This window comes from Gopherus flavomarginatus, chromosome 6 (assembly GCF_025201925.1).
Source record: "Gopherus flavomarginatus isolate rGopFla2 chromosome 6, rGopFla2.mat.asm, whole genome shotgun sequence".
Taxonomy (NCBI): domain Eukaryota; kingdom Metazoa; phylum Chordata; order Testudines; family Testudinidae; genus Gopherus; species Gopherus flavomarginatus.
This window is the reverse complement of record NC_066622.1, coordinates 122,898,724-123,020,955: the sequence shown is the minus strand read 5'-3', so window position 1 is coordinate 123,020,955 and position 122,232 is coordinate 122,898,724. Positions and strand designations below refer to the sequence as shown.

The following is a 122,232-nucleotide window of genomic DNA, read 5'->3' as shown; positions in this document are numbered from 1 at the left end:
CCATCTTCCAAAGATGGGGCTTTCCCCCAGTGGACTTATTCACCACCAGGAGCAAGAGGAAGTCCAGGCTCTGTTGGACACTTTCCAGCTACCTTGGGGGGACCACCTCATCTAGGCCTTCCCACTAGTCCCACTCATCTACAAGGTGCTGCTCAAGAGCTGCAGAGACAGAGCAGATGTGATCATGCTGGCCCCAGAGTGGCGACAACAACACTGGTACTCCATGCTTCTGGAGAGGTCTGTGGACACCCTACTAGCACTGCCACTTTACCCAGCTCTGGTCACACAGGACCATGGTTGGAGGTCTGGGTGAAGGAGGCAATCTCTTCATCTCATGGCTTGGAAGCTTCATGGTTAAACCCAACAGTTATAGATTAGGTATAAAGTTATTCTTTATATACATTAGCAGAGCACTGCAGTTAAGGTATGTTTCATTCTTTGTATTCTCAAAGGCAAATGGATGATGTAGCATATACTTCTTGGTCAGTACTAGCCACACTTGTTCAACTTCATGAAATTTAGCACTGAACTACACTTGTAGAAAATAGTGGTTTGTTCTTGTCACATGATTTAAATAAGTCTGCTGCAGTGCAAGCGCCAAGGCTGGGAGTGGAACAACCTGAGTTTTGTAAAGCAAGGTGAAGTAATCAACCCTACTGTAGCTCTAGAACATGTGATCAGACTTGTCTTTACACTTAAGGAAATGGGTTTACACAATTTCAGTATTAAAGTTTTAATATCAAACAATTTGCTCATTGTTATTAATTCTTAATTACAAAACAAGCTCCAAAAAGTTTCATAAAATCAGTAAGTTTCTGCATTAGCTCTGAACCCCATATAAACTAAATGGGTTCAGGTTTCAAGGGTAAGTGTCCATAACTTTTTGGTATAAATTATCTACAAGAAACTGTGGTATAAACAGTATCCTATTCTTAGTGCTGGCTCCACTTAGGATTAGGACAGACCTCATTTTCATAGTCACAAGTAAGCAAAATAGGAGGAAGAATTATTAAAGTTCATTTCCACTGACACAATTCTGTTGCTGGAGCCTGGCTTTACGTAATGCTTCCAGCTGTTTTGCTCTTAGCCACCGCTCTCTTGACAGTGTTGTCTGCCCAGCACTGAGAGAGAGAAACCTGGAAAGGCAAAAGTAGTACAAGTTAAATAGCAGAATTCATACAGATACCTTCTTTCTCATGCCAAAGCTTAAGAGGAAATAGCCCTACTACAACAGGAAGTTACATAACTGTCAAGCAGCTGTCAACAATCGTTATGAACCAACACCCATCTTCCCCCCCCCCCACACACACACACTTTATCCCAGCAGTCAGTGCTTTAGAACCTCTTATTAAGCTAAAAATAGTAAGAGGTATTTAATAATTTCTCTTACTAGCAGTAAAAAGTCTCCCACGTTCTCATTTCAACCTTCCAGTGAGGTGCTGGGGCACTCAAGGGTGGCAAAGCCCCAACTGGGAAGTAAGCAGAAGTCCTTGACATGGGAGTAGGGAGGAAGAGTCTGCCTCCCTGTTCAGTAGCCATAGAACAGTTCTGGCTGTATAAGTGACCATTCCATCAATGGGAATGGACTTAACTTGTCCCTGCTCTTCTTGCCTATGCTATTTTCTTCAATGCTCCCACATATTGCAATTGTTTGAAGAGAGGCAGGCAAACAATTATACAAGTGTCATTGGGAGGCGATTACATGCAGCTCTTACTAGTGAAAAAGCTGATTCACTAGTTATAAGGCTACTCACCTTGCTACAAGAAGAGTTCTGTGAAGGTCATCCGCTGTTATGCTCTCAGGGTCATTCTTACGCATTTCTACAAAGTCTTCCTCTACTGCCTGAATTAAGACAATACATTGGTGGGTAGTTGGGATTAAGCTTCTTGCAGTGAACACAACATGAAGAAGAATCCTAGTTTCCTGAGATTCTAAAATTCTTGCAAGATTTGGATAACTCCAGGTAGGGAGGCTAGGTTCAGCCTTGCTTGCTAGGGAAGCTACAGAGCTACTTCTGCCTGAAAGGCAGTAAAATGGTTGCTCTCTGTACTTCAGAAGGTTCCTTAGAACAGCAGTTCTTAACCAGGAGGTTAGGGCCCTCTGGGGCGCTGTGAGCAGATTTCAGGAGGTCTGCCAAGCAAATCTGTTAGACTCTTGGGGCCCCTGAACCTCACCACCCAGAGCTCAAGCCAAAGCCTGGGCAATTTAGCTTTGTGGGGCCCTGGGCAATTGCCTTGCTTGCTAGCCCCTAATGCGGGCCCTGTTTTTTATATTCAGAAGAACAGTTGTTGTGGCACTAGTGGGCTGTGGAGTTTTTAAAGCACGTTGGGGAGGCCTCAAAGGAAAAAGGTTGAAAACCCCCCTGCCTTAGCATCAAGTCTCCGATCTTTTAAAGGGGGTAAAGCTTTACAATTACCAATTTTGTAAGTCATAGTTTTGTGCCTTTTGCTGAAGTGCTCTGAGCATCAGCAACCCTTCACAGGGACAGAAGTCCACCCAAAAGAAAATGCAGCCCCTGTCCTTTGCAAAGGAGTCCAATACCACATGGAGTTAAGTACAATTACTGACAGGAAAGTAGTACTTCAGCTGTTCCAACAGCTACACAATTACTTCTCCCTTGTGGAGGGACAAGTTGATATAATGTGTTGGTATAAGAGAAGCCTTCCATACCTTGGTCACTTCATCAGATATGCTGTAATCCAACAGCCTCAGCAAGCTTAAGTAGATGCGGAATTTGTTCAGCATGGATGGCAGCACTGCTGTGAGAAGGCTGTTCATGTACTCCTCCATGTTTGGGGGAATTATCTGTGGCTGTAAGTGGACCTGGCAATCTGACTGAGAAACAAGAAGGGTTGCACATCATCCTTTTCCCCATTCACAGCTGTTCTATTCCAGTCAGACACACTTATGATTCCACTACAATGGTGGACATCAGTGTCACCCCATGTTATTGATGAAGACGGGATAAAATCCGTTTAATAACAATTTAATAAGAAATGAAAAACCTCTTTCCTGAAGAACCCCCTGTCTGAAATCCCACTACTGCTGTTTTAATCTTCTTTGGAAGGGAGCATTTTTGCTTTGAACAGGAATCAATTTCACAACAGCCAAGAGAGCAAAGGCTCGGTACATAGAGGGTGAAGACAAGTAGTACACAGTATGATTAGTTGTTCAAACAGCTGGAGACATATCTACATAATCCATCATACATAAATACAAGCTTAAGTCATATTCTTTTCAGTATGAATGTGAGAGGGAGCTCTCTCCACCATAACCAGGAAAGGATAGTTATTGCGCTGGAATGAGATTGCTTTATAATAAATCTGCGTCTACAATCTTTTTCCATTACCAGAAATACCCATATACTCTAATCATTTTCATCCTCTTGCTATCATTTCTACAGCATGCAGCCACAGAGAGAGAAATGTCAGTTTTTCCTTTCACTGAATAATTTTTTTGCAGGCCAGTGTCACTAAATACAGGTTTTCTAGATGCACTAGCTGGAACACTAACCCATGTCAGCAGTTTGTCTATGCAGCTTAAGGCAACAAGATCATTTCCTGGACATCACTCATTCCTGGAAATGACATGCTTGGTTTTCATTAAGCAGCTGTCAAACTGTAATGATCCCCCAATTGAAGAAGACCTTGCCATACCGGTAGGAGTGATCTGCCTTCTGAAGTGGTAAGTACGTTAATATTGCACGGGAATTCCAGCTGGTGGTAACTGAAGTCATAATCCACCTTCTGCCAAGTTATCAGGTTACCCAGTGCTGTCACATTACGCACACCTAGAGAAGCAAGAAGACAGGTGCTGACAGCTGGATGTAAACAATTGCCAGAGTTGAAATAGATTTTTCATTCAGGTTTTAATTAGCAGTTAGCAGAAACTATTACTTGGTCACAGTGGAAACAGCTTGGTTACTAAAATAACCTGAGGTGCTAAACAAAATCAGCGCCTGTGAAGGATTTCAGGTACAAAGATGACCTGCCCTAATATTAGTGTAGTTTATGGGAAAGGTCAAGATTATAAACAGGTAGAAATTTACGCAAAATTTGTTAGAGGGAATAAGGCTGTGGTTATCAGAGAGTTAAACCTGAGATTGGAATGGGGACCTTACAAGTGAGTAATTCAGGCCATCCCAAATGAATATGGCTAACGCTTTATTCCAAACCGCACCAGCGTGCATTCTGTATATTTTAGAAATGTGCTTTAAAAGTTCTGACTTTTTGGTATCTTTATGGCTATAAAGTCTAGAGACCATAGACACTGCTGGCTCAGCTCTCCAATGGATTGACTTGAAGGGTGCAGGATCAGGGCCTTGGAGTTTAAATACACAAGCCTCAGAACCACACCTTTTCTGTACCAACTTGTTCCCCCACCCTCCAAATAAACCACACACACACAAATCTTTCAAGTCATATCGCAGGATCATGCAAGACCAGGAGTGCTTATCTAGCACCACTGACAGAGGCATAAAGCTCCAGTTTCTAGCCAAGGAGAGATGAGATACTGGACTTTTAATGTATAGAAATAATTGAACTGGCTGAGACACACCCATTTTTCCTAGCTTCAAAAGGCCATAGGCTGAGGCTACCCGCTCCAGCAGGTTTAGATGGAATACGTTCCTTTCTAACATTCATGAATATCGTTATTAGTCAGACAGAAGAAGCTCTTAGCATGGAAGGAGGTTACAGTGTTTGCTAGAGTGACATTTCATAGCATCAAGGAAACTCGGCAAGCTTCGGGATCCAAATGCTGATCATGTGCATCATAATGCACTTGCACTGGCCCTAAACAGCTGAGCTGGTGAGTGAATTTAAACAGACCTTTTCATGACATTCATAAACCACAATTTGTTCTCCAAAACTGGCTGTATAACTGCAGTAAGCTATAAGTAAGTAGGCATGTCTGATATTGCTGCTGCTCAAACTAAGTCGTCATGTTACTTTTAAACTGCATTAGGAACCACAGAATAATCCATGTTTTGCCAAATGAAATGGGAAACAATGTTAATCTATTACAAACCACTTTCTAAAATGAAGTAGTCAATTAGAGAAGCCTAGCATGATGGTGTTATTGTCTCTTGGGAAGTTCTGGAAGACCATAAAGGTTAGGGGATTGGTGATGAGCTTTAAGAGCCTTTTTACTCCATCGATGGTTAGATTCTACACCTGAAGGTCTGTAGTGACCAAAACAGTAAAGATCTTCAGATATCATGAGTAGTTCAGTGTGAAAACACAGATCCAAGGGCTTACATGAAATAACTGGTGATTTTGGACCAGATCCTGGAGAACTGATATCACATCATAAAACACAAAACTCACCAAGCATGAACTATTCTCTCACTCTAAAGTGGAATACTCTTTTGTACTCGGCCCATTTGTCGATGTGGGATAGCTTCCACTATAGCTGACCCTGTTGCTCCAATTCTAAGTACAACTTTACTGTGCAGGGCTGTCAAACCAGCACTACACATTTAAATTAAAAAACAAAGCAGCTTTTGACAGATTCTCTACAGCACTCCCCTCTGTTTGTGCATTACTTTTAAAATGGCAATATACTGACACTTTACATTTGGAGATAAGGGAACAAATCACTTTTGGAATCCAAGCAGAGAAGAATGCCTCATTGTGTAAAAGGTGTATTAGGCCGGCCAACTAAAATGAGGAACAGCAGAAAGATTAAATGGGAGAGAGGAACTGACTAAAATCTTTAGTTATCCCAGACTTCTGCTAGAGTCAATAAAATCAAACAAACCCATTTATTTTAAAAATTACAGCAAGTTCCTTCCAAAAAACAAAACAAAACCAAAAAACCACACCACCAGAAAAGACTAAGTAAAAAAAAAAAAAAAAGGAATTTCAACTTCTAGTTTAAAAATAGTTTGTTGAAATAGTGAAACCTAGCTGATAAAAATCAGATTTCTCCTGACCACCACCTGTGCCAAATGCTTTGTATCTTGCAGTCCAGCAGACAGACATTAACAACTCTTTAAAAAGGCTGGTAAGCTGTGTATAATTTCTTTCCCCTCTCCATTCCTTAGTTAATTACAGCAACACAGTATCAACTTGATATCTAAAACTGGCTACTTCTGTACAGTTTTAAAATTGTCTACACTGTGTCTGGCCGTTGGTCTCAACTGTTCAAAATATACAAATTAACACTTAAGGTTCCTGGTTATTCCACTGTTAATGCTTGTAAAGAAGATGAAAAGAGGTCTATAATAGACTAGAGCATCTCTTAACAGTGGAACTTAAGATCATGCATCAGGACTGTTTTTGATGTTACAAGCTCCAGGAGGGACAAGATACCCTTGTTATATAAGGCTGATTAAGATGCTTCTTCTATTTTAATCACCTTCACTGGCTTCCTATTCATCTGTGCTTCAATTCAAAATTGGCCCCCTTGGGTTTGTAGACACATTGCTTTTGCTCTCTTTACTTATCTGATCTTGTGTTCCAACCTGATGTCCCCTACCTGAAGCTGGAAGATGGAGGGGGGAGAAAAGTGAATAAGCACCCCAAGTGTATGTCCCAGCTACCTGAACCCTTATTCCTCTGCCTCACTCCCAGCTATCAAATTACTTTTCTTCAAAACTCACCTTAAGTCTACCCTCTCAGTCTAGGTTATGATTCATTGCTTTATACAAAGGAGTGTTGTAAGCAAGACACACGAAATAATTCTTCTACTCTACTCAGCCTCAACTGGAATAGTGTGTCCAGCTCTGGGCACCACACTTCAGGAAAGATGTGGACAAACTGGAGAAAGTCCAGAGGAGAGCAACAAAAAGGATTAAAGGTCTAGAAAATATGATCTGTGAAGAAAAAATTGGGTTTGTTTAGTCTGAAGAAGAGAAGACTGAAGGGGGACATGATCACAGTCTTCAAATACATAAAAGGCTGTTATCAGCCTCCTCTTTATAAGTTTTTCTCCTTATTCATTGAGGACAGGACAAGAAGTAATGGTCTTAAATTGCATCAAGGGAGATTTAAATTAGAGATTAGGAAAACTTCCTGTCAGGGTAACTAAGTACTGGAACAAATTGCCTAGGGAGGTTGTGGAATCTCCATCATTGGAGGATTTTAAGAACAGGTTAGACAAATACCTGTCAGGATAGTCTAGATAATACTTAGTCCTGCCTCAGTGCAGGGGACTGGACTAAATGACTTATTAAGGTCCCTTCCAGTCCTACATTTCTCTGATACACAGAACAAGTCACGGTTTACAAGATGAATTTTGGAAATCCATAATACACAAATGAAAACTACTTGTTCCCACACAGCATTCACTTTTCAAATGGGAAAAAAAAAAGAAAAAAACCTTAAGTGACTTCAGTGCTCAAAGGTGTCAGCTATGCAGCCAGGGGTGGTTCTGTTTTCTACAGGAAAGGTGCTATACAAAGGACAGAAACGTAAGGTTCCCCACACCGCCCTACTTGTGACTAACCCAAGACCTGAAAAGACCACTTCTTATGGGGCAAGACCGTAGCTCAGGCTACAGCTTCATTTAATTTCTGGCCTTTTCTATTGTAGTGCCAAAGAAGTCAGTTGTCCAGGTGTTCTTTGCAATGCAAGTACCGATGAACTAAGAAATCAGACTGAGCAGTACCAGCTCATTTCACAATGGTCATTTGCACCCTCTCCTAGATTTTAACTGCTCACCTACAGGTGAAAAGATTCCTAATTACCTACCTCTTCTCACCCTTTCTAGGAGTTCTATTTAGAGCTACCAGTATTTACCTGAAACCTAGCATATTTTAAATTTAATATTTTAACTAAAACAAAATATCCAGATGCTTCCTGACAATAAAGCAGTAATAAGAGAAATAAGATACAACTGCCTTGTTGAACAGTGATCAGACACACAACTCCACATAACAAGGCCACAGACTGACAGCAAACTAGTCTGAGACGTGAATCAGTTGTGATATCCATGGACAAAGTGTCAAGTATCAGAGGCATAGCCGTGTTAGTCTGGATCTGTAAAAGCAGCAAAGAGTCCTGTGGCACCTTACAGACTAATTGACGTACTGGCGCATGAGCTTTCATGGGTGAATACCCACTTCGTTGGATGGACAAAGTGGTTTTTCCCCACATAGCTTAAAATGTATTAAAAGGTTTAACTATTGGCACATAATTAACGTCACTGTGTCTTGAAATGTACTAATTCAGTCCACTATAATGTATTAGGTCAAAGTTTTACAGGGAGGACAGGAACACAAAGCATTGCCTACCTGTTGTATCCAGCTGTCCTTGCTCAAGCAGGGTCTCGTCTATCACAAGGGAAGTGTTACTAGCCAGTTGCAATACTCCACTGACTAGGCGGTTAGCTGTGTAGTCCTTGTGTGGGATAAATCGTGAGCGATTCATGTTTTCTATGGTCATCTGCAGACGATAGGACTGCCAAGAACAAGGAAAATTATTAGCTAAGTAGGCAAATCCCCACTCCTCCACCTGCCTTGTTAGGTAAAAGTATCCTGCTTTAATAGGATCATTAAGTCTAGAATTCCACAATACGTACAAAATTATAAGGACAATTAAATGGAATACACAGTAGATTTATGTAATCACAAGTTCCAAAGCTCTTAAAGGGAAAGAGGATTTCAAAGACAAAACAATTTTATGATGAGTTAAGTTTTTTAAAATAGTTATATATAGCTATGGGAATATCAGTACAATGTGATGCAGTACTGCAAGTTACCAGTCAATACGGTCCCTGTTCAAATTACTGTTTTCTCTGCAGAATACCCTTCAGGAATTTGTGGTCACTGGGGGAAGGAAGGAGGGAGAAATCTAGATTCTTTCTAGGATGAAAGTTCCACTCTCATTTTAGTTGTTGGGCTATCCTTTAACTAGTGATCAGGAACCTGCCTCAAACCGAACTTAACTGTATTTTTAAAACAAAAATTAACATTACAGTCAAAATCACTGCACAATCATAAATCCATTAAAGCATATTAATGCCATTCTTACTGCTGGAACAAGCTGCTGGATAATGCGGTATATGTGCTCTGTGAAGATACTATTTCTTGGACAGCCACTCAAGTTGACTGTGAATTTTCCCAGAGGAAGCACATCTCTTCTCGCATAGCTAGAAGAAAAAAGATCGATCAGTTGAACACTTGATACAGGGACTGCACCCCGATAAGTCCGAAAAACTTTCTATAATCAAAATACACCCATAAGAAGAACCCCAAGCTGTGCGTGAACCATAACCCTCATTGCTGTGCGTGAACCATAACCCTCATCACTTTGCTTATATGTCATTCCTTTTCTCACATCTTTTTCTTTCTTGGGGACAGTGACTGTTTTCCTGTGTGTCTACACAGGATTAGAACATGTGGGGTGCTACGGCACTATACACAGATGGTAGCTCGCACATGTAAAAATGAATCTCATATCAACTTATCTATGACCTTTAACACTAGATCAGTGACCGAACCATGAGAAATTGGACTAATTATGACTAATGTCATGGGGCACACACTCTTCCACCAAGGCAGAAAGGGGCTTAACGAGCTTAAAAAGGAGTCCTGCCCAGTTGGAAATGACAGGCAGAAACAGCAGATGATGTAATCGTTTCTGCACCTCAGAAGGCACTGCAGGCTAGGCAGACCATCAGAAGACTGGCTGGAAAACTGAGGCTGAATGCCTGCTTGACCACAAAACGTCAAAGGGGTGCATTAAGGGGGCTGTGTTGGTGAGTATCTGAGCGTCTGTTGCGGAGACAATTTGACCATGTGCCTGATTGTTTGAAAAGTGTGAATTGGGAGTGCTTTGTTCCAGGTGGGCCTTGAGTGGGCCTGATTGTTACAGAAAGGCAGCCAGTTGCGAACCAGCTGAGCGGCGAACAGCAGAGAGGCTAACGGAGTTCGCCTGGGGAGAACCCACTGAAGCTTTCATCTTGCAGGCTTCTCTGAGTAATTACTGCAACAGCTGAGGAAGCTCTTAGAAGGAAGGTAATATGGATGGTGAGCAATCAGCTGTTCTGACCGGCACAGGATGTGCCACGTTCGTCTTTCTTCCACAGGACAGAAGCGACTGTCTGTACAAAAAGCAAGCTGGTCTCCATATTGGAAGAGAAGGTTCAGGGTCTGGAGAAACAAGTGTCAACCCTGCATTGCATAAGAGAAAATGATTTCCTGAACGGACGTCAGGGTATGCTTCTACAGGCACAACATTCTGAGGAATCAGAGCAGGCTGCACAGCGGCGACAGAAGGACAATGAAGAAAATTGGCAGCATGTAACCTCCAGAAGAAAGAGGAGCGCCAATGTACCAGCAGTGCAGATATTAGGTGAGCAACCGTTTTCATATTCTTTCTACAGGTACTAATGCGGAGAATGGACTAGTTGATATATCTGAGGGAAGGGAGCAGAAGGAAACTCCACTGATTGGAAGGCATGAGATGCACTGTCCTAGGGATGGTGGTTCCATGACCGCCATTCCCAAGAGAAGAAGGCGGGTGGTGGTGATCGGGGACTCCCTCCTAAGGGCGACTGAGTCATCTATCTGCTGCCTGATCAGGAAAAACGGAGAAGTGTGCTGCTTGCCAGGAGCCAGGATTCACGATGTGATGGAGAGACTGCCGAGACTCATCAAGTCCTCGGATCACTACCCCTTCCTGCTTCTGCACGTGGGCACCAATTATACTGTCAAGAATGACCTTGAGCAGATCACTGCAGACTACGTGACTCTGGGAAGAAGGATAAAAGAGTTTGAGGTGCAAGTGGTGTTCTTGTCCATCCTCCTGTGGAAGGAAAACGCCCAGTTGGAGACCATCGAATCCTGGAAGTCAACGAATGGCTATGCAGGTGGTGACGGAGAGAAGGCTTTGGATTCTTTGACCATGGGAACGTGTTCCAAGAAAGAGTGCTAGACAGAAATGGGTGCCACCTAACAAAGAGAGGGAAGAGCACCTTCGCAAGCTAGTGAGGAGGCCTTTGAACTAGGTTCACTGGGGGAAGGAGACCAAAGCCTGGAGGTAATACCAGGATGAAGCATGAGCAGGAGAACACAAGAGAGGACTCCTGCCTCATACTGAGAAAGCAGGACAATCAGTGAGTTATCTTAAGTGCCTACACACAAATGCAAGAAGCCTGGGAAACAAGCAGAGAGAACTGAAGTCCTGGCACAGTCAAGGAATTATGCTGTCGTTGTAGTAACAGAGACTTGGTGAGATAACTCACATGACTGGAGTACTGTCATGGATGGATATAAACTGTTCAGGAAGGACAGGCAGGACAGAAAAGGTCAGGGAGTTCCATTGTATGTAAGAGAGCAGTATGACTGCTCAGAGCTCCAGTATGAAACTGCAGAAAAACCTGAGTCTCTGGATTAAGTTTAGAAGTCTGAGGAACAAGGGTGATGTCAGGGTGGAAGTCTGCTATAGATCATCAGACCAGGGTGATGAGGTGGATGAGGCATTCTTCAGGCAACTAACAGCAGTTACTAGATCACGGGCCCTGGTTGTCATGGGGGAATTCAATCACTGAGATATCTACTGGGAGAGCAATACAGCAGTGCACAGACAATCCAGAAAGTTTTTGGAAAGTGTAGGAGACAATTTCGTAGTGAAAGTGCTGGAGGAACCAACTAGGGGCAGAGCTCTTCTTGACCTGCTGCTCACAAACAGAGAAGAATTAGTAGGGGAAGCAAAAGTGGACGGGAACCTGGGAGGCAGTGACCATGAGATGGTCGAGTTCAGGATCCGGACACAAGCAAGAAAGAGCAGCAGAATACGGACCCTGGACTGCAGAAAAGCAGAGTTTGACTCCCTCAGGGAGCTGATGGGCAGGATCCTCTGGGAGAATAACGTGAGGGGGAAGGAGTCCAGGAAAACTGGCTGTATTTTAAAGAATCCTTATTGAGGTTGAATGAACAGATCACCCCTGATGTGTAGAAATAATAGTAAATATGACAGGCGACCAGCTTGGCTTACCAGTGAAATCCTTGCTGATCTTATACACAAAAAAGAAGCTTACAAGAAGTGGAAGATTGGACAAATGACCAGGGAGGAGTATAAAAATTTTGCTCAAGCATGCAGAAGTGAAATCAGGAAAGCTAAATCACACTTGGAGTTGCAGTTAGCAAGGGATGTTAAGAGTAATAAGAAGGGTTTCTACAGGTATGTTAGCAACAAGAAGGTGGTCAAGGAAAGTGTGGGCCCTTTACTCACTGGAGGAGGCAATCTAGTAACAGACGATGTGGAAAAAGCTAATATACTCAATGCTTTTTTTGCCTCTGTCTTCATGAACAAGGTCGGCCCCCAGACTACTGCACTGGGCAGCATAGTGGGAGGTTGGGGGCGGGCAAAGGTGACCAGCCCTCTGTGGAGAAAGAAGTGGTTCAGGACTATTTAGAAAAGCAGGATGAGCACAAGTCCATGGGGCCGGATGCACTGCATCCGAGGGTGCTAAAGGAGCTGGCGGATGCGATTGCTGAGCCATTGGCCATTATCTTTGAAAACTCATGGCAATCGGGGACAGTCCCAGATGACTGGAAAAAGGCTAATGTAGTGCCCATCTTTAAAAGAGGGAAGGAGGAGGATCCGGGGAACTACAGGCTAGTCAGCCTCACCTCAGTCCCTCGAAAAATCACGGAGAAGGTCCTCAAGGAATCAATTTTGAAACACTTCAGGGAGAAGAAAATGATCAGGAACCGTCAGCATGGATTCACCAAAGGCAAATCATGCCTGACTAACCCAATTGCTTTCTATGATGAGATAACTGGCTCTGTGCATGAGGGGAAAGCACTGGACATGTTATTCCTTGACTTCAGCAAAGCTTTTGATAGGGTCTCCCACAGTATTCTTGCCAGCAAGTTAAAGTAGTATGGGCTGGATGAATGGACTATAAAGGTGGATAGAAAGCTGGCTAGATCATTGGGTTCAATGGGTAGTGATCAATGGCTCAGTGTCTAGTTGGCAGCCGGTATTAAGCAGAGTGCCCCAAGGGCCGGTCCTAGAGCTGGTTTTGTTCAGTATCTTCATTCACGATCTGGACGATGGCATGGACTGCACCCTCAGCAAGTTTGCAGATGACACTAAACTGGGAGGAGTGGTAGATATGCTGGCAGATAGAGAGAGGTTACAGAGGGACCTAGACAAATTAAAGGATTGGTCCAAAAGAAATCTGATGAGGTTCAACAAGGAAAAGTGCAGAGTCTGGCACTTAGGACGGAAGAATCACATGCACTGCAACAGACTACGGACCGAGTGGCTAGGCAACAGTCCTGCAGAAAAGGACCTAGGAGTTACAGCGGACAAGAAGCTGGATATGAGTCAACACTGTGCCCTTGTTGCCAAGAAGGCTAAGGGCATTTTGGGCTGTATAAGTAGGAGCATTGTCAGCAGATTGAGGGACGTGATCATTCCCCTCTATTCGGCACTGGTGAGGCCTCATCTGGAGTACTGTGTCCAGTTTTGGGCCCCACACTACAAGAAAGATGAGAAAAAATTGGAAAGAGTCCAGCGGAGGGCAAAAAAAATGATTAAGGGGCTGGAGCACGACTTATAAGGAGAGGCTGAGGGAACTGGGATTGTTTAGTTTGCAGAAGAGAAGAATGAGGGGGGATTTGATAGCTGCTTTCAACTACCTGAAACGGGGTTCCAAAGAGGATGGATCTAGACTGTTCTCAGTGGTAGCAGATGACAGAACAAGGAGTAAGGGTCTCAAGTTGCAGTGGGGGAGGTTTAGGTTGGATATTAGGAAAAACTTTTTCACTAGGAGGGTGGTGAAGTACTGGAATGGGTTACCTAGGGAGGTGGTAGAATCTCCTTCCTTAGCAGTTTTTAAGGTCAGGCTTGACAAAGCCCTGGCTGGGATGATTTAGTTGGGGATTGGGCCTGCTTTGAGCAGGGGGGTGGACTAGATGACCTCCTGAGTTCTCTTCCAACCCTGATGTTCTATGAATGTTAGAGTCACTAGAATAACGATGAAAACAGATTTCCACTTAGACCATAAAATGTCCTATCTACACAAGCATTCTTTGTGCCATTATGAAGTTTACTAGGCCTACCATATATTCAGGTTTCCCAGATGCTGGGTACTAGGGTGAAATTCCTGATCTTCAAATAAGCTATTTGAAAATTGGCCAGGTATCACACCAGCAACACTGTCGGCTGTTCAGTGCAACATACCTGACAGCTACACACAAACTGCTTTTTCTCTCAGGTGTATGTACATAAGTTTACATTTTCCAGGGTGACTCATGATTTTGGGTGTTCAACTGGACATACCTTACAAAAGTCTGACTTTTAGAGAGTTGGTGTTCAGGTTATTTTTTTAAGGCATCTTAAGTTGGGCAATTAAGATCACTAGCGGTTTTTGAAAATGTAGATAACTTTTTAATGAACAAGAATAAATCAAAGAAAAATAATGTCAGTCATTCTCTAAAGTAATGGTTCTCAACCCATGGGCCACTTGCGGCCCAATCAGCACAGACCTCTGACATCCTTAGCACTGTAACTAGGGCAAGGTAGGAGGCGTACCTGTGCTGGGCACAGAGTCAGCGGAGGGGTGTGTTTGCGCAAAAATGGGGTGGTGCAGGATTAGGCAGAGTGACATCAGCCCCCCCGCAAGCAGGATTGGGCCCTGCAGCATCAGCAGGAGACTAGAGTGCTCAGTGCTTCCCCACCCTGCAGAATTGTGGGTCCAGTGACACCGGCTGCAGCAGGATCACTGGCACAGGCCACAGAGGCAGGTAGGCAGGGCACGCTGAATGGCTGAGCTAGTGCAGCCGAAGTAGGAGACCAGTGGGCATGGGGAGGAGGGTGCAGGGGGCTAGGGCTGCAGGAAGGGAGGTGCAGAGGCCTGAGGCACAGGGAGGTTTGCCAACTTTCTAATTGCAGAAAACAGGACACCTCTGCACTGCCCCTTCCCAGAGGCCCTGCCACCAGCTCCACCTCTTCCTCAGGCACTGCCTGCTCTTCTCCCCCCAACCCATCACTCACTCCCCGCCTCAGGACTCATTTGCCACCTGCAGAACCAGGCTGGGAGGAGCTGTTGCCGAGCCTGCCTGCCCATATCTCGACACAGGAGGGATGTGGGGGGTGGGAAGGGTTGGTCCATAGAGTAAGGGGACAGGGGCAATTGGAGCATGACAGGGTTGAGGGGGGTGACTGGTCCCCGGAACAAGGGGCTGGGGGAAATTGGAGCACAGTGGGGTAGAGAGGACAGACAGGATTCCCACTCTCCCCACCACTACCTACTTCTTCACTGGAGAGTCTGGAGCCAGGTCCCAGAGCCAGCCAGTTCTCTCCATAAGGAGTCAGCAGCTGAGCAGAGAGCAGTTCCTCTAGGCCAGTGGTTCTCAACCTGCAGCCCATGGGCTGCTTGTGGCCTAGTCTGCACACAGCTGCTGCCCATATGACATCCTCAGGGCCATACATGTTGTATATTGCATGGATGCTACCCACTTAACACAGAGAGCTGCAAATGCAGCCCACAGTGGTAAATAGATTGAGAATCACTGCTGTAGGCTGTAACAGCAGCTGCTGCTCTTCCTGCCCCCAGTGGTGGAGGCTGGAAGCTGGATTTTTAGTGTCCAGACCGCAGAGCTGACCAGACACTGTCAGGTTTCCTTTTCAACCGGACTTTCTGGTCGAAAACCGGACACCTGGCAACTCTAGGAGGGGGATGCTGCCAGTGTATGGGAGATAGAATCTAGATAGGGGGACTAGGAGCATGGGGAGCAGTCCCTGTGTGGGTCCTTCTTCCCTGGATAGGGCCAGTCCAGTGTTGTGGGGGGGGGGGGGGAGGTGCAGTCTGGATGCTGGGGGGACAGTCCCAGGGGGGTTAGGTGATGGGCAGCATTCCCTTGTTTTGGGGGGGGGGGCAGTATGAGAAGGGACTGTGTGAATGGGAGACAGTCCCTGGCTAAGGAGGCACCCCACACCAGACAGGGCTACCTATCTTTGCAGACAGGCTCTGCAGTAGCATGGAAATGAGTGACAATAAGCCATGCCTACCTTACAATAAATTAATTAATTTTAACAGTTAATGTTTTGACTCATTTTGCTAATTTAAAATGCTCTTGGTAGACATTTGCCAGTGTTGAAATGAAAGGTACTATATCGATTTGAATGGTATTGCCATCATATAACAAATCCTAAACCTTATTTATTTATTTATTTTTAAATAGATGTACACGTAGTATATATATTGTATGGATGTGGCCCACAGTGGTAAACAGGCTGAGAACCACCGCTCTAAATTATTAATGGAAATGTAGTAATAGCGTGTCCTGCTCACACACAGAGAAGAGATTAGATAGGAAACATGACATCTGCATTGTTTTCATATATATCGCTTGAAGATTTTAGTCTAATCTAAAGACAGAATTAAAAAAAAGGTGGAAAAGGAACAGAAGTGGGAGGGACTTTGTCAACTCAAATGCTAGGAAAATACTAAGCTTTATAATTAGCCTTCTTTAAAATCTATTTGGACAGTGGACAATAATCTCTGCATTTGTGCCTAATACAATGGGGCCCCTCAGTTGGAGCCTCCCTGGGCACTACTGGAATATAAATACTTATACCATAAAAAAGTTATTCATAGACTCTGATAGACTGGTAAAAATAAGCAGATAATATTTTTAAAAACAAATACATTAAGTGTTCTCAGCAGACATCTACGTACTTACACTGTGGAGATGAGATGCAATATAAGGTACTCAGCAGCCAAGCTGTCTCCTAAGAGTGCATGAGTGAGGAATCCAAGCAGTTCTGCTCTAAGTGGCGAAAGTTCCATCATAAAACTAGACACAACTGACAAAGCAGAAGACTAGTGTCAGAAATACCCTGCATCTGTTCCCCCTCCTCTTCAAACGAGGCTTACCTTATGTTGCAATATCACACATTGGGAATGGTGAGTGGAAAAGAACAGCACTACTCTGTGAGTAAAGTTTTTTCATTTAGCTAGACTTTTCCTACCTGTTTTAGATTCAGGACACTATTCCTTGCTCTGCAGATTTGAGATGGAATAATGCCCTCTATTTAAACTTAGGGTACATCTACACCATCTGCCGATTTGGTGGGTAGCGATCGATCTATTGGGGATCGATTTATCGTGTGTAGTGTAGACGCGATAAATCAATCCCTGATCGGTCTCCCATTGACTGCTGAATTCCAGCTCAGCAAGAGGTGAAAGTCGACGGGGGAGCGGCGGCCATCGATCCCGTACTGCGAGGACACAAAGTAAGTGATTCTAAGTCGACCTAAGATACATCAACTTCAGCTACGCTATTCTCGTAGCTTAAGTTGCATATCTTAGATCGATCCCCCCTAGTGTAGACCAGGCCTTAGTGTATCTAATTAGAGCGATTTTACTCAAATGGGTCTTCTTTCCTAGACTACGCAAATTCAGTTCAGTCTTTTTCACTATGTTGTTTTATGCTCTATTGCTGTGCTTTTCTGTATCTTGCTTTTTGCCACACCATTCCTGAACTCTGGTGATCATAACTTCATGCAACTTAATTGTTTTGTCTTAGAGTGGTGCCCTGAGGCCTCCATCAGAGCAGAGCTCAGAGTACTAGGTGTTATACAATGCTAAGACAGCTCCTGCCCCAAACAGCTAACAATCTAAATTTAACCTGAATAAGGGGAGGGGGAAGTAGGAAGGCAATAGTATAGTAACAGATACCAGCTATATGCACAATTTACAAGTTTGGCCCAAAATTTTCAAAAGCTGAAATCTGAAATAAGGTTCCTAAACAAGTTGGCCGACTATCCGTAGAGCCAAGTAAACAGCTTTTGACAAAGCATTGATTTTTAGACTCCTGTTTTTTGAAAGTCTTGGCTCAAGTCTTTTGTCATTTGAATAACAATAAATGAGACATTAATGATCTCGGTTATCCTTGCCTGCAATAGAAACAGTCACATCAGGGAAATGAAGAGCTAAACTGTTGCCTCACTTATTATACAGATTTCTATGGCATGCCTATCTGTCCCCTCACACACACTTTAATATCTGAATGCCATTACTTGATTTTATTTTGAACATTTTATTTAGAAGATCCTAAGGTATATTATACAAACCGAGAGGTAATGTATATAGAAGTTCCACCTGACATTGTCAGCCTCTGTTACATATGCCCAATTACAATAGACTCGTTCTGAATTATTATAGTGTATTCCTGCATCACAACCAAAATGTTTGACTGTTATTTTCCATTTGAAGTATTTAAAGGAAAAAAGTGAGTTGAGAGGAAGTGGTATATTATCTCCTTGCTCCTTGGGAATTACAGGAGCATATAAATTCTCACATTCAGAGAAAGTTATTTTTATTTTATCAAAGTTTATCTCACACTGATACAAACAGAGTTTGGCTTGAATGCTGTCTAATCTCCTCTGGCAGCATTTGCACTCCTCGGTTTACTATGCTTACCAATATGGAACAAGCTATTCTTCAAGTGACTGCTCATATGCATTCCAGTTAGGTGTGTGCGCGCCGTGTGCACGTTCATCGGAGAAACTTTTACCCTAGCAACACTCGGCGGGTCAGCAGGGTGCCCCCTGGAGTGGGTCCGCTATGGCGCCGGATATATACCCCAGCCAACCCGGCCACCCTTCAGTTCCTTCTTACCACCCGTGTCGGTCGTTGGAACAGTGGAGTGCGGCTTAGCTGACCTCCACCTTCCCTAGCTATTCGCTCTTCTAGTTATATTCAAAGTGTAGTTAACTGTTATTGTATATATATATATAGTTCATTAGAGTTAGTTATAGTTCATAGTTATAGTTGTTAGTTAGTAAGTGTTGCGGGGTTCGGGGGGTAGCCCCTTCCCCGCACCCAGTGCCGGAGCTCATGCCTGGCTCACTGGGCTTCAAGCAGTGCTCGGTCTGTCATAGTCCAATGCCGACAGGAGATCCCCACAACTCCTGTTTGAAGTGCCTACAGGAATCGCACTTACTGGCTAAGTGCCCAATTTGCAAGGCTTTTAAGCCAAGAACCAAAAAGGAGCGGGACATTAGGTTAAAGCAGCTCCTAATGGAAGCGGCCCTGACACCGTCGCCCTTGGCACCGAGCACGAGCCAGTCGGTGAGCAGAGGCACCTCTACAGCACTGGGCGTCGCCGGTACGCCTAAGGATTCCCGGCACCGAAGTCAACTCCGCGCCGCTCCCTCTCCCAGAGGTCGAAGACGGCGAAGGGTCAGACGGCAACACCAACGTTGCAGCCAGAGACTGCACCTAAGTCTGACCGCCCGGCACCAATACCTGCCGCAGCACAGCCGAAACCGGTACCATCAACTCCAGCCCGACGAGGGCCGTTGAGTCCGGCATCTGACAGCTCCCCGGCACCGGCCGTGGTAGAGCTCACTTTGCTATCTACCCCGGAGACTTTCTCCGCAGCGAGGGACTTGATCGCCATCACCGAGGCGGCACCGTCCCTACCCCCGGCACTGCCGGTGCGGGTATTGCAGTCCATGGACAAGCCGACCCTGACCAGACCGCCGTCTGTCAGCGTAGCAGACCGGCACCGCTCAAGATCACGATCCTGCAGATGCTCTGAGTCGAGACATTGTTCCTGCTCTTGACGTCGCTCTTGGTCCCGGCGCCAGTCCCCGCCACGGCACCGGTCAGACTCTCACTCCCCAACCCGCTACTCGCGGTACCGCTCCAGTTCCCGGCACCGTCCCAGGCACCATACCTCCCGGAGCAGGTCAGGGCGTAGAGACTCAAGATCCCGGTCAACCTCCTGGCACCGGGCCGGTCGCAGGTCCCGGTCCCGCTCTCGGTACTGCTCCGTGTACTAGCACCGGTCCCCACGATCGAGGGGTGCGAGATCAGTCGGGACTTCAGCTCCAGGCTTTTCTGCTCCACCATGGCCGTCCAGACACACGTCCGTATCCTCCCAGGCGGACAGCTATTACGACCAGGACCGGGATACGGAGGTACCTATGGGGGTTTTCCAGGACTCTCGGCCGCAGGACATAGGACCTCAGCAGTGGTCCTTCTGGACACCCTGGGCGTACCACCAAGCCCAGGGTGCCCCCCTGGTCCAGACCCGCTCTGCTGCCTCAGAACATCGGGCACCAGAGGCTACCATTCCCCCCCACCCCCGCGCTTGAGTCGGAAGAGCACGCGACACATCCTCCGGACTCCCCGGGGCAGCTGGACCAGGAACCGTCCCAGGAGCAGGAGGCCGTCCAGGACCCCCTCATTCCCGGGGTATCCTCCTCCTCCTTCTCCTCACCGGATGAGGCTGTGGCAGGGACCTCATCATCAGGGCCCCCGCCGATAGACCTCAGGGCCCATCAGGACCTCCTTCGCAGAGTGGCCCTCAATATCAACCTCCCAGTGGAGGCGGTCCCGGAAGTTGAGGACCCCGTAGTGATCATCCTCACCGCTGATGCTCTCACCCAGGTCGCGCTGCCATTCATTAAAACCATCCAGGCCACTGCCGACACCCTCTGGCAGTCTCCAGCCTCCATTCCACCGACAGCAAAGGGAGTTGAGAGAAAGTACATGGTACCCTCTCGGGGGTATGAGTACTTGTACGCTCATTCTCCTCCCTCCTTTTTAGTTGTCCAGTCGGTCAACAAAAGAGAGCGACATGGCCAGCAGGCGCCGGCCCCAAAGTCCAAAGAGGCCAGATGGATGGATCTCCTGGGTCGTAAGGTGTACTCAACAGGGGCCCTACAGTTCCGAGTGGCCAACCAACAGGCTCTACTGAGCCGATACAATTATAACACTTGGGCAGAAGTGGGTAGGTTCTCCGAGCTGCTACCCCCGGACTCACGCCAGGAATTCAACACGTTCCTGGAGGAAGGAAAGCAAGCATCTCCTGGCTCCAGGTCTCTAACCTGCCTCCCGAGCTGCAGTACACCATCCAGGACCTACCCTTTGATGGCAAGGGTTTGTTCTCAGAAAAGACTGATCCCAAGCTGCAGAGCCTGAAGGATAATAGAGTCATTAGGCGCTCGTTGGGAATGCACACCTCTGTAACCCAGCGTAGACCCTTCAGGTCCCAAGCACACCGCCCGTACTTTACACCTTGGCAGAGGCAGGACCTCAGTAGAAGGCACGGGCAGGGTGGCTGCAGACGCCAGTCCGGTCCCCAAGGGGGCCAAAACCACGGGCCCTCTAAGGCACCACCGGGCACCAAGTCCAACTTTTGAAGGTGCGCCCGGGGACGGTGTACCAGTCTCAGGACAGGATCCTTTCCCTCCCTTCTCCAACCATCTCCTACTTCCTCCTGGCGTGGTCCCAATTGACATCGGATCTTTGGGTCCTGCGCACAGTGAAGCAAGGATACCACCTCCAATTTGCTTCATCACCGCCCTCCTGCCCCCCATCCCGATCCCTCTTCAGGGACCCCTCTCACGAGCAAACCCTCCTACAGGAGGTCCAAACTCTCCTCGCTGCGGGAGCTATAGAGGAGGTACCTTTAGACGAGAGAGGAAAGGGGTTTTACTCCCGCTATTTTCTGATCCCCAAGTCCAAGGGAGGCCTCAGACCCATCCTAGACCTGCGTGGACTCAACAAATGGATGCTCAAGCTGAAGTTCCGCATGGTCTCCCTGGGAACGATTATCCCGTCCCTGGATCCTGGAGACTGGTATGCCGCCCTTGACATGAAGGATCCGTACTTCCACATTGCCATCTTTCCACCACACAGGAAGTACCTTCGCTTTATGGCCAACCCCAGGACTTCCAATTCACAGTCCTCCCCTACGGCCTCTCCATGGCCCCGAGGGTGTTCATGAAGTGCATGGCTGTTGTCACCACCCACCTCCGCTGGCAACAGATACATGTGTTCCCGTATCTGGATGACTGGCTCATCAAGGGGACCTCTCAATATCAGGTACGGCACTATGTCAATATAGTCACGGACCTATTCTCCCGGTTGGGCCTACTCCTCAACGCCGAGAAATCCACCCTGGTCCCTACACAAAGGCTGGACTTCATAGGGGCAACGCTGGACTCCACTCAAGCCAGGGCCTACTTGCCTCAGCCCCGCTTCCAAGCGATCGTTATCGATCATACGAGGTTTACAGGCCTCCCCAATCACCTCAGCTCGCACCTGCCTCAGACTCCTGGGGCATATGGCCGCATGTACTTATGTGACCAAGTATGCCAGACTCCGCGTGAGACCCTTCCAAACATGGCTCCATTCGGTCTTCCGCCCAGGCAGGGACCCTATAGACGTCCTGGTGACAGTTTCCCCCAGCCCCCTCCGCTCCCTCGATTGGTGGCTAACTCCATCCCTGGTATGTGCAGGGATGCCGTTCCATCCACAGCCGCCGATGACCTTAACGACGGATGGGTCATCCCTTGGTTGGTGGGCCCATCTAGGTCACCTGCGTCCCAGGAGCTGACACTCCATATAAACGTCCGGGAGTTGAGAGCAGTCCACCTTGCGTGCCAGGCGTTCCAGCAACATCTTCACAGCCGTTGTGTTTTGGTGTTCACGGACAACACAACGGCCATGTACTACATCAACAAACAAGGAGGGACCCGCTCGTCTCCCCTGTGTCAAGAGGCCATTCGACTCTGGGACTTCTGTATAGCCCACTCGATAGACCTAGTGGCGTCCTTTCTTCTGGGGGTCCGGAACGCTCTGGCAGACCGGCTCAGCCGGTCCTTTCTATGTCACAGGTGGTCAATACGACCGGATGTCATCCATTCGCTCTTCAGGAGGTGGAGATTTCCCCTCGTAGACCTGTTCGCCTCCCGCTCGAACAGGAAGTGCCAAGAGTTCTGCTCCTTTCAGGGTCTCTCTCTGGGGTCGATCACAGACGCATTCCTCCTGTTGTGGAGACACCACCTGTTGTATGCTTTCCCTCTGTTTCCCCTGGTGCACAAGGTCCTGTTAAAGCTCCGCAGGGACAAAGCTCATCTGATCCTGATCATGCCTGCATGGCCCAGATAGCACTGGTTCACCACCCTGCTAGATCTGTCCGTGGACACCCCAGTTCCCCTCCCTCTCCTCCCAGACCTGATCACGCAAGACCACGGCAGGCTTCGTCACCCAGATCTGCGAGCCCTCCACCTCACGGCGTAGCTCCTGCATGGCTAAACACAGTGGAGTTGTGCTGTTCCGCTCCGGTTCAGCATATTCTCCTCAGCAGCAGGAAGCCTTCCACCTGCTCCACGTACTTGGCAAAGTGGAAACACTTCTCTTGCTGGTGCGCAACTCAAGGCGTTACTCCTTTGGAGGCCTCGATTCCCACGGTCCTAGACTACCTCTGGTACCTTAAGCAACAGGGCCTGGCGACATCCTCTCTGAAAGTGCACTTAGCAGCTATATCCACTTTCCAGCCAGGTGAGGGTGGCCACTCCGTGTTCTCCCACCCCTTGGTCTCTCGATTCATTAAGGGCCTAGAGCGTCTCTATCCCCCCGTACGTCGCCCTGCCCCTACCTCAATTTGGTCTTATCCAGACTAATGCTCCCACCATTTGAGCCGCTAGCGACTTGCTCGCTCCTGTACCTATCATGGAAAACAGTCTTCCTGGTGGCCATTACATCAGCCAGGCAGGTCTCCGAGCTGAGAGCACTCACAGTGGACCCGCCCTACACTGTTTTTCATAAAGACAAGGTGCACCTGTGCCCTCATCCGGCATTCCTCCCTAAGGTTGTGTCTGCCTTTCATACCAACCAGGACATCTTCCTCCCGGTCTTCTTTCCGAAGCCCCACTCTTCTCGGCGGGAGCAGCAGCTACACTCCTTAGATGTACGCAGGACACTCGCTTTCTATATTGAGCGAACAAAGCCGTTCCAAAAGTCTCCCCAACTGTTCGTGGCAGTCGCGGAATGGATGAAAGGTCTGCCAGTCTCCTCCCAGAGGATCTCCTCCTGGGTGACTGCATGTATCTGCACATGCTATGACCTAGCTCATGTCCCTTCGGGCCACCTCACAGCGCACTCTACTAGAGCTCAAGCGTCATCAGCCGCCTTCCTGGCACGCGTGCCTATCCAGGAGATATGCTGTGCAGCGACCTGGTCATCGGTCCACACCTTCACCTCGCACTACGCGCTGGTCCAGCAATCTAGAGATGATGCAGCCTTTGGCGCAGCGGTTCTGCATACTGCCACATCTCACTCCGACCCCTCCGCCTAGGTACGGCTTGGGAATCACCTAACTGGAATGCATATGAGCAATCACTCGAAGAAGAAAAAACCGTTACTCACCTTTGTAACTGTTGTTCTTCGAGATGTGTTGCTCATATCCATTCCAAACCCACCCTCCTTCCCCACTGTCGGAGTAGCCGGCAAGAAGGAACTGAAGGGTGGCCGGGTCGGCTGGGGTATATATTCGGCGCCATAGCGGCGCCACTCCAGGGGGTGCCCAGCCGACCGTTGCTAGGGTAAAAGTTTCTCTGACGAACGTGCACGCGGCGCGCACACACCTAACTGGAATGGATATGAGCAAAGCATCTCGAAGAACAACAGTTACAAAGGTGAGTAACCGTTTTTTTTCAACAAATAAGGAATCAAAAGAGACTTTAAACGTTAAAGAATACTCAAAAACAAAGGGAGATAAGTAATCATTTATCAATCCACAATCCTCTCAATGCAGAGGCCAAAGCTATGTTTTAAAGTGTTACCAAATATACCAGTCAATGGAAAATTTTAATATTTCTGGTTCTTAGAATTTTTGCAGCAAGCACCAGTGTATCCAAGTATAGCCCCTCAGCAAGAATTGGGAACACAAAATTCTCCTTTCACTTCACTACTCCAAGGATGCGGTTCATTCCCATTTCCCTTCCGTATGCCTTCACTCCAGCCAAACACGTGGTGTACCCAGCCTCTCAGGACTGGAGATGGCAGTCCTTTAAGGAGAGACAAAGCTGTAAAGACTCTCCCAAAAGACCAAATTAAGCAGCTTTGCAATAGATCTCCAAAGTCTACCAGCCAAGAAAGCAAGTCACAGGCATACCAGAGTTGGCCATAAGCAGAGCTGGTCAACTCAGAATTTCCATATTGTGGGGAAATTTCAATATTTGGTTTCATTCCAAAAAAACCCAAAGACAGCTGTTTTGAAATTTACCCAGGACACAAATTCCATAAAGTGTTCATTTTGGCACCACATGAACATTTGGAGTTTGTCAAGTATCAGAAGGTAGCCGTGTTAATCTGTACCCACAAAAACAACAAGGAGTCCGGTGGCACCTTAAAGACTAAGGGTTTGGCTACACTTGCGGCTGTATAGCACTGGGAGTTGAAGCTGTCTTCCTACAGCTGTGTAGGGAAAGCACTGCAGTGTGGTCACACTGACAGCTACCAGCGCTGCAGTGTGGATACATTTGCAGCGGTGTTTGTAGTGGTGAATTATGGGCAGCTATCCCAGTGTTCAAGTGGCTGCAACAGTGCTTTTCAAAAGAGGGGGGTGGGGTGGAGTGTGACAGGGAGCATGTGGGGGCAGGGGGAGAGAGAGTGTGTGGATTTTTGGAGCCCACACTGTGTCAGCAGCTGTCTTGCAAATTCCGACCACTTCCCCCACCCCTCTCTCATTCACTCTTAAATGCAAATAGCCTTCAGACCAGATAAGCAGCTGCTCTGACGCCCCCCACCGTGCTGTTTCTCTCCTCAAGCAAACACTAGCTATGGACATTCCCTGCCTGCCTCTGCTCGAGCAAACAATTGCTGTGTTTGTTTTTTAGATAAGCAGCTCTGGGAGCCCTGAGTTAACAACAAAACAAAGAGAGGCATCATAACAAAACAAAGAGTTCTTTAGTTAAAAGCATTATGGGAAAATTCCAGGGGTCAGTTACCCCATAGTAAGATTAATCACTGTTTACACTGGCACTCCAGCACCAGCGCTGTTCTCTTTATTCCTCTCGTCCGTGTGGAGTACAACCAGTGCTGTAGCCAGGGAGATACAGCGCTGTATGTGCCTTGCCAGTGTGGATGGGGAGTAAGCTGCAGCGCTGTAAAGCCACTACCAGCACTGCAACTCTCCAGTGTAGCCAAGGCCTAACAGATTTATTTCAGGGGTAAAAAAACCTCACTTTTTCAGATGCATGGAGTGAAAGTTACAAATGCAGGCACTATATACTGACACATGAAGAGAAGGGAGTTACCTCACAAGTGGAGAACCAGTGTTGACAGGGCCAATTCAATCAGGGTGGATGTAGTCCACTCCCAATAATAGATGAGGAGGTGTCAATTCCAGGAGAGGCAAAGCTGCTTCTGTAATGAGCCAGCCACTCCCAGTCCCTATTCAAGCCCAGATTAATGGTGTTAAATTTGCAAATACATTTTAGTTCTGCTGTTTCTCTTTGAAGTCTGTTCTGAAGTTTTTTTGTTCAAGAATAGTGACTTTTAAATCTGTTATAGAATGACCAGGGAGACTGAAGTGTTCACCATATGCTCCTCAGGTTCTGGCAGCAGCCATAAAACTGACCAGTCTGGTAAATTTTATAGGTAAAACTGACAGGAATGTCAATTTTAGCCACCAGCAGCTAAACTTCCAGGACTGGGGAATGTGCTGATCTCCCCCAATATGCTCATTTCCTTAGAGTCGGAAACCCAGGACTTCCAGGGTCTGCAGCTCCCAGGCAGTTATGCTGCCTGCTTTGCCATGCTGAGTGACCCAGGATAGGGGACTCCAGGGCTTCCAGAATCCCAGGCCAGCTGGTTCCTGGGCTCTCTAACTCAGGGCAGCTGGTTCCCTGGACCCAACTAGGTGCTCTTAGGGCTTGCAGGTTCTCTGCTGCAGAGCTAGGAGCCTAGACCCTGAGAAGTCTGCTCAAGCCTGGGCTGCCAGGCTCCCTGCCACAGAGCCTAGACCCTGAGAACCCTCAAGGCTGCCAGGCTCCTGGACCAGTTGACTCCTCAACTCTCATTTTTTGGTTTTAAACCATGAGTCTATGAGCTTTCATGGCTTTTTTTTTTTTTTTTAAATTCCATTAGAGTGACTCAAAACAAAATAACGCTTGTCACCTTCAGCAAACAGCAAGTTATTTCCGCAGCTTTCCCACATGTAAACTGGGCTGGAAAAAAACAATAGACATATCTCAAGACACTTACCAAAATTAGTATGTGAATGTAGCAGCAACATAGATTCATATATCTATGGGCTCTACTGCGTGTGTGTTCTGTTTGTTTTTTGGGCTCCAATATGTATGTATTCTGTTTATTCTTTGGACTCTGCCATCGGAGACTTTCCACAGCTCTTCAAATTACTATCAAGTGGAGTTCTATATAGACATACATGACACAGCTTAAACACTCAGAGCTGTGGAAGGCTTCAGGTTTTGAAGCCCACACGTACAATACACCTTTCAATTAAAAATATGAAAGGGTTTCCAAGATGATGCTGAGCAGATCATATTGTCTGAATCAGCAGTTACTCACTCAGCAAATTGATTCATAGATCTATGCTGCTGCTACATTCACGTACTCATTTTAGTAAGTGTGTCTTGCAGAATTATGCATTTTTTTTTCCAGCCCAGTTCACAAGTTCAGTGCAACTATTTCAATATGATCATAAAGAAAACCCTCCTCCAATCCCTGCCACAGACTCCTGGATGAGAAGATAATGAAAATAAGAACAGGAACTATATTCTGTCAAACAAAAACTGAAATGTGGTAAGTCAAAGGATGATCCAATTTAGCTCCCCACTGCTTCCTTGCTCTAACCCCCAAACTGTTTTTCTGATATAACATTTAATGTTCAATTATGTTCAATAATGTTAATCGCCACCTTTATATAAATATTTAAGTAACTTATTTTGCATGTTAATTTCATGGAATGTCAAGATTTTTAATGACAAAACAGAAAAGTGGTCTATGTAGAAGAAAATATAGTTCATAAAACAAGGCCTAAAAATATTAGCTCTGGTTAGAAATGCCAGTTTACTCTCAAACATTATTGGGAAACAAGCAAGAGTTTTATTATTAATGACGGTTAAGAAGCTGCCCTCCATCTCAGATGGATGCAACATAGCAGCTGCACAACAAAAGCAGGATTTTTAAAAATTAAAATGTCAATATGAGTAGGAATTAAAAACCCACTCATCCATTTGTTGAATAACTACTGACTTGGGAATAGTATGATCTGCTCAACATTCCCTTGGAAACCCCTTCAGATTTTTAATTGAAAATGGTATTATACATTTGGTTCCAAAACCAACTGCCTTCTACAACTTCCTAAAGGTTTAAGGTGAGTCAAACATAATAGCTATACAGGACTCCACCTGACAGTCATTTTAGAAGCTGTGGAAGTTCACAGATAGAGTCCAAGAGACACACACAGATGGAGAGGAAAAATACCAACAAGAGAAAAACAGAAGCACGTGCCACAGTTTGTGGTGAATGTTCAAAAACAATCAAATGGGCAACTAGTTGCATAATTTTTTTTTAAACTTATCTCCCTTTAAGCTCGATAGTACAGACATTCATTATATATTTTATATCCACAAGGTAATCCTGCGTCTACATACTTCAGATTTACCTGCTTAGCTAAGTTTTAATAAAAGTAAAATGTTCAAAAATAAAATGATTCCTCATTTGAAAATGAATATTGCAATTTGTACAATAGTAGATTGGGTTTTGAGGCTTACAGAATGAAGTCTCTAATCATGACTACTTCAGAAGGAACTCTTCCTAAAACACTTATCACCATGTCTGAGGCAGCTGAGTATAAAGTAATGCAGCTGACCGATCCCTTCTGAGTCCGCTTTAAACAGACTCTACCATTGCTGCATTTTCCTGCCAACAATTACTTGTTTATAGTAATGAGTAGTACAATGCAGTCCAGAGTGAACTAATCTGTGATAATGTAAGGTTCCATTCAGCAGTTCAGATACTTACAGCTTTTACTCTCCTCTTCATTAAGGCAGGCAGGCAATAATGGATTAATGTGCTGTAATTTCTGTGCCAAAATCACATGGATTCTGGGAACTAATGAGGCAGGAGGACTGTGTACTCTCTGTTCTTCTACTGTGTCCATGCACTCCATAGGATCAAGTGGTGATGCGTTCTCCCTAGTAAATGTCATAAGTAAACTGAGCTTAAAGACATTCTATGCAAATTCCCCTGCTGTTGTCAAAATCAACCTGGAATCTATTCCAATAATGTTACACATAAACACAAGCAACATCCCTTCCCGGCTTCAGTTTACTTAAGACTACATTTAAACTAATACAATTGATTATCAATTTTAATTATAAAAGCTTAATTGAAATATTTTAAGTATTTATAAAAAGACTATAAATACAAAATACATGAAAATCCTATACACTGACAATATAAAACTACTAAATTGGATTTACACAATATAGGCTGTCGTCTATATTTCTGAAACTATTTGGAGTATACAGGCTTTAATTTGGTAAAGGAAGCAAATTCCCTAAATCATTCCACCATTTAAATTAGGGATGTTAAGTATTCTTTGTGGTAACAGGTTTCTGTTCAGCAGGTACTCAATGTAGACACTGTAACAGTTGAGAAAATAAAGCAACTTTGTAAAGTCAAGTCTATCCTGTGTGGATAGAGAGTTCCAGAAGGTTGCCAGATTATCAGTCTTGGAAACTTAAAATTTCTATATAGCCACAGAACACGTAGTGCAGATGCAGTCAAAAATTCCCATTAGTGTGCCTCGACCCTAACTTGGAGAAACCACCCATTGAGGTGAGAAAATAGGTCAGACCTCATGACTATTCAATTCTCAATCTCTGAGGCCTTCCAAAAGTAGCCCCAGGTTTTTTATTTTAGTTTTTTTATTTTGATATGGACACTGGAACAAAGAGACAGACATTAGATGGCAACAAACTTCAGTCACTACTGACTTCGACTGGATTTGCACCAGAGACAGAAGTGAAAGGCTCTATAATCTATTATTAATCTTTAGAACCCTACCAAATTCACAGTCCATTTGATCAATTTCATGGCCAGAGGGTTTTAAAGTTGGTCAATTTAATATTTTCAGATGGTCTTGCAACCGTGGGGTCCCGACACAAAAGAGGGTTGCAGGGGGTCCCAAAGCTGTTGTGGGGGGTGTGTGTGGAAGGGTCACAGGATTGCCACCCTGACTTTGAAAAAAGTGATTTTTTTATATAGAGGTCTAATCAATTTTTTAGATTTTACTAACCTCTTGGTCTCTCTACCTATCTAATCTGTGGCAGTGATATGTACAGATTAATGGTGCACTACATTAAAAAAGTATTTTCCTTTATCAGTTTTGAACCTGTTTTAATTTAATTGGAGGTTCCCTTGTTCTTGTTTTCTGAGAGGGTAAACAAGAACATCTGATACCACTTCTTTACACCATTCAGTATTTTCTATACATCTTTCATGCCCCTATTTACTTCCTCTGTAAAGTAAACAGTCCTAATTATTTCATATTCTCATATGGAAGACTTTCCATGCCACCAATCATTTTCACTGCCTGTCTACAGGACCATCTTTCTTTTTGGCTATACTTGTATAGGTAGTCTATTTACCTGGTCCTGAAGTAAGTTTCTCTAGTCTAATTCCAAGAATTATCCAGCACTTGGGAGGAGAAGAAAAAAAAAAAAGGTACATTTACTGTTCTTTGTTATAGAAGCTAATTGTAATGTGTCATTAACTCCCACACATCATTCTGAAGTTCCTTCAAATCTCTTGGTCCTGTCCTCTTTATAAATTTGTTCCAGTACTAACACTTGATACCTCTGTTTGATACTGGGGTAGTCTGGGAAATATGTACAGCCATTGCTCATGCGGTACCTGTTCTGTGGACAAAGAAATTCAGTTGCCAGGGCTGTCAATCCAGTACCTTTCACAAGTATTACCTTTGATTTAGGCAAAAAGTATTTTTAGAATAATGCTCAGACAAATGGTTAGACATTTTCTTAATTTTTAGGGCACAACCATTCAAGCACATTTTGCTTTTTAACTTCATAAATCCCTGCAGATCAGAAACACAGCATAAGCCTTACCTCTCTTCATTGTTCACTATGCTGAGCACTGGATCCACAGACAAAATGCCATACACTTCAAGAGTATCATTGACTTTGAAACTATCCCATCTCTCATAGACCTGCCACAGAGATAGCATGATAAAAGGGAGGCAGACAGAACAGAATGATGCACTGCAAGAACAAGGACAGCATGGATTGTCATTCATCAGACAAGAGCAGAAATCTCAGTAGACAACTGTAGATTAAAGAGATTCTGTGCTGGGAGCCTGTCCAAATAAAATTTTAAGATGCTGAGACTGGAAAAATTACTGGCTACTTTTGTAGGATTTACATTATCTGCCTTCTTCTGCCAAAGTGGTAAACAACCATATTCTACACTTGTTCATTAAAGGATGAATTTCTAAATGCAGAATCAGATTGCTGAAGAATGGGATATTAAATACAGAAACAAAATAGATGAGTTTTACTTGCTTTCAGTTTCCTAGTCAGCATTAGATATTAATCAACAGGAAACTATTTCAAATATGAAGCGATAAACATTGCATCGTTTCCCTCTTGCTTCATCACACCTTTTTCCGCTAAAAGAGTGCATCTTAAACTTACTCAAGAGTCCATGAGTCATCATCATCCTTACACTTGGGTGTCTTGAACTGAGAACTCTTTTTGCCAAGTGCAGCGATGAATATATATGCTTTAACACCTACTAGCACTGATGTCAGCAATTCTAATATCCCCCATGGGCAGTGAAGAGGAAAACAGGACAGCTGTTATTTGAGGACACATTCAAGATAATATAGGTTTTACTGTAACTGGTCCAGGTTCAGGATTCTCTCTCCCACCCCTAATCTATCCCCTCATACTTTGGTCATCATCTCCATAGTCTGGTTACCTTTACAAGACATGCAGGACCCTTCTCTCCCGGCAGTGGAAAGTTTAGATCAAGTGGAGGGGAGCAGTTTGGGGAGATTAGCTGATGTCCTGCAGAAGCTTCAGTTTCTAATCGCTTTGGCTCGCCACACCCATGGATATCATCTATATTCCCTGCAACATAAAGAAATGACAGCCTTCTACAGCTTACTTAAACATAACAGCAAATACAAAAAATTTTTCCTTCCTTCAGAAAGCAATCCAGAAGCATGCTGAATTAAAAAGGGATCCTGGAAGAACAACAAAGCAGTAGTTTCTACTAACTATTACTTTATTGTCCCTCACAGAAATAAAAGATGTGTATATCTACTGCCAAAATTAACACCATGATGAATATGTAGGATTTTAGGCATGAAAATCTGCTGATCTTGGAGACCTAAATATAGCCAAGGAGGTTTGTCTTGACTCAATCTTTCTTTAAGCATCACATTGCCAGTTTGGAAATACCACTCTTTCAGAAAATCAAAGGATTTTAGGTCTTTTTTCAGAGGACTACAAATGCCTGGTATTCCTCATTTTCCCTTCCAACCTCGGAGGGCAAAAGACAGTTCCAGGTAATGCAAGTCAATTATATTCCTTTAAAATGTGGGGTGAGGGGTGGGCTGTCATTGGAGATAGAGAGGGAAGGTGGGATAGTTCTTGAGACCTAGATTATTGTTCGTAGTAAAGCAGACCCAACTGATATTTAGGCCCCATTTTACTAAGTGCTACATGTAATAAGAGACAATCCCTATCCCCAAAGAGTTTACAATTTAAATTGACAATGCCATTGTCTGTTTTATCCCCTTTCTATGGATAGGGAATAGAGACTGAGATGAGGTGACTTTCTGAAGATCACACAGGAAGTTTGTGACAGAGCTGGAAATAAATTCAGTGCCTGGAGCCATTCACGCAGCAGCTACAGTACTACTACAGCAACCAAAAGATACTAGCATTTTGAAAAGCAGTAGAAAACAAATCGTATGTCACATATGCCACATTTATCCTGCACTAATTTACAAGTTAAACTTCTGGTTTTCCCATTTGTTTCCATTCACAGTTCAACCAGCATAGTGATCAAGACTGGGATAACACTACTGACTCACTCTGATACATAAATAGTTCATAATGGTAATGAAATGACCAGTTATCAATATATCAAATGTTACCCATATGCTGCTCTTTCTGTTTAGATGGATGCAGCTCCATATCTTCATCTTCCTCATAACTCCTCTTGTGGCGACTTGGAGTGTAGGATGTTGAAGGGCTAACTCGAGCCTGACTCGCACTAAGATATGCGTATAATTAAGAATTAAGGACATCATCATACTAATCTGTAAAAAGTCAACCAGCACAAGTAGCATTATTCAAATATTATTAGCCTGGCTATCTTGTTGGATAAGATACTATGACAATAGGTGTGCAAATTGTACTATGGTGCTGTCCTTTGATGAGACATATCTAAGTTAAGGAATCACCCTCTCATCCCCTCAAAGTACAAGGTACTTTAAATATATTTTTCATAATTAACATATCTCACGCTGGAACAAAGGATATTTCTTTCACCCACGCTGATTCTCCAGGCACTGGCACACAGTAGAAGGTCTGTCTCTCCGAAGTGACCATTTGTGAGGAGTTTAAATCCATTTCCTGCTGAGGCTAGGATATCAATAATAAATTATGAGGTTCACATTTTTAACATTGAACATTTGTTTTTAAGTCATTACCTTACTTTGTCAGTAGAATTATGTACTTAGCCATAATGAGTTACAAGAAGTAGCTTCCTAATGAAACAATTTACTATCTGAAGCACAAAAACTAAGACTATGAAAACCTAAACACAATCCACTGGTAATTTTAAACCGCACTCCATACAAGTTTTCCACATTTTGTTTAATCTTCCAGACTATATTTTTGGTGCCATAAGAAAAAGGTATTCTTCTACAATTTTTGCATGGAGTTTTCCATTCATTTATTGAAAGAATTAATTTTTTGGTGCTTTCAGCTACTTTAACCCCTGTGGACAGAAGTAGTAATCATTCTTTAAAGGATTCCCTTATTATGGGTCAACAATGCCATGGTTTATTCTTTGGTCTCAAATGCAATCTCAATGCAATTGCATGAACAATGTCGAAAAGCTCACATTTTTTAAAATCATTCTTATTTGAGAATGTATGGCAAGAAAAAGTGATTAGTTAGGTAGTTACTCTCTACACTCCTGAGGGCATTCTGCACCAAAAAATTAAAAATTCTTCCAAATTTTATTTGTCAAATAAATGTGGAGGCTCCAGTATGGCACTGGGAAGCACAGAGGTGGGAGATCACTGAAGCTTCCCCCCCTCTTCCCCGCCTGGACTCAACAGCGAGGCTGCACCCAAGCCTGACACAGCACAAGGACCGGGCCTGCCCCAGAAATACCCCAGGTCCTGTCCCTCCATGCACCAGGTGTGAGCAGGCAGGATCCAGGTGTGAGTTGAGAGAATTCTGCATGTGGCAATCTGCATGCATGTGGCTCAGTGGGAAATCCGAGTGCGGAGGGGATCTGGATGCACAGAGGCTTGTTGCGGGATTCTGGCTGCAATGGTAATAGGACTCTGTAGGGATGTCCAGGTAAAGGTGGCTGGAGCTCAGCGGGGGTAGGGGTTTGCGTGTGCGGGGACAGAGGGCGGGGGGGGGGGGTCTGTGAGGCTCAGCTGGAGGTCAGTTGGGGGAGTAGGGCTCATGGGGGGGGTTCTGAGTGCAGAGGGGTCAGGCTCAGTGGGAGGGACTGGGTATGACGGGGTGTGGATGCACAGGGGTTGGGCGAATGGGGGAGCAGCTCCCTGTACAGTGATCCTTCCCCTTGCAGGAGCAATGTCAGGAAGCAGGGCAGGGGGAGTTTGCAGCAATTCCTGCAACTCGTGAAGAGTCTGACCCAGCCCCAGAAGTCGTGCAGGAGAAGAGGAAGTCTTGTCCTTCCCAGCCTAGCCACAACTAGCAGCTGAGCCCGGAGCAAGGAAGGAGTCACTAGCCGGGTCTTCCCAGTCTCACCCTCTGACTCACAGTGATTTACTTCTCTGTCTCCTTCCCTGAGCACCTGAAACATACTGCTGGGGAGGGTCGAATCACTGCTCTTGTGGCTTCCCTTTGCTTCCCAGTCAGAGTCATTTTCTGCAAGGGACATAAATTCTGCTCATGCACAGTGGTGCAAAATTCCCCTAGGAATATCTCTACCACACTTGTGTGCCTCAACAGTAAGAATGACTTAAGTCTGCATAACCTGCTTATAACCATAAATTCACATCCATTCTACTTTACAAAATGTAAGCCTCAATGTTTTTCAATGCTCTGTAACAGATTGCAATTCTAGCACTAATAAAGTTCTTCTATTTAAAAAAAAAAAAACCAAACTGACTTCACTATCAATGTTCTAAGAGTATATTCATTTAGAGAATGTGCTTTGCCAGTGCTTTAACTTCTTGACGGGATTACTAGCCAAAATTTCATTATTGGGCACAACTAACATCTGTACACACAAAACTAATTTTAAGTGGCATGGAGATGGTTCAAGACCTATGAGCAACAAGGAATGCTCCCCAAACCTGGGATTCACTTTGAATCCCAAGAGCTGTATATTTCCAAGAATTGAGCTGAAGGGTTGAAAAAATTATTAATACTGCACTTATACAATACTTTTCATATTAACTGCATTTTCCAGACAAGCAATCTTTACAACATTCCTGGTTTACACAATTTTAAAGACAGAAAAAATGGAAACAGAGAAGGGAAGCATAAAGAGGTAGGTACAAGTCTTGTCCACACTGATCTTTAAAAATAACACTGAAAGTGGTAGAGATGATACCTTGTTGACAAGGAAAGGGAAATCAACTTATTTAATTAATTTTAAGGCTCATTGCATATTTTCTTGGAGGAGGAGGAGGAGAGAATGAAAAGCTCAAATTTAATATACTAAATTAAGTGCTAGTTCTTACATTGTACAGCGTTTGCACAACTTACCCCATATTCTGCTACATCTCTGTATTTACCAAAATGCAAAACCTGCCAAAAAAAGCAATATGATAATTCTGTTCCTTTCAAAATCTTGAATTCCTGTTGATAACAGAAACTAAGTCATTAGGCTAAAATCCTTCCTAAAACATAACTACGCAAACTTTACTGTTAAACAGAGAAGGGATTCATTTCAATTCCCACGGATCCCACAAAACAGCTTGTTATAATTTCCACAATTTTATCTACTTGTGGCAGATCAGAACCAAAAGTATAGTAAAATGTTACGTCCCTAATGCCACTTGAGTATGTTGAAACTGAACTAATGTTGTGCAGCCTTTGAATACTCAAGAGGTTCAGTTCAGTAGACAGTGAAGGGTAAAGACATGAATGAAAAAAAGTTAGTTCATCTCAAACATTTACCCTAACAATTCATCAGTGTTTTACTTACACGTGTTTTAGTATGTGGGTCAATTGTTTCATAGACTCCCATGTAAAATTCAGGATCAAACATATCTTGAACCATGCAGCGGAATTTCACTAAACTGTTGGGCTTCAGGTAATGTAGGGGGACATCATTCAATGATGGTACCTATAAAAAGTACAAACATCCATCAAATTAATATTAGACCTTATTTTAAATATGATATATAAAATACTCCTAAGCACCATGAAGGAAATCAGATAATGCAGAGATACCATCCAATATTGCTGTCACTATCCTCAGATCATCCAGCACCCCTTATTATTTACCTCAATCACTTCATTATTGTGAGCAAGATTAAGCACCCTGGTCTGCTCACCAGGTAGTCAGTTATGAGACTTATTTTTTGGCTTATCTGTCTTAACCTAACTGTGTAAATCACATTTCCATCTGAAATTTTTGTACCTACTGTTGTTACAGGTAACAGTTGAGATTACTGTAATTAGAAGATTAGAGAAAGCATATTTCTGTATGTTGTTCCAGTTCATTTACTTTGGCCATTTGACAGCTTTGTGTATAATTAGTTTAACAGCTTTGGTGAGGGTCAGTTGCACTTATACCTTGCTGCTGTTACATCAAAGCCTGGGAAAGAGCAAAGTTGAAAGTGAAGCTGAACAAGAAGGAAGGAAGCATTGGAGGTGGGCCTATTTTTAGTAGTGCTGCTCTTGGACCTTAACGGGCGTAGGAAAAACACTGTACGAATATTTCACCGAATTTTAGAGACATGCTGTTTAAAGAGCATTTTATCAGAAAACTTTTTTTAGAAATTGTTGAACTAAAAAAAAAAAAAATCATGTTGATAGTGTTTCTTGAACCAGATTTCACTTTCAACTGATGTCCCTTTTTGATACATTTGACACTATTACTCCTGGGGGAATTCTGAGCCACTGTGTAGGAGAAGAATTTATGTCCCTTGCAAATTTCTTTGCTTCCCTGCACCCACATGCAGTTCCATTACCATTGCACCCAGAACCCCCCCAACAAGCCTCCGTGCACCCAGATCCTCTCTGCACCTGGATCCCTCCACACTTGGATCCTGCCTTCTCACACCTGGTGCATCTGGTAGGGAGGTGCAGGGCCCTGGGGTGTTTCTGGGGCAGGCCCGGTCCTTGTGCTGTGTCAGGGCTGGATGCAGCCTCACCGCTGAGTCCATGTCCTTAGCAGGAGGAAGCTTCAGTGATCTCCCACCCCTGTGCATCCAAGGCGTTTGCTCCCCAATGCCATGCTGGAGCGGTCACATTTATTTGACAAATAAAATTTCAAAAATTTTGCTGAATTTTAAAATATGGTGTGCAGTATTTTCACTTTTTTGGCACAGAATACCCACAGGAATAACACTAATTCCATACCTGCACTATCTTCAATCACCTATCTTTTGTAAAAGCTCCTTTGAAGCATCATAGTTTATGAATTTTATTAAATAAGAAAATTAAAACAGTAAAGTCACTGTCACAGGAAGGCTGGCCCTTTACAAGGAGATGGGGTCTCTGCCCTACCTGTAACACAGCTAACCCTCCTCCCTAGGTTGGGGAAGTGAAGGTCATGTGACCCAACCAGGCTGTGAGATAGAAAGTGAGCAGTCTCAGTAGCAAGAGACCAGGAGAAGACTGAAGCAGAGGCTGAGGCCATGGCTACACTGGCGCTTTACAATGCTGCAACTTTCTCGCTCAGGGTGTGAAAAAAACACCCTTGAGCGCTGCAAGATACAGCGCTGTAAAGCGTCAGTGTAAACAGTGCTGCAGTGTGGCTCCCAACGCTGCAAGCTAAACCCCATGAGGATGTGGAGTACGTGCAGCGCTGGGAGAGCTCTCTCCCAGCGCTGGCGCTGCGACTACACTCCTTACACTGTGGCTACGCTCCTGGAGCCGTGCTTTGAAGTTTGGAGTGTAGCCATACCCTGAGGAATGCAGAGAGCAAACGCATTCTGTAGGACACCCTGAGACACCAAGGGAGAAAAGACTCCAGCGAGGTAGGGCTGGGAGAGGCTTGCCAAAGCAGGGAGGACTCCAGATAGAAAGACCTAGGAGTGGATTGATGAAGTATGGGAAAGGATGAATACATAAACTTTAATACATGACCTTTCAATATACTGACTTAACTTTTGGACTTTGAGGACTTGATTTTGGACTTGTTTATGATAAGAAGCTAGGCTGGTAAGAGTTACTGGCTGCAAGAAAGCCTTAGTAAAATTACTGAGGAGCGCTGAAAAGAGGTAAGCTGATGTAGAAACATTCCAGGGCCACTCCATGCCATAAGGCAGTGACTTATTTCCATATCACCAGGTCTGGCTGCCTTTTTTTCTTTTTTAGCAACACAAGTGCAAAGTTTCACATACTGCAGGATGCACCTATCATGCAGAAGGTTTTTACAAAAATCTTTATTTTTATTCATTTTCATACGGGAACAGCACAACTCTGAGTAATGGGAAACATGAAGGGAATACAGCCATGTCACTGCTAAAACAAGTAAGATACTGCATACAACACTTCTGATTATCAAAACATCCACAGTTCCAAATGGCCAAGAAAAAGCAGCCAAAACACAGGGCTCCTTTAAGATAAGGGAGGCTTTTCCATATGGGATGACATGACAATGGGAAAGAGAAGAACATGGGTTGTCCAGGCAAACCAAATTCCACATGACTTGAATGACAGCAGCACAAGCTATAGGGGAAGTCTATTTGATTTTGAAAAAATCAGGTCTTGGATAGATTGCCAGATTGGAGAAAAGTAGCCATATTAAAATATGGTTATAATCAGAAAAGTTACCATGTAAAACATGGTACTAAATATCAAGCCTGGTGTTTATTTTGAATCAGATCTGCTTGCTTTAAAATAAGCAAATAAGGTTTTACTACTTTTAATCCTTTTACTACTATTCACTCTATTGGACCAACAGAGTAAGAGGAAGAAAATTCTATTCCTTCTTGTGTATTATTAACGGAATTGTTCACTAACTTCCAGTTGCAAAATCTTTTCATGCAAAAGACAGTAAAGTAACTATTTTCAGATTCCAGGCTGGGAAAGTATCTTTTCTATCATTCAAATGGGCAGATTTGACCTGAAAGTTCCTGAGGGCCAATAAATATAGAAGTAGTGTCAATTGTAGTCATCTTTCAGAGTAGAACCATACTCTGAGGAATCAAGTTGTATTGCACCTTACATTTGCAGATGAGAATGTGGTAACCCGATTTCCAAACACAACACAGGAATTTGGATGGCACAAGAGGGTGCAGTTAGTGGGAGGTGTGAATTACTTTCCTAACTGAACTGAAAGGTAGTGGTCACAACAGCTGGTTCTCCAATCAGATGCTATGTTGCAGGAAACCACAAACATTTGGAGTAAAAAATGTATCTCCAATTTACAAGTAGCCAGGGCAGATTTTAATGCCTATACAAATACAACAGAGGATAGCATTTGTCAGCTACTGCCACCTAATGGAGCACATTTAGGTAGCATTCAGGAGTTTAGGTCCTGATTCAAAGTGCACTGAAATCACTTCCATTGACTTCAACACACTTTGAATCAGATCCTTATATATTTTGCTTTGTGTACCAGTTATTCACATTTAAATAACTTTAATATAAACCATTTTTTTGGCCTAGAATCACAGTGTCCCTTTCAGATAAGTATGAGCAAGTTCCACGAACGCATTTCCCAAAAAACAGTAAGTCACTATAATAGAGGAAAAAGACTGCAGGATTTCGAAGGATGGAAAAAACTCCAAACAATTCAATCAACTTTACCCAGTTAGTTGCATTATTTTCTTTTAGCTTCTCTGTAAAGTATTCAGTTACTTTCTTCTCCCAGTCAGGACTTGGACCATTTTGAGCTAGAAAACAAACTGCATTAATAATAGCAATAGTACAGTACACTGGACTTTTATTCAACATTCTGACCAGCACTATGAGCAATTTGACACTCATTTTGAATATGCTGATGTGAACTGATTTTTAATGGGACTTTATCCCTACACAGATGTATATTATAACAACCTTGATGCCATTTGTCTCCTCTCATCTTTCTGTTACAACCTTAACAGAGAGATAAGGAAAATATAGCTAGTGTATAGGTGGGGAAAAGCTCAGATGGATTTCAAATACACTAGAGACCACTAGGAAGAGCTGGGGGATTATCTGTTACCCTTTCTACTTACTGTGCATGTATGATCATACTTTTGGGAAGTGTTTATTTCGGCACATGCTCCTATTCCAGTCATTAAGAAATTGGGGAATTATGTTTTGGTTAAAATCAAGAGCTTCATTGGTATGTCCTTAAGTAGTGGTACTGGTAGTTGAGAACTATATACCTGGTACCAGCAGGGGGATATAACTTCATAGGAATTTTGCCTCGTTTTAAGGTCTTTGCAGTGCTGGGCATCAAACAGAGCTTAAGTACAATTTTTCAAAATGCAGCTTCTAACACTGACTGGCTGGTGCTACAGCTTATTAGAACAATGTTTATAATTCTGGACAAGAATACATTTTAAGTAACACCCAACATGCTTTGGCTCTGTCCATACTAGCTCACTCAACTGTTACACATACCTTCTTAGCTGGGACATAAATAAAAGCATAACTTCTTAAACTGGAGTCCAGTGTTGACAGGGTCCCAGATTATATATGATGTACATGCACCTCATTAGGAAGTCCTTGAAATTAGATCCTTTCTAGTCCACCGTAGCTGCCATCATTATTCCTTTTTACTTCTAGCTGCCCTCACCTCAATCTCTAAATATCTCCTAGTGTCCAATGATTTCCTGAGTTGCTTCTTCAGCAAAGTTTGATAACGCATAGCCCTATTTTCCTGTATGGTGAGGCAGCCCTCCTCCTTACCCACTAGATGAGCCCATGGTAAAATTTGGATAGTACTACACCAGACTCAGATTCAGTAACTTCAGCCATCGCTTCCTAACATCACCCATGAACCGTCTTAGTCTTGCAATACTTTTTTCAACATTATAAAAGGTTTCATTCAAGACATCTAAACATGAAGAAACTGCATTCCAAATGCATCTTTTCAGAGTAAGTCTGAGGAGGAATTGTTGCAAAGTGGGATTATTAACACAAAAGGAACAGACTGTTGTAAGTAATGGTGTATTCACATCTTGGGCACAAGTGAATGTGCATGTCTTGCCCTGTCAGGTCTCCCATTAGGAAGGAGACTCCTTCATTGAAAGTAGTATTTAAAGTCTTTGGTGAGAAAATAATTTTGCTGTGTTACGAGACTTTTTGGAAATCTGTCCCCCGCAGGCTGCCTGGGCTGCCTGGCAGCCCTGTTAGTTATAGACAGCAGCTCTCCCACACAACATTTCTAGCCCGGCACTTTTAACACTCCTCCCCCAACATGCCCCTTGCCCAACTTCTCTGTGTCCGGTTATTTTAAGGCACAAAACAGCCCCCACCGCGATGCTGCACCTCAGTGTGACCGCTTCCAGACTCGGTCTTGCACCAGAAACACCCACGGCTGCAGCCGGCTTGGCCCCCGCCCTCCCTTGCTGGGTTACTCGACTCCTTCCGTGCGCCGACAAACCGCCCCGCGCCCCGCCAAGCGGGCAGAGTCGCCCCAATTCCCGCAGCTCGCCCCCCCCATGGAGACCCTGCACCCCTCAGGGCCCAACTCCCCCACTTGCCCGGCCCGGCGCTCACCCACTGATTCCCCTCCCCACAGCCGCCCTGTGCGCCCCGCTGTTCAGCGCTGCCCGCCCCCCGGAGCGCAGCCCTGACCCGACCCGCTGTATCTCCCCCGGCAGCCCAGGCGCCCCGCCCGGCGGCCCCGCTCTCACCGAAGATGCCCTGCACGATGCTGAGGGGGCTGTTCAGCCAGTCGGCCACGCACGGCATCTTGCGGACGAGGCGGGCGACTCCGCGCGGGCCGGGGCAGGCGCTAGGCGGCACTCCCAGCACTGACGCTCCCGGAGATGGGGCCCTGCGCCCCGCCGCAACCACGCGCTCGCCCGCTCCCGGAGATGGGTCCCGAACTTCCTGCCGAGGCTGCCTCCCGCGGCGGCAATGGCGGCGGCCCGGCCGGCCCCTCCCCTCTCACCCTGACGCTGCCGCGTGAGGTGCGGGCGGGTCCAGGCGCCGCCATTTTGGAGCCGGGCAGCGCGAAGGGCGGGGAAGGCCGCGCTCGCTGCTCTCGCTGCCCCGGGAGGAGACGTGGAGGAGCCGCAGCTATGGCCGCCGCGAAACCGCCTGGGCCTGGTTCCGCTAGCGGCACTAACCTGCTCTTCTCCTCCTCGGCTACCGAGTTCAATTTCACTGTGCCCTTCATCCCGGTCAGCCAGGCCCCCGCTGCGCCCCCGGGGCCCGCTCTCCTCGGCGCAGGTACGCGGGGCCTGGCGGGGGTGCGGCTGCCAGGAAGCAGCCGGCCGGGGGATGCTGCTGAGGGCATTGCTGGAGGGGAAAGTGTCGGGGATAGCTGCAGTAGAGGGCTGAGATGGGGGCTCTGGTGGGGGGAACACGGAGGTGGGGGTAGCTGTGGTGGTGGGGGTGAGATGGGGGCCCTGGTGGTGGGGAGGGGGGACCACGGTGTTGGGGGTAGCTGTGATGGTGGGGGTGAGATCAGGGCCCTGCTGGTGGGGAGGGGGGGCCACGGTGTTGGGGGTAGCTGAGGGGGTGAGATGGGGGCCCTGGTGGTGGGGAGGGGGGACCACGGTGTTGGGGGTAGCTGTGGTGGTGGGGGTGAGATGGGGGCCCTGGTGGTGGGGAGGGGGGACCACGGTGTTGGGGGTAGCTGTGGTGGTGGGGGTGAGTTGGGGGCCCTGCTGGTGGGGAGGGGGGACCACAGTGTTGGGGGTAGCTGTGATGGTGGGGGTGAGTTGGGGGCCCTGTTGGAAGAAATGATGGTGGGGGGAGGTGGATGTGGGGGAAGGCATTGGAGCAGGTGGGGTAGTGGGGAGATGGACTTGGGGCCTTGGTCTGGGGAAGGGTGTCGGGTGTAGCTAGGGGGATGAGAAGGGGGCCTTGGTGGAGGGAACACGGAGTTGGGGGTAGTTGGTGGGAAGGGGGGATGAGATGGGACCTATGTGGGAGAAATGATGTCGGGGTGGTGGTGGGGAGTAGGAGATATGGGAAAGTGTCGGGCGTAGGTGGGGTTGTGGTTGATGGACTCAGGGGTTCAGCACAGTGGGGAGGTGACCACTCAGCTCCCTTTTTTATTGTCTAGTGTCGTGTTGGTACAGGTTGCTGCCCTTTCCCCCTATTTCAGCAGTGATGTCCTGCAGCATCCAGTGCTGTGACACACAGATGTGATTTTTGTGCCATGAATAAAAACCCTGTGAAGAGCTGCTCCCTAAAACTTGCTCTGGATCTTTCATTTTGATGATCTTCATTTCCTTCAGAGATATGTGTTTACCATGTTCACTAGGGTTAGCACAAAGAGCAGAAATTAAAGGGGGGGTATGTATTTCTGTTGAAAGGGTCTTCTACTGTTACATCAGTTCTGGAAGCCGTCCTGGATAATCCTGAACTGAGGGTAAATTGTACCACTTTATATGTGGTCAGAGGGGAGAAACCATTTCTCCTTTCGTTTTTCCACTTAGTCTCTCTGTGGTAGTAGTTCCCGGAACTGTATGTCCTGTTCTTTTCTCAGGGGCAACAAGAAGGCAGATTTCAATCACCAGATCTGCTCAAAGAAAACTTTCCCTGGTGTAAACTAAGTTATTGTTTGGTCTTAACCGCCGTCTCATAGTGGGGTTCTCTATGTTGTAGTAAAGCTGCAGTGCTAACTTTTATTTCAAGCCTGTTTTTTCAGTTTCTTAAAAAACTTTATGGAAAAGTTCTCTTTGGGCTGAAATGTCTTATGCATGTTCTCATCCCTGGAGTGTGTCATTTTGCTGTAGCTTTGGGAGGGTGCTGTTTGAGGAAGAAACATTTTTTCCCTTTTGTCAGTTACCTAATTAAAAATAATAGTGCTTGTTTGAGCTATTACAAATTGTTTGGGTACTTTCATGCACAAGAATAACTAATGTTTTTACTTTAAAAGTTCCAGCTTTGTACAACAAGTAGTCCTCAGGCACTTGTCCCATATCTTCCCTTCAAGTGTGAATGTAATCAGTTGAGAAATAAGCTATAAACCAGTGCAAATAGCTCATTCAGCATGTACACTTTAATTTCTTTGCAAAATTAACTGCATGAGAGCTGTAGTTTTTTTATTACCTATATAGCCCCCTAAAAGTGTGCCAGACGAATATCTGCACAATCAATTGCTTTTAGTGCATTTGTTTGATTTTTAAATCTTGTTTTCAAATAACTTCAGTAGTATATGGATCTTCTGAAAGTGTCATCAATCAAAAACTAATTCTTTTCTTTAAAAAAATACCCTGGAAATCAATATTTGTAAATTACATTCATACAGTGTTGTGACTGGTTTAAGCACACTTAGGTTAGAAGATTAAGATTTGGCTCCAACAGTACTACAGCTCACTATATTTATTAATGTATTAAAGTTAATACCATATGTACAGGAACTACAAAAACCTCACTCTCTATGAAAGAGAGGTTTGCCCTACATATGGTTTAGACGAATTTTATGTGTATGGCAGGCTTGCGCATAGTCCTTTAACAGACAACCTACTGTCCTCTCTTTTTGTTGGAGAGCAGCAAAGTCAGGAAAGTAATTGAAATACACCTCTACCCCGATATAACGCTGTCCTCGAGAGCCAAAAAATCTTACCGCATTATAGGTGAAATCACGTTATATCGAACTTGCTTTGACCCGCCAGAGCACGCAGCCCCATCCCCTCGGAGTGCTGCTTTACCGCATTGTATCCGATTTCACGTTATATTGGGGTAGAGGTGTGCTTCCCTGATGGATTGTATTTTCTAAGGGACAAGCTCTCCTAAATTCTCAATTAGTGTGGGACAATCTTCACTCATTGCTATATTTGCTTTCCACAAGCTCCTCTTAGTATAACCTTCTATGAGTGATGTACCCAAATATTTAGATGCTAATACTTTAACTGTATTGCTGAATTTATTTATCTGAATTTGGGATACTGCAGATTACATACTATGTGTATCTTATGACTTTCAAACCAAATTTTGTACTTTTGGACAATTTAAGCACTATACCCAGACGTATAGACACTCCTTTCTTAACTCGTGTATTATATAATTTAAACATAAACTCTAATAAAATTTTTATATTGAAGAGGTCCACACCCTATCAGCCATCATAAGGAGTTATGTGAAAAAATTGAGGATACACAAAATTCTAAGGTCCTGGTGCTCTAAGTACATCCATGTGGACAGGCTCTTGCGTCTGTGCAATACTTATTGACTTCAGTGCAGCTACACAAGGTTTTCCTCTGAAGCACCAGCCGCTTTTGATATCCCATTCATGCAGGTAAATTTGCAGGTGGACCGCAAGCTACTGAACCACTTTGCGTAAAAGGGTAAGATTTTTGAAGCTCGCCACCCAGGAATCTAACTAGTAATGGGTTTCCAACCCTAGAAGCCTGATCAAAGATGCACTTTGTATTTTGCTCTAAAAGTTGGTCAGACACAGATTTCCAGTTGGAATGATTTCCAAAGCAAGGAGTTACTAGTGAGGGTGCATATTACTGGCTGACTTCTGCATGCTCAACCTTGGGAATTGATGGATACAGCATTGCTGCCCTGCCTGCGCGGACCCTTGAACCTATGCATAGTCCTGTTGACATCACAGGGTGTGACGAGTTCCCCCCAGGGTGCCACCTGGAACTGGGGTACCACTGAGCCCTCTGACCCACAGCCTGGGCTCCCTCTCACACTGTGCTGCTGTGACAAGCTGCAAAGCCCTCCAGGCTTGCACTTTCACCAGCAATCACACAGATAGGGACACACCCAGCTGCAGTCACGTGCAGGTTCTCTAACCACCAGCCTCCCAGCGCAGGACCCCAGAGCAGTACTGTCCTGCCATGGACAAATCTGGCCAGTATATGGGTTTAACACCTGATTCGCCTCTCCCTCAATGTGGAAAGGGTCGTGCACATTTGTGGTAACCAAGCTGACCCCAGACACCTTAGTCAAACGCACACTGGTTTGGATTAAAAGATAAAATAAGTTTAACAACTACAAAAGGATAGATTTTAAGTGATTATAAGTGATCGCAAACAGATCACCTAGTAAATAAACAAAACCACAAACTGAACTTAACATACTAGGTAGATAGGATATGAATCAACAAATTCTCACCCTGACTGATAAATAGGCTGGCAGGTTCTTAAGGCGCAAGCTGCCTTGGCTTTGCAGCTTTGGTTTCCCAGGTTTTCATACACAGGCTGGAAATCTCTTTAGCCTGGGACCATCACTTCCCCCAGTTCAGTCTTTGTTCCTCAGGTGTTTCCAGGTATATTGTTGTAGGGAGAGGGTGATACCATCATGATGTCATTTCCCCCTTTTATATCTTCTTCCCCTTGCTGGAAAGCTCTTTTGCTGTGACCTGGGTCAAACGTTCCCAGTGTGTAGTGCTATCTCTGAGAGGTTTCTGTTGTACATATTTCCTGGGGTAATCCTTGTGCTTATGTGCATTTCCTCAATTAACTATAAACAATGTTTGGCCTTTTTACTGTTGTACTTGAAAAGCTGCTTGTGGGTGTTTTCAACCTCACAACATGTTTCAGTGACACATAACCTAGCTTATCTTCGCATACTATGATAACACATACAATCCAACCTGATATTAATATCTCGCAGATTCAGACTTTTAGAGTGATATGTCACAAGGCATACCTTGTGCAAAACATATCCTAATTATGTAACAGGGATGAATAAGGGTGTGCTGGGTTGTCACACAGGGATCCACGTGCACAGAACAGCTTCTGAGTTAGAGCCTTAATTTTCACAGCAAGATATACGAGAGAGGAAACCTTTGCAGTCCTAAACCATCTAGGTTATTATAGTTGGTAATCAAATTCTGGAATTGCACTAAGTGAATTGACAGCTAATGCTGGAAGTAACATATTTTCATAACTCTATCGCACCCTCAAAGGCCAGCAGTTGTGTTTTGTTGTCCACATCTGAGAGGAGAGGCTATGCAGTAGAATCTCTATTTTTATGAGCAGCTGTCTTATAAATGACCAGTTATGCAGAGCATTTTCCCTCACAGGAAAAAAAAGCATATAACGAAAGTGATATTGATTAAAAACAAGTCAACATCTCTTTTATGTTCCATTGCCTTTGGTGCATTGGAAATCACTTCATGGTGGTATGGAGGACAAGAAGAAAGCAATGCAGTGTGTCATACTGCAACTTTTAAACTGTGCCTGCTGTAATTCTGAGGCATTAAATTTTATGAAGTCCTCAGTTAGTTTGTAAATAGGGATTCTTGGCCAGCTGCAGATAAAAGAATCTGTGTCTTCATTGGGAGCAGAGATGAGTTCAACAGGATCCCAAGATGGGGCAGTTCTGTTACTATTGTTGCACAGATGGCCTTGGGTGGAGATGTGGCCATGGCTTCTGTTATACAATGAAAACTGCAAATGAAAAGGAAATGTGTAGTTAATATGCAGTATAGTTTTATATAAAATATGTGAACAAAATTGAACCTGTGGTCCATCCCTTTTTCTTTTAATATATTATTTGCATATTATATAAAATGCCAGCCTGTCTTGACACACCAATTTAGTGTTTAGTAAAGCTAAAAGAAAGCAATTTTTTGCTTTAAAAACCCCCAAACCTTCCATCAGGAACTTGTTTCCTGTCTTTCATAGAAAGACGTGTTAGGTCTCATCTACAGCGCTGTTTGGAAGGAATAATAGTCGGGTGTTTTACTCGTAGGTATTTGGTAGAAAGTTTGAAATGTCTTTGTCTTTTCTGCAATATCAGTAATTATTATAGTTCATAATAGTCTATATTTTACATGTGATAAGGCAGGGGTGGACAAGCTGTGGCCCTCGAACTATATAGTGCTGCTCAGCCCTGCACTGGGTCGGGGCTGGACCATGTGGCTTGACCCCGCTCTGGCTGGAGCACTGCATCTGGGCTGCACCACACAGCTCAGCCCCGCGCTTGCCAGGGTGCTGGGTCAGGGCTTCACCGCTCTTGAGATAAATGTTTCTCAGAGCCTGCACCCCTGAGCCTCTCCCTATGCCCCAACCCCCTACCCCAGCCCTGATCCCCCTCTCGCTCTCAATCCCAGCCTGGAGCACCCTCCTGCACCCCAAACCTCTGAGCCTCAGCCCCACCCCAGAGCCTGCACCCTCAGCTTTAACCTGCGCCCCTTCCTGCACCCCTGCCCCAGCCCTGATCCCCCTCCTGTCCTCCGAGCCTTTCGGTCCCAGCCCAGAATGTCCTCCTACACCCCAAACTCTTCATCCTCAGAGTCTGCAGCCCCTCCTGCACCCCAACCCCAATTTTGTGAGCATTCATGGCCCATCATACAATTTCTGTTCCCTGATGTGGACCTCAGGCCAAAAAGTTTGCCCACCCCTGTGATAAGGAATTAAAAATATAACCGAGAGATCAAAAATGTAACAGTTATGGGAGTTTTCAAAGTCAAAGTTACACGTCTACAGACTGCACATAAATAGTGTTTATCTTGGTAATCATAGTTGAGTTCCTAGTTCCTTTTGGCTGGATTGGAAGTTAATATACTGAATCCACTTCATTGACAATGCTTGTAAAGTGCTGGAGGAAAACAGAAAATTACAGGCGAAACTTTCTAATCTGTTCTAGTTACTGGGAAACTCGTGGATTGAATTTTTCAAGTTCATTTCTTTGCTAACAAACAGGGATAAAAATTCAAGAGTACAGCATAATGACAAAGGAGACAGACACACAAATTGAGGCAGAAGAGATGAAAAACAGAAGAGAAAAGGATGGAAAGAATAGAAGGGCATACCTGAAGGTGCCCTGCATCACTTTGTCCATTGAGATTTAGTGATGCTAAATGTAATGGTTAGGTTTAGTAACTAAGGGTCTGGATCTTTTGGTAAACTTCATTTGGCGTAAGTGGGTATTGTCTTATGATTTGAGAGTAGTATATAAGCATAACTTCGTGACTTAGCGCCTTAATTAAAAATGCAGTTTGGCCTTCGCCACATAGTGGTTGACATACTTGGTTGGTTTTTAATTCCATTTTGGAAGTGCATAATATAATGAATGAAGGTGAGAGAAATTTACAAATGCAGATGAAGTAGCCTGGAACCACAATACATAATGTCACTCTTGTATAATGGGAAGAAACTCATTTCAGTACAGCCTACCTTAGTGATGGCAATTGGTTGTGTTACCGTGTAGTATTTTTAAAAAAAATTATTAGGGCAGCTGCCTTTGAGAACCAGTCTTTTCTCTTTGGATATCAGTGGATTCCCCTCCATTCCGTCAGTGCTCTGTCGTATTGTGACCTATCTTGGCTGCAAATAGATCTTTGTTATTAGAGGTTGCAAACAGCTGCTGATATATGAGCTGCATTCTTGTCTATGGTTGAATGGAGCGGAAGCAAAAGTAGCTTTATGGAATGATTTTTCCTCACAGCCTAAGGGGTCATTTTTAGCTCCCAGTGTAACTTAGAACGGTCTTTGTTTCTCTAAATTGTGTTGGCTGCTAACAGCCTTCAAGGGGCTGTTCTACGAGCCAGGGATTGCTGAAGTGCAACAATGCTGAGACCATGCCCTAGATGTTCTCCACACATGTGAGGGCTAGCTAAGCTAACTCTGAGGTGTCTGGTAATTCCCCTGTTGTGTTGCTGGAGCATTGCAAAGCAGGAGCTATGGGGGACGAAGGTCTGGCCTTCGATTTATAATTGTTTTCAGTGTCCAAGTTATTATGTACTCACTGCAGGTGAAACTCACGTGATGCAGAGCATCAGCACAAGGTTCCATGCCACTTAAGCCCTCTGCTGGGGCTTCCCAGAGTGGGAGCTCCTGTACTCCCTTTGTAACATAGCACTCATTTCTGCACCAGTCTTGCATAGAAGGTTTAAACAGAACTGGGGCCCACACTGCACTGCACTGATGGGGTGGAGAGACTACAGACCTGCATTCTGTCTCTGTGTTTGGGTGTGGTGGCAAGGAGATTTTGCTTCCCATCTTCTCAAACTCCCACATAAAACCAGATGGCTTAGGTGTTATGCAAATGCAGTCACACACTGAGGCCTTGGCTACACTCACACTTTACAGCGCTGCAACTGGGGTGTGAAAAAATACCCCCTGAGCGCTGCAAGATACAGCGCTGTAAAGCGTCAGTGTAATCAGGGCAGCAGCGCTGGGAGCGCGGCTCCCAGCGCTGCACGCTACACCCGTAAGGGATGTGGTTTACATGCAGCGCTGGGAGAGCTCTCTCCCAGCGCTGCCGCTCCGACTACACTCACACTTCAAAGCGCTGCCCCGGCAGCGCTCCCGCAGCGCTGCCCCGGCAGCGCTTTGAAATTCCAAATGTAGCCATACCCTCAATGACTTTTACTAGTGAGTTTTATACACACTAGCTTGTTTGGTGGGAGCCCTTCAGGATTTGTGTTTAAGGCAGGGACAGAATGAATTTCTGGCATGGCCTGTTGTAAGGGAATGTCCCTAAATGCTACTTTTGGAGTTGATCTTGAAACCCTACCAATGAGGGAAAAAAGTGGCCTTACAGTCAGTGCCATACAGTGAAGGAAAAGGGAACTAAATTAATTATTCTGTTTGCAACAAGCAGGGAGATAAGGAAGCTAGAGGCAAGATTTCACAGTCATACTTTATTCTCTAACTGGCTATTGTGAGGTTCCTTGTTCTTTCCTCAGAATTAACTGGCATTGGTCACTGTCAAAGATAAGATACTTGAATAGGTGGACCAACTGCCCTGATCTGGTATGGTGGTTACTGTGGTCTTTCACTGTAGGTTCTTTATATACTTACTTGTCTTATAAGTTTTTATCTATCTGAGGCATGCTCACATATATCTCCTGCTTATGTGATGGTTCTCAGCCTTCCAGTTGAGACACACCCTATTTAGAGTTGATGTTGGTTAAGATGGGGCAAGTCATTGGTGGATTATTCCTGAAAAAACAACCAGCTGGCTTTGGACCACAGAAATAGAGTGGAGCTTGGGTACTTACACGAAGCAGAGTGCATGGGGGCCCTGTTCCTGATGAGAGTTGATCAGCTGGAAAATAGGAAAAATCTAAAGATCAGATGGGGTATTGAAATGATCATTCTTCTGATTTTAAAGCCTATCATGCCAAGTTCAGGCAGAGGGGCTTCTTCAGAACTGCCAGCCTAGTGTACAGGAAACCAGACTGCAAAAATGTCCCTTGTTTTGCTCCTTTTTACCTCCTCTCTTCTTGTTCCTTGTGTTGTTCACTCCTCTGCTAAGGCTAACAAATATTCAACTGAATGTTTGTGTCTCTTCTTTCTCCCACAGCTCTCTCCAACAAATATACCCTGCAGAGTGGTGGCCAGCTTCATGTCTTAGTATTGTTGTACTGTTACTTAAAAGACTTTTGATATTTAAAAATCTAAGATTTCTCTCACCTTCCTTAGCTATTGCATAGCTTAGTCCAAGGGTGAGTAGTACATTGCCATATCTCAGTGGCAAAGGGCATATCTGATGCATGGACCTTCTTTTTTAAAATAATCAATATTTTTCTGAGGAAACTCGGAAAAGGAAAGGTCTGGATTTTTATTGGAATAGGGAGTTTTTAGTTGCAGACTGTGATGTCCAAAATCCAAAGTATAAGATACCAACTTATATAATATGTGTTAAAGAAATCAAGGAAAGTGTGCAAACAACTAAGGAGCTACCATCAAAGGGGTTGCTCCCTACAGCCAATGAAGTAAAGGGTGCTTTTTTAAAAAAAAAATGTGTATAGCATTCAGAAGAGAACCACACACTATGCAATTGCTTTGGTGGGCTTAGCAGCCTTGCGTTTTCCAAAAAATCAGTCAGAGGCAAGCAAAGTCTGCAGCAGAGTAATGAATAATGGTGAGAGTAATCTTCTGGTCTGTAGTGCTACTTGAAAGAAAGTTGGGGAAACTGGGAGGACTGAGTTCATCACCCCCCAGATTAGGCTATGACTACAGTAGTGTTACAGTTCTTTTTGTAATGAGGCTCTGGCGTGTTCATTATGGCTAAATTGTATCTGTGCCATAATGTTTCACAAGACTACCCTACATTGACCTTTTTCCATGTCCACAGCTACTTGATTACCTAATCAAGTTTGCATCCGTGCTTATGGGAAAGTATGGACTTGTGCTATGTGCGCAGAGGCCAAGCAACACCATCAACATTATGTTGAAAGCTGGGAGGATGGAGGACTAGCCAATCAGTTATACAAGCTGTGTTAAGCAACTTGTCTGATGTAATAAAATAAATGTTATGACCTGGCTGCAGGAAAACAATTGGACATTGGTAGGGGTGTCATGCAGTTAGCAGCAACTTCCATTAATGGAGTGTAAACTATGTTGTGGTGTGGACACTAAACATATTTAGAGCCAACCATGTCACTAATTGTTTAGAAACTCGTCTCAAAGTTACATTGTTGACTTGTGGGAAGGGGGAGCTTTTGCCAAGCTGCTCCAAAATGTTCATGTACTTTGGAACCTGCTTCCCCCTGGAATACAATAAAGTCGGCGTAAGTCATCCTTCCATGCACATCTGTTTATACTGGCCTTTTCTTAGGAGGTGGAATGAGTTCAATGGTCCTCTTTTTGCAGATGAAGGAAAATAAAAGAGAGTGAAGTTTTTATAATGTCATTTTTTTACTACTTGATTAAATTTTTTTGTATTGTGCAAGTACACCTGGGTTGGTATGATAAGCCCGTTGTAAATAAGAGGAATTCAGATCTAAGGCTAACAAGCTAGGATTTTTAATTAACTCAGATTGCTTTGTCTGTGTGTTTCTAAAATGGACTATAAAATTAATCAAATGTTATTAGAGATTTACTACCTTGTACTGCATGGCATGTTTAACCTTCATGAACGTGCCTAAATTCTGCCAAAACACTTAAGATAAGCAAAATATTGGAAATAGTTTATACAGTTATGGAGCAGTTTCTGACTATAGAGCAAATGATAAAATTCCTTAGAATAGCTCCATTAACCATTGCTGTATGTTTCATTGCAGATGATTCCACAGATGTTGGAGAAGAAGACAGCTTCTTGGGTCAGACTTCTGCTACTCCTAATCCACCACAGACTTTTAGCTATTTCTCCCAAGTACCTACTAGCAATGATCCATTTGGAAGCATAGGGCAGCCACCCTTAACAACAGTGACACCACCTGTTGGACCATCAGCCTTCTCCAAGGCTCTAACGTCTCTCCCACTCTTGCCTGGATCACAGGAGGGGCAGAATGCTTTTTCGGCAAGTGTTCCGAAGCCACAGTCATCTTTTAGTGCACCACCTACTTCCCTGGTGGGAATCAGGGCTTATCAGACTCCTCCAGAGAGTTGTCCCCCACTTGCAAACTTTTCTACTCCACCTCATGGAACATCGCAGCAAGGATATAACCCATATCGCCATACCACCTTAAGCAGTAGAGCTAATCCTTACATAACTCCACCACAGCTGCAGCAGAGTCAGACACCAAGCCAGCTTGGTCAGACACCACCCTCTGTACCACCTATCCACATGTATCCGACCCCTCCAGGATCATTGTCACCGGTATGCGAATGATCTTTGATTTCTTGGTGTTAATATAGAATTATTTCAGATTGTTCTATTTTTCGCTAACCATAGTCTTAATTTTCTGTGTTAGTTCTGCTTCATGTTACCCTTTAACAGAGTAAGAGAATCTTGAGTCCTTTTGACCTCTGATATCAAAATGTCTTCACTGATCTAGGACCAGTGCTTTGGGAAAGTTTACCCAAAAAGTGACGTCTTCAGAGCCACTTGATTTTAACAGCTAGGCTATGTAACAGATAAAATTCTGAATTCCAGGGTTTCATATGGTGAAAAACATTAGTTTCTAGCTCTTGTGATTCTCAGGATAGCTTTTTTTAAAAATCCTTTGGTTTTGGAGGACAAGCTGGTAGTCAGAATGATTTCAGTTTTAAAGGGATGATGTTAGCTTAAACATATTTTACATAAATTTTCCTGCCTCTGTTGCTCACTAGGGAAAGAGGAATAGAAAGATAATTGTCTATGAGTATATGTAATAGTGCCAAGTTAATGATGCCTGAACAACCTTAACTTTCGGAATTTGAAATATTTTTACTTTTTGGGTGTTTGATTTTGCCATCTTTTCTCACATTAACATGAGGCTGAAATCTTTGGTCCCCTTGATGGCAATGGGAAAAACTCCTTTTTTGCAGTTTGGGCCTGATCCTGAGAGGTCATCAGAATCCACAACTCCTATGAAGCCCAAATCAAGTTTAGAGTCATAGTGCTTCTCAGAATCAGGACTTAAATTTCCTGAGTCACTGGGGTAAGGATCCACTTGTCCAGATTCATTTGCAGGATTGGGGACACAGATTGTGTGTTTTTTGAACCCAACAAGTACAAGCCACTTGCTGAAATTAGCTGTGAACACTTGCATTGGTGTATCCGTGTCTAAGTGAGTAGCTAACAGAGTATAGATATGTATATGGTGCCCATAGGAAAGATAAACATGCTGAGCCTGAATTTTCAAACTTCAAACATTTATTTTAAAACAACTTTTTCAGATGAAGGAAAGCACTTAGACCATAACAAGTTTGAAACTTCAGCAGTGTTAATTGATTACTTTTTCTGAGAAAAAGAGTCATATAGTTTTTGCCATTTTTACTTACCCATCTTTTCTGAGAACAGAAAAATATCTTTAACTTGAAATGATATGGATTTTAAAAACACCATCAGGTGGAGATCCTGTATATAAAAGTTGTATGCCAAAAAGATAATAATTTGGAAAGGGGAGCATGTGAGAATGATAAGTGAGAATAACCTCCTAAATGAAATATAAAATATACTCAATAAACATAATTTGAGACTGAGATACCTGAATCATCTGTAATAAAACTAGTGTATTTTCAGTTTCCTCATTCACAGCCGGCACTACCATCACAACCACTGCAAGCTTCCAGACCTGCAGGTCCACTGGTGCAGGCACCACCTATTTTGCTACAGAACCAATATGAACCAGTTCAGCCTCACTGGTTTTACTGCAAGGAGGTGGAATACAAGCAAATATGGATGCCATTCAGCATTCTAGATTCTGTAACACTAGAAGAAGTTTATAACTCTGGTAAGCACTGAAACTTTCTTTACATCTTATTCTTACATTGTGGTTGCATGCCACTGAATGTGAAGATAGATGCAGGGGTTCTGCGGCTCATTTATAAAGATGAAGAAGGAATGCTGTGAGAATGTTGGGTATTGGCTTATACAGAGAAAGTAAACTTGAACCAATCCTTTTTTTTTTTCCCCCCCTACTAATCCAGAGGTTTACTAGGTTGGACGTTTGCTACTTGTCATCATTACTATTGAGGCTTACAGATCTAATATATAAGTAACCATCCCACAATAACAAACTTGCTGTGCTGCATTTCTGTGTGATTGTATGCACTATATTTTTTTTAGCTCTGCCTTACATCTTCCTTCTTGTGGGTGGGCAAAATATCAATCTTTTTGGGTTGAAGATCAGGGTGGATTTCATTTACTGTATATACTCATTCACTAGCCCTTTCATTTATAAGCCAACTCCCCAAGATGGATAAGTAAAAGTAGGAAAAACAGTATGATCCTTTCATAAGCTGACCCTATATTTCAGGGGTTGGAAAACTTTGGCTCCCAGTGCATCAGGTTAAGCCGCTGGATCGAGCTGTTTTGCTTACCTGGAGCGTTCACAGGCATGGAGCCCCTCAGCTCCCTGTGGCCACAGTTTGCCGTTCCCAGCCAATGGGAGCTGGGGTAAGTGGCGAATGGAAGTGACTGGAAATGGCGAACCATGGCCACAGGGAGCTGAGGGACTCTATGCCTGGGACTCTGTGCACTCCAGGTAAACAAAACAACCATGTTTTGGATATTCAACTCAATAATTCCATAAAAGTTTAAAATCATCAAATTTTGGTGTAGTCCCATTTATAAGCCTACCCCCTCTCTTTGATGTGTCACTTTTTTACCAAAAATATTTGGCTTATGGACCGTATATACAGTAAATCATGATTTAAATCACTAGTCAGGAGTCTCGATTTAATCATGGATTTCTACATAAAAGTGCATTCTTGGTGGTGGTTATAACCTTAATACATATTCTTCACAACTCAGAGATAGATGTACACACTATACATTTTTTAAGTGATTTATTTTGAAAACTTCTCAGATTAGTTGTACAGCTATATCAGAACATGAATGATTGGTTATTTTATTTACCAAAGGTAATTAAGCAGATATTTATGAAGTCATTGGGAATTGAACAATATCCAATTCAACAGATTAATCATTAATATTTGGACGATTTTCTTGCCATGCTGTACTAGGAGGAGAACATCACCAGACAGACATTTTAAATTGTTTTATATAACTAAAACAAAAACATCCTACAAAGTGGGTATTCACCCACTAAAGCTCATGCTCCAAAATGTCTATTAAATTCTTTGCTGCTTTTACAGATCCAGACTAACACGGCTACTCCTCTGATACTTAAAACAACAACGTTATGTATTTTGGATTTTTTCTTAAACAGCAAACACATAATATTTTAACAAAACAAGCATATGAATTTTTGAATTTAGTTAAACATTCAGGTTTTTTAAAATCGGGTTTGTTTTTGTTAACTATTTTAGTTTAAAAACAATTTTAAATGAAGTATTTAAAAAACCCACAAAAATTAAATAGACTGTCAGCCAGGTGAACATGAGAAACTTAAAAATATTGGCTTCTGCCGCTAACTCAGTCGTCTTCACCTTCATTTTCCTGTTTGTTCATAATTTGGAAGAGAAAAAACAAACTTTCCTGCTTTTTCAGGCCCCAAATGATTTCTCAATTTGGAATGAATTAGTCCAAAGGAAGAAAATATTCTTTCTACATTGGAAGAGGAAGCTACTGCTGTTAAAAGTGAGATTATCACTTTAACAGTCTCTGAATCCAAGTGCTTAAGTGACTTCCATCAGTTCATTGGTGTGACTTTCTTTAAAACATCATCAATAAACATATAGTTCTTGAATGGTTCTTATTCCCAAACTGGGTCTCTTTTACGGCCTGCTGCCAGTATAGGTTTTCCCTTCTGGTGAGAGAATGGTATGGTAGATCTCAAATCAATGAACGCTACACTCAGAAAGACCTCAAGCCTTTTGGAATATGCTGCTCAAACAGTTTCACTTTTGTTTCTACTGCCTGTCCCTCTCTTCTCACATTTATCTCCAGACTTCTTGTCCAGATCTATTCTGTCCCCAACAATCTTCTTTTCATTGAACTTTTTGAAACTTTGCACTTTGAGAGAGGTAAGGGATTGACTCTGTGTACTCAAATTTGCAGATTTGTTATTTCTCACCTCTGTGTATTATTTATTTATTTAAAAACATTTTTGCTGTTAACAAGCATGTTATCTTTGGAGACACAAATCCACAGTTTGAGAACTGCAAAACTAAGCATCTCTGATGGTATCTTCTAGACTGAGCACTGAGTCCAATTGTGTAGATAGAAAGATTAATCTAAATAATCTGTACAGGTGCCCCTGGAATCCCATAAGATTGGAACATATTTACAAAACTTTTCTTGAACATTACATTAATATATCATCTCATACTACAGAATTAGAATTTATAATCCCTATTCCATGATGAGATATCTTTGAGCTATAATGTATTTTAATTAAAACTATCTTTATATAGGTTTTTTCCTCAAAAAGCATTTTATCAAAAAATCTGATTTAAGTAAAAAATTCTGATTTTTTTTTCTAAATAATTGATTTTTATCTACCCTGTTGAAGATGATAGAGCAGAGTGGTCTTTCAGAAAAGAGATGGTTGGTCTAATGATTAACCCTATCCGTCTTGACAACCATGTCTCTAATTTATTTTTTCCAGTAATTGGAGATATAAACTTGACCAATTTCTTAAAAGGTTATTTTCAAGGATCTGATAGAAACAAATTTATAATGAGAAATATGGCAAAACATTCCACTCCCACTAAAGACCTTTTTATTAGAAAGTAGCAATGCTAGAAGAGTGTGATTTCAAATGGATTTACTTATCTTGATATATTAGCCTTTACAGGTTGATGGCCCAGCTTTGTAGGATAGTTATTGATGTAAAAAATGGAAGTTATTAGCTGATTCTAGGTATCTGTGGGTGAAGATTAGGGTGGAATGAGGTGGTGGTTCTGCAAAATACCATTGAGTCGAATAGGATCTGCTGCACATAACTAAGCAGTGAGAATAAACTTTCAGGGCTCAATTTGTTACACACTTAGAGTAAGAAGGATAATTGAATCTGAGAGGTGGATACAGAATTAGTATTCTTGTACGCTGTATAACATGTAGAGAATTTCTAGCAACTACATTACTGTTGATTGAGGAACTTGCTTGTTCACTGTTGTTCTAATGCCTTCTAAGTTTTCATATTATTTCTCCTGTTTTCCCTCCTTCCTTTTGTGGTCTGTTTTCATTTTTCTGTTCTGTCCATCCTGTGGTGCTGTGCTTTTCCACAGACTCCACTCACTTCTGTGTACTAGCATGCATCTGAAACTAACTAGAATCCTTGTCTTTGAGACACTTTACTTCATAGATCAGGATAATAGTATATTTTACTCTGCTCTCAGCCTACTGAATTTCATAATGGAACAACTGAAGAAAGTGACACACCACAGTATGTCTAAACAGGTCTTTCTCCACTAGTATTTCATTAATGTCCTTTGTTCAACAGAAAAAATAAGTACCTCCAAGCTGTCACTCCTGAAAATGTTTTCACTCCTTTATCTAAAAGTGTGGAGAAGTACATAAATTATAATGGAAGAGGTAAAGGCAGGGGTTTTGAACAGAGTTCATTACTGTTTTAATTGGTTAATTGCAGTCAGGATGCTAATCTCTTTCACAGTTTTAAAAGAGGAAAGCACACATTACTATTGTGACAAAACATTAATTTTGTATTCTAGTCCAACCTGATCCTGAGAGCGTGGTTTTGAGCACTGATGGGGGGCGCTATGATGTTTACCTGTATGACAGACTAAGAAGAGCTGTATATTGGGACGAAGAGCCCTCTGAAGTCAGACAATGTACATGGTTTTATAAGGGAGACAAAGATAGCAGGTTTATTCCTTATACTGAGGATTTCAGTGAGAAGCTAGAGGTCAGTGTTACTTTTAAGTAAACATAACTAAGAACTTATCGTAACAATTCTGAGCTATTACCTCTCTTCTAGGAAAGCTTTCACATTCCTGGTTGAAATTATATTACAGAAAGAGGCTAAATTAGTGTTTTCTAATGCACAAAGTGGGGCTTTGTAAGATACTTTAAGACTCACTTTTGTCCCCTTCTGCTTTTGGCCTAAAATATATTTATGCAGTTGCCAGATTATAACTTGAGTCACATTATAGTGCTGTATATCCCTATCATTTTCCCTACTGTAAATAAAATTATGCGAGTAGTGTCCTAGCATATTCTAAATGCCTGTCAACCTGGTGCATTGGTGCAGTGTTTCTGAACCTTTTTGATATCAGGGACTAGCTTTCTGCTTTCCTAAACTGTGTCAGGGAGATCTCGGGAATGGGCACCAGTCCACAGACCAGTAATTGAAAAATACTACATTAGTACACACCAACTGGATTGTGGTGCACCAGCATATCATGCACTAAAAGTTTCCTAGTGCACACTGACATAGTGCTGTTTGAAACAGGATTACATCACCATGCACTAGAGAACTTTTAGTGCATGCCAGCGGGGTTCACACAGGTCATATGTGACACACTGGTGCACATGAGAATATACACCCCAGCTGGAGTGCCCTAGTCCATCATGTAGGCAAGCCCTAACTTTTGAATTGGCATGTTACATGTAGTTAGTCTAAACAAACATGCTGGTTTTACCTAACTTGTCTATTGTTGCAGGCAGAATATAAAAAAGCTGTAACTACAAATCAGTGGCACCGGCGACTTGAATTTCCAAATGGGGAAACAATTGTTATGCATAATCCTAAGGTAATGCTAACTATCTGGTTTTTAGGTCTTTGCAGTGTAGCATGGAGTTAAGTGCTTTTATGTACAGCTAAGGCATAACTTGAATGCAAATTTAGCATGTGGAGTTTTAAAACTGCACTTATCCATTGCTTTGGGCGTGTGTACATTAAAAATAATATTTATAAACGTTCCTTACCTCAACAAACTATCAGAAACAATAAAAATCATCCTCCCTTCTAAAACCTGAGAGATTTTGCAATGTAGCCATAAATTCAGTACACTTGGATATTCTTAGGCCACTGAGGAGGTGGGGCAACTTTTAAAGTCAAAGGCCTTTTGTTGTGAATACCTGCCAGCAGCTCCCTAGTGGTTAAATGAGGGATTGTCAGCTCAGCTGACCTTGGCTATTGTGGTATCATGTGAGGAGATATTCAATAGATTTTAAGGCCAGAAGGGACCGCTGTCATCATGTACTATGAACTCCTGCATAACACAGGCTAGAAGAAGAGCTCTGTGTGAACTTGAAAGCTTGTCTCTCTCACCAGCAGAAGTTGGTCCAATAAAAGATATTATCTCCCCCACCATGTCTCTCTAATATCCTGGGACCAACACAGCTACAACACTGCATATAACAGAAGCTATGACGTTTCAGCTAGCAAATCCTTCAGTTAGGCAGCACTCAAGCCATTATGGGCTGTTTAGTTTAAAACCTGTACCTTAAATTGCACCAAACCAATGTAGATTGTGGAATGTACCATGCTTCTAGCTGAAAATTCAGGTAAGTAGGCAGATGGCTGAATTCTGTGCTAGCTGAGGTTTCTGAATTGACTTAAGATATTGCCCCATGTGAAAAAGTATATATAATGTTGTCACTTTGAGACTGATTTATTGTCAGGTCTGTCTCCTGACAGAAAAATATCTAACCTGCTAACCAAGTGTGGACATGAGGAAATATGAAAGGTACTCTTGGGCATTGCAAACCTGAACCAATCACCAGACCAACTTCCCCCAGTTATGGAAGACAACTTGGCAAAGGTTATTTTGTCTAGCTACTTCCCCCAAACCCACAAGAATTACTTAAGTCTTGTTTTAGTTTAGTTTTAGTCGGCTAGCCACTCACCCAATAAAGCATAGGAATAATAGCAGCCAAGAGCAGAAAATGTATTGGAGTCAGTCACAAGGGATACATTTAGTGAATGAGAGGAGGTATATTAAAACATACAGTACCTTCGTACATTCCAAGGCCGGAATTTTTAGATAAACAGACTAGAAAATGAGTTTTCCTTGTTTAAAGTTAGACGATATATTTCTTTTCAGGTTATAGTTCAGTTCCAACCTTCTGCAGTACCAGATGAATGGGGGACCACACAAGATGGTCAGACAAGGCCCAGGGTGGTAAAGCGTGGCATTGATGATGATCATGATGAAATTCCTGATGGTATGTGACAGGGCGCATGTGGACTGCAGTGGGAGAGTCCTCCAGAGTCCCTCTTTTTTTTTTTTTTGTCTGTGGTTTATAAATCAGATTGATCAAAGCTTTGCAAAACAATCACTCTTTGCCCCAATATATTTGTCAGACAGACAGTGTTTCCAGGAGAGTGCCATTCTTACAACCAAGAGGCAAGCGTTATCAGTGCAACCATCATTGCGTATTAGTGGAGAACATTGTTTGCTTTTGTAAGGGTCAGTCAGTTGCTCCTTGCCTACAAATAAATCTTCCATTTTCACAGTTAAATCGGCTTCCTAAATCTGCGTCTGGGATTTTTAGGCTACTCCATCCCATAATTCTGATAAGTTTTTTGAAAATTAACATTAGTTAGTTTTCTGCTAATAGATGTAGACAGTGTGAGAGTATAACCTTACTGGTAATGTTGTGCTAATTGTATAAATCTTAGACTGCTTTGTCTGAAACTACAGCTTTTTCTTCCCATTTGAACAAAAGACCCAACATGGTCATCAGTTTGAGGTGCTTGAATTGCTTTTAAGTGTTCACTTCTTTGAACTTGCACTGTACTTCCATAGATGGGCAGGCTCTGAGGCATGCACATATATATATATATATATATATATATATATATATATATATATATATATATATATATATAACTGTGTAATTCCACACTTTCTTGCATGTGGAATGACACTGGCATTACAGTAAATAATATAGACAGGAAAAGTTAAGTAAAATTGGAGTGGTGGCAAGAAATGGATTTTCTTAATTATAAAAGAAAATTTGTAGGTGAAATTGTATCCTGGGCCACATTATTACTGTCCTGTCCTAACCCCTAAATACTTGTTATTATAAAACTACATGACTAAACGGCCTCACTGTGAGCATGATCAGATACTAATACTATTTGTTCTTTTGCTTTTTATAGGGGAGCTGTCTCAAATAGACCATTTAGTGTTCATGGTTCATGGCATAGGTCCTGTGTGTGATTTGCGATTTAGAAGCATTGTTGAATGTGGTAAGTCTTTAATCATAGATTTATTCTTAAGTATTTAAACTTGGGTTATCGTTCTCTTCATTAATTGAATTCTTTAATATGGTATAGACAGTTTTTATGTTGCTTTTGAAATGTTATATGAACAATGTGTTAATTTTAAGAACGGCAAATATTTTCATATTTTGAGAAAGAAACCAAAAAATGGAAAATAGTATTGGTTTTTCCTCAAAACGGTCATTGATAATTTTAGCTATTGCTATGAGTCCCTCAACACTAAACTCATATTTTTATAAGTTCCTGTATAACTATTGAAACAATTTAAACATTTAGGGTAAGACTTTTGCCTAATAAATTTATATGCCGTATTTATTCTAATCAAAACAAAAAACACCCCACAAAAATATATTTGATCATGGAACTAAATATGGTTTTACTTGGGGATACACCAAATACAACTTTGAACTAGATATTTAACTATTTCCTGACAGTTTTCTTATACAACATTTCACAAAAACTGCTTATGTAGGTAACTTCTTTAAGAAAAATGATTAAATGGGGAAAGAGGACTTTAAAAATGTTTTTAGTATAGTTGAGAAACATATTTGAAATCATGTGTTAGGCCTTTGTTTGATTAACATTAATATCTGATTCCCATTACTTCCCTCCCACCACCACCTCCCAAGTTGATGATTTTAGGACCGTGTCTCTGAAACTGTTGCAGACTCATTTTAAGAAGTCTTTAGAGGAACTTAAAGTGAGCAGAGTTGAATTCCTACCGGTTCACTGGCATAGCTCTCTACATGGGGATGCGACAGGTGTAGACAGGTCTGTATACAGTACGGTACCACTATGCACAGTGTCTCTCATACAAATTGCATAATACGGTACTTAATAGAGTTAAGGAAAATGAATGAGAAATTACTACATACCATAAAGGCAAGATAGATAAACATGGTCTGATAACAATAGAATGATTCTTCTGTAATGTTTTAGTTGAGAAGTTTCTAAGCAGTGAGTGATTAGAACAAGCTGGATGATCACATAGTGTTGACTTCCCTTATTTCCAGCTGCTAGACTTCATTAAGAGATAATAGAATAATATTTTCCTGACGTTTCTTTTCCACATAAGCAATTGTGTTAGTTGTTGTTAGAGATGTTACATGATCACGAATAGGAGGGAAGATAATGAATAAATTATCTTTCACTCATCATTTCTACAGCTGAGTGCAGTAAAGAGGGTTAATATGTATTGTCTTTTTAAATATTAACCTCTCCTCATGTCACCGCTTGTCCTTCATTTGTAGCCTCCCTATTTTTAGTCCCATTCTTATTGTCTCTTCCCTTCCTGTTTGCTATATTCTCTCTTTCCTTTCTGGTGCAGGCTGTCAGGAGGCTGTACTTCATTTCACCTCCTATTTTTATGCGCAGTCGTTTCTCCTCATTCCCACACCCTTGGCAACAGGGCAAAACTGTAATGAAGTAATATCACAGGTTTTCCTTTAAACCTAGACATGGCATAAAAGATTGAGAGACATATAAGTTCCTTAACATAGAAATAAATACACTAACAATTTAAAGAGAAGGTATTGGCACTTATGTCTGAGTTTGAGATGAGACCAGAAAGTTTTATTTTGGTTTGAGCAGCGTGGAGAACTTGACTGCTATGGTTAGGGTACTCTGAATTAATTGCCAGATGGTTAAACCTTCAAAACTACGGAAAAATGGAATTGCAAAGCTCTTATAAAGACTTTTAAAATAATCATTCTACATCTAAAATTTTTGCACCACCAGGAATATTAAAAAAATCACTTTGCCAAGCATTGGACGTCTGCGCCACTTCACCAATGAGACGTTGCTTGATATACTGTTTTACAACAGCCCAACCTACTGTCAGACCATTGTGGATAAAGTAGGCCTGGAAATGAACCGCCTACATGCACTTTTCATGAGTCGCAATCCAGACTTTAAAGGAGGAGTCTCTGTTGCTGGGCACAGTTTAGGTAATCTACTAATATATCTGTTTACTTTCTGGGACAAAATAGCATTGCTAGATAGAGAAAAATGCAAACTACGTTTAAACATGGGGAAAGCTGGCCTGATAGACCATAATGGTTTTCTGGAGTGTTGTTGGGTACTCATGCAAAATGTCAATATAGTCAGGTTATAATACTCAATTTTTAAGAGGCATTATGATCTAGAGATTAGAGCATAGAGATGGGAGTAAAAAAACTTGGATTCTAGTCTAGTCTTAAAAAAGCAATTTGACATGCGACAATGGGTTAGTCATTTATCTTCCATGCCTGCTTTCCCCAGTTGTAAAATGGGGATAAATACTATCCTACTATGCGTGCCTTATGGGTATTATGAAGCTACGAATTCCTGGCTGTGTTGTCTGGGCTCAGTTTCTCCAGTCCTGCCTCTAGGAAGAGTCCGTAACCTGAGGTAATGAGTAAAGGGGATGTTGGCTATTGTAATTGCTGATCAAGTGAACCAGCTTTAAGCAATTTCTATATGCTAGGAATTCTCACATAAGTGTTCGTGGCTGAGAGGTGAAAACATTATCTAAGTTGTATCTGAACATTGTTTCTTTTTGATTTTTAATTTTTCTGTAAAATTATGTAAATGAACTTTCTTGCACCCTACCTCTAGCCACTGCCATCCCCAAGAAGTCCTATTTGAGATTTTGGATCAAGAAAACTGGAATATTTACTCAAAACAATTTATATCTCCAGGTGCCTTAATTTTATTTGACATATTGTCCAACCAGAAAGACTTGACTTCATCAGGAAACTCTGGACCTCCCACTGCTGCTAATGGACTTGTGAATGATACAATTGTTCGTGACAAGCAGGTATTACTTGCATACCTGAATTTTGAGGTGAATTCACTCTGCTGGTTTTTTGGAGATGTTTCTCAAGCTGTCAGAACTTTTATCAGTTTAACACAGTACCTGATGTGATAGTAAATTTTAATTGACTAATGGAAAAATGCAATCTAAGAACAATCAGTCTGTGTGTGTCTGTAGTCTCTATATTTGAAGTTTCTTGTACCTTATAAACTTAAAGGTCTATGGAGGTTCTGTCTAGTGAATTTAAGCATTGGGCCGGGACCCAGAAACTTTTGCGTTCTAAACATTGGCTCTGTTACAGATTCTATGGCATTGAGCAAGTAGGGAAAGTGAGGTAAAGCTGTCTGCAAAAGAGAAGTAAAATAGTGGCTTGAAGAAATTTGTGAGTAAAGATGGATGTACATGAGGAGGAGTCCGTTTACTTTAGTTCTCAGGTCTCAGATTGAGAGTGAGGGCAGCCAGATTTTTTTTTATTTTTTATTTTTTTAACCTTGAGGGTATTTGATGTGTAAACCATGGAGATTCAAAACTCCTGGAACCCCATTGTCACTTTTAGTCTCCTTTTAAATATTTTCATTTAGGGTCAGTCCATTCTTATTGGTTGAAAATTTGATGTCGATATTTGATATTTGTTTTCTTTAAAGCCCTGAGGCTACCATAAGTAACAATGCTCAGATGTTACCGATATTTTAAAAATACGGTTTTTCATATATTTGTTCACTGAAGCTTGCTGCTAATGCCTCACTCTGTCAATCTCTCATTGTGCTGCTTTAATCTTCTCTCAAGGTGACAGAGAATACCAACTCCTTGGCGCCCATGATTACTCCTGGTGAGGAGCCCTGTGATCCTGATGTAGAGGATGAAGTTCCAACCTTACAAAAGGCTCTGGAAATGCTCAGTGTCTCAGAATATATCGACACATTTGAAAAGGAGAGAATTGATATGGAATCTCTGGTACATTTAACAGTTTAAGTTGACATCAGGAGCCAGACAATCTTTTAGAGCTTGGTCTAAAGAGCTTTTTTAAAAATTGAAACTTTAATTGTATGTCTTGTATACTTAAGATTAAATATTATATGAATCCATAACACTTTCAGTAGGTTGGTCTCCTGTTATATATGTTTGTTGTTGTCCTACACTCTCTTTGATTTTTATTTAATTCTATGTAAATCTTAATCTGCACTATTTGAGTTTACTTCACTAATTTTTAAGACTTATTTTCTGTAAGTCACTAAGATGTAAGAAGTGTGCATGTGCACTCTCTCTCTCCCTCTCTCTCTGTGTATGTTTATATGTGTGTGTGTGTGTGTGTGTGTGTGTGTGTGTGTGTGTGTGTGTGTGTGTAAATGTGTATATATATATAATGTTTTTTTTGCAGCTGATGTGTACAGTTGATGACCTGAAGGAAATGGGTATACCTCTTGGACCAAGAAAGAAAATTGCCAACTTTGTAAAAGACAGAGCAGCCAAACAGGTAAATGTGCATGGTTTTATAGTGCATTTATATTGGCATTACTTAACGTTATTTGTTTTTCTACTATTAAGTACCATTCTCTACTGTTATGTAATGGCCCAAATGATTTCAATACTTCTCTATATAACATGCATAAAATTGCCACATCAGAGGTTGTCAGAAGGTCTCTGCACATAGAAGGATTATGCAGCATGTCACTAAAAACAGCCTTCTGCTTCAACTATTAAATATCTAAACGCTGTGTGAAGGACCTTGTGGGTAATATTAATGAACCTTTCGCTGCAATACTGCATAGTATAAAACCAGTCTCTGCTTTAAAACTGCTTAACTCAGTAGGTATGCCAATTTTTTTTAAATCCATACTTCACACAGGTATAGTAACTTTCTTTCCAAAGGTACTATGCTCGGCAAAGTTAGAACCAAACAATATTTTTTTAGGGCTGTTGATTTAATCACAATTAACTCACATGATTAACTAAAAAAAAAATTGCGATTTTAAAAAATTGTTGCAGTTAATCGCAGTTTTAATCACACTGTTAAACAATAGAATACTCATTGAAATTTATTGAATATTTTTGGGTGTTTTTCTACATTTTCAAATATATTGATTTCAATTACAGCACAGAATACAAAGGGTACGGTGCTCACTTTGTATTATTATTTTTTATTACAGATATTTGCACTGTTAAATGAAACAAAAGAAATAATATTTTTCACTTCACCTCACAAATACTGTAGTGCAATCTCTTTATCATGAAAGTGCAATTTACAAATGTAGATTTTTCTTTGTTACATAACTGCATTTAAAAACAAAACAATGTAAAACGTTAGAGCCTACAAGTCCACTCAGTCCTACTTCTTGTTCAGCCAATTGCTAAGACGGACAAGTTTGTTTACATTTCTGGGTGATAATGTTACAGTGTCACCTGAAAGAAAGAACAGCTGTTCTTATGTCACTTCTGTAGCCAGCATTGCAAGGTACTTACATGCCAGAAATGCTAAACATTCATATGCCCTTTCATGCTTCGGCCACCATTCCAGAACATGTTTCCATGCTGATGCCAGTTTAAAAAAAAAAAATGCATTAATTAAATTTGTGATACAGAACTCCTTGGAGAAGAAGTGTATGTGTTCTGCACAGTTTTACCTGCATTCTGCCATATATTTCATGTTATAACAATCTTGGATGATGACCCAGCACATGTTGTTCGTTTTAAGAACACTTTCACTACAGATTTGACAAAATGCAATGTGAGATTTCTAAAGACAGCTAGAGCACTGAGCCCAAGGTTTCTGACGAATCTGAAGTGCCTTCCAAAATCTGAGAGGCACGAGGTGTGGAGCATGCTTTCAGATGTCTTAAAAGAGCAACATTCCAATGCGGAAACTACAGAACCCCAACCACCAAGAAAGGAAATCAGCCTTCTGCTGGTGACATCCGACTCATGATGAAAATGAACATGCGCTGGTATGCACTGCTTTGGATCGTTATCAAGTAAAACCCATCATCAGCATGGACACGTCCTCTAGAATGGTGGTTATGAATCTTTAGCACATCTGACACATAAATATCTTTCAGTGCCAGCTACAGTGGCATGTGAACGCTTGTTCTCATTTTCAGGTGACATAAACAAGACATGGGCAGCATTATCTGCAGATGTAAACAAACTCGTTTGTCTGAGCAACTGGCTGAACAAGAAGTAGGACTGAGTGGACTTGTAGGTTCCAAAGGTTTACATTGTTTTATTTTTGAATGCAGTTACTTTTTGTACATAATTCTACATTTGTAAGTTCAGATTTCATGATAAAGAGATTGCACTGCAGTACCTGTATTAGGTGAATTGAAAAATACTATATATTTATGTTTTATTACAAATATTTGCACAAACTAAAAAGTAAGCACTGTGCACGTTGTATTCTGTGTTGTAATTGAAATCAATGTATTTGAAAATGTAGAAAACATCCAAAAACATTTAAATAAATGGTATTCTATTATTGTTTAACACTATAATTAATTGCGATTACTTTTTTAATCACTTGGCAGCCCTATATTTTATACTGTCAGAAAAATATATGAAATATGTTAGTCATCACAGGTAAAATATTCAGAAGTGCCTAAGTCCAACTTAAAGTCCAATAGAATTCAGGTTCCCAACAGCAGTCAGATAGTGTCTTGTGGTCACTATTGGTCTGAAATAGATTTGAAAGTATGACTTAGAGGTGAAAGTTTCTCTCTCTACCCTAGTCCTTTCCCTGATTAATGCTTATATCTTTTTTGCATGTTCGCTTATTAAATTTTTTTAATACTAGTTCTAAGTATAACCTTATTTAATGATGATGTTTTAATTGGTGCTTGTGAAAAATGTTTCCTTTCAATAGCAATGCCAAATTACTCCTCCTTTAAATGGTTGATTTTCAACTCTCGAGAATAGCTCTTGGTCATCAGTGTGAAAATCCATTTATAATACAATATTCTAGATTGCTACCAACAACTAATTCTAGGTAGCTCAATATTGGTATCAGTTCTTACAGCACTTAATTCAGAATGAGGTGGTCTGCAGTTTAATCATTTTATAACTTAGACTCTCAGGTTTTCTATCACTTCCACTATAAGCTGGTATTGTCATAGTAATCGCTTTCTGTGCTTTTTATAAATGAGAATGAACAAAACTGCCTCATTCAAATATTGAACTGATTTCATGCTAGAAACAATACTTGTTTTGAAGATAGATGAAAGAATTCCTCTATCCATCACTCTTCCTAACTCAAACTTAAAATAAATGTTAACACATTCAGTGACTTGGCAACCAGTTACCATCAACTAGAAGAATCAAAGAATGTGGTGGTTGCTTCATTGAGTCATATGGCACATATTCTGAGTTTTCATGCTGTGGTACTTTATTTGGCTACCTGCAAGTGTTCATGCTAGTTGTGCCCTAGAACCCTCTGTGCAGGTTCTCACAGTGCTCCATAAGGAAGGTTGGTAGAAAGAGGCAAAAAACAAGCAAACAAACAAGTGTGTGTGGGGTGGGGTGTGTGTATGCTTTTCTGGCATCTGAAACAGACCAATTGTAAATGCATGTAATTTATGTAAATGTAAATTGGTACATCTGAAAGCCCAAGATAGGGACTGAGAAAAGTTGCCAAAGCAATAAACTTTTTCTAGTTTTGATAACTTTGTTTCAATAGGAAAAGAAAAAAGCATTAGCAGAAAAAAAAGCAGTGCAAACTCAGGAAGCTGCACAGAAAGCAAAAGAAGCAGTTACTTCTGTGGCCACTTCAGAACCTGATAGCCTGCATGAGCGGTCGAAGAGAAAACTTCCTGTTGGTGCCTTGGTTTCTTCTGTGAACATTGACTATGAATATTTTGAAGTTGGTACTGGCCAGGTAAGATTGTTAATTAAAACATCTTATTTGAGAATAGTGCTGTATATTAAAGCAACAAAATTAAAAACATCCAATTTCATTCTAGTCATGCAAAAGAACTTGGGTATTTCTTGTTTTTCATTATAAGCATGGGAGGTCTTGTTAAAGTTAGCATTAGGCTTTGCTTTCAGTAATGTGGCCACCACAATTAATTTTATGCCCTCAGAGTGGCTTGGACTGACTCCATTCCCAAATCAAGGTCTCCTACGTTAAATCACAGCACCATGGACTGCCATGGTGTTGAATGGTCATTTGGGTTTTCTTTGGATGCTTACACATTACCTTTGTTCTGCATCATTGTAGATCTGAAATTTAAATGATCTGTTCTTAATCTAAAGTTTTATTTTAAAAAAGTACACTGAAATGTTTCCTGTTAGTTTGACTTATCCTCATGTACTTTCCTGTAAGTTTCTTAAGGTGCCTTTCTAAGGCTTCTCTATGTAAGCCATATGGGCAGAATATCCCAGCAAATATCTGCCACCCTACAATGTGAACTACCGGGTTGTTGGATGTTTGCTGAGTCAGTCACCATCTTTCCTTTTTAGTTAGGCTTAAAGTGAATTGCCTGACATTCGAGGTGGCATTTATTTGATTTGATTACTTTGTGCTGCTAGGTTTCTGTGGCTTACAGTGTGCTAGACTTCGAACCTGAGAATTTCTTTGCCCTGGGTTCTCCAATTGGGGTATTTCTTTCTGTACGAGGAGTGGAGAAGATTGATGAGAACTATAGACTTCCTACCTGCAAAGGATTCTTCAATATTTATCATCCAGTGAGTGTGAAGTACCTGTGAGATTGGATTTCTAGTAATTTAGATGAAAGGAAGGTGGGAAAACTGCATTTTGAACTTCTTAACACACCAAAAGTAATTTTAAAACAGTTGCAATTACCCTTGGTTATTTCTGAACCTCTACAGAAAATAAGTAGCTGGTTGCAAGTCATGTACTTAATACCTAGCCCAATTACCTTGCCACCTGCCCTCTTCGCTTTCCAAAGCCAAAATAATAATCTTATTGAGAATCTGTTTTCTATCATCTGACTTTTAGAGTGCTCTTTGTCTTCCTCCACTTCTAATGTTCACATCGAGATTTGGAAATGCTTTATTGTTGTTGTAAAATACAATAGATTTATCTTTCTCTTCATCTCCATCTTGTCATGTTACCAACCAGTATACCAGCTATATGAAATACGACAACTGGGGAAAATTTGAGTTTTTATCTTGACTCTGTTGCTTTCAACACAGTTGAGTAGTGTATTGCAAGATTTTGGGGTGTTTTGAATGATTACTGATATTTGTTAATTCTGTAGCAAGAGAGATCCTTTGTGCAATGGATGTATTATGTTAAAGAGCTGGGGCAAAATAATGTTCATCTCTGCTATCATGTCCCTCTCCTAGAGTCTCTGAATCAAAGAGAAAAAACACTCATTTGTGTTAAAGAACCAGCAGTGATTTACAGTTTAACTAAATATTAGTTCACTTGAGTTAACTGAAAAAGAGAGAATCTACAAATTGTCTTCACTAATTGTCAACAGGTTTCTTTAACTGAAATGTCACTAAAGTTTTGGATTGTTAAATGTCAAATAAGTTTAGTTATTCTGGCTTTCTCTTTATTTGCAGCTTGACCCAGTAGCTTATAGGGTAGAACCTATGATTATTCCACACTTGGACATAAAACCGGTTCTCATTCCACACCACAAAGGCAGAAAAAGACTTCATCTCGGTAAAATATTTTCAATATGTATATTTTACTGTATATATATATAGTCTATGGTTTTCTAATGCATCAAATATTGTAGGTCAACATTTTCAAAAGGGACTAATGATTTTTAGTGTCTTTCTTCTTGTGGACCCAACTTGAGATGCTTTAAAGGGGCTGAATTTCAAAGGGCAGGTTCTCAGCGCTTTCTGAAATCAGGCTGTTTTAAAGTGTCTCAAATTGAGCACCCACAGTCTTTGTTTAGTTTTGAAAATATTTGCCCTTTTGTTAATTAAGGCTAACAGTCATCAACTAGTAACTTCACTAATGGGAGGTGTATTTTTAATAGTTGCAGGTAATTGTCCTGTTCATATTAACTTCTTAAGATTCTGAGGATAAGTAGTAGTAGCCAAGTTAACTGGATCCCCAACTCGGTCCCCCAGGGCCTGCAACGCTGCCACTCCCACATATAGTTGAAAAATTAGACCTACCCTGGGTGGACGTTGATTCTTATGCTACTGAGCTAGCCAGCCTTTCTACTTGGTGTCACTGTGGAGTAGTCAAGAAAAGATATAGTACTTACTGAGACAGTAGTAATATCTAGGGCGTCAGTCGGATTGGAGTCTTGACTCTTGTGTTTAACTCACATGCTCTTGGTTAAACTGACACATTTCAGGACTGTAAGGAACTTTTCCCAAGTTAGGTTGTCAGAGACCTGGAGGGAGTTCTGACTTCCTGTGGAGCTATAGGAAGAAATTGTCTGGTTAGGATGAAGTGACCATTTCCAACATACTTTTTCAGATTATTAACATGTTATACTTTGTATTTGGTACTGTATTTCCTTGCCTTTTATTAAATTAAACTTTAACAGCATCTACTTCAAATGTGGGTGGCAAATACTGCTTTCATAATGAAGATGCTGTGTTCTATGTCGTCTTTTAATCAAGAGGAATAAGAGGCCTGGGCGCATATGCATCAATAATTGGTGCCTTTGGCTAGTACTTTAAAAAAAAATTGTTTGTGTTCACTTAACATTTTCACTAATAATCCTGATATTGTGATCTTTTTAGAGTTGAAAGATTCTCTCTCTCGTATGGGATCAGATCTAAAACAAGGTTTTATCAGCTCTTTGAAGAGTGCTTGGCAGACTCTTAATGAATTTGCACGTGCTCATACCTCTTCAACTCAGCTGCAAGCAGAACTGGAGAAGGTAGCTAATCAAATTAAAGAGGAAGAAGAAAAACAAGTGGTAGAAGGTAGGCTGATGTTTCATGGATATTTTCTTAGTACGCTAATCTCAGATTTTTTGAAACATCAAAGCTCAAACGAATATTAGAAATGTTAGATATTTAGTTAATTGCAATTTGATCTTATAGATTCAAAGACTCTAGGACTGGAAGAGACCTCGAGAGGTCATCGAGTCCAGTCCCTTGCCGTCATGGCAGGACCAAATACTGTCTAGACCATCCCTGATAGACATTTATCTAACCTACTCCTAAATATCTCCAGAGATGGAGATTCCACAGCCTCCCTAGGCAATTTATTCCAGTGTTTAACTACCCTGAGAGTTAGGAACTTTTTCCTAATGTCCAACCTAAATCTCCCTTGCTGCAGTTTAAGCCCATTGCTTCTTGTTCTATCATTAGAGGCTAATGTGAACAAGTTTTCTCCCTCCTCCTGATGACACCTGTTTAGATACCTGAAAACTGCTATCCTGTCCCCTCTCAGTCTTCTCTTTTCCAAACTAAACAAACCCAATTATTTCAGCCTTCCTTCATAGGTCATGTTCTCAAGACCTTTAATCATTCTTATTGCTCTTTTCTGGACCCTCTCCAATTTCTCCACATCTTTTTTGAAATGCAGTGCCCAGAACGGGACACACCTACTCCAGTTGAGGCCTAACCAGCGCAGAGTAGAGTGGAAGAATGACTTCTCGTGTCTTGTTTACAACACACCTGTTAATGCATCCCAGAATCACATTTGCTTTTTTGCAACAGTATCACACTGTTGACTCATATTTAGCTTGTGGTCCACTATGACCCCTAGATCTTTCTGCCATACTCCTTCCTAGACAATCTCTTCCCATTCTGTATGTGTGAAACTGATTGTTCCTTCCTAAGTGGAGCACTTCGCATTTGTCTTTATTGAACTTCATCCGGTTTACCTGAGACCATTTCTCCAATTTGTCCAGATCATTTTGAATTTTGACCCTGTCCTTCAAAGCAGTTGCAATCCCTCACAGTTTGGTATCATCTGCAAACTTAATAAGCGTACTTTCTATGCCAACATCTAAGTCATTGATGAAGATACTGAAAAGAGCCGGTCCCAAAACAGACCCCTGAGGAACCCCACTTGCTATACCTTTCCAGCAGGATTGGGAGCGATTAATAACTACTCTCTGAGTACGGTTATCCAGCCAGTTATGCGCCCACCTTATATAGCCCCATCTAAATTGTATTTGCCTAGTTTATCGATAAGGATATCGTACGAGACCGTATCAAGTGCCTTACTAAAGGCTAGGTATAGCACATCCACCACTTCTCTCTTATCCACAAGGCTCGTTATCCTATCAAAGAAAGCTATCAGATTGGTTTGACATGATTTGTTCTTTACAAATCCATGCTGGCTATTCCCTATCACCTTACCACCTTCCAAGTGTTTGCAGATGATTTCTTTAATTACTTGTTCCATTATCTTCCCTGGCACAGAAGTTAAACTAAGTGGTCTGTAGTTTCCTGGGTTGTTTTTATTTCCCTTTTTATAGATGGGCACTATATTTGCCCTTTTCCAGTCTTCTGGAATCTCTCCCGTCTCCCATGACTTTCCAAAGATAATAGCTAGAGGCTCAGATACTTCCTCTATTAACTCCTTGAGTATTCTAGGATGCATTTCATCAGGCCCTGGTGACTTGCAGGCATCTAACTTATATAAGTGATTTTTAATTTGCTCTTTTTTTATTTTATCTTCTAAACCTACCCCCTTCCCATAAGCATTCACTATGTTAGACATTCCTTCAGACTTCTCAGTGAAGACTGAAACAAAGAAGTCATTAAGCATCTCTGCCATTTCCAAGTTTCCTGTTACTGTTTCTCCCTCCTCACTGAGCAGTGGGCCTACCCTGTCCTTGGTCTTCCTCTTGCTTCTAATGTATTGATAAAAAGTCTTCTTGTTTCCCTTTATTCCCATAGCTAGTTTGAGCTCATTTTGTGCCTTTGCCTTTTTAATCTTGCCCCTGCATCCCTGTGTTATTTGCCTATATTCATCCTTTGTTATCTGACCTAGTTTCCATTTTTTAGATGACTCCTTTTTATTTTGTAGGTCATGCAAGATCTCGTGGTTAAGCCAAGGTGGTCTTTTGCCACATTTTCTATCTTTCCTACCCATTGGAATAGCTTGCTTTTGGGCCCTTAGTAGTATCCTTTTGAAAAACTGCCAACTCTCCTCAGTTGTTTTTCCCCTCAGTCTTGATTCCCATGGGACCTTACCTATCAGCTCTCTGAGCTTACCAAAATCCACCTTCCTGAAATCCATTGTCTCTATTTTGCTGTACTCCCTTCTACCCTTCCTTAGAATTGCAAACTCTATGATTTCATGATCACTTTCACCCAAGCTTCCTTCTACTTTCAAATTCTCAACGAGTTCCTCCCTATTTGTTAAAATCAAGTCTAGAACAGCTTCTCCCCAGTAGCTTTTTCAACCTTCTGAAATAAGAAGTTGTCTGCAATGCAGTCCAGGAACTTATTGGATAGTCTGTGCCCCGCGGTGTTATTTTCCCAACATATATCTGGATAGTTGAAGTCCCCCATCACCACCAAATCTTGGGCTTTGGATGATTTTGTTAGTTGTTTAGAAAAAGCCTCATCTACCTCTTCCACCTGGTTAGGTGGCCTGTAGTAGACTCCTAGCACGACGTCACCCTTGTTTTTTACCCCTTTTATCCTAACCCAGAGACTCTCAACACTTCCGTCTCCTATGTTCATCTCCACCTCAGTCCAAGTGTGTACATTTTTAATATATAAGGCAACACCTCCTTCCTTTTTCCCCTGTCTATCCTTCCTGAGCAAACTATACCCATCCACACCAATATTCCAATCGTGTATTATCCCACCAAGTTTCAGTGATGCCAACAATGTCATAGTTGTATTTATTTATTAGCACTTCCAGTTCTTCCTGCTTATTACCCATACTTCTTGCACTTGTATATAGGCATCTAAGATACTAGTTTGATCTTGCCTCCCAGTTTTGCCCTGACCGTCCTTTCTCTCTGCCATTATAGCCCACGCTCTCTCTTGTTTCCGACCCATCTCCCAGGTCTTCATGTTCCCCACTTACCTGTGGGCTTTGCTCACCTGTCCCTGTCGAAGCTAGTTTAAAGCCCTCCTCACTAGGTTAGCCAGTCTATGTGCAAATAGGGCCTTTCTCCTCCTCGAAAGGTGAACGCCATCTCTGCCTAGCAGTCCTTCCTCGAATAGCATGCCGTGGTCGAGGAAGCCAAAGCCCTCCTGGCAACACCATCTTCGCAGCCAGGCATTCACCTCCATGATGCATCTGTCTCTGCCCGGGCCCCTACTTTTGACAGGAAGTATCGAAGAGAATAGCTCCTGCGCTCCAAACTCCTTCACCCTTACTCCCAGAGACCTGTAGTCACTCTGGATCCGCTCAGCGTCACACCTAGCAGTATCATTTGTGCTCACATGGATGAGTAGCATGGGGTAATAGTAGGAAGGCCAGATAATCCTCGACAATGCCTCTGTAACATTTCGGATACGGGCCCCCGGCAGGCAGCATACCTCCCGAGATGAAATGTCAGGGCAACAGATGGGCGTCTCCGTCCCCCTCAGCAGAGAGTCTCCGACCACCACGACCCTACGTTTCCTATTTTCAGTGGTGGCAGCAGACCTCTCAGCCTTAGGGGTACGAGACTTCTCCTCCTTTACTGTAGGGGGTGATTCCTTCTCTCCTGTATCAAGAAGAGCATAACGGTTACCTATTATCACGGCGGGAGGGTTCGCAGCAGGGGTGGAACACTGCCTGCTGCCAGAAGTAACCAGCTGCCAGTGTCCACCCTGAGCCATCTCCTCCTCCACCAGTGGTGTGTCAGCAGTCCTGTGAATTGGGACAGCTGCCTCAGCTGTCTTCACATGGACACTGTCCAGGAATTGCTCGTGGATATGGATGCTCCTCAACCTAGCCACCTCCTCCTGTAGCTCTCCCACCTGCTGCCTGAGAGATTCCACCAGTAGGCACCATTCACATTGGATGCCGCCCCCCCAGCCTGGATATCAGTAAGTGGAAATTGCAAGTTACAGTCTTTGCAAAACCACACCAGAATCTGGGTAGAAGCATCCATGCTCTAGTGCTCTGTCTGGCTACAGGCGCAGGTGGAGGAGACAGAAGCAGTGCTGCCACAGGTGTTGCGGGTCTTCCTAACCATCGTAAGCCTCCCTCTGTCAAACTCCCTCTCAAACTCCCCTGTCTGCAGCTCCCTGTCTGCTCTTCTCTGCTTTAAAGGGAGAGGTTTTGGATGTAGTTTGGTTTATAGGTTTTCAAGGGACTAACTGGTCACGGATAGGACCCACAGGGGACCCCCACTCCCTTCCTACTCCCCTTCAAACTCCCTTGCAAAACTCCCTGTTAGCAGACCCAGTCGCTTGTGCACGGCTTTATAAAGCCCTGGCCTGAGTGAATGCCCCACCCACTGGTTAAGGCTCAGGCAATTATCAGACGCTTCTAGCTTTCAAACCTTCCTTTGTAGCTCAGCCTCAAACTGCCAGCTACAGCACACGGTCCTTCAAACAACCAAAACAAACAAACAGACTGACAAACACAAGCTCTGCACACTGCAAGTAACCCCCAAACACAAACAAACACACACATTGCAGACGGTCACTTACCCCACAGATGCTGTATTTGCTCCTCCTTCACCTGGAGAACTCCCTTGCGAAATTCCCTGTTAGCAGCCCCTGGTCTTGTCTAGGAAAACATACTTTTGCAGATTCTTAATATGTTATACTTTGTATTTGGTACTATATTTCTTTGCCTTTTATTAAATTAAATTTTAATAGCATCTACTTCAAAGGAGTCTTTGATTATGTAATGTTACAATTGAGCTTGATGTCAAGAGCAAGTTTCTAAATGTCTTGCCTTCACTCTTTTGTAAGAAAAATGAGTAAACAAATATTTAACATCTGTGGGATTTCTGCTTTTTAATTAAGCTCTGCTGCCTAGAAGGCCAAGCTGAGTAATAAGACAAGAGTCAGAAAGAGTGGATGTGGTGAAACTGAAATGAACACTGTGTCTAAGTATTAGATATTGCCTTCTACAAACATTAATCTCTTGGGAGGTTGGGGGCTTGATTCCTGCCTGCTATCACTTTTCTGACAGGTATTATTTACCACTGTATGCTTTTTTATTTCTGGGTAGAATGAAGAAACGCTTCCTTGGTCTCTCACAATCAATTAAGGATGGTCATTGCTGCTGCAGAAACAGATTGAAACAATTCATTTTTATGATTATTAGCCATACTGCTGCATGATAGAATGAAAGCATATGAATTGATAGTGAGACGTAGTTCTTAATTACCTATCTAATGTCTTGCAGAGACTCTATGCTTCAAGGTTGCACTATTATTTAAATTTATAATAAAAAGAAACCGAGGCCCCCATTTGTAATAATAAGCCACACAGAAAACAGCAAAGGACTTATTTGTGTTTTATTCCACAGTTGAGTTGAGGCTACTACTGTCTTCCCAGAAACTAATGTAGAAAATGGTGACATCCATTTATAGTCATAGAATCAAGCAGTAATAAAGGGTTGAGCTTATGACTGACTTCAACATTAAAACTATCAATTCTAGCTGAAAAGAGTGCCGAAAGTCCAGATCTTTCGAAGGATGAGGATTTCTTAGGAAAGGTCGGAATGCTAAATGGAGGACGCCGTATTGACTATGTTCTACAGGAAAAACCAATAGAAAGTTTCAATGAATACCTTTTTGCTCTACAGAGTCACTTGTGTTATTGGTAAGAATTACATATTCTTTTCTGTTATTCCATAAATTTTGCTTTTCCAATGTAGTTATATATATTTAATTCAGTTTACTTAATTACCAGTTCTCTTCCTCTTATTTTGTATAGTTTATCTGCGACCAGCGTGACAATAACAAGAATGCTGCTGTTTGTTTCTAGCATTTTCTTTATGAAAATTCGGAGGATCACTCTGACAAATGTCATGCTATAGAGCTTAATTTTCCAGGCTTTTATTTTATTTTTTAATTTTGATAGAAATAGCAGTGTTCTGCACAGTATCATACTGAAGAAAAATCCTGATCAGGTGTGGTAGAAAGGGGGATATCTGTTGGAGTAGGTTAGAAACAATACAAGCTATGCTGGATTTTTACTAATGAGTACGTACCTTCAATTTTGGCATGGGTTTGCTGGTGCACAGTGGTTTAAAGAAAGGTTGCCTTTCATACAGTACAACAAAGAGGAGGAATGGCCCAGTTGTTAAGAATCTAACCTGGCACTTGAGAGGACCTGGGTTTGGTGAATCTATACAGGCTACTGTCAGCCTGGGCAAGTCCCAAAGAACCATTTTCAAAACCAAACTCAAAGGGATTCTTACAAATTAGCTTAGGCTCTGAAGTCAGCTAAGTGCTTTTAAAATTTTTACCCTTAGTCTCTGCCTCAGTTCCTCATTTGTCAAATAGAGATAATAGCATTTCCGTGCCTTTATAGGGAGTGTTGTGAAGAGGAATAAAGATTATGCAGTGCTCAGATAATACGGTAAAATTGTAGAAGTGAAGGACTGGAAAGGACCTCAGTAGGTCATCTAGTCCAGTCCCCCGATGTCAAGGCAGGACTAAGTAATAACTAAACTATTCCTCACAGATGTTTTTGTCTAATCTGTTCTTAAAATCCTCCAGTGACGAAGACTCCATAACCTCCTTAGGCAGTTTGTTCCAGCGCTTAGCTACCCTGACAGAAGTTTTTCCTAATGTCCAACCTAAACCTCCCTTGCTGCAATTTTAGGGTCATTGTTTCTTGTCCTAACCTGAGAGGTTAAGGAGAACAATTTTTCTCCCTCCTCCTTGTAACAACCTTTTATGTACTTAAACTGTAACGTCCCCTCTGTTTTCTCTTCTCCAGACGAAACAAACCTAGATTTTTCAATCTTTCCTCGTAGGTCATATTTTCTATATCTTTAATCCTTTCTAGGGAGTCATTTCCCATTTTGTATGTGTGCAATTGATTGGTCCGTCCTAAGTGGAATTCTTTGCATGTGTCCTTATTGAATTTCGTTCTATTTACTTCAGACCATGTCTCCAGTTTGTCCAGATTATTTTGAATTTTAAACCTATCCCCCAAAGCACTTGCAACCTCTCCCAGCTTGGTATCACCTGCAGACTTTGTAAGTGTGCTCTCTGTGCCATTATCTAAATCCTTTATGAAGGTATTGAACAGACCCAGGACCAATCCCTGCAGAACCCCATTCAATATGCCCTTCCAACTTGATTGTCAACCACTGATGATTACTTTCTGGGAATGGTTTTCCAACCAGTTATGCACCCACTTTATAGTCGCTTTATCTAGGCTGTATTTCCCTATTTTATGAGGAGTTCATGTAGGACAGTATCAAAAGTCTTACTAAGTCAAGATATATCACATCTACCACTTTATCCCATCCACAAGCTTGTTATCCTTTCAAAGAAAGCTGTTAGGTTGCTTTCACGTGATTTGTTCTTTGCACATCAGTGTTGACTCTTACTTGTCACTTTACAGTAGAACCTCAGAGTTATGAACACCAGAGTTATGAATTGACCAGTCAACCACACACCTCATTTGGAACCGGAAGTATGCAATCAGGCAGCAGCAGAGACCAAAATATAAAGAGTACAGTACTTTGTTAAAAGTAAACAACTTAAAAAAAAAAAGCGGAAAGCAGCATACAAAGCTGTATTATACATACAAATACATACAAAACTGTATTAAGTCAGTGTTCGGTTGTAAACTATTGAAAGAATAATCATAACACGTTGTTCAGAGTTGCAAACATTTCAGAATTATGAACAACCTCCATTCCTGAGATGTTCATAATTCTGAGCTTCTACTGTATTGTCTTCTAGGTGCTTGCAAATTGATTGCTTGATTATTTGCTCCATTATCTCTCCAGGTTCTGAAGTTAAACTGAGTAGTCTGTAATTCCCTGGGGTATTGTTATTCCCCTTTTTATAGATTGGCACTATATTTGCCCTCTTACATTGGGGTCATTTTAGTACCTAAGATAGCCAGCGAGTAGCAGCTATGTAATGTAGATCAGCTTGTCTTTTTGGAAGAAATATTCCTCTAATTCTCCAAATTTTGCAGCCTTGTGGAAAAGAAAACCATTACAGTGAACATGTTCTTTGCTTGTTATGTGAGGGAGACAGAGTTTATCGTGTGTGGGCAACTAGCACTGAGAAATTGTATTCCTGAGGAGCACTGACTCTCTCTGAGTGAGACTCAGAATAACTTCCACCCCTTACACTCTCTTGGAAGTATAAGTTGGTCACTCATAGTATTCCACATTTAATCAAACCATCTGCCACTCTCTCTTCTTGTGACTAGCAAGATCTTTTGTATCAAACTCAATATTAAAAGGTCCTTTGGATTTTACCTAAAGCTGGCTAAACCACCGTTCATGTCAGCTGCTTGTTTCTTTTGGCACTGGTGTTAGATCAGGCTGTGTCCAAGAGAGCCATGTCTAAATGCTACTTCTTGGCTGACCCACAACTTCCAGGTCCTATTAATCAGCACCTTAGCAGAGGTACATCAGCCTCTGTTTCAAGCCTCAGACTCTTCTAACCTTTGGCTTTGTTCAGCCACATGAAGTTCTGTACACATCACTCAGAGACGTTCTACTTAGGTTATCCAGCTGCTAGGTCATCTGGCTAGTCTCTCTGAAGACATTACTACTTCAATTGAATCTCGTGGCATGAATTTAGCTTCAGCCTTTTATAACAGCATCCTTAATCATCTGCCACCATGAGCCTCCACTAACCTCTGCTCCTGCACTAGCCGAGAATGATTTTCATTGCTATTTAAATGGCCAACACTTCTCTTTCTGGACATCATGTTGTACCTGGATGAATAGTACTATTTCTAGTATGACTTATTTTTCAGGTGACATGTTTTGCACTGACTACATCTAGAGTTTCAGCTGATATTTTAGAATGTGTGTGAGATCCCTGGTATTCTGAAATCAGCCAGTTCTTTAGAAACCAATCTTTTTCTTTGGGGTTATCTTGGAATGTCACTCTCAGAAGTGTATGCACCTATCTTGGTAGCATTATCATTTTTTTCTGAAATAACTGCTATTTTTCTGTGAAGAAGCAAATGTACATTCTTATCTCTCATATGATGCTTTGCCTTGACTTTCTCCCTATTCTGAACTTGGTGCACAAAAAAGATAAATGTAGCAAAGATTATTTTCAAGGGTAGGCAAGGACACCATGTTTGTTTTGACAGCTACAGCTTTTCATATGAAACCATTCCTGAGGAGATGATGAAAGAGCACTATAAGTAGCAAAACTTTATTGTGTGAGAATGAAAAATTGCAGGATATTAATGCTCAGTCATCAAATTTTAACATAAAGAAAAAGAATTGCCACAAACGAATCTTCCTTCAAAGCTTTGATATTTGTTATGATTTTTACTGCTGACGTACACAATGGTTTCAAAGCTGGTTTTAGGATATAAAAAGGGAAATTTCAATTCCCCCATCATGTAATTGGTCATGCAAAACACCGTTACGTTATCTGGATTTTGAATGTAAAAAAATAATTAAAAAAAAACAAACCCAAAAACTAATTTCATGCATTTCAGATAGTACAGGATATAGAGTGACTTGCATGAGAAGCAATAACCCGTTGAAAGGAAAAAGGTGCCAATCTATGTTCCCACTTATGCATACTTAATTTCTCACTTTTGTGTATCTTAGTTTTGTGCATTTTATTACCACAGTACAAACAGTACGTTTGAATAGACATGGGGTGTGGGATGAAATTGACATGTATGTAAATGGCATGTGATAGCTAACATGACTTGTGTACAACATGAACAACAACTGATCCTCAAACTGCCAAATGATTAGTTAACTGTATTTTTTTTCTCTTGTTGCAAAGACCAGTTGGTATTTGGAAAAACAAAAGTAAACTAAAATTGTTCCTTCAAAACATTGGCCTTTTTTTTGCTGAGTGAAACTAGTACTGTTTGGTTTTACTATAATTTTTATAATAATAGAAGCACAGGTAGCTTACTGCACTAGTTATCAGGTGCCACTGAAATAGGGCGACCAGACAGCAAATGAAAAATTAGAATGGGCGTGGGGGATAAAAAGAGCCTATATAAGAAAAAGACCCAAAATCGGGACTGTCCCTATAAAATCAGGACATCTGGTCACCCTACACTGAAATGTCTTCTGACTATTGGAAAGTAAAACCTCTGTAGAAATAATGGAAATTGTCTAGAAATAGGCAATGTTGTCCAGTGGCTAAACCAGAGGACTTGAAGTAATATCTCATGGGGCTTTTTAATGTTGATAATGTTTACATGGTGGTGAATTGATAGTTGATTGCATAGGAGGTGTTGTATCAACAGTTTGCTCTGGTGGTTCAGTTTCCCTAATCTAATCAATAATAAAGTCCTGTGGTGAGTTCTTCTGCACAAGCCCTCATTGTCTGGATTTTTTTTATCTTTATGTTTTTAATATTTATGTGTAGTTTATGTTCTCCACAAGGTGGCAGTCTGTAGTTACTTTTTCTATCTAAAGATGTGCTACTCTAATAGACTAAACCATATTAAAGTACCTAATCAGTGCAGCATATAGTGGGTAATACCCAAAAATTCATATTAAAATGTTTTCTCAGGAAGACATCAGTGAAATGAGCCAAACCTTCAGGAGGAGGAAACGCTGGCATTGATCCATTTGCCTGAAAGTTTGCTGCTTATTTTATCATGGTATAATGTGGTGATTACCTGTATGCTGGATCTCTTTGTAAATATTTGAGCAATCACATCATTTCTGTTGCATTTTTAACTGTGTATTGGCAATGTATAGACAGCATTTTTTAGAGGGCAACATCCTTTAATATAGATCATAATCACTCATAATTACACCTCTCTCTCACTCAGTTGCCTTCTGGCATGTTTGAAAAGATATGAGAGGGGCTTGTGCAGTATCTGAACAACTCCTAGGACTTGCCTCAAGCAACAGAATGTTGCTTATAAAAAACAACTAACAGACCCTTTTTATTCATAGGGAATCTGAAGACACAGCTTTGCTACTTCTCAAAGAAATCTATAGGACTATGAATATCAGTCCGGAACAGCCGCAACACTGATGTGTAGATATCTGAATTTGTAAGTTTTGCCCTCATATAAACTGCATGCACTTAAATCCTAGTATAATTTGGTGAACATGATTTTGGAGACCATTTTCTTTTTCTTTTCCCATCAAAGCTTACAGTGTAAAGAAAGCGGTTACAAAGTGTGTAATGTTGTTGCAGTGTGTGAATTGTGGTTCTGGCTATAATGATCCTCCACCAACTGATGAAAGTTGTGCATGTGTGTAGTACGGAGAGGATAGGAAGAGTAGAATTACTTATGTTCTAAAGTGTTCTGCCCAGGCAAATACATAATGTAGACATACAAGCAATACAGCTTGAGAATTGCAGCATAAATAATTGCCCCAAAAGACACTAGCTCATTTTAAAAGGAACCAAAATAATAAACTGCATCTCAGAATAAAAATATCTTCAGTACATGGCAGTTTTAAAGTAGTAAGTATCCCAAATGAGGGTCCTCATTCTGAGAGTTTCTGCCACTGAGCACTAGGAGCCAGAGTCTGAATTCAAGGTGATAATGGAAATATCATTTTGGTTACTATCCTGTTGTTTTTCCTGGGTTTTGTGTTAATTGTTAAAATCAAAGCAACCAAGACGTAACAGAGCTGTAGAAATTAATGAAACAAATAGTTTTTCTCTTTGGCAGTGACTCTGACTGTCTACACTGGCACTTTTGTTGGAAAAGCTTTTTTTGGTCAACGTTGTGAAAAAAACCACTCCCCTTACTGACATACGTTTCGCTGACAAAAGCACCAGTGTGGACAGTGCGATGTTGGTAGGTGATGCTCTCCTGCCAATATAGCTACTGCTGGTCGTTGGAGATAGTATAATTATGCCAACAGGAGAACATTCTCCCGTCAGCATAGAGCGGCTACACAGGAGACCTTACGGCGACGCAGCTGTAGCAGTACATGCTACCATTGTCAGGCACTGACTATTATGGACATGGAGGTATTAAAATAGAGAGAGAGAAATCATCTTTGCTCCCAGAAAACTTGCTGACATTCTGTGTGAATGTTCTGGAAAGGTATCCCCTTTAGACAGCAGTTATTGATGTTTTCCTCATTCTCAGAAGTGCATGAAAATCAAGAGAGGACAGTATCCTTCCTTATTAAAAGCACAGATGGGAGTCAAAATACTCAGTCTGTGGGAGAGTATATCCCAGATGCCTGTACTGCTACTAGACAATCTTAATAGATTTTTGTTACAGAATGTTCCTGCTGCTAGTGTACTAAATACCCCCATTGGCAATCAGTTAAACTGGCTAGTGTACCAGCCTAGTGTCAGTCCTGCTCCATTGAAGTATGTCATAGCTGATTAACTGCACTTTAAGTGTATCAAAGTAAAAAGGAAAAACACACTTGAAGCTATTGCCTAGCAACACAAGTGCTTATATCAATTGTTAAATGCCATCTGCAGCATCTCACATCATCATAGTTGTAATGTTGCACTCTTGGCTTTTGTGTCTTACAGTATATCCTTATAGGTTAAAATCCTTACTCACCTGTTCTCACTACAGAATGGCTGTTTTTAAACCCTACATAATTTTTTGTTTGTTTCGTGGCAAATCATTCTACAACAAACTCATTCCTAGTTTCTGGTGTGCAGGCTGGAACACTCTTTCATTAAGATGCACGCACAGTATCACTCATGGGAAAGAGCACGGATGTAGAATATATCACAGTCTATTGCTGTTTGCTAATGAGCAAGTCAAGAGTGTCTGTACAGTTGCAGCAGCTTCAGGAGTTGCTCAGAGCTCTCCCATCCCTTGCTTGGCTAGCCAGCAAACATATGAAACCACATTTCAAATAGTAACGTCCTGGATGGCAAAACAATCCAGGCCCTTTGGTACATTTGTTATTTTTGTTTCAGAGACAAGAAATACTTGTACTATCTAAAAAGTCTTTGCGAAATCCTGCTCCTCTAGGTAAAGTAAGCATTTTTCCCAGGCCAGCATGACCAGTCATATTCTACAGAATCTAGGCAGTTATTCTTCCCATAGTTGCAAAAACAAAACAAAAAAAAAAAACCAAACAAAAAACAACCCTCTTTAAAACAGGTACTGATGAGTGCAACTGGTGCTGTAGCTGCTATGTTAGGGAAACGTGCTGAGGCAGCTTTGAGAAGCCTGAGGGGCTGAGATGGCCAGTATAGTTTTGAAAAGTCTCTGCTGAATGACAGTAGATTTGGGAAACTGAATTGTGGTGTGGTAAAATTAGAGAAGATACTGCTAGAGATGGAGAGAGCAAAGAGTGGTAAATTAAGCGAAATGATGCTCAGTGGGTAGAGGGATGAATGGGGGTGAATTAAATTTAGGAGGTTGGTAATTGAGGTAGGAGGTAATTATTAAGTGAATTACGGAATGATCAGTGCAATACAGAAGCTGATGGTGAAGTGTGAGAGTAGAAAGAGAGCAATTGGTATGAAGTGTCCAAGGAGGTGTGTGTGTGTGTGTGTGTGTGTGTAGTTGTGTGATGTTATTTGACAAGGCTGGGCCAGTGGTGGAGCTTTTTTTGTTTTTGTTTGTTTGTTTTTCATCTGGGCTGGTGATTAAATAAATAAATAAATAAAAATATTAGCTATCCTTGGGATTGGTTGCCATAATAATCAGTGAGTAGCTTCCAAGATCTGGCAGTCAGCTGTGACCAAAGGTATCTATACCATGGGAAAATATCTTCCAGCCCTCTCATCTAACATGAGTATTCTGCTTTGTCGTCTTGAAGTTACTCTTTGGTAAACAATATTGTAAAATTCACAGGATTTTTTGTAGGATGTTTGCATACTTAGAATAACAGAAATATAGCCGGTATGGCCTAGTTGAATAGAAATGTATGTTACATTAAGATTTAATCATTTTTACATAATATGTTACTTTGTATGCTTGGTGTTTATTTGCACTTGCTTGTCATTTTTGTGCCCTCTAAATATTTGTAATCAGAGAGTTCTTGCAGGCAACTTTATGCCCTACTTATATTTTTAATACTTTAGAATGGGTCCTTCAAAGTGCACAATACTTAAGCTAATATAACTTTGTATTCAGCTCCCCCGCACATCCTATAAAATGAGTTAAAGGGTATGCTTACACATATGGGCACAGTAGCTAGTCCAACTGTACAGTGATCCCATGATCAGAAATCAAGATCCAGTATCAAGGGCTCAATTTTGTTGATATTTAGGAATAAATTCAATCATCATTGTGGGGGATCAACATAAATCTCCCATTAGTGCAACGTTGCAGTACTCGCATCACCCCAATTTACAATCATAACTCCCGTCATCAGAATGAATCCTATTCGTGGTGGTGGTGGTGTTCTTTGGGGGGGGAGGGATGTGGATGGGGAAATAGACCTTAGGATATTACATTTTTATAAAATAATGAGAGGTGAGTGGGGGGGGTTAATCTTTTTCTCTTTGAAAATGAACATTAGTGTTTAGTTTTAACATAGTAGTACTACTGCAAGACAAGGAAGTTCAGTTTCACCTTTCCTGTTTTTGTTTTTGTTTTTCTCTGCACAGCATACCTAATGTTCCAACAGGCTTGCTGACAACACATTTTAAGGAACCTCCAGTATTTCTCTAGTCACACATGACAAGAATCTGAATTACAACGGCATTTTTTTCTTCAGTCCAGAGCTCTTTGATTTAAATAATGCCTTCTTGTTTCACTCAAGATTGTTTCACGGTTTTAAAATTATCAGCACCACAGTTTGGGAAGCATAATTGGAATGACACCATTTAGTTGTACTGTTGCCAAACTTTGACCAATGAAGAAATATTCATGGCATGCAAATTATTATTTTTCTTCTTGAGCTACCTTGTCTGTAGGTGTCAAACATGTATTTTCTATGAAGGCAGTATGTTCTTTATTAAAGAAAGGACTTGTTGAGACACAGCAATAATTTGCTTTTTTCTAAAAATGCGTTTCCACTTTTAAAAACAAAATGTGAATTTTAGTTATAAGCTGCTTTACATCAAGCCTTTTGTATTTGCTAAAACCAGCAGCCAGAATGACTTTCTTACTACTGTGGGTTCAATGCTGAGATTTTATAAAAGCTTTTTAACTCTCTGACTTCTTTGCATTGGAGATAAAATGATCTTTTGTTGTAGAAAACATAGAGATTTGTTACAGCTAGTTCAGCATTCACGTCTCTTGGAATGTAACTGATGTAGCGAACAAAGAGGGATGAGTCAAACAACATTTCATTTTGGTAATTAACTGTTCATGCGGCCTGGTGTCTGCTCTACCTGAGAACTAAAATCATGACATTGACCTCGGAAAATTAAGTTCTCTCACTCAGGCATGTGAATGTAGAGCCTCTTTCAAGCTTGTTGGAGCTAAATGTAACAGCCAATGCCAAGATCTGTGATCCGTATTCTATTTTCATCTAGTGAAATCAGTGGAGTTGTATGGGGTGAGGGTCTTCTGGATTAGTGTCTCTGAACACTGGGCTTCTGTATCTTTCTTCTGGCAACATCTTTAATGCAATTACTTAACCTATAGTGCTGACATTTGCTTCTGTTACTGCAGTAAGGACATTTTGCTAATGTTTACATACTAAGTTCTTATGGAACACAGTGACTTTTTTGAGTATATGTAAAATGCACATTTTTGTGTGTATATTTTTGGTTAGTATAATTAAAAGATACTGCAATACCAATGAATCTTTACTGCAAGCTTTTGTACTTATCTCAACAGTGAATGTTTCCTTCTCTCACTTAATGAGAAGGATCTTGTATGCTTTTGGTGTCACTTCTCCCATTCTGAATATTCAAGATTACACTTAGTACAGTAGTTTCCATTCAATTTTTTTTTGTTAAGGTAGAATAAATTTTGTGAAGATATGTCAGATGGACCAGTCTCTTGGCTGATGGCACAATGAGTGGAAAAGCCCAAGCCCTTCAGTAAATCCTGCATTAAAGATAAGTTTCCCAACAGATTTCAGACCCCTATAATTGGTATTCAGATCACGTAGCCTACAGTGCTGGATAAAATACCAAAGAATGAAAGATGTATCGGTTTTCAAGAATCTACAACAATGATGAATGTGTACTTTGTGTTGAAGTGAGTACATAAAGGCAAACTAAATAAATTTAATGAAAAAATGTCCAGAGAGTGTTTGATATGACTTATCACTCTGAATCTAAGGGAATATGCTTTTGGGAATTCAGCTTGCTTTTTGCTTGTATATTATTTGTTCATTACTGTGAAAGGAAATTACCATTGAAAACAGATTAAGCAGTTAGTCACTTAAAATAGATATGTTATTTTTTGAACTTGGATATTTTAAATCCATTAACTATTTTTAATTCCAAGCAATGTAAGACTTTTGTCTTGATAGTCTGAGATAAGCAGTTATTTCAGGGTAAAAAATTCTGACTGGGATCTTAGACTTATGTGGAATCGCCACCATTTGAACCACCTAAAATGTGAATTATATTCTGAAAAGTGACTGTTTTAAAAGTTGCACATTAATCATCTTGTATGTATGCTTTCTTCTGTATGTATTCAGTCATTTCTGCTTACTGCAGTGACAGAAGTTTCTGCTTTTTAAATCCTGTTGGCTCTGCTGAAATAGCAAGCTGGATTCTGTTCCATGTTGTAACTTGTAACTTAGTAAACATTTCTGTTGGTGATGCACAACAGTACAGACCTTTGGAGGGAGTGGGATATAATTTGGCCAGCAGAAACTTTAATCATGTAGAAGAAGAGAGAAAACCCAGCTTGATTTTTCCAATCCAATTTTCAAAGTTACTCTCTAGAGGCAAAAATATCCTTTCTAGTAAACCAAGGACAAAGATCTGCAAGTCAGAGACACAATAAACATGGAACCCCATAATGTCAGAGAAGAACAACCATTTAAATCTAGGCAGAAACAGAGCACTAGAAAATGCACTATGGGGAGCAAAGGGCACTGGCAAGAGAGTGCGTTATATTACCTTATAACTGACTCCTGTAATATTTGTTTTTCCTTTAGAACTCTGGATTATTAGCTACATAGGCTGTAAGCTTTCTGGGGCATTTTTGTGGGGACTGTGTATGGTGCCTACCACAGTGGGGGCCTTGTTCCTGACTGGGACCTCTAGTTGTTGTTGTTGAAGTAGAAAATCTCCTTCAGAATAATAATAAACATATAACCACTTAAAAAGTTTATTATAAAAGTGTTATCCTCAAGACAATATATTTGGCGCACTCTATATTATGGGCTTCGTCCTGCTCCCATTTACATCTAGGGCAAAACTCCATGGACTTAAATGGAGATAGGGATTGGGCTCCATGTACTTTTCTTTAAATAAAAATCCATTTGCTTTTCCACTACTATTGTTCCAAAATATTTTACCCAATGGAATAAAATTCATCTTCACCTTGTAATATTGATTTTCTTTCCTTTCGTGCAGCCTAGTGCACGGCTACTATACCACCTCACTGCTTTTTTATATCTACATAGTCGGCTCACGCACACATCTGCCACCTCCATAATCCCTTCCTAATATTCTCCAGTTCAGCATATTACATCACTTGTTTTGTCAGTCTGAACTAGATTCCTATTCTCTCACTTCTTCAAATCCCATTATGAGCTTTGAACTGAACTACCCATCTAATAATTCAAAGGTTGTCATTGTAATCTAAAAGTATTATTTAACCTAATAACCTAGTTCAGTAATGTTTCCCTAATTCTGTATCCATTGTCCTCTGATGAAAGTACCATTTGCTTCTGACAAGGATACAGAAATCACACACACTTCTAAGCTGGCCATCACCAAAGTATTAAATTTAGAAATAATTTAGCTCCAAGAAAGGGCACAAAAGCATGTAATATTGAAACTTTAATATTAGAATACTTGATAGTAATCCCTAAGCCTTTTAAATTAATTGCTTATTTTTACTTTGTCTGTTTCTCTGCATTTAGTTTCCTAGTGTTTAGTTCATTAAGGCCCTTTCCTACGGCTGTACTGTGTCTGAATTTTACTAAGTAAGGTATGATGTCAGCCCTTCTAAATTATGGGTTTTTTTTTCTTGCCCTGCCTCTGGACTTATTACAGCATTTGATGTCAAACAGAAAATTGGAGAAAAAGGCTTTATAACTAATTGGGCTTTAATTTCTTGACACTCCTCTGGGGTCATATGAAGCCTGTTGGTCTCTGTATAGTTTTCAGCTATATCATCTGACCTGTATGAACTTGCCTGTTGCAATTTTCCTTAGAAATAACCTTAATGCTGCTAAGAGACTTGGATGTAGGTGGTCTGGTTTTGGTGACTTATTGACTTTTGAGGCTTTTCTGATGATACTAACATATCTTTTCATATGGAAGCAGGACCCGTAAAGTTTCCTTTATTGTTTTTTTTTCCTTACTGTGTGTCCATGTTTTATTTTCTTAAAATTGGTCCTGACTGCTGGGTGTGTTGGCAAGGGGACATTGAAAATAGAGGGTGGACTAAAGATCATCGAGGCACTTATTTAAAAATACAGAAGGTGACATGGATTTTTGCAAAAAGAGAAGGGAGGAAAAATTAGCTTTAATAATTTGAATGTAAGTATAGAGGATATGAGCCCTAATGTTGAAGTGATGATATAATTGTATAATTTCCAGTTTCCAAAGATGTTGAAAAATGGAGCAAAAACGCAAAAATCACTCGTTTTGCAGCACATATTTTTTAAAATCCCCAATTTTTACTCTGAAAATCCCAAGGAAAAGGATACAAGGAATGCTAAGACTCCATTCTCAATTTTTTTTTCAAGTTTCCAGGTAATGCATGCTGCTTCTCTGTTGTTTTTGCTATCTTTGCTGAAAAAGCTCTGCTCTGTATTCAGATGTATTTCTTTAACACCACTTTTTAATAGATTTGTTTTTTAAAAATAGTCAATTCCAATCAATTTCTTTTCATACGTCCTACGTAACGTTCCTTTACTCTGCTGTCTTGTATTCACCATTGGCTACTATTTTAAATGCACCTGCAGAAAGGTTCCATTTGTGCGATACTCTATTCACTCAGTCCCACCTGTTCACAGCATATAGAATCCACTGCCAGGGCAAGTAGTGGAAGGAGCTAACACTGTAACTTGGATTAGTGTCCATGTAGCTAAACTCTAACAGAGAATTACTACTGAGTCTCATATAGTACTGAAAATTTACACTTATTTCTTCCTGTTCTTTCTTGAGCTTAAATTTAAAACATCTTCTGATCTTGTGCATTGATCAACAGATTAAGAAATCCAGCTCTCTGCCACTCTCAAGTAGTTTCCTTCTTTAAAAACTCTGTCCATTATTATTGCATTACATGTCTAAATAATGTAAATATACTATGATCCATCTTCTATTTATTTTGGGCCTTCTTTATCTACAGAAACACTTTCTGATTAACCTCCTCCTCACAATGCACAAATATTCAGCATTTGAGGGATGATATTCTTGTTTACTTATCCATTATCAGTGACCTTGACTATGTTTCTCTGCTGTTACAAACAGCATATGGTGGATTTCTTCAATCCCTCCTATCACCTGACCCTTTTTGAGTCTTTTTTTAATATAAATATCAATCTAATGGATTAAACAGGCCAATCTGTATAGCTGTAGGTTCTAAATCACAGGGATTTACAGTGCTAACATCTTGGCCAAAACACTACAGCAGGTGCCTTGCTGTGATAAACTTTGTTAGAGTTCTTAGTCCAGATTTTCCAACGAGTTAGGCATTTAATTTTGCATGCAAATCAAGCAGTATTCACACTGGCATGCTCAGTCATGGTAACTTGTCCATGCAAGTGTGACAAATTTGCATACGTAATTTATTTGAAAATCTGGCCCGTAAGTCCCTAGATTCTTTTATTTTAAATTTGTCCATTAACAAAGTCATGAATGAAAGTACAAAACTTAATATCTAGCACTTATAATGTGCTTTTCATTGGAAGATTTCAAAGTGCTTTACAAAGGAGGTCAGTGTCAGTATCCCTGTTGTAATAGATGGGGAAACTGAGGCACAGTGGTGATGTGACTTTCCCAAGATCACCCAGCAGGCCATTGGCAGAGCTAGGAAGGAACCAAGGTCTCTTGAGTCCTTAGGCAACACTCTTATAGCTGTTTTTTTTTTAATGCTGTCAAACTGCTGGAGGAATTGAATTCATTCCACAATGAATGTCTGGTCACCACCGCCTCGAATTTTTTAAAAGGGAGGTTTGATACCTTAAGCATTTCATGTGCCTTCAATAATCCTGGCAGCACACAGGAGATAGTGGTTTACTTAGCCTTCCTGGCTACCTAAGAGATTACAAGTCAACACCTTCTATTGCACCTAGAAGTGAATAGGAAATCACTACCCCGATGAACTGGTATAATATGCTTTCAATGACTTATACTACCATGAAGCCATGGAGAGGTAGCAACGTAATAGTAAAGGTTGCAACTAGCTTTCTTTTTAAAAACCTAAAGTGACAGAGACACACAGACACACACACACACACACTCACTCAATGTCATACGTTCCTCATTGGCTGTGCTGCCAAGTTAGAATTTTGAATATTGAGCTGGAATAATAGAATAAGGCAAGTGTAAGATAAATTTAAAAAAATAGAGATATGACTTGTTATAAAAGTTTACTAAAACGCTACGGGCATATCCTGTCTTTGTTCTGCACCAGCACATTCCTACAGTATATACTTGTGTCTAAGCCTAATCATTAATGGGGTTTTTTTTCTTCATCCAGATTAGGATGGTGCTGGCTTCTGAGTGAGTACTATTTCAAAAGTAACCAAATTTTTATTATTATTAAAAAATAGTGTTGGGGGAAAAAATAGAAATAATTAATTTTATGGGAGTTCCCTTGCAAATTTTAAGCTTGTAAAGTCTTATCAATTTAAGGAAGAAAAATAGACTCTACTGTAGGGTTTTTTATTGTCGCTGATTACCATAGTAACCAAGTGTGTATCTAAGAATATTGTAGTTACTTTTAAAATAAACATTTGAATGCCAGGAAATGCATAGGTAAGGTTCCACAGACAACTTTATCTTTGCAGCAATGGGTTGGCTATCTACCACCAATTTCATTATGTCAAACCACATGTGACATCTCCACTACAAAATCACAAACCGTAAGTCTCCTGGATCTACAAAACCCACCCAAACACACAGTTCATAGGTTCAGCCACCCTCACTTTGGCCTGTGCTTGATCAGAAAAACAATAGAAATCTGAAAAATTAGAAGATCTTTTTAAAATAGCTACAAAGAAAAAGAGCATATTGTTAAGGGTGTTGGCTAATACATTTATTGAACTGCTGACAAATATTCTTAGGAAAAGTCTCTGAAAACTGGAGAAGAAACCAGAAGACTGAGGGGAAACGCATGTGATCCTGATTTTCAAAAATCAATAACGAGGAAAACTGCATTGCTTTTTCTGATTGATTTGCAAAACTAGTGGTTGGGATGAATGCAGTTGATGTATTATATGCAGATTTAACTGTATTACAATCCTAGCTGGGGAAAATTAATTCAGATTTAGTTGAGTAGCAACAGTAGTCTGGACCGAAACCCAGTTTAAGCCTTTAATAAAGGGTAATGGTAAATAGCAATGTGTGTGGTGGTTTGTTTTATTTCCCCCAAGGGGATTGAAAGGAAGGATGCTTTGGAGAGTGGGATGAAACCCAGATTTGTTAACCATCGAGTCTGCCTGTATTTTTATTGAGGCATTTGAGGAAGGAGTTGAGTTAAAGGTAAGTGGATAGTAAGAGATCTGGATTTTAGGATTAATACTATTATCAGAATTCAGGGCATCTGCACCTGTTTCCCCTCTCTGTGGTCCAGCCAGGGCACCCACTTTCAGGCTTCCAGCTCCCCAGATGTTGCCTTTCTTGGGTGGAGACCCATGTCTCACTCCCTTCTGACTGAGATTTCCAAACTGCACAGTTCTCTGCCTTCACTGTGTTCTTCCCAGCAGAGAGAGGTTGCCCAAGCATACCTACTTGCTTTCTCTTCAGAGACTGAGAAAGTGATTGTCAACAGTTGTAAGTTAGCACACAGTTCTTTCTGTGCAAGCCTAGTTTATTAAGGTAAAAACACTACAGAGAAAACATATTAAAAATAAAATAACCTACACACATGGTACTTAACCTTACCAGAGATCACCCCAAATCTAACAGCTCAGCAGGAGCAGTCCTTGAAACCCAAAGGTTCCTTTGTGGTCACAAGTTCATCACAACTTCAGCTCACATAAAGCATCCAGTCTTATGGGGCCTCAGCAGGTCCAGTTCTTCTGACCCTACCCTAGGGATTGGGCCCTCTGTGGACCAGAGGTCCTGTCTGTTTGCTGGAACAGGAAGAAAACATTGAGCCAATTTAAAACCAGGCTGTTTTATCCAAAAACCCTTTCTTTGTCTGTTGGTCTCTGGAGAACCCATTTTGAACTAGTACCTGTGTACTTCTCCAGGGGGATGGCTTTCAATGGCTGATAAGGACTGAAGTACATTAGCATTCCTCTCCTAGAGAGGATGCATACAATGTCACAATAACACATACACAACTGCATCTTTAATACAATGTAATCCAATAAGATTTAACTTAATTCAGTAAAGTTAATTCCATAAGATTTGTTCCAGATGTTGCAGGATCTAGCCAATATGCCACAGTTATTAAGTGTGGATGTTTCCTTATATTATTAACTTTGATTTTTTTTTAATATTCTGCATTTTAAATTATTGTGAAAGCACCCAGGGAAATGGATATGTACTTTAAAAATAGAGTGAGATCCATATGATGTTACTTTCTATCAACAGACTATATAGTCTGAAATGCTCACTATGAAATGCAGATCTTACTTCAGTAAACTGGGAGATGGGAGTAGGGCTAAATCACTAACGAATCATTGCTCACAAATAATCAGAAAAGGGTTATCTTTACCCCCATACGTAAGTCTCAAACATGCAAGGTGTGACGTGACTAATTTGAAAGTGGCACTTATTTCCTTTGCAAGTGTGTTTTATCATTGAAAGGGACTGTTTATGAAACCTCTGATGCTTTTTTTCAGCAGCTGAAAAATTCCTACAGTTGCTCTTAGACAGATTATTACTTATGTGCTCATGCTTTAAAAAAAATAGCCTGAGTGGACGTTAATGGCTGTGAATAGGATAGATGCTAAATAAATGCGGGAAGTGTACAGCAAGCACAGAGCTAACTGAAACTGCATTCATGGGCCAAATCCTCATGTGGTGTAAATCTGCTTAGCTCATTTAGTGTTAAGAGCAAATTTAAAGCAATTGAGGATCTGGCAGCTAGTCTTGAAAGGTGCTTCCCCAGATAGCAAGTAAAGTTGGGTGAAATGTTACTTTAAAATAGTCTTCCCATCTATATGGGCAGCCTAGGGTAAACCAAAAAGGGGAAAAAAGCTAATGAGAAGGGAATATATTAGGCAGAAGTAATGGGGAAAGGGGAGAAAGTGAAGAAGATGGTTTAGTGGAGCAAGATCTTATCAGGCAGAGTTGAAAGTCAGATGGTAAAAAGCCAATTAGTGCATTCAATGTAAGAAAGCCAGTACTGAAATAAAGGGATGATTTCAGAGACAGCTGCCATATGGATGGTGTTGGCATTCAGCAATAAAGAATTTAAGCGGGGAAGGTGAGAGAATATTTTTAAAAAGGAATAAAATGCAGAAGACTAACCAAAAAGAATTCAGTGAACTTAAGTCTGTAACTTGAACTGAAAGGAGAAATTGCTGAAAATGTTCACTGGAGGTATAACCAACTTTATTTTCAGTTCCAGAAAAGACACAACTGGAACAAAATAACTGGCAAATGACTATGTGAAATGACAATGTTGCAGGGGGGGATAGGGGAGAACAACCAGATATGGAACAATTAGTAGCCTATAGTGCTAAGCATGTGAATGATGGTTTAAAGAGAAGTTGGTAAAGAAGGTCCCTGAACCAAGAAGTTTACAAGCTAAACACTTTTAATGACAGTAAGATTCCGCCAGTTTTTCTCGGTATGCATGGCTGGAATTCTTCAAGGATTTTTAGTATTAAGAGCAACCATTGGTTAGAGCTAAGAACTCACACTAAAAAAGCTGCTCTCTAATTTCATCTTTTCCAGTTCGTGAAAAGTTTGTGAGCAGCCTGTGAAATTCTGGAATCTATTCATTAAAATAATTTTCTAACGTTTGATGGTATCTTCCTCCCCTCTACCCCATCCCCAGTAAAAATAGTTTGGAAATAGTTTGTAGTCTGAAGATTTGGGCATTCCTGTAATGTAAGTATTTATTTACTTAATTAGATATTTAGGATTTAGATTTTGATATTTGCACCGTTGGTTAGTAACATTGTAGCAGCGGTATTTGGTTTTGTTTCCAGATGACATACATAACTAATCAGCACAGCATACATTTCAAATATCCCAACTGAATGCACAGTTCAACATTTATTTGTATTGAATATTTGAGTCATCAGACGTAAATCTGCATTTCATGACAATTCATGCAAGTAAAATTTGATTATTCACCCTAGGAAGCCACCAATAAGGATTGTGCACACAATCAAATTGAAATTCAATGAAAGTCTCAGAATAACTTTTTCCTATGAGATGTGCTGTTGTACTGCCTCAGCAATAGCTGTTGATATGGTTTCACTTGAATTAGGAATATATTTCTGATCCCCTCAATCAGTGCAACATATTGTTAATGGCTGGCATCCTGTCTAATTGTATTGGTGCAACAGCCTTTTGGAAAACCCATCATGGAAGATCCCATCTGAATTTACAGTAGATGCCAAAATACTATGCATCAATTTATAATTTATTATTTGTCTGCTCTGATGAAATCTTGGCCATACAATGGAATAATCAAAATATTCAGAGTAAGGTTGTTAGTAAGTGGTACCTGGGGCACCTGGAGCTTAATGCATGAACTAAAAGTCAATTGTCCCTGGCTGTTAGCTAAGGCTGTAGAATAAATCAACCTCTCTCTCTCTCCCTGCCGCCCTCCCCGTGATGCTAAGCACGGTACAAACCCAGAGAGCGAGAGCACACCCCTGCCCTTAAGAACTTACAGTCTGAATGAAAAAGACAGAGAATAGGTGAGAGAGGAAATGGGCACAGAAAGGGACAGTGAGGTGCCCAAGGCTAGCCAAGAAGTCTGTAGTAGAACTGAGAATGGAACCAGCAATCCTGGATCCCAGTCCAGTACTCTATTTGCTCATGCTGCCTCTTGAAGCTTTAATTTACTAATTGCACTAATAACTGCTGTGGTTGCAGTTCCTCCTACACCTTTGGTACTATTAAAACTAATTGCCTCTTTCTTTTCTTTTCTTTCTCTGCTTTGCTCATTATTGCTGTGTACAGATATCATTTGTGCCATAGTTCTCAACCGACTCGGCCTTTTGCGGAGGATAGGTTCTCAGAATTAGCAACCCTAACTCCTCTTGATTGGCAGGTAAATAGTAGAGGGGAAATGAGCTGATTAGTGTGTGTCATTCCCAGTTCTTCCTGTGGCTTCTGCACAGCCACTGTGTAATTGGTTTCTTTGGTCAGACAGCAGGTTTACTCCTCTCTATTGATCAGGGAGCCAATTTTAAGTTCTCTAAGTGGCATGCCTTTTGAAGTTGAAGAATGAGAAATTCTTTTGTCTTTAATAAATGGACATTTTTCTACTTTATTTAATTCCAGTAGTGCTAAGTATCCCCGAACAGTACAATAGCCACAGTAAAGCTACCTGCATTTTGTTTAGGTGAAGAGGGCAATACAGAGTGAGTGTTTTACTCACACTCCATGGTCCAGGAGCCTAATTAGTGAACCACATTACCCCAAAAAGCTGCAGTAGTGTGAATTCATTGTTTCTACTATAGTACTATATATTCATACTTAAACAATACAACAGGGGAAATATTTAGTGTATGTATATATTATTCTCACAGCAAAATGACTGCCCAAGCATCATTATTTTATCAACTGTAATTGGTTAATAACATAGTAAAAGCATCTGAGTTTTTTAATCACTTAGATTGGTTAATAATTAAATCACACAGTGTTTTAATATCATGTGCTGCAAAGAGCCAGTTGTTGCTCATGAGTCTCAGTCTGAGTCTCACTGTTCTAGATAAATAAAAAGCTAGTGAAGGTTATATAACTAAATGCCTCAAAGATTTGTCAGGTCTCTCTATTTTGCTCTCTTCACATTACGGAGTTCAGGGAACATCGTTTCTTTAAACGTGGTCTTAACAAGTTTTTACAAAACCATAGCTCAATAGAAATGTGCTGATGCATTTTAATTCTAAACTGGCTTCTCCTTGTCAGACCTATAATCTAAGGATGGCAGGGCAGAAAACCTGAAAGTAAAACTGAATAATGTCAAAGGTGAAGCTGACTTTAACTGATTTTCATTGTCTTGTGATGAGAGAAATGAAAGAGGTAATGACGGCAGAAATAGTGCCAAGGGCCCAGATCCTCAGGAGTCTAAATACTTCCAGGGATTTCAGTGGAAGTTGGGAGCCTCCTAAATACTCGTTAAATACTAATTTCTACCCCTGTCATAAACATACAACTAAGGGTAGCATAAAATCCCTCCTTTACCCGTAAAGGGTTAAGAAGCTCAAATAACCTGGTTGGCACCTGACCAAAAGGACCAATGAGGGGAGAAGATACTTTTAAATCTGTGGGGGAGGGTTTTTGTTTTGTCTCTCTTTGTTGTTCTCTCTGGGTCAGCGAGGAACCAGGGCAGCGAAAATATATCTCCTAAAGCCATACCTGAACTAAGCATCTAGGATTACAAATTGTAAGTAATAGGAAGGAAATGCATTAGATTATCTCGTATTTTAGCTTGTGAATTTTCCTTAGGCTAAGAGGGAGGTTTATTCCTTTGTTTGTTTGTTTGTTTGTTTTTTGGTAACTTTAAAGTTTTGCCTAGAAGGGAATTCTCTGTGTTTTGAATCTGATTACCCTGTAAAATTACCTTCCATCCTGATTTTACAGAGGTGTTTCTTTTATTTTTTTCTTTATTATAAACTTCTCTTTTTAAGAATCTGATTGGGTTGTTAGTGTCCTAAAAACCCAAGGGTCTGGTCTGTGCTATTTGGTTGGTATATTATTCTCAAGCCTCCCTACAAAGGGAGGTGAAGGGGCTTGGGGGATATTTTTGGGGAAACATGAACTCCAAACGGTTCTTTTCCTGAATCTTTGTCTAACTCACTTGGTGTTGGCAGCGATACCATCCCAGGGCAAGGAATTTGTGCCTTGGGGAAGTTTTTAACCTAAACTGGTGGAATATAATCTTAGGGGGTCTTTCATGCAGGTCCCCACATCTGTACCCCAGAGTTCAGAGTGGGGAGGAAACCCTGACAACCCCTATCAGGTGATGAGATCAGCACAGTATAACATCAGAAACAAATAATAAATACAAATACAGGTATTATTTGTTTTACGATTGTGTACGGGACCCCCAGCCGTAGGCCAGGACCCCATTGGGCTATGCACTGTACAAAGACATAACAAATAGTGCTGTTTATCTGGAATTACTATTAAGTTGACTGTGTTAATAAAGAGGAAGGGGAAGACAAGCGTTCTTACGAGGGACTCACCAGGAGTTGGCTATGTTCTCTTCGCTGCAACAGACTAGGTCATCTTGGTTAAGTCACCCAAAGCTCCAGCTTCAATTTTTTCCCCTATAAACTGTGGATAATACTTAACCACACTTGTGTGTTCTGAGACTTAATTTATTAACATGAATTTTTTGAGACCCTCAAAATGGTCTATAAGAGTTTATGATGTTGCTGGATGAGTGAGATTTATGCCTTCTCTTTAAAATAAAATACCAAAGGAATTTTATGTCTTGCAAGTATTTACAACCAATTTGTAAGACAGTTTATAAGACGAGGGGGACCATGGTGATCATTTAGTCTGACCTCCTGCATAACACAGGCCATAGAATTTCCTGAAATAGTTCTAATGGTTAATTACCCTCACTGTTAAAAATGTGTGCCTTACTGATAGTCTAAGTTGTCTACCTTCAACTTTCAGCCATTGGATCTTGCTGTACCTTTATCTGCTAGCTGAAGGGCCCTCTATTATCAAATTTCTGCTTCTCAAGAAGGATACTTATGGACTGTGATCTCTTTGTTAAACTAGAATGACTCAAGGAGCTGAAGCTATCAGTATGAGGCATATTTTCTAATCCTTTAATCATTCATTTTTGAGGTTCTTCTCTGAACCCTCTTCCATTTTAAAATATCCTTGTTGAGACACCTGAACTGGATATGGCATTCCAGCAGAGGTCACACCAGTGCCAAATACAGAGGTAAAATAACCTCTCTACTCCTACTCAAGATTTCCCTATTTAATCCCCCAAGGATTGCATTAGCTGTGTTGGCCACAGTGTCGCAATGGGAGCACAGCTGATTGTTCACCATGATGCCCACTTTTTTTTGTCACTAGAGTCCTCCATCCTGTAATTATTCTTTGTTCCTAGATGTCTGGTTTTACATTTGGCCATATTAAAACACACCAAGCTTGCACCAAGCTCACCAAGCAATTCAGATTGCTCTGTATTAATGACCTGTCCTCTTCATTATTTATCACTCTCCCAATCTTTGTACCATCTGCAAACTTAATCAGTGATGGTTTTATATTTTCTTCCAGGTCATTGATAAAAATGTTAACTAACATAGGGTCAAGAACCAATCCCTGTGGGACCCCACTAGAAATGCATCTGTTTGATGATTCTTTGTTTGCAGTTACCTTTAGAGATCTATCATTTAGCCAGTTTTTAATCTGTTTAATATGTGCCGTGTTAATTTTTGTATCATTTTAGTTTTTTAATCAAAATGTGGTGGGGTACCAAGTCAAAAGGCTTACTGGGAAGTGAATGGTCACATCCTCACATTCCAAACTAGTCACATTGAAATAAGGTGCTATTAGGAATACAATCCTGTTCTGATATTCCTATCACCTCCAAAGAAAGGGAAGAGGCTGAAAGATGTAAAAGGAAACTTAGTTTAATAGCATCCTGTCTGGCACTCACTTATCAATAGCTGGGATGTGAAATCCTCATTTCTGTATTGTTCTATCACTGTAGTCTCCACTTCCCTATTGTTTGTCTGTATAAATTTCTGTCTGGTTCTGTGATTGTTTCTGTCTGCTGTATAATTAATTTTGTTGGGTGTAAACCAATTAAGGTTGTGGGTTATAACTGATTAAATAACCATGTTACAATATGTTAGGATTAGTTAGTTAAATTTCAGTAAAATGATTGATTATGGTATAGCTAAGCAGAACTCAAGTTTTACTATATAGTCCGCAGTTAATCAGGAAGTAAGGGGAGATGGGAACAGGGACTGAGGGAAGGGAGTGTGGGAATTGGGATCATGTTTTGCTAAAGGGGGGAATGGGAACAGGGAATGGGAACAGAAACAAGGACACAGGCAAGGCTCTGTGGTGTCAGAGCTGGGAGGGGGGTTCACTAAGGAAACCGGAATCATGCTTGCTAAAAGTTCACCCCAATAAACATCGAATTGTTTGCACCTCTGGACTTCGGGTGTTGTTGCTCCCTGTTCATGCGAGAAGGACCAGGAAAGTGAGAGGGTGAAGGAATAAGCCCCCTAACAAGTATTTACACAACTGCTTAAGTATCCATCCATCCATCTCACAATGATCATGAGGATCAGCGGGACATTTTCACCCCTGAATTTGACATCCCTGCATGTACCCCAGAATTTGACAGTGCTGCAGTCAGCCATTTTGTATGTTCAGTCACAGCCAGCTGAAAGTCAAATATCACAAAGCTCGAAATCTTTTTAGGACCCCGAGAAGGCAAGGGCAGGCAACTGCATGTTTTCAGTTTTGCTATCAGAATGGGAGGTTAGGATAGGCAATTAAGGTTTCATGAAAACAGAGAGAATATTTGCACAGCCTTGGTTTTAAGTGCCTTTGACATGTAAGTTTCACTATTGTTATGACTAGAAATGCTTTGCTGATAAGTAAAATAATGAATTGTTATTGTATGTTGCTAGGGAAATTGTTAGCCTATTAGGGGATTTTATGAGTTTTATGCACTTTGTTTGGAGAACATTTATAAAAAGTTTAGTTAGAACATGTGTTTTGGAGCAGTCCGAGGAAGCTTTCCTTAGGCAGGGATTTGACACCTAGGCCTGGTCTATACTACGCGTTTCAACCGATTTTAGCAGCGTTAAACCGATTTAATGCTGTACCCGTCCACACAATGAGGCCCTTTATATCGATATAAAGGGCTGTTTAAATCGGTTTCTGTACTCCTCCTCAACGAGAGGAGTAGCGCTAAAATCGGTATTACCATATCAGATTAGGGTTAATGTGGCCGCAAATCGACGGTATTGGCCCCCGGGCAGTATCCTACAGTGCACCACTGTGACCGCTCTGGACAGCAATCTGAACTCGGATGCACTGGCCAGGTATACAGGAAAAGCCCCGCAAACTTTTGAATTTCATTTCCTGTTTGGCCAGCGTGGAGCTCTGATCAGCGCAGGTGACCGCGCAGAGCTCATCAGCACAGGTAACAATGCAGTCTCCTGAGAATTGAAAAAGAGCTGCAGCATGGACCGCACGGGAGGTACTGGATCTGATCGCTATATGGGGAGAGGATTCTGTTCCAAAAGACGAAATGAAAAAATATTTGAAAAAATTTCCAAGGCTATGATGGAGAAAGACCACACCAGGGACTCAGTGCAGTGCAGAGTGAAAGTTAAGGAGCTCAGACAAGCCTACCAGAAAACCAAAGAAGCAAACGGAAGGTCCGGGGCAGGGCTGAAAACATGCCACTTCTATGCTGAGCTGCATGCAATTCTAGGGGGGTCCACCACCACTACCCCACCCCTGTCCCTGGATTCTGAGGTGGGGGTGGTAACCTCAGCCATGGCTGAGGATTCTGTGGACGGGGAAGATGAGGAGGAGGAAGAGGAGGATGAGCTTGCAGAGAACACACAGCACTCTGTTAGCCCTAACAGCCAGGAGCTTTTTCTCACCTAGACGGAATTGCCCAGACAGTGAAGCCATGGAAGTGACCTCTGGTGAGTGTACCTTTGTAAATATAAAACATGGTTTAAAAGCAAGAGTTTTTTAATGATTGATTTGCCCTGAGGACTTGGGATGCATTCGCGGCCAGTACAGTTATTGGAAAAGTTTGTTAACATGTCTGGGGATGGAGCGGAAATCCTCCAGGGACATCTCCATGAAGCGCTCCTGGAGGTACTCCAAAAGCCTTGGCAGAAGGTTTCTGGGCAAGGCAGCCTTATTCCGTCCACCATGGTAGGACACTTTACCATGCCATGCATGTAGCAAGTAATCGGGTATCATTGCATGACAAAGCCTAACTGCGTATTGTCCCGGTGATTGCTGGCATTCAAGAAACATCCGTTCTTTATCTCGCTATGTTATCCTCAAGAGAGTGATATCGTTCATGGTAACCTGGTTGAAATTCAGGAATTTAAGTAAGGGGACAGAGATAGCCAAGCGCGAAAAAGCTCAGCGTTATTCCCCTCCTCCCCTTCCCCCGCTTGGCTATGTGCAAGGAAGGATTTCTTTTAAGCAACAGGCAAACAGCCCAGTAGGAATGGCTATCAGGGATCTTCCCTGCTACCAGCCATGCAATGGGGGGGGGGGGGGGCGGAAGGGAGGTGATTAGCAGTGATCTTCCATGATACCAGCGATGCGGTAGGGGAGGGGTAAAGCATCATCCCACAGAATTGGAGGGGGAATGTGTCTTCTGCTGCTGCATATCAACAGGAAAGAAGCATCATTGAATGGGATTTGCTTGGTATTTGGGAAAGGAGGGCACTGGGTATATGAAAGCTGCAGAAGCCGAAAGACAATGGCTTACCATGGCTGCATGCAAGCTGAATTCTGATGCTCAGGCCTGTGTCTGTGAGATCTGTAACACCAGAGCCGCAGGCACTCAATATTAAGATGCAAAATGCGACCTTGTAGTGAAATCACATGTGCTATGTAAGGTGAATAGTGTTGTTCACTGTGAAAGAGTATAACCATTGTTCTGTAAAATGTATCTTTTTAAATACTTTCTCTCCCTTTTTTCCCTCCCTTATGCAGCTGCACATTTTTCAAGCCTCCCTACTCCATCCCAAAGGCTATCTCAGATAAGGCAGAGGAAAAAGAAGACGCAAGACGAAATGTTCTTGGAAATCATGGAAGTGACCCGCAATGAAAAGCTCATCTGAATGAGTGGAAGGACGTGGTATCAAATTACAGGAAAGATGTCAATGAACGTGAGGATAGGAAGGACCAAAGTGAAGATAGGAGGGACCAACGTGAGGATAGAAGAGACGCTCGAGATGAGGGGTGGCGGCAGGAAGATCAGAGGTGTAGGCAGGAAGATCAGCAGTGGCGGGATGCAACGCTGGGGCTGCTGCGTGATCAAACTGACATCCTCCAAGGTCTGATGGAGCTTCAGGAAGAGCAGCGGGGTCACAGAGTGCCGCTGCAGCTCCTGTGTAACTACCCTCACCACTCACCATGTTCCATATCTTCCTCACCCAGACATGTAAGAACGCGTGAGGGAAGGCTTCGTTCACCCACCCACTCCACCCCCCGTGGATAGCCCAACCAAAAGGCTGTCATTACATTGAAATGTTTTTAGTGGCCTTTTCCTTCCCTCCTATCCTCCTCCCAAATCTCACCCGGGATACCTCGTCAGTTCTCTCCCTCTTTTTATAATGACTTTTTAATAAAGAATACATGATTTTTAAACGATAGTGACTTTATTTCCTTAATCAAGCTGTAATCGAAGGGGGAGGATGGGTTGCTTACAGGGAATGAGTCAATCGGGGGGAGGGTTCATTAAGGGGAAACAAACACAACAGTCACACCGTACCCTGGCCCGTGATGAAACTCGTTTTCAAAGCTTCTCTGATGTGCACCGCTTCGTGGTGTGCTCTTCTAATCGCCCTGGTGTCTGGCTGCACGTAATCAGCGGCCAGGTGATTTGCCTCAGCCTCCCACCCTGCCATAAAGGTCCCCCCTTACTCTCACAGAGATTGTGGAGCACACAGCAAGCAGCAATAACGAAGGGGACATTGGTTTGGCTGAGGTCTGAGCGAGTCAGTAATGTGCGCCAGCGAGCCTTTAAATGGCCAAATGCACATTCTACCACCATTCTGCACTTGCTCAGCCTGTAGTTGAACAGCTCCTGACTACTGTCCAGGTTGCCTGTGTATGGCTTCATGAGCCATGGCATCAAGAGGTAGGCTGGGTCACCCAGAATAACTATAGGCATTTCAACATCCCCAACTGTTATTTTCTGGTCTGGGAAGTAATTCCCTTGCTACAGCTGTTTAAACAGAGTAGTGTTCCTGAAGACGCGAGTGTCATGAACCTTTCCTGGCCATCCCACGTGGATGTTGGTGAAACGTCCCTTGTGATCCACTAATGCTTGCAGCACCATTGAAAAATACCCCTTGCAGTTTATGTAGTAGGTGCCCTGGTGCACCGGTCCCAAGATAAGGATATGGGTTCCATCTATTGCTCCCCCACAGTTAGGGAATCCCATTGCAGCAAAGCCATCCACTATGACCTGCATGTTTCCCAGAGTCACAACCTTTCTTAGCAGCAGCTTAATGATTGCTTTGGCTACTTGCATCACAGCAGCCCCCACAGTAGATTTTCCCACTCCAAATTGATTTCCGACTGACCGGTAGCTGTCTGGCATTGCAAACTTCCAGAGGGCTATTGCCACTCACTTCTCCACTGTGAGGGCTGCTCTCATCTTGGTATTCTGGCGTTTCAGGGCAAGGGAAAGCAAGTCACAAAGTTCCATGAAAGTGCCCTTACGCATGCGAAAAGTTTCGCAGCCACTGCGAATCATCCCAAACCTGCAAAACTATGTGGTCCCACCAGTCTGCGCTTGTTTCCCGCGCCCAAAATCAGTGTTTAATGGCTAGAACCTGCCCCATTACCAGCAGGATCTCCAAAGCGCAGGGGCCCGCGGTTTGAGAGAATTCTGTGTCCATGTCCTCATCACTCTCGTCGCTGCGCTGCTGTAGCCACCGCCTCCTCCTCACCTGGCTTTGCAGGTCCCGGTTCAGCATAGACTGCACGAGAATTCACGAGGTGTTTACAACGTCCACGATTGCGGTATTGATCTGAGCAGGGTCCATGCTTGCCGTGCTATGGCGTCTGCACAGTTCAGCCAGGAAAAAAGGTGCGAAACAGTTGTTTGCTGCTTTCTCGGAGGGAGGGGTGAGGCTGTACTCAGAATCACCCGCAACAATGATTTTTGCCCCATCAGGCACTGGGATCTCAACCCAGAATTCCAAGGCACGAGGGAGACTGTGGGAACTATGGGATAGCTACGGGATAGCTACCCACAGTGCAACGCTTCAGGAATCGATGCTAGCCTCGGACCATGGACGCACACCGCCGAATTAATGTGCCTAGTGTGGCCGCGTGCACTCGACTTTATACAATCTGTTTTACAAAACTGGTTTATGTAAAATCGGAATAATTCCATAGTGTAGACATACCCCTACGTTCCCTAGCAGCTAGATGGAAGGAGGGATCCCCCGGAAGCCTGGCTGTTGACTCCTTGAAACCATCTTAACATGGGTAAATATAAAGGTATAAGGTGCTCTGAACCTACTGTGATTGTGTGTGTGTGCTTAAGATCTAATAAAAAGTAATTTTTAGGTAAGAGCACTCTGGTTTGTGTCAATCATATATCAGACGGAGGAACTATCTGCCCATTAATTTATTCCTAACACCACCTGGAGAAAAACAGTGAAATTACCACTGCTTTGGGTTCTGCATAAGTCATGAAGAGCACAGCTTGACTTTGATCTCCAAAGATGCATTTCCAGAGCTGGGTAACAACATAAGCTTTCATTTGAGATGTCACTTGATCCTCTTTGCTTTCATAGTATTTATCCAATGTATTGGGAGTAGTGTGTTAGGACTATCAGGAGTTACTGTTACAAAAGAGTGAACCTATTGCCAGTTGGCATTGAGGGATTCTTAGGGTCACACTCATTTATTTTTTTAAACTATGCAGAGCTAGCTGAGCATATAGTAAGGAAACAATGACCTGATCCAGCATCCATCCAAGTCAATGGAAGGATGCCCATTGATTTCAACAGGCTAAAAAAATCAGGCCCTCAGAAGGCACGTGTACTAAATGTTTCAAGTGTGTTTATTTGTTACTTTTGTATCTAAAGGATTTTTTCTCCACACATGCTAATGAACGCATATGAGTAATCTCCATGGTAGCCTTCCCAGCTGCATTCAGTGACAGCTACTGTAGAGACCAATTAAACCTGACCCAGGGAGAGAAGCTCAGAAAAGTCTGGGCTTTTGTGTTTGGAAGGTCACAAAGCCGCATCTGAATCTTGTCTACTAGAATTGGAAAGCTCCCAAGTAAGAACCTGTCACAAAGTTACTGAAGTCTGACCGGGCATGTCAAACAATTCCTTGTAGAGACCAGAAATATTCCCTTTTGATTATTTATGAAGAAAAGCAAAGCATCCTGAGATGAATAAGAAGGCGTTGTTTCAAAGTTAAGTAGTGAAATAAGCTTTAACATTTTAAGCTCACCCACGCAATAAATAGCGAGCAGCTCTTAGTGTGGAATCTTGAACCCATGACAGGAGGTCAGCCCAAGGCTGGCATGGCAAGAAGGGAAAATGAGTTGAAGCAAATGATCAAGGTGATATTAGTGCCCTTTAAAGCCTAAGGGGATTCTAAAAGGTAACAGCCTATTGGAAACTGTTTGAATTCAAACTGAATTCAGCAGAACCGCCTGTCAACCCAAATGCAGGATGAGTACCTTTCCCATCTTGTACTGTCAGGGTGGCTGTTAGGGCTGCCTACCTCTGTAAAGTGAGTCGTACCCCATTGCTTGGTAAACCAGCACTGAGAGCTTCCAGATGAAGAGAAACGAAACATTTTCGTGGTCACAGAAAAAACTTTATACAGGCATCACTTGTACATAATTTTACACTAGCTTCCACCCTGTGAGAGGACACAAGGTGTTATACAAGAATGAGGCTTTTATAGAATTTTGTCTTCTCTCTGAGGTTTGCTTACTTGCCTTCTCCATGTGGCTCTGCTATGGTCAGTGTCACAGTATGGATTTCACTGGCCTTACTGACCGATTGCTTTTGAATCGGAAGCGCGTAGGGCATTGAGATCTTTGTTGTTCTCTTCCTCCTTGGTACTCGGGCACCTTGAAGAGAAAAGGAGAACCTTAGACATAAATATAGCTGGTCACCTTCTCTAAGGTGCTCTAGTGCTTAGTGAAGACACTACGTATGCTAATAGGAGAGGTTTTTCCATCAGTGTAGGTACTCCACCTCCCCGAGAGGCGGCAGCTTTGTCAATCGGAGAAGCCCTCCCGTTGACACTGGTGACAGCGCTGTCTATGCTGGGATTTCGGTATACTTGTGTCACTCAGGGATGTGGATTTTCCAGATCCCTGAGCAGCATAGTAATATCAACACAAGTTTGTACAGCAAGGCTAAGACATTATGTTGGTGGTGCTTCCAAGTCATTCCACTTTACCCCAGCAGTTCACTGCTGCGCAGTGTGACCACTAAATTCACCTTCGGCATCAGCTAAATGGTTGAGTTTCTCCTTCATCTTTTTGATGATTGGTAGTGAAATTACTTATGAGAGGCAGTGTGGTCTAGTGGATAGAACACTAGATTGGGACTCAGGAAAATGGGTTATATTCCTGACTCAGCAATTGCCCTTCTCTCTGACTCTGGATAAGATACCGCACTTCTCTGTGCCTCTCTCTCCCCTCCCAGCCTTTGCCTCGTCTATTGAGATGGTAAAATTATTGGGGTCAGGTACTGTCTCCTACTGTGTGTTTGTGCTGTGCCGAGCACAGTGGGGCTCCACTCTCAGGGCAGCATCTATAGGCTCCCACAATAAGACCAGTAAATAATCGTTGTTCAAAAGGGATAGGAAAATAAGAAAGCTGTCTGTTAATAGAAAAAGGAGATGCTGTTGCTGATATGTATTTGAGGCCTGCTATTATTGTTATATAAGGAAGGAGGTAGCAGCTACAGAGGCCAAAGATCACTCTTCATTTTGTAAGCCAGGCTTCTGAACTGGGGAGCTGGTTGCTATTATGTTAGTTCAGGGCCGGTGCAAGGATGTTTCACGCCCTAGGCGAAATTTCCACCTTGCGCCCTCCCCCATCCCCAAGACCCTGCCCTGAGGCGCCCCCCATGCGGCAGCTCCCCATCCCCCCATCCCTCCACCCTCTGCCCTGAGGCACCTCCCCTGCCCCAGCTCACCCCTGCTCCGTGCACGAGCACCCCAAGCACGCTGTCGCTGCTTCACTTGTCCCACCTCCCAGGCTTGCGGCACCTAAGCTCATTGGCGCTGCAAGCCTGGGAGGTGGAAGAAATGAAGGAGCTCACCCCTGTCCCACATCCTCCCCAAGGACGCTGTGGCTGCTTCACTTCTCCCGCCTCCCAGGCTTGCGGTGCCAATCAGCTTAGGCACTGCAAGCCTGGGAGGTGGGAGAAGTGAAGCAGCCATGGTGTGCTCGGGGAGGAGGCAGGGAAGAGGTGAGCTGGGGCGGGGAGTTCCCCTGCATGTCCCCCCCCCCTTACTGCTGCAGGCGGCCCTCCCCGCACTCCCTTGCCCCAGCTTGCTTCGCCTAAATGCCAGTGGCGACCGGGGTGGCTGAAGATCTGGTCGCCGCAGTCGCTGCTGAATAAAATGGCGCCCCCAAATCCTAGTGCCCTAGGTGACCGCCTAGGTCGCCTAAATGGTTGCACTGGTCCTGTGTTAGTTATGTAAATATAATTAAAAATAGTTTAGTTGCTAAATACCAATGTTCCCTGCCATAATCAGAACAATAACTTATACACTTCATCTCTTGTTTCTTTTCAGTTAGGCTTCAGGGGCTGTGGTAGTTATTTGCTTGTCCTCTTGAGTGGTTTTCTATTTCCCTATTAGTCATTTTCCTATTCCATGAATGTTTTGTCTTTGCTCTCTGTATAGTCGCTCCTCTCTCTCTTGACCCAGTAGCCAAGCAAAAGTTGCATAAGAGTCTTGTGACAAAGAAAATAATGACAGAGAGCGCGCACCAAAGTTTTCCCCAGTCTGATGTGGGAGTCGAGCTTTCTATTAGTGAGATCTTTGGAATCAGTTAGGGTAACCCTGAAGCAGAGGGATTTAAAATGTAAATTGCTACAACAGACCCTTTCTTTAAGCGTCTGAAGGAAGAAAAAAAAAAGCATAGGACTTGCCTGATTCCGATCACACTGATGCTGATGTAAATCAGGAGTAACTCCAATGATGACAATGGAGTAAAACCAGTGCAAGTGAGGCCAGAATCATGCCCCCTCAATGAAGCTACAAAGCCCTGAACCTACAAGATACCAAGCACCCTCATTTCAGACTGGAGGGTCACAGGAAGTCAATAGCACCTGGAAGAAGTCATTCATTCAGCAGCACTTCGCAGGAGCGGGTCCAAATAGCTAATGTTGAATGTGCCCACAGGTGAAATAGAGGAGGAATACGTAGTATTTATGACACAAAGTTAACCTTAACTTTTTAATGACTGAAAAATAGGCAGAGACAATCCCTCCCCAAGATCTTCATCAGCTAGATGTGTAAAATAAATGTATTTTCAATCAAAACATCCTAGAGATGAAGGGCCCAAACCAAAACCGTAGACCTGAACACCATCGGTGTTGGTTCTGGATCTGAGCTTTGCAAATTGGGCCCATCTCTCTGAGCTAGCAACTCAAAGTAAAAATGACATTTACTTTTTTATGCACCTTTTATAAAATAGTGAATGTTAAAAGGATGTGCAATAAAGATTCTTTCCCCCCTCCAAGCAAAGTTGCCATTCAGTAGTAAAGCTCAGGTGCACAGCGTTGTCGAAGATGTCACTCTACCTTTAAAAATGTCTAAATGGGTTTACTCTGCAAGCAAAAAACAAGATAAAACAAATTAAATCAATTCAGCATTTGCAAAAGACTATACTAAAAAAGGGCATTTTAAAGTATATGGAGATTGACTATCACCAACACTGTCTGCTAAAGAACTTCTTAATTAGCTCTCCATTTAAAGTGCATCAAAGACCAGATACTTTGAATGTTTATTGAAAGTAGCTGTTTTTCAGTGCTAATAAATATGAAGCCACGCTGGCAGGAATTCCCTCATTCTCCTGAGAGCAATCACAAGAGTACACAACTAAGGGCAAGCCCATCGGCACAGAAAGGACACATCATCGTATATTCGTTTTAAGCTATAGAAACGGACATGTAGCCATAGAAGAAGGGCCAAGATATTGGTTTGCTGTGTGCTTGTGTCTTTTGATTAGGAGAGGTGTACGTGTGTTCCTCCAAGTGTGAATAATTTCCATACAAGAATAAGAATTTGATTAAGAATAAAACAACTAATTTTTTTAAAGGGGGAAAAATAGACATGGGGCTTCAGAACAAACTCTGCCTAAATTACTGTACAAACCTTTCATCCAAGGAATGTGTGGTTCAGTCCAGCTCCACTAAAGTCAATGGAAAGTATCTCATTAAATTTAATGGGCTTTAGCTTAGGCCCACTGAACTGAAGGAAACTCAGAAGACCCAGATGGGTACACCCCTTTTTTAATAGAATAAGTGCATTTTCACCCTGTTTTTATCATTAAATATGTATATCCAACTCCTTGGATACTTCTAATAGTTTCTCCTGTGGGCTTACTCCCTATATTAACTAAGCAGAGCAAGTTTTGCCTGGATTTCATTAGTGTTTGTGCTGCCCCAGGTGAAATTCTTGGCTCCTGGACTTTTACTGGATACTAACCGAAATGACCTTGTAACAGCTGCCCTCTCTCTTCCACTCAGTTGTGTTTACCTTAGTGAAGCCCATGCTCCTTTTCCTCAGCCAATGTGTAAGAATTGTCTCCCTGGCAGACTGAGAGCTGAATTTTACAAGATGCAGCTCCTGACTTCAGCGACATTTGAGGGCACCTGGCACCTTGTAAGGTGAAGTATCTGGGACTGCTGAGGACTCCGATTTTAGTTCTACCACTGCCCTGTGCACTGCTTGTAAAATAGTGCTACTCAGCATGCAGACCTGCTTGTATAACGGGGAGTGTGGGGCCCCTATTGGTGTATGAACACACAGAAACTATTACTTTTGTCTCCTGTCTCTGTCACCTTGCTCTGCTTTTGTTCTTGTGTAAGTCTTGTTATTATTATTATGTAGTTGTGTTACCACAGTGCCTAGGAGCCCCAGCTATGGACTAAGGACCCCACTGTGCTAGGTGATGTACAAAAACATAGTCCCTGCCCTAAAGAGCTTAAATCTAAATATAAGACGAGAAAACCAATGGATGCAGACAGAAAGATGGGGGAAAACGAGAAAACAATGAGACATTATTGGTCAGAATGATAGGGCAATGGCCTCACGGCATAGGCAGCCTCACCATTGTCAAATTTTTTGTAGGTATCATGGCAAAAGACAGTTTTTTAAAGAGGGTTTTGAAGGAGGATATTGAGGTAGCTTTGCAGATGTTTAGGGCGAGATTCCCCAAGCATCAGCAGTGGTCTCAGTCCCCATTCCCCTTCATTCCTGTAGATTGCCGCTGAGCTGCTTGCTCTAGAATCTTGCACTGTTCTGTCTCAGAATTCTGCAGCGAGATCTCATGAGTGAAAGGACAGATGGAGGCCCCAGAGCAGACAGAGGGATGATTTAAGCAGCGCAGAGTCACTGCTAACATCCCAACTTGGCAGCTACAACATACCAGTTTTTGATCCTGAAGCCTGAGCACAAGTAGCTGAGGTGCCCTGAATACAGTCAAGAGAGATTAGTCTCAGTTGATGAGTGTTTTATGCTCTGTGGTTAGAAAGATTAATAGTTTAGTGCCACATCTGAGTAAAAAATGGGTTTATCTACCCGGAGGCCAGTGTACTTCCATCCATTGCATTGTTTGTAGGCTGGCAATTAGAAACCCATATAATTAAATCCACTCTTTTCTTCCTGCAACAGGGGTCACCTAAGTGCAAGGCTGGCATAAAGAGGAACATACTGGAAGAAAAATTGGAAGTTAATAAGAAAATGTAAAAAAGCAGAGGAATGTGGGGAATCACATAACAGTATCTTGCTCTGGGATTTAGGACGCTGGTGCATATAGTTTTAAATCCTTTCTTGTTCCTCACAAATTGGACACAAGTGCATGGTAATTATTTTTGTGATTGGCTGTAGCCTCAGAATTAGAATGTTAATTTTGCTTTATTCACTTTTATAATGATAAGAATTACCTAGTTTCTGATATAATGATAAGAGTGGGTGGTTTGTGAATTTTGGTTCCTGGGTCTTGATAAGGTAATGGAAGTAATTTGCAGAGAACTCTTTAATTACAAAAATGTAAGGGGCAGGATTCTGATTTCACTTATGGGAGTGTAAATTTATAGTGCCTCCAGTAACTACAAGGCAGATGCTCCTAATTTACATCGAAACATATCCAATCAAACACCAACTTTGAAATAACAACATATCCTAGCAGGGGCAGCAATATTAACATTATTAAAGCAGTTATAGGAGTTATTTATATGCAATTTAGAAATAACACTAGACATTTGGCTTTTGACTAATTTCTCAGATAAAAACCCTATGATTGTTTGGGTAAATACAGCATTCAACTTTAGGCTCGTGGGTCTATATAACTATAGTGAGGGACATTATTTCTGTTTTAGGGGGAAACAGGGTAAAAAGGCATTTCAGTGCAAAATAGAGAAACTCATTAAAGTCAAAATTCAGGTCTGGACTTCTAATCTATTTTGTTGGTGGAGCTGTAGAGTTTGGTATCAGCACTTTTTTCATTTGCTCCATTTATACTTGATTTTTGGCACTTTCCTGCAAACCATGAAGATAATAACTTTATACATAGCTGTTTCTGCTGCGTTTCCTATGTGCAAAGTCCATTTTCCACAACCATACTTAATGTTTACTTCTATGGTCCTGAATCACTTGTGCTGGGGAACCAAATGCCCCATGACCAAGTCTTTTTAGAAAACAAAGATGTATCATATATTTAAAATGAACAACAGTTGTAGTGGCTACTATAAAATCAATATTTGCCAACTGTAGTAGTTAAACTTACCAACAATATATTTGTGGTATTACTCATTCTAAATATAAGGAATATCACAAATATTATGTTAAAGTCAAGTTATGGTACCTGCTGATATTTTAATGAGGCCCATGCGTCTACAATCTTGATATCCAGAAGCAAGAGTTAATCTGGCCAACACTGAGACCAGGTGTTTAACATGAGAAAATGGCTTGAGCTACTACCCCACATCCATACATGAAACTTCCTCAAGTTCAGAGGGCCATGGATTTGGTGCTACCCTCTAGGCCATTGAGTGGGTTTGGTCTATGGTTACCCCAGGGATGGCCTGGGTGCTTCTGCAGCAGTTGAAATCATTTTGAATGTTCTTGTGCAGTCCTTTTAACTCTACAAGTTTAATCATGAGATTGATGGATCCAGGGAATTATTGAAGAATGAAGGACCTTCAGCTGCAGAATTTGCTTCCTCCAGAGTCCACATCTGTTCACACTGCAAGACCTGTAAGGTTTCCCAGGCTTTTATTTGGTGGTGGGTGTGTGGTTGATTGAGGGAGCTTAGTATAGTTTTGGAGTCTGTTGTAATTATCAGTAGTGTGGTGCAAGGAAGGGAACGTGATCGAGGGTATCATCTCTATTAGCATCCCTTTTGTTCCGTGTTTGTATAGTGTCTCGCATGGGGGTTCTCTAACTTCATTGCACCGCTACCCTCTTCTGACAGAAATTACTTCATGACCCCAGGAGGGGGGACCGAAGCCTGAGCCAGCCTGAGCCCCACTGTCCCAGGTCGAGGTGGGGTGGAGGCAAAACTCTTCCTGTGGTGTTGTAGCTCCAACCAACTTCCTTTGTAGGGCTGGACCTACATGGCACAACAGAGACCCATTTATATATTCTATTTAAGCAATGTGGTAATACGTAGCCTGCACCAGACCCTGTATTAGTTTCAGCTGTTAAGGAACATTAGATTTGGCTTAGGTAGTTTAATTGTTGCAAATGAGACATTGTATTTGTGGGCTTGAAGGAGACACAGAAACCACCTGCTCAGGGAATTCCAATTCTGCATGCTTTGCCATGCGTGTGTGTGGAATTGTCAATAAATAAGGCAAATGAACTAACTGGAGATTCTGAGTCAGGTGCAAATTAGTGTAGCTGCTTTGACTTCACTGGAGTTATGCTGACTTAAATTAGCTGAGAATCTGGCCCAATCTGTTTTTAATCTTGTATTATTTGCCTAATAGCCAATTTTGTTAAAGGAAGCAATAGCAAAAAAAACAAACAAACATGAAATGATTTTGGAACTAAGTCACCACACAGTTTCTCAAACTCCGTGCCAGTAATCAGATTGCTAGATTTTTCTATGATTACAGGTTGGCAAAGCAGCTGGCTATTAAATCGGTGTTGTTTCTCTTACTAAATCTACAGAAGCTTCAAATCTGATACTGTAAAAGCAGCAAAGAATCCTGTGGCACCTTATAGACTAACAGACGTTTTGGAGCATGAGCTTTCGTGGGTGAATACCCACTTCCTCATTTGCATTCACCCATGAAAGCTCATGCTCCAAAACAGGATTCTTTGCTGCTTTTACAGATCCAGACTAACACGGCTACCCCTCTGATACTTGAAATCTGATACTGAAAACTTGTGTCTTTTCCTGGACTTATTAGTATGCTGCTCTGGTTTAAATGTCAGCAGCAGAGTGTATATTTTATGATGATTTTAGAAGGAATTTTAGAGATTGAACTTAAAATGAGCCGTCACTGATGGTGTGCGTGTGTGTGTTGCGGCGGATGTGACAAACATGCCTTTAGCAATTTGCTAGCCTCCTACATTTTTTCAGTTTTATTGACATGATGATGCAACAGCATATTTACCCAGGATGTTCTGCTTGGTTTTAATCTCTTCTAGTATCACCAGCCAATGGAGTAGCTTCATGAGTTTTGACACTTTTATGCTTTTTCTAATGCTCAACATTCAGCTGGCCTGTGGGAATTGTATCTAAAGTAGCTGCACAAAAGCAGCTACAGCAGTGTAATAGGGCTCTTTGAAATGAGAGGTGGAAAGAGTTCCCAACACTGAGGAAAATGCTGTCCCTGCCAAAGTTGATGGGAGTTTTTGCCACTGACTTTACTGGGAGCCAATTTTGGGACAGGTGCTACATAGATTAAAAAAATGGTCGGAGTGCAGTTACTTATATATCTCAGTGCATCATGTGCATCATATAACTCAGTGCATCATGCTCATTAGCCCTGATACTGCATGGATATGATATTTCTCAGTGCTTCCTTACAAGGGTGCCAGGTTTAGGAAGGGAAAAGGACACAGGAAAAACACACTAGCAGGACCAGTTTGTAGCATCTGTACTCTTGAAGAATACTATTTTACACCATAAGCAATCCCACTGACTCAACAGGGCTGTGCATGGAGGAAGGTCCTGCCTATTGTGTGTAAGGGTATCACAGTCTGGTTCACAGTGAATGATGAAGGTTCATAATCATTACATGGGCTTTGATCCTGCCTGGGACTTGCACAAGGGAGGAATCCTAGTTAGGCAGAACCCTCTGTGGAGGACAGGATCTCTTGAGCAGCATCATTCCCATTGGGGAAGCCTCTGCACTGGTGCTCCATGGAATCTTTCTGTGCAGAGCTGTAGGGGTGGGCCAGAAACAGAGCACCAGTGTTCTCCATGGCATTGTCCCCTGCTGACCCCATGGAGGCTGGGAGGCTCCATCCTGCTGAAGGAGCTGTGATGCCAAGGGTGAGGTGGGTCAAAGCACAGAGGAGATCTGTCTCTGTAGGATGGTTTCAGCCTTCATAGATCTGGGTGTCACTTAAGGCTCCTTTGGGATCTGCAAGTCCTCAAACTCCTTCCTTTAGGAGCCTGAAGCTATGCCAGGTGACACTCATGGTGTTTCCTGCTTTTGACAGTGTCTTCCTCTATGGCTAGGCATATTCTAGCTCCTGGTTATTATTTATGTTGGAATTAGGCTAGGATTAATTTGTTGGTAAAATCTAGGACACGGTGGCCAATCTGTGGCTCTGGAGCCGCCTGTGGCTCTTCATAGGTTAATATGCGACTCCTTGCACAGGCGCTGACTTCAGGGCTGAACCTCCTAGATGCTAACTTTCCAATGTGCCAGGGAGTGCTCAGTACTCAACCCCTGCTCTGCCCCAGGCCCTGCCCCCACTCCACCCCTTCCCCCAAGCCTGCTATGCCTACCCCTACCCCACCAGAGCTTCCTGCACACCGCATAACAGCTGATCACGGCAGGTGAGAGGTGTGGGGAGGGAGCGGGAGGCATTGATTGGTGGGGCTGCCAGTGGGCAGGAGGCCCTGCAGGTTGGAGACGGGGTAGTTGATGGGGGGCTGCTGACATATTAGTGTGGCTCTTTGGCAATGAACTTTGGTAAATTCTGGATCCTTCTCAGGCTCAGGTTGGCCACTCCAATCTAGGATTTAGGCTCCTTATTTTGCTGTCAGTGGTGAGAGATTCTGTCAATACCTCATTCATTATTGAGGCTTTAATTGCCAAGTGGGTATTTTCAAATAGTAGTGCTATCAAGCTAGTCTCTCCTGAGTCTAAGGTTTGGATAATAACAATAAAAATACATAGCTCTCATATAGTGCTTGTCATACATAGATCTCAAAGTGCTTTACAAAGGAGGCCAGCGTTATTATTCCCTTCATAAAGACCTGGAAACTGAGGCATGGGGAGGTGAAATGACTTGCCAAGGTCACCCAGCAGTCCAGCAGTAGAACTCAGGCATCCTGAGTTCTTGTCCAGTGCTCTATCCACTAGGCCATATTGCCTAGCTCTATGGGCCTTGTGTAAATACACTCAAGGGTATCAATTATGCTAAAATATTCACTCTAGCCATTGAAATAAATGGTTTTTTTTTTCACAGCATCTGAATGAATAGTGCAGTGCTGGAAGAATAGCGTACTGCTGGTTATAGGACCTTAGACTGCATTTTCTGGGAGAAAAGGAAACTTGCTGTAAGAATGCAGGTGGAGTTAGGAGGTTTGTTCTCCTCTTACTATCTAGGTCAGGATCCTTCATCTGGTGTAAATCAGTGTAGCTCTGTGAGTTACACTGATTTACACCAGCTGAAGATTTGGTCCATTATATATTTCTCGTCTAGAAAAGCAGAAATGAGGATATAAGCATATTAGTAGAATTTTAATATATTTCAGCCATATTCAAAAGCAGAGGGAGGAAGAATGGAGAATAAGACAGATTCCAGTAGATCCATACCTGTTTTTTACCTCTTTTCTACCAGGAATTCTGCCTATACCATGGAGACAATGATGAGAGGTTTCAACTTTTAATAGTTATAGCAAGGACATGAATGATCAGATGAGAGTCAGAAAGATGATTTTGTTACATTAATTGAGAGCAAAAGGACAAAAAAAAGTATCCCAGCTGTAGCTGTAAAGATAGCCACAGAATACACAATTACCCTGAAAGCACCATAGCAGCTCTGCCAACCAGCTGTTTCTAACATTGCGAAAGGTTGCTAACACAGGAGACAGAAGATGCAGGGTCAAGGTTCTCATTATTTCAGCTTGATGAAGATCTTTTACTAACTTTTAAGATTTTTCAAGAAAATTCCTGCCAGTCCTAATAATTTAAGAGCATAATGGACTGTAGTTTAGTCCTTGATGATTTTCATGCTGCTGAAAATCAGAGAGAAAATAAAGGAACAGGTTATTGATATTAAGGGGGATGATAGTGATGGTTTTTTGGTTTTGTTTTTTGCAAAGACCAACTTGAAGACTTTGTCTGACCTGTTTAGCTATCTTGTTTGGCCGTTTGGTTTGCAAGACAAAGGTGCTCCTAACTTAAATACCTGATGCTTTTAACTATCTGGCCAGTTCTAATGGTGACCTATTCATTAGAAAAGAACATTTACATAGCTTGCACAAACAGCTCTCTTTGGCTCTAACCTACCCATTCTACACTGATACTATTCTGCTTTTAAAAGACGTTTCTGTGGTGGGTCAGACTACTGGTCCATCCCGTCCAGCGTCCCACTCCAACACATCTAGTCAGTAGTTCAATACTGAACATGTGACAGGAAACAATTCCTTCCTGATCCCCCAATCCCTTATAGGCAGTTGACTTAATTGAAGAATGCATTTTGGTTAGCCCTTATTACTGGAGCTTGATTTACTACACATTTTTCTATTAATGATAAAATTACCTAGCTATTTTCTAGATCCAATCACAATATTTGGACAGTTTAGAAAGTGAGTTTTGTCATAGTTAGTTAGCTCAGAGAAGTTGATAGGTATGAGCCAACCAGTAGTAGAGTGAAAATTTACTGACCTTGTTGGTACTAGTAGAATCTGTGCCCTGATCTACACTACGAGTTTAGGTCGAATGTAGGTTCAATCGATTTAACACTGCACCCATCCAAACGACGAAGCCATTTTTGTTGACTTAAAGGGCTCTTAAAATAGATTTCCGTACTCCTCCCCAACGAAGAGATTAGCACTGAAATCAACCTTGCTGGGTCGAATTTGGGGTAGTGTGGATGCAATTCGACGGTATTGGCCTCCGGGAGCTATCCCAGAGTGCTCCATTGTGACTGCTCTGGACAGCACTCTCAACTCGGATGCACTGGCCAGGTAGACAGGAAAAGCCCCGCGAACTTTTGAATTTCATTTCCTGTTTGGCCAACGTGGTGAGCTGATCAGCACAGGTGACCACGCAGAGCTCATCAGCCCAGGTGACCATGGAGTCCTAGAATTGCAAAAGAGCTCCAGCATGGATCAAACGGGAGGTACTGGATCTGATCACTGTATGGTGAGATGAATCCGTGCTATCAGAACTCCGTTCTAAAAGATGAAATGCCGGAATATTTGAAAAAATCTCCAAGGGCGTGAAGGACAGAGGCTATAACAGGGACCTGCAACAGTGCCATGTGAAACTTAAGGAGCTCAGGCAAGCCTACCAAAGAACCAGAGAGGCAAACAGCTGTTCTGGGTCAGAGCCCTGACATGTCACTTCTATGATGAGCTGCATGCCGTTCTAGGGAGTGCCCCTACAACTACCCCACCCCTGTGCATGGACTCTGTCAATGGATTCTCATGCAACAGGGACGCGGATTTCGGGGATGAGGAAGATAGCGCACAGCAAGCAAACGGAGAAACCATTTTCCCCAATGGCCAGGAACTGTGTTTCACCCTGGATCTAGTACCCTCCCAACTCACCCAAGGTGGGCTCCCGGACCTTTAAGGCAGAGGTGAGTGTACCTTTTGTAAATATAATACATGGTTTAAAAGCAAGCGTGTTTAATGATTAATTTGTCCTGAAGACTTGGGATGCATTGGTGGCCAGAACAGCTACTGGAAAAGTCTGTTAACATGTATGAGGATGCCTAGTTGAAATAGGGGAATTTTATTAAGGGGACGTTCAGAGGTGGTAGTTCCTGCTGGGCCGTTTGCCTGTAGCTCAACAGAAATCATCCCCGCTGTTAGCCATGCGGTGGGGAGAGGGGTGAAGCAATCATCCCAGAGAATTGTGTGTGTGTGTGGGGGGGTTTTAGTTGGGTTTGTGCTGCATGTTAACCTGAAAACTGCAGATCCTCCTTTTAAATGGCCAACCTAACGGGTGCTTGGTATGGGAAATGAGGGCACTGCTGTTTGAAACCATCTTCACATATTATGAAGGTTAAAGAAGCCAAAAGACTGTGGCTTACCATGTCTGCCTTCA

The 122,232-nt window shown here is 41.9% G+C and overlaps 2 protein-coding genes across 7 annotated transcripts; one reads left to right on the top strand and one right to left on the bottom strand.

Annotated features, from left to right (window-relative positions):
- Positions 1–717: 717 nt before the first annotated feature.
- Positions 718–42,172, bottom strand: MCMBP (minichromosome maintenance complex binding protein). 4 transcript variants are annotated; one of them, XM_050958991.1, is made up of 16 exons: positions 42,012–42,172; positions 39,973–40,070; positions 36,194–36,334; positions 35,752–35,793; positions 33,313–33,414; positions 32,925–33,054; positions 31,739–31,881; positions 30,868–30,968; positions 28,760–28,932; positions 16,647–16,770; positions 8,977–9,094; positions 8,238–8,403; positions 3,658–3,791; positions 2,672–2,836; positions 1,755–1,843; positions 718–1,136 (listed from the first exon to the last, which is right to left on the bottom strand). In XM_050958991.1, the coding sequence occupies exons 1-16, from the start codon at positions 42,067–42,069 to the stop codon at positions 1,010–1,012; spliced, it is 1,911 nt and encodes a 636-aa protein (XP_050814948.1). In that variant the 5' UTR covers positions 42,070–42,172; the 3' UTR covers positions 718–1,009. The 4 variants fall into 4 exon arrangements, with proteins under 4 accessions (XP_050814948.1, XP_050814947.1, XP_050814949.1 ...); XM_050958990.1 differs by having other exon boundaries at positions 31,739–31,890; positions 42,012–42,171; XM_050958992.1 differs by having other exon boundaries at positions 31,739–31,890; positions 39,973–40,058; positions 42,012–42,171.
- Positions 42,114–92,370, top strand: SEC23IP (SEC23 interacting protein). Of its 3 annotated transcripts, none has more exons than XM_050958938.1 (19): positions 42,114–42,552; positions 53,252–53,790; positions 55,138–55,348; positions 59,196–59,389; positions 60,147–60,236; positions 61,533–61,653; positions 62,594–62,683; positions 63,346–63,487; positions 64,454–64,662; positions 65,395–65,513; positions 66,297–66,464; positions 66,889–66,984; positions 70,174–70,371; positions 71,025–71,180; positions 72,027–72,129; positions 73,176–73,361; positions 78,962–79,124; positions 84,400–84,500; positions 88,001–92,370. In XM_050958938.1, exons 1-18 carry the CDS (start codon positions 42,147–42,149, stop codon positions 84,479–84,481), a joined length of 3,273 nt encoding a protein of 1,090 aa, XP_050814895.1. In that variant the 5' UTR covers positions 42,114–42,146; the 3' UTR covers positions 84,482–84,500; positions 88,001–92,370. The 3 variants fall into 3 exon arrangements, 2 of the variants coding, with proteins under 2 accessions (XP_050814895.1, XP_050814896.1); XR_007775112.1 differs by lacking the exon at positions 88,001–92,370 and adding an exon at positions 80,883–80,954 and having other exon boundaries at positions 42,326–42,552; positions 84,400–84,497; XM_050958939.1 differs by lacking the exon at positions 78,962–79,124 and having other exon boundaries at positions 42,326–42,552.
- The last annotated feature ends 29,862 nt before the right edge of the window (positions 92,371–122,232 follow it).

Excerpts from the sequence above, each read along its gene's own strand:
- MCMBP (XM_050958990.1), bottom strand. The coding sequence starts at position 42,069 with ATGCCGTGCGTGGCCGACTGGCTGAACAGCCCCCTCAGCATCGTGCAG. Across the intron at positions 28,933-30,867 it reads ATAGTGAACAATGAAGAGAG|GGAGAACGCATCACCACTTG; the intron begins GTAAGGCTTATG and ends GACATTTACTAG. Across the intron at positions 8,404-8,976 it reads TCCAGCAGCTTGTTCCAGCA|TCCTATCGTCTGCAGATGAC; the intron begins GTAAGAATGGCA and ends TGTTCTTGGCAG.
- SEC23IP (XM_050958938.1), top strand. The coding sequence starts at position 42,147 with ATGGGGCCCTGCGCCCCGCCGCAACCACGCGCTCGCCCGCTCCCGGAG. Across the intron at positions 55,349-59,195 it reads AGAAGAAGTTTATAACTCTG|TCCAACCTGATCCTGAGAGC; the intron begins GTAAGCACTGAA and ends TTTGTATTCTAG. Across the intron at positions 70,372-71,024 it reads TTGAAGTTGGTACTGGCCAG|GTTTCTGTGGCTTACAGTGT; the intron begins GTAAGATTGTTA and ends TTGTGCTGCTAG.